Raw genomic sequence first — 121,896 nt, forward strand, 5'->3', positions numbered from 1 at the left:
ACAGATCTAACATTGACTTTCATCATTAAACAATATATTGTAATAATAATTGTTTGTTCTTGTACAGAGCTTCTAGTTTTACAGAGACACTATGCAGACACAGTCCCTGAGAGCATGCAATCTATGTTTTTGGTGCATGAGGCACAGGGAGGTAAAGTGACTTGCCCAAGGTCACAAGGAGCTTTTCAGGGAATCGAACCAGGTTCCCCTAAATCAGTGCCAGTCAGTGTCTTTACTCACTCCTTCATGTAGTTAATCCCTGTAAAATAATAACCCAATTAATATTAATTTGTTGCTGTGTTTCAGCCATTTATATGTAAGTATAACATGTCATGAAAGGGTTAATTCCTACACTCGGTCCATTCATATGGGTACCACTTAAGACCTTCCCTTTTCCCATGTCGGCTATCGGAGAAATAATGTAATGCTGTTCGGGGTTTATAAGCGAGTAAGGACGGCTTTCAGCAGCCGCAAACTATGGTTTCGTTATTAGCATAAACGTAACAGTAACTGAGGTCTGAGGGTCCCTGTTAGTAGGTAAAGTGCTTATTACGCGCTGAGTTTTCTGGTGAAACTTAGCACGTTTGATTAAATAAATATAAAAAAGCATAAGGTCCGTTAAAATGTGTTTCCCTTGTTTGTAAGGAAAATGTCAGAACAACACAGCGTTTAGCAGCTTTGGGGATATGCATTACAGTAAAATTAGCGACCGCCTTCCCCTTAGTCTTTACTCCCTGGAAATAAGGCAGTGCTTGTAAAGAAAAATGTGCAGTGTCTATAGGACCTTGGTAAAGGGCATTATAAAGAAGACGAAGGTGGAACCCTGAACAAGGCAAACCGATATACTGTATGTACCCACAGACCCTTAGATTTAAACAATTAAGTCCATTAATACAAAACGTCTCATTTTTTATAATCTTTGCATAATTATTTCTACATAACATTTGCATTATTCATCTGTGTCCAAAACAGCATAACAATATGTTTGTGAAGCTTTATTTTGTGCTCATTCATTAAAAAATAGTTGCTATGGTTTTATTCTTACAAATCATACTGTATTGATCTTTACAATATCCAGGATAATTTTCTTCTTTGGCAAACGCAAAAAAAGGAAAGATTTGTGATCTTTACTGGAACTAGACTCTGGCACACACTGTACGTAAGCTGAAAGCTGGATTTCCTTTACTCTGTGAACTTCAGAAAAGACAGACCAGCAAAGAAAAGCTTTGCCTGGCTATAACGTAATCTATTATTACACATGGGAAATAAAAATATATTGTATCAAATTGCAATTCTGTGGGATATGCAATCAAAATTCAGTTATTTCCCCTACATATTTTAATAGTAAGTTATTTCAGCAATTAGCCATTTGTATACATACAGTATTTGGTCAGAAATTCCAATCGTTATAGAGTTTATAGCAGTAAAATAAACATTTTGCAACAGACAGGTCAATTGTTGTGCTGTGTTTTCATTCACAGAATATAAATAATACAGAATATTAATAAAACATAGTCATAGTTTGAATATATTAGATTCCATTTTCCACCTGCAATAAACTGTATTTTTGAGTCTCAAGAAGCATTAAAATAAGATGAGGAACACCTTCAAATGAAATTAATATAAAGTGTGTGGTAGCTGATTTCACTGTCATCGAGATTTTCAGTTTATAGATGCAGTAAGTTTATATAAAAGTTTAACGTGTAGGCACCATATACATTAACTGATAGGGTTGTATTTTCTGTGCATTTTTCTCAATCTGTAAAATCGTAAACCTTACGGTGCAACCTTTGGATGAGCGAGTGAGCGAAGCAAAGACATCAATTGCATTTTATGGACACTTTGGGTGTGTGTGTGTTTTTGTCTGTTTTTGTTTGTGTTCCTTCCCGACTTGTACAACATTTTCAGACAATTTGCTTGAAATGTTTTAAAATGAAAATAAATTGGTATACATGTAGGTGGCAGTGATAATTATTCCCCGCGCAATAGGTTTTCAACAGTATCCACGTCGTCAGTATAACTGTTCATACATAGGAAAAAACACTTAAACCTTTGATAAAGGGCAGATTGCCCGAAACGCGTAGGAGGGTACTTACCTCCGTTTTTTTAAACCATGGATCAATAAAGGATAATATATATTTTTATCAGTCTTTTTGGTGTGGTACCCACTCTGTTCAGGGCTGTGCGTTGGAGTGTTTTTTCCTTTGGATCTCTCTGCATTCTCCTGATTGCACGCCCATCAAGTATCACAGGACTGGGGCAATACAAATTGTGAGTAGCTATTCTTTACCTACCTTTGGACTCTCCCAATGGGGCTTTAGGTCTGATTTTCCTTATATTTCAGCCTTTAACCTTCAGGGTCAGAGTTATCCTTATATGTGGTACATGAAATGTTATGATTATGAATACATAACTCACTAGCCCCAGTACCTATCCTCTGCATCTCATTTAAGGACTTATATAAAGATTGGATCTATATGTTGCGGCTTGTAACAGGGGAGTAATCCCTGTTCAAGTAATGTGCCTTTAATCTAGCAGTGTGGTGGTTAACTGCTGGTAGTCAATTAATAAACACCACCTGCCTGATTTAGATTGCTTACAAAAGCCTGTCTGTTGAGACAGGAAGTGACTCCTTAGCTCACATGTGAGCTGACCTTTGGAGACAGAGCAGATGTTCTTGAGTCTCCCAGGAGAGACTGACCAAGAGAACACAGATCTCTGGAGCTGACCATGTCTTGAGCTCTGCCAGAAGACACAGCAGAGCTGATTTCAAGACACAGGGAAAACTTCTAAACCTGAAGCTGACACACCCTCAGGGAAGGGAGCTTAAACAGGAACAGAGGAGATTTTCCCTCCAAGAAACAGATAAGACTTTCATTCTTAAGAGACTTCTTATATCTGCTTATTTCATGCTATATATTTTGGGACTGGGATACATGCTTAACTAAGGGAGCTGTGAATTGCATATTATTTCACTAGAAACACTCCCAAGTGAATAGAAGCTGTGTTTCCCCTTGTTTGGATGGTTTCCTGATGTGAGGAAAAAGGCACAATAAAGCCTCGTTATAATTTCACCTTATAAAGTCTCCAATTGTGTACCTCTGTGAACGTCCGTCTACAGAGCTCATATCACTAATTTACTTTAACTGTTCATACATCACAACCTTCTGGAGAATAATGAGTTTTGTGTTTTTCAGCTGCAGACAGTTTGTTGCGAAAGAGATTGTCATTGTTACATGGAAGGGACTTGCAGTTTGTGATATTATAGCAAGTGTTTTTCTTTTGAATGTTTAAAAGATGGTTTTACTTGGCGCAGATGTTCGGAACAAGAAGATCATATAATAGGAGAAAGGAGAAAAGACAAAAATGCTATATGGTCTAGTACATTCTATTCATGGATCCCTTATTGATACATATAATTATGCAATATGGTGAATAAAGGACAAGTCCCATGTACGTGCTACAAAGTCAAATTGCAATGGTGGTCAACGTGGATAGTGATGCACTATAAAAATATAATGAAGGAACGAGGTATAAATTAAATCATCAGAGGGAGTGATGTCGTGGCTGAAATGAAAATGAAGCAAAACAGGTCACCAAGCATCTGGGATGCAACAGTAGTTACAGAGGTCTGTCTGTAGATAGCCCCGTCCGTGGAAATATAAGAGCCTATATTGCCTCTCTGTGATGTAAGATGAAAATGTAGTTAGTATACGATGTATACAGAGGCGGGCTCACCTGATCCGATGTGCTCTGGGGTTGTAGTAACAGACACTCTGCCCCATCCGTGACGACGTGGCCCGTAGATCCAGGCAAACTCCTGGCGTACTCCCATCCGGTGGTCGAACAAGCCGTGATGTCACCAGACGTGACTCTCCCCGACGGGAGATCTCTGTAAGATATAGCCCAGCCACTGAAAGCACACTGCTGGTGCTCCAGTATCACTCGTGGTAAGGGACATCCAATGGAGTATAAACAATGAGAGAAGTCCTCGTTCCGTGGCGTGCTCCCAAGGTGCAGAAATACATAGAAAAAAGAAAAAACCTGGGGCACTGCTAAGTTAGAAAGAGAGGCTGGTAATAGGTAAAATCAGATCAATTTATTGGGCATATAAGCCAAAGGTTTTTTCTTTTTTCTATATAATTATGCAAGTACACACTTACACGGATCGCGTGGACGCGTCAGACAGCCAATCAATTAGAAAAGGATCTAATGAAAAAGTGCGGTGCTTGTGATTTCTATGCGATCCGCAGCATCATAGAAAAGAGGAAACAGAAACATGAATAGCGTAGTGTGTCTGTAACACAATCTGCAGTCTCCTAAATCAACACTCACAATTTGTATTTCTTTGTAATCAGCTTTAAGAGATTTATTTAAAGTGATTTCTCTGTGTCCACTCTTTAACGTTCTTCATCTTCTAGGTCTTAAATCTTTAAAAGAAAAATGTATGTAGTCCTCCTTACCCGGCTCCAGAGGAGAGCTCAGTCTCTCACACCTTTACCCGGCTCCAGAGGAGAGCTCAGTCTCTCACACCCTTACCCGGCTCCAGAGGAGAGCTCAGTTTCTCACACCTTTACCCGGCTCCAGAGGAGAGATCAGTCTCTCACACCCTTACCCGGCTCCAGAGGAGAGCTCAGTCTCTCACATTCTTACCCGGCTCCAGAGGAGAGCTCAGTCTCTCCCACCCTTACCCGGCTCCAGAGAAGAGCTCAGTCTCTCCCACCCTTACCCGGCTCCAGAGGAGAGCTCAGTCTCTCACACCCATACCCGGCTCCAGAGGAGAGCTCAGTCTCTCACACCCTTACCCGGCTCCAGAGGATAGCTCAGTCTCTCACACCCTTACCCGACTCCAGAGGAGAGCTCAGTCTCTCACACCCTTACTCGGCTCCAGAGGAGATATCAGTCTCTCACACCCATACCCGGCTCCAGAGGAGAGCTCAGTCTCTCACACCCTTACTCGGCTCCAGAGGAGAGCTCAGTATCTCACACCCTTACCCAGCTCCAGAGGAGTGCTCAGTCTCTCACACCTTTACCCGGCTCCAGAGGAGAGCTCAGTCTCTCACACCCTTACCCGGCTCCAGAGGATAACTCAGTCTCTCACACCCTTACCCAGCTCCAGAGGAGAGCTCAATCTCACACACCCTTACCCGGCTTCAGAGGAGAGCTCAGTCTCTCACACCCTTACCCGGCTCCAGAGGAGAGCTCAGTCTCTCACACCCTTACCCGGCTCCAGAGGAGAGCTCAGTCTCTCACACCCTTACCCGGCTCCAGAGGAGAGCTCAGTCTCTCACACCCTTACCCGGCTTCAGAGGAGAGCTCAGTCTCTCACACCCTTACCCGGCTCCAGAGGAGAGCTCAGTCTCTCACACCCTTACCCGGCTCCAGAGGAGAGCTCAGTCTCTCACACCCTTACCCGGCTCCAGAGAAGAGCTCAGTCTCTCACACCCTTACCCGGCTCCAGAGGAGAGCTCAGTCTCTCACACCTTTTCAGGGTAAGTTCAGGCTGGGCATGAATAAGCAAATGGCAAAAGGATGGGCATCAGGGTCTTTTATAAACCATAAAGGTGCTTTATTTGACACCCATCTTTAAGGCTCCATAGGTGTGGACATACATTTCACTTGACAGAAACTTGTGGAAAAAAATAATGCTCTGGACTTCATCCCGCTGGCAGCTCCCACTCCTACACTGGGGTGGGTACTTATACTTGTTAACCATAGAAAGGGATAAATTGTCACTCTCTTGCATAGTCAGTAATGCCCCATTACTAATGGGCCTCATCAGGAATACACTTCAGGTTGCTGAATTAGGAACCCGCTACTACAGTATGCATACTTCTTTCATGCCTACGTGATCAGGATTGCACTAGGAACCATCTGGTTGGGCTGATTCAAGCATACTCCGGAGTTACCATGCCGAGAACTCTTATCAAGAGCATGCTTTGTCTTTTTCAATAGCGAGAACAATCTTGTATCCTTACTACTGGTGCTTACTTAGGGCTCAATTATACCAAAAGCTGCAAGGCAGCAGCGCTATTCTGTGACGTCACCCAGCGCTGCCGCCGAGCAGCATAGTGATTATACCAGGGAGCAGGTGGAGAGGAGGCAAGGAGGTGTGACCATAAGCGGTTCTCCCTCATTGGTTGGAACCACTCACGTGACGCGTCCGTCTACAGCCAAGAACAAATCTGCAGCTCGTGCCTGGAGACTGCTGCCATGCAGTTCCACGGCGCGCACACCGAAACAGGTATGTGCGCTGCTGTTGGTTTTATTAATATTGTTTGTCGTTTTGGGTATAATCACGGCCTAAAAGAGCATGTTTCCTAACTGAAAACAACAAATAGTGACAGGACACTTCTTAACACACACACACACACACACACATCTATTTACAGGACTCACAGTAAGGCCCCAATCTGAATTCTGAAGAACCTGCTTAGAACATTGGGTGGATATATATATATACCCTTCTATCTCCCTATAGTGACATCACTGGTCATACAACATACAAGGGAGCGGCAATCTCTTCTGCATAGTCATCCTACATCCCATGAAGTAACCTGAATGATCTCACACAGTTAACACATTAAATGAATTAGTAGTCCCAGAGGGGTTACATGTAATACAGTAAAAAATTTAATATGCAAACATAAAAACAGACAACAGGAATCAGAATCACGAATTCCCCAGTCTTTACACACTTGTAAAAGGCTGCAAGTCCCACAGCTGTCATGGCTGAGTCAGCGGTGAGACTGATGGAGGTCTGCTGGTGTCTCTAACGTGGACGTCTCCACCTCCTCTCTAATGCATGCGTCTCCTGTTGCATCTTGGCCAAATCCCCAAAGTGAATCACAGTGACAGTACGGAATCTGCGCTGGTGATCAGGCTGGCGTCCCTGGATGCTGTGGCGCCCGTTCAGGCTCCCCTCTATTTCTTTGTAAGTCGCAATAATGTGAGCGTTGAAGTGGTATTCAGAATTTACATTTTTGTTTTACTTCAAGAGCGCGCTTGATCATTGTGACAGACAATAGCCGCGTTTCTGGAAACTTTGTTGCCGGCGCCTCAACTGTCAGAGGAAATGAGGCTTATTTATAGGCAGTATAATAGCACACAATAGTGTGGGAATTAAATTGGCCAGGCGTTATCGCTTTTAACTCAAGTTTGACAATACTAGGACAATCTTTTGAAAAAACTGATGGAGTTTCAGATGTAGTTTTGTCTTTGTTTCATCCCATGATATGAATCTTTGTCCTATTGTTTCCCCGCTCATCCCACAAAGAGGTATAAAATATAGCATTTTCCTAGTACTGTATTGTCAAGCAGAACACCACATTTTTCAGACAAACTACAATATGTTACTTTTGTAACATTTTCCCCAGGAAGAATATCCAAGGTCCCCCACCAATGTTGATACGCACACCGTTTTTCGACATCTGTGGCTGGCAGAGAATTAAATAAGATATGAAATAATGTCAACTTTAAATATCTTATCTAATCCCTTATGTAATGTGCTGTGAATCTGCTTCCTTGTGCTGGAGAAGATTTTGATCTCATGCAATTGAATGGAACCAAAGGCGGAACCAGGGCGGGGTGAGCCGGGTGCAGCAGTTAAGGTGGCGCAGGTTGGGTGGGTGGTCAGAGGAGGGAGCACGATGGCGCCGGCGCCAGAGGAGGGCGGGGACAGGGCCAGCCCAGCGGTCCGACCCGGAAGTCAGTAACAACTTCCTGCATCTTCGGGGGGAGGGGATAAAGAATGGTGGGGGGGGGGGGGGGCGAGGAGGAGAGAATGGGGGGGAAGGAGTGAGAATTGGATAGGAGTGTATTTTTTCAAAATCACCAAAGTTTCTTTGAAACTAACTCTCACGCTCATACGACACTTGCAGCTCGGACGAATTATCCCTACCTGGGTGCAAGGACCCCCCGCAGCGCAATCGCGGCAGATGCAGTCCCCTCTGCTGCAGCCGTTTGCAACATCTGTTTGCAGCATCGTTTGATGCATCTGTTTGCTACATCTGCATCTGTTTGCTACACTTGTTTGTAGCATCTGTTTGTGGCACCTGTTTTCTGCACCTGTTTTCTACATCTGTTTGCTGCACCTGTTTGCTCCATCTGTTTGCTGCATCTGTTTGCTGCATCTGTTTGCTGCACCTGTTTGCTGCACCTGTTTGCTGCATCTGTTTGCTGCACCTGTTTGCTGCACTTGTTTGCTGCACTTGTTTGCTGCATCTGTTTGCTGCATGTACTCCCTTGGGATGCAACACATTGTAGAGAAAAAAAACTTGCTGGATGCACCATGTGATGGACTGTAACAAGATCAGAAACACTTAAATACTTACCTGCACCTTGATAATTACCCTATCGGTATAATGTTCATTGGAAGCAGTAGGTTCAATTAATCAGTGATAGAGTGCAGGTGAACTTCATACAGTATATAGTTTCTGATCAGTATTTACAGGGAGCATTCTACAAGGGTTTGTTGTAATCGCCATTTCTCAAGGGCTGATATAAATGCAGAAACAATGTGATTTCTTTATAGCAATGCTGGCTCAAATTGCCTGACTAATGATGTGGTTGTGTAGTTTATGATGCAGCCTAGTCACATAATTCAGATATCTGCAAATAAAGTCATTTTTACTTTTGTGTCATAGCTTATTCTACATTTTTTTTAAACTAATAATTGTAATGAAAACTGTAAGGGAAAATAGATTAATCATATTCTATGAACACAGAAAAACAATCAACAAGTTGAATGTTGTTATACTATTTTATTGGCTTGAAAACACGCCAAAAAAGCTTCTCCTGTTTTCTTATGCACTGTAATGCAAACCCGGCAATTTACAGTTAGAGGTTCAGTCTCATGTAGGATAACTTTGGAATAAAGGCAGCAAGCTTGAATCATTGCAATTAGCATCTGTAAAAAAACCCTAACCCCAAAAAAAGAAAATCTCTCAAGTATCTTGTTTGCTCTACGCCACATAGAAGTGGGTCAGATTTATACAGATTTAGGTCAAATAAAGATCTATGAAAGGGCCATGATGAGGAAGATATTAGGGAATTAAACCCTACCAGGAATGGCCTATTCATTATAAAGTAAAAATGCCCCTTTGCACAGAAACACAATTTACTGTTATTCTTATGTACAATGAAAATACATAATCTATTAAATTCATGGTGAAAATCAAATAACTGAAATACTTGCATATTTTGACATATGTAATGGGTATTTATACATATATCATGCATATGTTTGCATATATAATTCTTCTTTCAAAATATCTCACGACGAGTCGAGCAGGGTAAATATTTTGGAGCTATATTTGGGTAGAGGGATATTCCTATACTGGATATTATTCTCTCGTGCTTCTGTGTTCAAACAGCAAACATTTCATGGGGAACGTGCATGCAAATTAGACGTTCTTTAGCAGCGGCATTCCTGCCTAAATTCAACATGGTAACAATTCCCAAATTGTAATAAAATGCATTTTGTTTCAGGGTGATTCCACACTCAAAAACTGCAATTTAATGAGTAAGCTTCTTAACATTTATAAACATTTAAAGGATAAAAAAAAAATGGTGGCAATGATGGTTATACAGTATATACAATGGGTAAGAAGTCCGACAGTTAGGTGTTTTAACCCCTTATCTTCCTTTGCGGACACACAGGCATGCATAATGCCTGTCGGCATGACCACTATGACTAATAAGGGGTTAATCCATTATTTATTTTGAGGAAAAAGAAGGATGTTCTCTGGCGCATAGGCTCAAGCAAGAAATTCAAACATAGAAAATATACAGGGAAAACAGTGTATTAATAGACAAATTCTTGCAATTGACTAATTTGTGGAACAGATGCATTCACAAATCAACCTATACAGTAGTTCCAATTCCGTCAATGCAGTATTATTCCCAAATTTTAATCAATATAAACTCAGTGCATTAAAGCTGCAGTTCAGTCAATATCCTGCATGTGTGTTTTTTAAAATAAATCAGTTCTATAGTAAGAAAAAATACTTTTAGCATTTTCTGTTTTAAAAAAAAACAACAACTTTGAAAGACCAATTTTCTTGTATTCTATTTTAACAAGCATGCTTGTTCCTATAGCAACAATTTATATTCCCCATATTTAAAGATGCGCCAAACTTTGCCGATCTACTGTATAGACGGAGAACGAATTGACCGGCAGCTATACAGTTCTTTAGGTAATTAGAGATTGCCCACATGAAACTATTGAAGTAAAAAAATAAATTAAAAAACAAAAAAAAAAAAAAAAGACTGAACTGCAGCTTTAATAGACAGATTTCTGCAGTTGGCTAATAGTGGAACAGGTACATTCCCAAATCAACCTGTGATTCCAATTCTGTCAATGCACCAATATTACCAAATGATGATTAATATTTAACATCAAAATAGACTCAGATTATTCAAGGTGAAGATATGTTTAGTTTAGGCGTCTTTCACCTGGTCTGGCAACTTCTAGGGATATCTTCCTATGTTTCCAAATGGCAGCAGATGAATTATTGCTGTGTAGACTTATCACCCAAATGGAACTCAGAGGTACTCTTCAATTCCCAATTGAATGTTAACCCTTACAAAGTGAAAAGAGAAATGACATGGCATACTAACATTTTAATTAAGGGAAACTGGTATAAAACAACTATGCACTCACAAACGCCCGGTTTAAATACGCCTTTTGAATGTAGCTTCCCAGCCTGTGGCAACCTCAGCACCCTCCTTTCTTCTCCTGGATTCCTCTACAGCGGTAGCAGGTGTGGTCTTCTATATTCACCCGTCCACTCCTGTCAGCTGGGATTCTGTCGCCGTCTCACTCCTTTCCGTACTTGTGCACAGCTGGAGGTGGTAGGAATGGTGTCGTTTCTCTCCAGGTGGATCCGCGTATGTGCGATGATGTTACAGACACCAAAATCAGCGTGACAGGTTAGGAATGATGCGCGTTTACAAAACTACGGTGGCCTGCGAGGTTAAATCCAACGCATTTCGCTAAAATGCTTCATCAGGGATTTGGCTCTTAATGTTCTGTATGACTTTAAATAGGCTCCCAATAAAGGATAAAGTATCGACCACACTATGAAAATGGAGCTCCATATAGGAAAGAATATATAGATAAAAGAGAACCAAGGTATAGGCAAAATATGGACAGAGATCGGAGACATTGGGAACATAGAGAGCCCAATAGAAGGGACAACATACATATGAATGGGGAATATAGAAATTATAGAACCCCTTATTTAGAGCAAGAATGAGGGGAGAGCACATACAGAGAGAAAAACCTCTATTACCCATGAAAATGGAGGGAAAACTCAGAGATAACATCCCAAACAAGAAGGGAGGGAGACAGAGAGGATGTAAAGGGGGTAAGAAGAAGGCAGAGAAGATAGATGAACCACTGAAGATAGACAAACCAAAGAAGATGACATGAATTTTACATTTAAGCAGTGTAGTATTAGAGGATCAAGACATTGCACTGCTGAGTCAGGGTTTAAACTTTGCCCCTGCAAACAATGCAAAAAAAATTCCAGACATTCATTGATACACAGAAATACATAAGAAGACTTACATTAAAAAGGTACTTCTTAAAGCGCAAACAGGAGGGGAGAACTAACCCGGTTGTGGCAACCGTGCAAATAACGACGAGTTTAAACATACTACACTTAAAAAGTCCTCTACGTTCTATCCCAGTTTCTGTAGGAGACTATATTTGGAGACTTTTCAGAGACTGGTAGAGGAAGTCCTAATAAATTTAGATAACAAAAGTGGGAAAAAGCTAGACCCAATCTAACTAAAAGTGAGCAAGAGGCCCATGAACTGCTTTCTAAGAATAATGATATAGTGGTTAAACCTGCAGATAAGGGGGGAGGAGCAGTCATCCTTGACATTAAAAACTATATTGTGGAATCTTTAAGATTATTAAGTGATACCAATATGTATAAAAAACTGACAAGAAATCCCATGGTAGACTTTAAACAACACTTGTACTACCTCTTGGAAGATGGTCGGGCCAAGGGCATATTATGTAAAAAGGAATACGATTTTTTATAGACAGAGCATCCAAAAATGCCTGTCTTTTATTACCTACCTAAGGTGCATACTTGTTTCACCTGACCGCCGGGGAGGCCAATAATCTCTGGAATAGGGTAATTGACCCAGAACTTGTCAGAGTATATAGATGTTAGGTAACAGCCGTCAGTTAAACAACTTACTTCACATTTCCGAGATACGACACAAGTTCTTTAACTTTTAGATGAAGTCATATGGGATCAGGACTTTATAATGGCCACTTGTGACGTCACATCCCGGTATATATGAATAGATCATCAGCAGGGATGTGACGCCACACTATATAGCTTGAAGAAGTATGATAGTATGAATGAAGATCAAATAGATTTTGTGGTAAAGAGAATTTCATTTTTACTCAGGTGTAACCTATTCTGGTTCTAGGAGGAGCATTACCTCCAAATTCGGGGTACAGCCATGGGACTAGGTTTTCACCTAGTTACGCCAACCTATTTATGGGTTGGTGGGAGGATCTTAACATCTGGTCCAACAATATCTATGGCGCGAACTTGGTGCTCTGAAAAGATATGTAGAAGATACTACTGATATGGAGGGGCAGCCAGGAATGCTTAGATACCTTCTTTGACGAAATTAACCATAATAATTTCAATTTAAAATGTACTCATACATCAAGTAAAACAAAAGTGTAGTTTCTCGATTTAGAGATTACTATAGAGGAAAGTAAGATAAATACCAGAACTTTTTTCAAGGAGGTTAATTGCAATAATTACATTGCTGCCAGCAGTTGCCATAAGAGGAACTAGTTGGACAATATACCTTTGGTAAATTCAGACATCTAAAAATAAATTGTTCAAAGAAAGACGATTTTGAAAATCAAATTCTAACTATGAGGAATAGATTTCTGGAAAAGAATTATAAAGAAGAAGTAATTGATAAAGCTATTGAACAAGTTGCAAAAATAGAAAGAACTAATATGTTGGTATATTCAGATCAAAAGAAGGAATCAATTTCTGATAAAGAATTTATACCCTTTGTAACCAAATATAGCAACCAGTCTAATAAGATAACCAAGATTTTAAATAAACATTGGCATGTCCTACAAAAGGATGACTGGTTAAAAAATATTATCAGTGACAAACCAGATGTAATAGTCTCTAAGGCCCCTAATTTAAAACAAAAATTAGTACCTAGTTATCACAAAACAAGCAAAGAAGTTTGTTGGTTGAGGAATAATACGAAAGGCTTTTTCAGATGTCTCAATTGCAGGGCCTGTAATAATAACAGGAAACAGGAGTCTAAATTTAGAGAGTTTATTGCTGTCAATACTGGGATCAAATATAAAATCCAATCTAATATATCTTGCCAGACTAAGGGAGTTGTCTACGGCCTGTAGGGCAGTTGCAAACTCCAGTACATGGGCAGAACTATCCGCAAACTCAAGACTCGATTGGGAGACATGTACGGAATATTATCCAGGGTCTTGAAACACATAGTGTGTCCAACCATTATAAACTAGTACATAATAGTAATCTCAATTGTCTGAAGTTTTACAGGATAGAACAAGTTACCCATTACTGGAGGGGGGGGGGGGGGGGTGATTATATCCAGAGGATTTCACAACGAGAGTCCTATTGGACTTTCACCCTCCAAACACTAACCATTGATATTGACATTGCCTCCTTACTATAATAGTATAGTCATATATTTAATTCACATACCTTTTGCAATACAAACTATGAGGATTATATCCTCTATCCAAACACATGGTTTTATTTGATTTATTTTATATTATCCTCCATTATTCTTATGATATTGATCCTATTTTAACATTGTAAGGATCGGGGAGTCACGCCGCCCTCGGTGCACTCCCCACTCAGATCCACTCCCTGCTCCCATCTTCCCTGCTCTTGCCGCTGGTAGGGACGCCGCTCCTTCATGGACCGCTCCATGGGCGGATCACATGCTCGCATACCGCTTTATGCTCACGTACTTGCATCGATGTCAGGGGCACGCAGCGTGCATTCAGCGCACACAGGTCCCTCCTCCTCAGAATTTATCTGTAATCCTAATCCCACCTGATTCCTGCTCCGCATTCACCAACCACGTTCCTCACTGCTGACGCACCTCCATGCTGCAGGTTTCTCATTGGTTGCTCGATCCTACTTATTCTCAGCTACCCCACTGGCAAATTGGCTCAGCATAAGTCAATGTTCCGTTGTGTTTATTGCTTCCTAGTCTTGCAGTCTTGTCTTGTCCTCTTGTTCACAGCTCTCTGTTATTGACCAAGCTTGTTTTGGACTCCGCTCTTCTGTACTCCTGACACCGTCTATCTACGACAATCCGTACCTCTCCAACCCTGACCTCGGCATCCGCACAACGACTATTCTCCTCTCTCCAACCCAGACCCTGGCAAGTATATCGACTATCCGTACCTCTCCAACCCAGACCCGGCTACCTTGATCAACCTACACTCCAGACGCACCCACGCACTGTGGGTGGTGTTTATATCCATCCCCACCTCGGCCTCGTGGTCACGTCTTGTTTGTGGTGAGCACATCGTGACAGTATGCTCAGCCCAACAAACAATGGACACAGCCAAGTTGGAGCGAGTCTTGAGCATGCACGACAACATGTTCTCTAAAATAGAGAGATATCTAGAACAGATGACCGATGTATGGACTTGCTGCAACAGAACCTTCTCTCTCTCTGTCCAGACGCAAGCCCCTCTGCCTACCCCTATTCCGTCAGGTTCTACCACCCCTTTGCCTACCCTTATGTCTGTTACCACGACTCCTGAACCCCGACTCCCGACTCCCAACTGCTATGCTGGAGATCCACATGGATGCCGAGGGTTCTTGAACCAATGCTTCATCCAGTTCGAGATCAGGCCTTCTCGCTTTCCTTCTCACAGATACAAGGTGGCGTATATTATCTCACTACTCACTGATAATGCTCTGGCGTTGGCTTCCCCCATCTGGGAACAAAGATCGGACCTAACTGAGGACATTGGACTATTTGCCAGGGAATTCCGTAGAGTCTTTGACACACCTGGCCGCAAGGTAACTGCTGCTTCCTCTCTTTTTCATATCTCTCAGGGAAACTGTCCGGTCGCCAGATACGCTCTTAAGTTTCGTACCATCGCTGCGGAGACCAGTTGGAATAACGAGGCGTTGTGGTCACTCTGGACATCAGGTACTTCTCTGTCCTCACAAGTAGGGAAAAGACAGCTCCCATTGAGGTCCAGGGGAATCTCTTTGGGAAAACTCTGCACTTCCCCTATCACCAAGGAGACCTTGCCAACCAGCATATTGATCCCAGTTTCTCTTACCGATAAGGGTTTTCAGACCACCGCCTTAGCATTTGTGGATTCAGGGTCTGGAGGCAACTTTATCGACCAAGGCTTCGCTGAGAGGAATAACATCTCACTTGTTCACAAGAGGATTCCGGTAGGATTAGAAGCCATCGATGGTCGGCCATTACAACCAGCATTCATTTCTTCGCAGACTATTCTCTTCCACTTACAGACTAGTGAGGAACATAGGGAGGAGATCCATCAGGATATGATTCACACTCCTTCCTTCAAAGTGATCCTGGGCCTTCCGTGGCTTCAACATCATAATCCACGTATCGATTGTACCAATTAAGAACCTATCCAGTGGAGCACCCTTTGTCCAGAACACTGCGCAGTCTCCGTCCAAAAGATATGGGGTCGGTTACCCCAGCAGAGGAGACGAGCTCTTTGCCCGAGGTATATATCGAATTCCATGATGTGTTTGACAATGCAAGATCAGAGGTTCTACCACCGCATCGCCCCTTCGATTGCCCTATTGACCTTTTACCCGGTTCTATTCTATAACTGGCATCTTTGGGTCTTTTAACAGAATTTTGGCTCATTTTTGGGGTGTTTTTTTGATACAATTCTCCCGATCATTTTTGCTATTTTTGTTTATACAATTAGCAAAATGCCGCAAAGAAATCCCGCTTAAGTGGAGTGTTTATAGAAAATGCGCCTAAATGTGGATGAGTCAGTTGGCCGGCCTGGATAGGAGAGGGTGGAGCAGTTATTTTAGAAAGAGCCTCAAGAAATATCGAGGCATACTACCGTACCTTCATAAGTATTAATTAGGAGCAAAGAGAATACTTGTTGGAAAGAAACAGGTGCTCAGGGGTTAATATTTATACTAATTCAAATGCAGTTATTGGAATAGAAAATGTTAGGTCACATTTTGGAGATAAAATTAATAATTTAAAAAGTTCAAATGACTTTAAATCATGTGAGTTTTCTAACAAATGTGATAATTATAATGATCCATTATTTCATGCTCCAAGACATAATTATAAAGATGATTTAAGAAATATATAATAGTGGAGCAGATGAAAGAGTTTTAAAAAATGTGCTATTATTAAATACGCATCCTGATCTTATCAGCACATAACGTGGAATAGAAGCAACGAGAAGATATGCAACTAGCTGGATTGTGTTGTGTCAGATAAAGGTTAATCTACAGTGGTTTAGTAGTCAGACTATTCCCTTCCTATTGTTTTCTCACCTCTATCCAGTTGCATTAGGAGAGGGAGTGGCTCAGTGAGTAAAGACACTGACTTGCTCTGAGTGTGAAGCAGGGGAACCTGGTTTAATTCCCGGTGTCAGCTCCTTGTGACCTTGGGCAAGTCACTTTATCTCCCTGTGCCTCAAGCACCATAGATTGTAAGCTGCATGGGGCAGGGACCTGTGCCTCTGTATAGCGCTGCGTATAACAAGCAGCGCTATACAAGAACATGTTATGTTTCGGTGCCAGCAGTTTTCCGTATGGATACAACGTTGTTATTTCCACACTGAGCAGCTTTACAGATTGCAGTTTTGATTTATTGTTGTGGTTTTTTTTTATATAAAGCAAAATTCACACCTCATAATATAATTACAGTTAATTGCCTGACAATGAGCATTTGTACATAATCCATATATTTTAAAATTGTGTTACGAGCAACAGTGTCGCGGCCATGATGGGGGTGGAGGGCGCGGCCATGATGGGGGGGGGAGGGCGCGGCCATGATGGGGGTGGAGGGCGTGGCCATGATTGTTTACAATGCCTGCACTCCTATTGGTCCACACGATCTGCAATGCCATTGGCTGCCCGCACACCACGTGATCGTGTGACGGCACGGAAGACAAAATTCTTGTCTTCCCTGCCAGCGGACGCATCATCGCGCTTTGCGCACCCACACACACCGCGACTGGGGCGTGTCCCATAGAGGCCTGTGCTGGGGTGTGTGGTGCGCACGCCGTAGCCCGCGCCGCAATGGCCACTGGGGACCTGGCCTAACACATTCACACTGTAAGATACAAAGACATTTTAGGTGTAAGCAATGTAACAAATTAATACACTTACAGTATCTATAGCAGTGTATGCAGGTGGAGAAAAAAAATTAGGCAACATTAACTAAGAATAAAATATTGGATCCAATACTCAAGTATTAAAGAGTAGTGAATGTGTGAGAGTAACATTGACGGGAAATATCTGCAGGCTATTTGTAGAATCCTAATAGAGGTATATTAGTATTTTATCTGGTAGTGTTAGGACTTGCGAACAGGTGTCTGCCTTGACGTGGCTCGCAAGCTTACAACGCTTTGGCCAAAGGGTTAAACTAAATGACCCTACTTCAAGAGAATATATAAGTATTTTACTGTGTATTTCTGTCATGTTGGATGTAGCATTGGGCTTCTCTGTCGTCTATTTGTAGAATATGTCAGAGAATTTATAGAAAATAGCTCATTAAAGGGTGTCAAAAAAGAGAGTGGCTTGTTTGCTTTGTGCACCAGTTGCCGGGATGGAACATGGAGTGTTCATCGTTGGCGTTTGTGATGTCACGGCCTCAACTGCTGCTGTATCTTCCAGTTACATCATATCAGCTAATGAGATGAAAGTTGCTTTGTGCAGAGGTGGGAGGGGAGGGGGCAGCTACACTTCTGGCAGGAGCAGCAACTGCTGTATGAATGGCTGCACAGACATCATTTGGGAGCTGAGCTAAGGACATTCGAAAGCAAGCATGGATGATAAATATCCTTTGTATTAGCAATGTTTATGTGGTATACAGTAGGTATTTTTTCTTTCATTTAGAATGGAGGGTAAAGAAATACAACAAATCCCCACCATGTGCAGACAAATACACACAAGAACATTCGCGCTCTAAGATCTTCACATGGGTTCCCTAACACGCCCCCCATAGTTTTATTTGTGTGACATGCACACCCCTCCTTAACAGGGATTTCCCCAAAACATCCTGCTGCAAAGGGCATCTTCTTCATCCAAACCAGTGCCAAGACATTACTGAGCCAGCAGCACATGGAAGGAGAGCAAGCAGCACATGGAAGGAGAGCCAGCAGCACATGGAAGGACATGGAAGGAGAGCCAGCAGCACATGGAAGGACATGGAAGGAGAGCCAGCAGCACATGGAAGGACATGGAAGGAGAGCCAGCAGCACATGCAAGGAGAGCCAGCAGCACATGGAAGGAGAGCCAGCAGCACATGGAAGGACATGGAAGGAGAGCCAGCAGCACATGGAAGGACATGGAAGGAGAGCCAGCAGCACATTGAAGGAGAGCCAGCAGCACATGGAAGGACATGGAAGGACAGCCAGCAGCACATGGATGGAGAGCCAGCAGCATATGGAAGGACATGGAAGGAGAGCCAGCAGCACATGGAAGGAGAGCCAGCAGCACATGGAAGGACATGGAAGGACAGCCAGCAGCACATGGATGGAGAGCCAGCAGCATATGGAAGGACATGGAAGGAGAGCCAGCAGCACATGGAAGGAGAGCCAGCAGCACATGGAAGGAGAGCCAGCAGCACATGGAAGGAGAGCCAGCAGCACATGGAAGGACATGGAAGGAGAGCCAGCAGCACATGGAAGGAGAGCCAGCAGCACATGGAAGGAAATGGAAGGACAGCCAGCAGCACATGGAAGGAGAGCCAGCAGCACATAGAAGGAGAGCCAGCAGCACATGGAAGGGCATGGAAGGAGAGCCAGCAGAACATGGAAGGAGAGCCAGCAGCACATGGAAGGACATGGAAGGAGAGCCAGCAGCACATGGAAGGACAGCCAACAGCACATGGAAGGACATGGAAGGAAAGCCAGCAGCACATGGAAGGACATGGAAGGAGAGCCAGCAGCACATGGAAGGAGAACCAGCAGCACATGGAAGGACACAGAGCTAGCAGCACATGGAAGGACATGGAAAGAGAGCCAGCAACACATGGAAGGACATGGAAGAAGAGCCAGCAGCACATGGAAGGAGAGCCAGCAGCACATGGAAGGAGAACCAGCAGCACATGGAAGGACATGGAAGGAGAACCAGCAGCACATGGAAGGACATGGAAGGAGAGCCAGCAGCAGATGGAAGGACATGGAAGGACATGGAAGGAGAGCCAGCAGCACATGGAAGGACATGGAAGGAGAACCAGCAGCACATGGAAGGACATGGAAGGAGAGCCAGCAGCAGATGGAAGGACATGGAAGAAGAGCCAGCAGCTCTTGGAAGGATATGGTAGGAGAGCCAGAAGCACATGGAAGGACATGGAAGGAGAGCCAGCAGCACATGGAAGGACATGGAAGAAGAGCCAGCAGCACATGGAAGGAGAACCAGCAGCACATGGAAGGACATGGAAGGAGAGCCAGCAGCACATGGAAAGACATGGAAGGAGAGCCAGCAGCACATGGAAGGAACCTCAGTTTGAACTTTATTACTAGATCTGTACCTTAAGTTAAGCATTTCAGGTAACCTCTTTCAAAAGAGAAGAAAAGCTAAAAACAGTAGAGTATTTGGTTGCATTTAGACTTGCCCTGTAACAGGGCAGCGGGTATTTCTAGGGCTAAAGGCACAATGCACAGGCTGAGGAATTACAAATGTCATTTAGAGATTGCAGAAAATCAACTTACTGTTTATAGTGGAGCCAACGTATGTATAAAGATGGTGTGGTTGTTTGCTAAAGCCAGATGCTTTGAGATCACATTTACCGTGCAAACATGAAATGTAAACATTTAAATGATATATGTGATGTAAAAAGTAAGGATGGGCACACTCGCAGGTTCGAAATCAAATCTTCGCTCATTCGATGTTTGATTCAAATTCCGAGCCTGGCCGTTAAAGAATTCAGCATTCAAGTCAAACTCTGTGTTAAACGTGGGAATTAATGTTTCAAATCTAAGTGAAATTGGAACCACAACTCAAAATAGGCTCATCATCATATTCATTTTTTTTTATTATTCATTATATTCATTTTTTTATTGTGGCTTTCCTTATTTTTGAGTGTGTTTATTAATTAAATGGTCAAACTTAAAAAAACCCCACACTTTCCCCCCCCAAAAAAAGTTTGAAAAAATTAGAACACTTTTTTATATTTGTTTCCATCGTTTAAAAAATAAAATCCAATACCCAAGCAGCGGTCCCGTTCCCGCACAGAGTAAAACGTGTCTGTCGAATGGCTACTTTGTACTGTATTAAATTACCCCCTTAGCATTGATTTAGTTTAACCAATCAATTCTGCTCGCACAAATAACTGAAATCACAGGGTGCCCAGCAGAGACCTTTTAATCTCCACTGTTTTATAAACAGAAACATTATAAACACCTATATACTGCTTAAACACCTATATACTGCTTAAACATCTATATTCTGCCTAAACACCCATATACTGCTTAAACACCTATATACTGCTTAAACATCTATATTCTGCCTAAACACATATATACTGTTTAAACATCTATATTCTGCCTAAACACATATATACTGCTTAAACATCTATATTCTGCCTAAACACATATATACTGCTTAAACACCTATATACTGCTTAAACATCTATATTTTGCCTAAACACCTATATACTGCTTAAACACCTATATACTGTTTAAACACCTATATACTGTACTGCTTAAACACCCATATACTACATAAACCCCTATCTACTGCTTAAACGCTTATATACTGCTTTGGCTTTACCTAGTGGCTACAAAACCTAAAAGAAAAACAATCTGCTTGCATCAGGTTAAGCACAAAAAGTATATTTATTCAGTAAGATGCTGTAAATTATTACAGATTCGTAGGGCTACAACATTGATAGAGAGGGAGAGAGAGAAAGAGAGAAAGAGAGAAAGAGAGAGAGAGAGAGAGAGAGAGAGAGAGAGAGAGAGAGAGAGAGAGAGAGAGAGAGAGAGAGAGAGAGAGAGAGAGAGAGAGAGAGAGAGAGAGAGAGAGAGAGAGAGACTTTACATAAATAAATGAGTTTTTCAGACAATGGAAAAGAGTGTCAAATCTTTCAATGTTCAAAAGTGTGGATGAAAGGTTTGCACATCTCTACAAATATGTATCATGGCAAAAGTGGAACATTTTTGGGGCAAATATCCGAACGATATGTATCATAGAAAACAAATTCAATTAAACTCAATAGTATTTGTTCCTTGTTACAGCCGGTGTAGTTGGGTTTGCGCCACAATCGCAGCACTTTGGTAGCACTAGAGCCGGAGTGCTAAGATAACGACATTTCAGTGCTCAGAAATAGAACAAATCTTTATCAAGTGTGACCTGTCTGTATGAAGGCTTCATACACACAACGCAGAATTAGCTGCTTGGAGAGAATTTTGTTGCATTGCACCATGTTAAATACCTTAAAGATACAATTTAAATTGAAACAGAATTATGCATATTTTTATTTATGTTTAATAACAGGTGTTATTAAATATAAATGATTAGTGTGACATAATTATTTATGGTAGTCGTACTGTGTAAAATAATACATTTTGTTAACATGTGAAACTTGTGGGCTGTACAAATACAGTGGGTGGTTGCTACATACTGTACAGTAGTAACTTAATTCTGGACTATATTATAAACAGAGTTTATAGGATTTACGCCAGTTTAAGTTGGTGGGTGTTTTTAACACACGTTCTCACTTTTTTTTGGCACACAGAAACATCATTTTTTAGTACATACCATTTTAATTTGTTCTCCTAAATCTCTGTTTCTGTGTGCCCCAATGAATGATATCCTCATTTCTGATACTAATAGCGCAGATGGAGAAATATGGTCTTAGCACATAATTGTACACAAGCTCAATTTAAAAGGAAATTTCCTTGTACAGCTGAACCCTGTTATAACGTGGTCCTCGGGGCCCACCCGATACGACCGCGTTATAACCGGGATACCAATTAAAAAGAAATCAGGGATTCCGCGTCCGCCGGAGGGGGAGAGCTGGGATAACTCTCCCAGCTCTCCCTGAGCCCGGCGTCGCAGAGGCAGCTCCACGCAGAATTACCCAGCATCTGCAGCAGCAGCTGATCTGTGTCCTGTGCAGAGAAGCTGTGAGTCTGCGAGAGGGGGAGGGAGCAGGGGGAAGATCTCTGGGCCAGGATGTCAGCTGTGTGTGTGAGTCCCCGGCCAGGATCCAGCTCCCTTCTCCCTCCCCTCCCAGGTGGAGGTACAGGCCAGGAACCAGCTCCCTTCTCTCCTTCCCCTGGTGGAGAGAAGGGAGGGAGGGGGAAAAGGTGTGTGTATGGGGAGATGGGATGTGTAGGTGGGTGATGTGCAGGCAGGGGAATGTGATGTGCAGAAAGGGGGGATGTGATGGGCAGGAAGGGGGATGTGATGGGTTGTGCAAGGGGGTGATGTGCAGGCAGGGGGATGTGATGTGGAGGAAGGGGGGATGTGATGTGCAGGGGGGGTGATGTGCAGGCAGGGGGAGGTGATGTGCAGGGGGGGAGATGTGCAGGCTGGGGGTGATGTGCAGGCAGTGGGATGTGATGTGCAGGAAGGGGGGATAGGATGAGCAGGGGAGAATTGTGTGTCCGTCCGCCCATTAGCAATAAAGCTTTTAAAAAAATTGCTTTTTAAAAATGGGCGCCATGCTCACACCGCGTTAAACGCGGATCTGTGTTGTAGCGGATCGCGCTATAACGGGGTTGAGCTGTACCAACATTGCAACAACAAAACTGTTTGTGACTTAGTACGTAGGTGGCAATATAGTGATGTTTTGCACCTGGAATATATAGTGAATAGCCTCTCATGCTATTTGTCAGACTGGAACAGACCTCTATGACATACAGTACGTGAATGTACTTTGAAGTGTTGTAAGTCTTAAATACTGTACAGTATGTATTTTTAACTCATTTTGACCATAGCACCAACGAATGTTGATAACATTTTTGTACAATTATTTAACATGCCCCACAAACATTTTGAAAAGCAAGCTCAATGCCAAGAGGTTTTTGTAACTACAGTATTGCTCTTGAAAAAAAGCCACGACTTTCCTTACCAGGCCTAATATTATTGCTTCTAATAGAAGAAAAAGGCTCGTCAAATGTAAACAAACTAATCACAGCAATAGAAAAATAACGCACATATATCAAAAACCTGTTAAAATGAAACCAAACACCTAAATAATCAAATAAACATACAGTGTAATGCAGTTAGACTTTCTACCATACCCAAATATGGTTTAGGAAATATGTATGTATACTCTATATCAGGGGTGTGCAAACCAGGGGGGCACAGGATTTTCTTGGGGGGGGGGGCGCGGGTGAAAACAGAGGCCCCGCATTCTTCTACAAGGCATTTAAATTAAATGCCAGGGACCGTGTGAGGCCTCTGCAACTGAACTTACTGTGGTTCAGCCAGCTTCAGATAACGCGTTGACATGGCAACAGGGCGTCAAATTACGCTGTGGGGTCATGTGACGGCACATGACCCGCGTTGCCGCCTGTTGCCATGACAATGCGTATCGTGACATCACATGACCCAGCTGAAGCCGAAAGGCAAGTAACGGCGGTGCGAACACCGGGAGTGGATGCAGGGGGGCGCAGCATCAGAAGTTTGCACACCCCTGCTCTATATCATCATCATCTTCAGCCCTTGTCAATCCATTGCTGGACAAAAGTCACCCCAATCATCTTCAATGGTCTTTTAATTTCCGTTGGAATCCAGTTGAGCACCATCTTTGTCCAACGATGGTAATTTCTTCTTGTGATATGTCCGGCCCCATAACATTTTAATTTATTGACCCATATGACGATGTCACAGACTTTTGTTTGGTGTTGAACCCATTCATTTTTCCCACTAATGCTTTGGTAATTACCCACATACTGTACATCGCTCCATACTTCTTTGAGTTGACTGAAGCTTCTCAATTATCCTTGTATTCAGGGTCCAGGATTCACATGCACACGTGAGCTCAGGAAAAATACACTGGTTGGACACTTTCCTCGTGGGCACAGTGGAGGGTCCCCTGAAAGATTGTCTTGTTTCTTCCAAATACCTACATCCCGTATTCATTCTCCTGTTGATTTCATTCAAAAGGTTCCCATCCACTGTTACTGGCTGACCAAGGTGGACATAGTCTTTGGCTTCCACTAGTTTTATTCCATTTAGAGTTGATACATTTGTTGAACATCACTATATATACGCACACAGATATAGCAGATGTTATTGCTCCCACTGGCGAGTTGCAGCAGGATATGGCACCAATGTAATATCATTAGCCGTGTGCAAAAAAGGGGCAGGGCCAGCGTTCTATGACACCGGCGGGCGCAATAACGTCTGATACATCTGTATGTACCACATCGGTGGTATAAGAAATCATTCGGGTAAGAGAATTATCTGTAACCATTAGCATTTATTCCAAATGTACACTTTAATAATAACGGTACCCAACTGCTGGTTATGCTAATGCAGGTGAATAAGTAAATATTTCTGAAGGGCATTTTCCCATATTTGTCATTGTCTTTTCTTAACATACTTCTTATGTGGTTAGATTCTATAATTAGGCATGAAATTAAAGGAGCAAAAATTACCTTGGACAAAATGATGGAAATGTTTCAGAAATTAAACGTACCAGTTGATTTCATACATGCAAAACACCATTTCAGGGTGAGTAAATCTACCTTTTATGTAGCTATGGATCATTCCTGTATGATATTATATAATATTATATAATATTACTATCTGTAAAACTGAATATATCACTTTATGCAGCTATCTCGCCATGCATTTCTTTTGACCCTCCCTTTTATTTTTGGGATGAGAAGCGTGGTGCCCCCCAGAAGTGAATCAAGCTATTTTCAGCTTCGGGAACCACTAGGTTACCAAGATACTCACCAGTTAAAGATTCATGCCCTCAATGGGAGTAAAGGTAACCCCAATGGAAATGAATGGGCACCCCCTCAACCCCCAACAACCATAGCATTACAGTACAATAATGGGCAAAAATTATTATTATCCTGATATGGATAATAGTGCATTTGCCCATTCAAAAGAAAACATTATCCAGCCAGCATAAAGTTAATAAAATTTCTACTTACCTCTGCCAGGATGAAGGTTGTCCTCATCACCATCCTCTGCATCCATGTCCTCCATTGGCAGGAACATAACAATAAAAAATACCATCTAAAAGCCTCTACCCCCTTAATCATGTTAGCGGGTAGTAACTGCTAAAGTAATTAAATCTTCTTTCTTCAATGTTCTTTGTTGAATCTTCATTTTTCAATCTTCTTCTTCTTCTTTTGTAATCCATAGGGAGATTTTGTCTCGTCGCTTTCTTAAGCTAAAATGAGATGGAACAGGCCTTATATAAGGCTTGTAACATCACATTTTAGGGTCAGATGTTATAGCTCCAATTCAATTGGATGCTGTACTATGTGACAAGCTTTTAAAACATTTTTTAAGGATGTGATGTCATCTCCAAGGGAGGTACATCACATCCTTAAAACCACATGGCTGCCATCAAATGGTACGACAGCCAATCGGATTTGAGACAATCCAATTGGTTGAAGTACCATGTGACATGTACAATTTTTTTTAAAAGGATGTGACATCACTTTAAGGGATGATGTCACATACTAACAAAAAAAAGGCAGCCATATATCTCACAATCCCATTGGTTACTGTATCATGTGATGACAGCCTTTTTTTAAAAAAATGGATGTGACATCACCCTTAAAGATGATGTCACAGCCTTTAAAAAAATGGAACATGTCACATGGTACCTCAACCAATCGAATTGGGGATAATCCGATTGGCTGTACTACCATGTGATGGCAGCCATGTGGTTTAAAGGATGTGATGTACCTCCATTGAAGATGACGTCACATCCTTAATTTTTTTTTTTAAAAGCTTGTCATATGGTACACCGTCCAATTGGATTGGAGCTGTACCATCTGACCCTAAAATGTGAGGTCACAGCCCTTATATAAGGCCTGTTTCGTCTCACTTTAGCTTAAGAAGTCGATGAGACAATATTTCCCTATGGATTACAAAGAAAGAAGATTTAACAACGAACAGTGAAGAAAGAGGATTGTACCTGAGACTGAGGATCGTGGAGGATAGCTGGGGATTGCCGAGGATCGCGGAGGATGGCGTCGCTGATCGAGAGCTTCCTGATACAACGGGATTTGGAGGGTGAAGACATCTAAAGGTAAGAAAAATATTGAATGTATGTAATTTTAGTTTTTCAGATTTTTTTATTGTATTTTTTATTTCAAATTTCTTGCTGCCCATTGACTGCTAATGTATTTATCTGTGCTCCTTTAGGGTATAGATAAATACAGTGATAGGCAATGCATGTTTTGGAAACTGTTGTTTTGAATTAATTATTATGTTTTGTATTTCTGTTTATTGTTTTGTATTTGCAGGGCTTGTTTTTATTACATTTTTGGATTGTTTAGGCATTTGATTTATTTTATTGAAGTGTTGTTTATGGGTTTTAGCTCTTTTATTCTTCTGGTGTTTAGGTGCTAGGTTATTTTTTTTATTGTTGTGTCTTTTTGGTGCTGTTATTTTTTTTAGGTTGCACATTGACTGCTATAGGGGCTTATCATGCCCATATTATATATGCATGATGTACCACTGTGCCATCAATTGGTACAGGATGGGGATAGTTGCCCCTGGTGGGGGGTTTGGCCACCAGGGTGGATTGCGGGGGAGGGTTGTTAAGCCCTTAATTACTTTAGCGGTTACTAACCGCTAAAGTGATTAAGGGATTAGGGGCCATTAGATTGTAGTTTTTATTGTTGTGTTCCTGCCAATGGAGGACATGGACACGGAAGATGGTTATTTACTTTATGCTGGATAATATTAATGTTGCCCATTACTGTACTGTATGTGTTGGGGGGGGGAGGTTGTTGGAGGTAGAGGAGGTGGGTATTAGGGTTGTGGTGTTTTTTAATGTTTATTGGGGGTAGAGGGAGTGGGTGTAGTTGCTACCTTGGGGTAGTTGCCCCAAGGGTCGGTAGTTAGGCCTACAAGGTGGGTAGCGGGAGTGGTTAACCCCTCCATTACCATAGCAGGTCCCACCGCTATGGTAGTGAAGGGGGTTAACCAATCCCACAACCATCCCGGCAGGCGTAACTACCCACCCTGGGGCAACTATTTCAGGAAGCAGGGGGACCCCATACCTAAATCAAGGTGGTTCTTCTAAGGAGACCCCCTGCTCCCGTACACTAATATTCAAATTTTAATAAAAACACTGCGATGGCCTGCGAGAGCTGTGCAGGGAGAGGCGGTCTCTCTCTGCAGGGAGATCGCCTGTGAGAGCTGTGCAGGGAGATGCAGCTCACTCTGTACAGGGAGATCGCCTGTGAGAGCTATGGAGGGAGAGGCAGCTCTCCCTGTGCAGCTCAGACTGCAATTAAATAGGTGGCGGGAGAACTTAGAAAAATGCTCAGATGACGTTGCTGCTGCGCCGAACGGTTTTTGGCATTTTCCTATGGCTTGAGAGGGGTTGAGATTCTTTCTGAATACCGTGATAACTCAAATGACAAACCGTTCGGCGGAAACATGGCAAACCTTGCGAGATAGCAGCAAACTCATTGAAGCTACTAAAATGAGGCCCTAAGAGTGAGAAAAATAAAGACATTTCTGATGTAAACATGCCATCCCGCAATATGCAGTAATAACTTTGTGGCACAGGAAGCTTCGAAAAGTATCTTGAAATTAATGTAACATTGTGCCAGTCATTGTCTCCCTTCACAGCATTTCAGAACCATATATAACCATAAAACGACAGCCCAAGCAATATCCTACATGTGTGTTTTTTAATAAAGAAGTTCTGTACTATGAGAAAATACACTGAATGACATTTTAAGTGTATTATAATGTAACAAGCATTTTTTGTTTCTATAGCAACCATTCACAATGTCACATCCCCTTCCTCTTTTGAAACAGGTACTGGCACACCCCTTTTTGAGCCCTGCCCTCTCTCTAGCAGTACACCAAATGTATCTAGACTGCCTGGTCACATGATCTTCCTCACAGAACTTTGCATCTTTGGTTCTCTTATGCTGCACTGACAGCCATTTAGTGAACCCCTGACCCGAATCTTCGCTGATCAATCACAGGAGATCAGATCGATCGGCAACTTAGTTAATTACTTATCATTGTGTGGATTGTATTGTTGCACATACAGTATTAAAGGGGGGGGAAATAAAATAAAAATGTAAAAAACGCAGGTTGGACTGCTGCTTTCATATATGCTTTTTTATTTAGAAAATATTTGATGCTGTATTAAAAAAATGCAATACTAGTTGATTTCTCAATATAAATGATTTGTAACTTTTATGCTAATCCACTTTGTTCTTTGATTTACCTTACTTTACATTTTAGTAGGCACGTGATGATAAGAATTCTGGAGTTATAACTTTAGCAAGCTTGAAGGCAATTTACAAGACCTTCATGTACAGAAGAGAACTCCGGATGATATTTAACAAACATGCTCTGAGAAAAAAAATCCTCTCCCCAAAAAAGTTACTTGAATTTCTACGCAAAGAAATGTATGAATTTAAATACAATGAACAGATTGCCTCTGATCTTATTGCAAAATATGAGTTCATTATTGATGGTAAGTCATAGCCTTGAGTTTACATATAGATGATAAATATTGTGATTTTTTTGTATTAAGTAATACATAATTTACACTGTGCCTATAATCGCTTGTATTTTAAAGGAGCAATGCAAGCAAGAGACTATATGTTTTAAAAAAAAAAAAATTAGTTCTGTAGTATTAGATAATGCTACCTATTTTATTTAAAAATTCACATTTTAATGCTATATTATAGTATATTATATACTGAGCATCCTTTGATTTCCTTCTAGCAGGCTTTACCCCCCCCCTCCCGCCCCCCGCAGTGCAACATCTTGGTAACAATTTACTGTTTGTGATAATTTGTTGCCAATGTTCCCAGCAGTTGGAGCTGTAAACTGTAACAATAAAGAATGTTACCTTAGTAATATAAGAATGCATTGTAGCTGCGGAGTTACACTGACCTGAAGAATTAATTTGAAACTGAAAGGCGGCCATTTGGGGAACCCTGGGAAACAGGATTCTGCTGATTAATCACGGAAGTATCAATCGATAGGCAGCTTAAGTAATTTGTTTTCAATAAAGGTAATCAAATGCTGCATATATTAAAACAAAAAATTATAAAAAAAATTAAGCTGCTTGGATTGCCTCTTTAATAATGTAATATTTATTAATACAATTATTTGTTTAAACAAAAAAGAAGTGTAGCAGTTTTAGTCCCTATTTCATGAGCGAAAAGAAAAAATAGGTAGCATAATACCTATCATAAGACTAAAATTGTTTAGAGTACTGTATGTATGTATTTAAAGTTATGGTGGGTGAAAAAGGCAACAAAAAACATACACCATTATATATATATATATATATATATATATATATATATATATATATAAAAAAATATATATATACATATATACATACATATATAAAAAAAGTATACATTACCGCATAGCAGCAAAAAGGAGACAGCACTCAGGTGAATGAAAATGAATGTATTAAATACAGCACATAACTCCAACGTTTCGATCTCACAGGGGGATCTTCCTCAGGGTTGTGCAGGTATCAGTACCGTGTTAGCCGAGCTTTAATAATAAAAAATGAATAGACAATACCGTTCTGTGGCTAATGAAATGCTTTTATTTGTGCGAGCTTTCGAGATACACTGATCTCTTCTTCCAGCGATGTTACAATGAATATTGAATTTTTTATTCAATGTAACACCACCGGAAGAAGAGATCAGCGTATCTCAAAAGCTCGCACAAATAAAAGCATTTCGTTAGCCACAGAACAGTATCATCTATTCATTTTTGATTATCTATACAGTATATATACACACACACACACACATATATACACATATATATATATATAAACGAAAAAAGAGAGCACCCGATCCTAGTGTAATATGTAAAATAATATCATTTAATATACAAAAAAAGAGTCCAACAATTTAAAACTCACAAACCACATGAATAAAAGAGCATTTTATGAGTAATACTCATGCACCAAACACAGGAACTCTGCTGCTCTGCTCACACGCCTCTCCACTGCACACGAACAGGACACGATCAAAACCCCTCTGAGCCACCGTCCAGCAGGAACTCAGGTACCGTGTCACTTCTCCTAGTATCCTCCGGAAACAATGTGCAATGGGTGCCAGACCAAGTAAACCAAAACAGGAACTGTGAGGAGTGAGCTGTCAGCATCAATGTCTTTGAGTCCCAAATGCAGAGGTATGGTGTTTGCTTGCTCTCACTAGCAATTCACCCTACGCGTTTCTTCACATCAAGTGATTTCATCAGGGGATGGATAGTGAATGTTCATCATTAGTATATAAACCCATGTAACACCTTCCCCCCCCCCCCCCCAATCGCAGATAGGGACCATGTGGGGAAATCTACACTTGTGTTACCAGGTATGCTAATAACTGTTTACTATTGTAACTACTACTAATAACTCCGGTACCTGTACCACACAGAATAATGCGTATACACGCACACATGGACGTGCACCGGGTGCACACATCAACATAGGTATTCCCCAAAGTACCTTATGTCCAAACCCCACCCACATGTGTTGGAGATAGCGCTATCCCTGGACGTGTTGGTGCACTCTTTATAGATACCTGCCCGGGCTCCAGCCACTGGTGCCGCTATACACTGAAGTGGATCTGCCTGATCCGACGTGATGTCCTCCAATGCGTGGGGTGACTTCCAGCGTGGATAATATCACCGCAGCTCCGCACCGTCTGTACTTTGACAGGGATTCGTCTGCAACCGGCTGGCCGCAGTCACTGCTTGGTGAGGCCTCCGAGAAGATAGTCTCTATATAACTCTGAGGGGTCTGAGCCCAGACCCAGTAATCAGGCTGCACACTACTGAGTGGCTTCTAACTTAACCAAATAGCTAAAGGGGCAGAACTCCTCAAGTAGGGCCTGTCCCTGAAGCATCCACAAACTGGGGCAATGGTAACTTATCTGGGGCCTCTGGGGGTAACTAGGCCTAGTGCCAGGGGCTACTGCTCCCTGCACACACACCCTAACTCACCCAGCTCCCAGCTCCAACTGACACTCTTCAAAAAGTACTGTCTTAACGGTCATCTCTCACAGCTTCACTGGTTGCCGAGCAACATGTAACTGCAGCCTCTCTTAACTGTCCCTATTCAAAACTGCCAGCGCAGGCTCCCTTGCACTGAAAAGGCCTTAATTGCAAATGCAGCCGTCCTATTGACTAAGCCTCAGCATGTGACAATCCCCTGAGGGATACAAGGGGATACACTCCCCCTGGTAAAATCCCAACGGCCTTGCTTGAGTAGCAGACATATAACAGAGAGTTATATAATGAAAAATGCATTGCATAGGATACACAACAAATCACGTTGATACCCGAGGCCAGCTGAGTCTCATAGTGGGGTACCCCTAACTGATTGAGTGATTGACTCCTGGAAGTCTTTTGAAGCTCATGATCGGGGGCTACAGTCTCTGATCCCAAACCATCTCCTCCCCCTGGTAGAAGGAATAGTAAGGGGTCATGGTGCCAAACTTTTACCCGGCCATCCACGACATGGACGAGGTGGGTCAGGAGGTCTTGCCCTTTGCCTCGGTCCACCACATGGTGAATGAAACGCTCCAGCGTGCGCATGAAGGAGGCAATAATTACCAGAGCGGTCGCAGCACAGTCTTTGTTCACTCCAGCAATCTCTTTAGTGGTGACGTCTTCTGGGGACATCACAATATCTACATGCAGGTCCATGTCTTGAGACGAGAAGGATTGAAGGTTCCTCTTGTAGGAGTAAGTTCCGCGCATAGCCGCTGTACTGGATACCTTGATGGGGTCAAATCGGTTCTCTGGTCTGCATAGATCTTCTAGGGGAGACACCTCCACCAGGACACGATGACGGGGTGAGCCCATCGCCCGGGTGACCCTACCTTTGGAGCCACCATACTCTACAATCACCAGGGAGCTCACACCCGACACCCCTGGGGCAGTCAACTAACCCCTGTCGTCGTTGGCAAGTACTGATCCCAAGCCTGGGACCGATAATACCATCGTTGAAGGCCGGACAGGCCGTGTCAGGGCCCACAGCCCACAGCAGAGTCCGCAGTAGGTGAATCAATAAGCCCGTTGTCCTCAGCGTCACTTGAGTGGTCCACCGGCAGGCGCATCACCACGGCTGATTGGATACTGTTGTCAGTAGAAGAGAATGGGGGTAGGGACGCCTTACCCTTCGTTGGTTCGAACATCTGTGGTTCCATCATTGGAACCGAATCTGGAACCGATTCTGGAGTTGAGTCTGGAACCGCTGTTAGGGCGCACGGGCCCTCCAAAACCTCCGCTCTTGAGGTAGATTGGCAGCATTGACTGGCCCAGTAGAGGGGTCTGTCGCATCTTTCTCTGCAGTTTCCGTGGGCCGCAGCGGCATGGGTTGCAGGAACTGTGCTCCGCAGCAAGCACTCTTGGGTCCCCAAGTCAGTTCTCCATCTGGAAAATCACATTTGCTGCAGAAACATAGTACGCACCCCTGCCTGTCCACTTTTGTCACCAGAAGTTCTACTGGTAGGTGATAAGGGTCAAAGTCCATACCGCCATACTTATTCAACTCCTTTTGTAAGCACGGGCACAAAAGATAGGGTGCTTTCACTCCTTTTACTCGCCAACCTCTGTATAACTGAGGGTGCAGTTCGCTGTATCCTGTTTCTCCCTGCCGGGGAACAGAAGTGGTGGACTGAGACTCACTTACATCACGGGGGGGGGAGCTCTGGTTCTCGCGCCAGACCCGGGCTGGTTACTGTAACGCATTGTGGTGCAGCCTGGCCGCCATTAGCACGTGTGCTCTCCTGACTTGGCGGGAGACGCCATTTTAGGTGGGACTCATGATTAGCCTTCCCAGATGAGGGAGCCAAAGAAACTGCTAGGTAAGGGTAGATAATTGTTCACCCATTGGTCGGACCCTCGGGCAGAGTTAGGAATTGGGGACCGTCTTCCTCACTTATGGCATGGCCTACCTTTAGTATCATAGCACTCCATTGACGGAGGGACTCATACTTTCGCCCTATCACCCATGCTTGCGCCAATCCAGGGAGTTTGCGAACATGCTCCTGGATGTCTGATGTGAATGCGTGAGCAGGAACTCCGCCCACAACAACCAGGCGGTTCGGGGTCGGGCTAAGCTTTGTGGCTCATGCGTGGACCTCATGCCTTGAGGGCACCCACATACTGGAAAATTAAATTGGACAAATTTGGATGAAAAATAGGACAGGGCACCCCAGGTCTGAGATCTCAGCAGCGCCTCCAAAATGCAACACCTTCCCCCCCCCCCCCCCAATCGCAGATAGGGACCATGTGGGGAAATCTACATTTGTGTTACCGGGTGTGGTGCGTCACCTGATAGGCTCACAGAAGGCCTGAACCTCTGCCACTGGGAGCCTGGGGTTACCTGTTCCGTCGTCGAACACAGCGCCTCCACCTGTAAGGGTTCCCACCTGTGTGGGATGGTCCTCTTACAGGAACCACAATAATAAAACACGCACACAGTGTATGCTAATAACAGTTTACTATTGTAACTACTACTTATAACTCCGGTACCTGTACCACACAGAATAATGCGTATACACACACACATGGACGTGCACCGGGTGCACACATCAACATAGGTATTCCCCAAAGTACCTTATGTCCAAACCCCACCCACATGTGTTGGAGATAGCGCTATCCCTGGACGTGTTGGTGCACTCTTTATAGATACCTGCCCGTGCTCCAGCCACGGGTGCCGCTATACACTGAAGTGGATTCGCCTGATCCGACGTGATGTCCTCCTATGTGTGGGGTGACTTCCAGCGTGGATAATATCACCGCAGCTCCGCACCGTCTGTACTTTGACGGGGATCCATCTGCAACTGGCCGGCCGCAGTCACTGCTTGGCGGGGCCTCCAAGAAGATAGTCTTTATATAATTCTGGGGGGGCTGAGCCCAGACCCAGTAATCAGGCTGCACACTACTGAGTGGCTTCTAACTTAACCAAATAGCTAAAGGGGCAGAACTCCTCAAGTAGGGCCTGTCCCTGAAGCATCCACAAACTGGGGCAATAGTAACTTATCTGGGGCCTCTGGGGGTAATTAGGCCTAGTGCCAGGGGCTACTGCTCCCTGCACACACACCCTAACTCACCCAGCTCCCAGCTCCAACTGACACTCTTCAAAAAGTACTGTCTTAACGGTCATCTCTCACAGCTTCACTGGTTGCCGAGCAACATGTAACTGCAGCCTCTCTTAACTGTCCCTATTCAAAACTGCCAGCGCAGGCTCCCTTGCACTGAAAAGGCCTGTGACAATCCCCTGAGGGATACCAGGGCTAAACCCATTATATATACAATTAAATATTGTGGTTCATTATGCAGTACATGTAATGTTTAAGTTAAAATTAAGTTTAAATCGTGCTTGAGTGGTCTGTAATAGGATTTCTTAAAATACCACGACACAAAATAATTTAACAGCAAAAAACACAAGATCAACACACATCGAAATTCACTGAAACCCAACATTTCATCATAAATACCCCTTCGTATTATATCACGCTGCATACAAACCTGCACATCTGTAACTCTTTCTAATATTTTATTTACATTGGGGTTTTTGTTACCTATTTTGACCAAAGTATGATAAGCGCGCCCATCACGCCACGGTTACCCCAGATCAGGTCAAGCCTTACTTGTGATTTCAATATGTTTACCATTTCCTCTGAGCTGAATTCCTTGGGTTTCTCTCTTAATGATACGTTAGGAATTGCCGGATCTGGGGTTAGCTTGACATGGTGGGAAAGGGTATCATGTTTTGGCCACGATATTTAACAAAAAAAACTATTTAAATGAAGTATGACAAAGAGTGAAAGTTGTGCAGACTTTACGCAGCATAATATAAGTAATAAGAAAGGGGTAACAATGTTGGCTTTCAGTGAGTTTAGGTGTACGATAATCTTGTTTTTTTGGTTTGAGCTTTTTTGGTCACTTCTCAGCAGCACTCCAGGATATGAGAGACACAATGTAAGTGCTGTTTGTGCTGGATGAGCTCATCTTAACACATGGCACACAAGAGTTCAACTCTTTTGATGCCTGAGGATACCATTGCAATACAAGGAATACCTTCATGTAACATGGGTAACCCAGGGGTCAGCCAACTCCAGTACTCAAGGGCAACCAACAGGTCAGGTCTTCAGAATGTCCCAGGTGTCTCAATCAGTGGCTCAGTTGAAGATTGAGTTGTAAACTGTAACCATAGATAATGCTACCTTAGCAATATAAGGGTACATTTTGTTTGCTGAGTTACACTGACTGAAGCAGCCATTCTGTTAGGCACACAATCAGGCGTTTGACAGACTTTTAACAGCATCACCACATGATTGCCAGCTTAGGTGAAAATGTAGAATTATACATTGTCACATGCTTTACATACAAAAACATATTTTAAACAGAAAAAAAAAGTTGGAAAGTAGTATTTAGAAAGCTGCTTTAACATAACATAAGCACCCTACAAATAAACCCCCCCAAACCATAACATCCATATATCCAAATTCTAGGCCTTTAGTAAGCAATAAATTAACTACTGTAGTCATGGGATGACTAGGACTAGATGGCCATTTGGGCTGCTAAGTGGTTTCTATATTAATATGTTCTGCAATGTTAATATGTATATGTATCACCTATTCTAGATGGACTTTTCTTACCTATTTATGTATATTGGGGCCATTATAAACACAAGCAAAATAAACCTAACTCCAGCATGGGGTAGTTCATACAGTATGACAATGGTATCAGTGTTAGTAAGTAACATGTTTCCCATTAAATCAGGCTCACAGAAATGCCATCACACATTGGATGAATTACACCATAAACTAATGCATAGGTTTTCGGTTTTGTGCATATTTTTAAAACTACAGGCATACCCCGCTTTAAGGACACTCACTTTAAGTACACTCGCGAGTAAGTACATGTCGCCCAATAGGCAAATGGCAGCTCACGCATGCGCCTGTCAGCACGTCCTGAACAGCAATATCGGCTCCCTACCTGTACTGAAGCTGTGTGCAAGCGGGGAGACTATAGAGCCTGTTACAGATGCGTTATTTACATCAGTTATGCACGTATATGACGATTGCAGTACAGTACATGCATTAATAAGTGAAAAAAAGGTAGTGCTTCACTTTAAGTACATTTTCGCTTTACATACATGCTCCGGTCCCATTGCGTATGTTAATGCGGGGTATGCCCATATTTTAGTTTTGTGAATCTAGGCCTAAAGGAGATGACATATACATTGGATTCAGAAATATTCAATGCAATGAAATATGGGGAATTTGGATGCAATCTTTTTTGTTCTGGAGCCAGCTTGACATCAATTTCTGTGTGTGACATTATCTATAATCTGCAGAGCAAAATCTGTATTGTTACCATGGTACCTGTATTAGACAGCGAGACATAGATCTACTGAGTCACAAAGCCGAAAAGTCATTAAACATCATGTACTTTGAGCTGATACTGATAGAGATCAGATACATATGAACACATTGATATTTATTTTATTTATTTATTTATAAAATATTTTACGAGGAAGTAATACATTGAGAGTTACCTCTCGTTTTCACGTATGTCCTGGGCACAGAGTTAAGACAAATACATGGCTACAAATACAGTTACATAATGAGCAGGGTATACATTATATACAAGACATTGCATGCACAGTTAAAGAAAATATATATTATGGGCGTATGAAACAGTTACAGACCAGATTAAAATGTGTGACAGCCTTAGATTTGAAAGAACTTAAACTGGTGCTGGCTGTGAGAGTCTCCGGTAGGTTGTTTAGTTTTGTGGTGTACAGTAAGAGAAGGAGCGGCCGGATACTTTGTTGAGCCTTGGGACCATGATCAGCCTTTTGGAGTCAGATCTCAGATGATAAATGCTGTATGTGGTAGGGGTGAGGAGCTTGTTCAGATAGCTGGGTAGCTTGCCCATAAAGAATTTAAAGGCAAGGATAGGAACAAAGGTAAATGTATAGTACATTATTTAACATTCAGTACTACATGTTTATAATCACAAGAAAGCCCAAGTGTCCTTCTGTTCCCTAGGAGGCATGAGTTACTTTTTCAAAGTATTTGGAAATTATTCACACAGTGTCCTCTGCTACGTGCTGTGAAATGATGTCATGTGACTCTTTGCCGCCATATTTGAAGCAGATGGAGTGAGTGGAAGATGGTTTGATGCTGGGGCATAATGATTGAAGTTCCTTGGATTATAATTCAGAGTTGCATGGATTGTAGATAGTGGTTTAGACATCAACCATCCAACCAAATGGTCCTAGTCTAGGAACACCCAAAGTATATTAAGTCTCTAGGAGTGTTCAGAAATATTCCCCCTCCAGATCAAAGTTACAGTATCTGTTGCATTTTGAGTCTGACTTCCCCAGACCATCACCCACACCATCGTGAAAGAGGAAGGGGGCATGAAACGATTATACAAATAGTTTATCTTATCGTTACTTTTGTGCGTAGCCGGATAGTTACAGTGGGTGGTATTAACCCTTTGGATACATTGGATAGGGCGGCAGACAACTTTAGGCGTGTGGGCATGAGCTGTGCCGGGAGCAAATTAAATAAAATGCAGAATGGGAAGACAAGAAGGATAACAGATTATATCATTCGGATTCATTAACATAAGTAAAAATGCTCTAATCTGTTAGACTTGAAACTGTAACTGCAAACATTTAGTTCCATAATTCCATCAACATGCAGCATTTAGAGATTAACAGCATGTTTGTGACGTTGTAACTTTGAGGAAAGTTCTTCAAGAATAGTTTACATTTTTAAAATCCAAAAAGTAAACAGAATGATGAAGTACTTTATTTTACAGCATCAAGCTCACATTTTTAACAAGTGACAGTTGGGCAATAGGAGATGCATTTCGTTCCCTGTAGATGTCAATACCATCATTTATGCGCACAAAGCACGCGTTGCTGTCCCAGCATTTCTCAAGGCAAAGCTAAGCATAGAAAAATAAAACATACATCTTAGAAGAAGCATCTCGCAGTATCCAGATCTCTCAACTATTCAGTGTTTCTTATAGACACATGTATAACACTTGTTTCTGTACTGGCCATTGCAGAATGTTTATGGCGGTTATATAGTATTGTAGGTCCTTTATACATTGCATTTTCTTAAAGTTGCCAATGACATGAACTAATGGATATAGATTTCCTGTCGTATACAGTAAGTTGGACGAGCCCATTTAAGCAGAAGTTCTACAGTACCTTCTCACTTTGCAGTCTATTTCCTAAAGGCTCCGATCTGCTAAACTGGGTTAAACCCAGTCCACAAATCACACCATGCTTATAATAATAATACAAAAATAGGAATCCCATTGAAAACAATAGGATTTCTTCCGCTGATAGATCTGGTGCAATTCTTTTGCGCTGGATCGGCCCCAGTTTTGCAGCTGTGATATTTTATTAAATAACACCCTTTAGATCAGTGGTAGCCAACTCCAGTCTTCAAGGGCTACCAACAGGTCAGGTTTTCAGGATATCCCTGCTTCAGCACATGTGGCTCAGTCAGTAGCTCAGTCTTTCACTGAGTCACCTGTGCTGAAGCAGGGATATCCTGTAAACCTGACCAGTTGGTGGCCCTTGAGGACTGCAGTTGGCCTGCTTTAGATACTATTGAGGCTCTTGCAAATTGCATTTCTTTAAGCCACAATATTTAGTGCGGAACATAACAAGCTGCAAATACTGAATGTCATGTCTGCCTTCCATCTGATTAGCAAGGAGAGGCGTTCTTACCATGCTACTTGTATTTTGCATTGAGTGCCAGTTGGCACTCTGTCGGTAATAACTGGCTGGAAAGGCGATATCGTTCAGCCCCTGACACTGCTGACCATTCTAACCCCACAGAAGAGGATATTTGGGTACTTTGTACAGTAAAGATTTAGGCCCCTATTTAATATGAGCAAAAGGGCATCTTTCCCATTCAAATGAAGAGAGCTGACATTTCCTTAGCAAAGGGAACATGGGAAGAGGTCTGGGAATAGGGGCACAGCAGAGGCAGAGCGGACACAAGAAGGGGAAGAGAGAGATTCATATAATAATATGGCTTATTGCTTTTGTGGCATGGCCGAAGAGAGGGTTCCCGGGATTCATTTATTTGCACAGTCCCGCAGTTTCTCAGCATACAGAATAGATATTTTAGGCAGTGCAGGTGTAACACTGGTAACATGGAACATACATTGTCTACATTTACCGAACAGGCAGACACGCCTCGCTGATTTTCCGTCAGTTTCACCAATTTGGAATCAGCCTCACTGATTTTTAGGCTCAGCAATCTGAAAGTCTTCTGTGTCTCACTGATATAAATTAGTATTAACCACGAATTAGCACAACGAAGTAAACAAGGCCTCCAAGCTCATGGCAGCTTTTATTGAAACGATGGCTAAAGCAAAAAAGTGTTAGAGCAATTTGCTATAATATAAAATATAAATACAACATGGCTGTCATGTTAGGAGACTCTCACGTAGAATACCTCATAGGGAGTTTAATTCAAAATATGGAATTGAAAAGATTTTGCATGGAGCGATTGCAACACTAGCAGCAAGAATCCAAAAAGTAATCCCAGCCTGGTCAGGGTTCACTCTTCCAAAAGCCTGCTTCTGTAGACAAGCACAGGCAGCAACAGAGGGATTCTGGGTACCCCGAGGCAAGTCCCTGCTGCCAAAGTAATGAGTGACATTAAAAGGATTCTGCCACTGAATGACTTGCAATGACACTGTTATCACTGACAGCTGAAAATGTGGAAACTTCTGCTGATATTTGTGTTCAAAGGAGGACTGTGAAGTCATCAGAAGAGCAGAAAGCTGCACACACTTTTATTCTCTATGATAAAACATTTCAACTCGCCTTTGTATCCGCTTACCTTGACTGTGCATAAGGTCATTTCTGTTTCACTTTATATTAAAAACGCTCTGGAATCGTGAACACTTTAAATACTCATTTTATATGAGTGCGATTGTATCATTACTAGAAAGTAGGTTGTCTGACATGTATGTGTTTACTCCGTCATAGTGAATGTGCAAGGTGGGGTCTGCTTTACAAATGCAAGTCATGAGAACTATTAAAATTCCCCAGGAGGGACCGTGTTTGCCCACCTGGCCGTGAGTTTGTCAGCTTGTGTCATATGATGACATTGCATCTACAGTAAAATGTGATGTAATAACTACGCCAATCTAAGAGCATCCTGGTAACCCTAAAGCAATACATATTCTATGCATGATGTAATCCAATGTGCAGCAGAAAAGAAAGAATCGAAGTAAAGACATACATGAACAATAACAATGACATACGCCTATTAATGCAGAACACATGCTGTAAGCATCATGCATGAAGCAAAATAACAGAACTCAATTAACTTAATAAGATTAGATCACAGTGCAGGACGAGCAGATGAAGCTATAGAAAAAAATCTTTCTACAGAAGACATCCAGGTGAAGGAATGACATACGTAGGAAGAATAGTCCAAAAGCCAGACTGTACCACGGGGACCGTGTACTGTACCACGGGGACTGTGTACTGTACCAGGGGGACTGTGTACTGTACCACAGGGACTGTGTACTGTACCAAGGGGACTCTGTACTGTACCACAGGGACTGTGTACTGTACCAAGGGGACTGTGTACTGTACCAAGGGAACTCTGTACTGTACCAAGGGGACTCTGTACTGTATCACAGGGACTGTGTACTGTACCAAGGGGACTGTGTACTGTACCAAGGGAACTGTGTACTGTACGAAGGGAACTGTGACTGTAACATGGGGACTGTGTACTGTACCAAGGGGACTGTGTACTGTACCAAGGGGACTGTGTACTGTACCACCGGGACTGTGTACTGTACCACCGGGACTGTGTACTGTGTACTGTACCACAAGGACTGTGTACTGTACCAAGGGGACTGTGTACTGTACCACCGGGACTGTGTACTGTGTACTGTACCACAGGGACTGTGTACTGTATCAAAGGGACTGTGTACTGTACCAAGGGAACTGTGTACTGTACCAAGGGAGCTGAGTACTGTACCACGGGGACTGTGTACCTTACCACAGGGACTGTGTACTGTACCCCAGGGAGTGTGTACTGTACCACGGGGACTGTGTACTGTACCACGGGGACTGAGTACTGTACCAAGGGGACTGTGTATTGTATCACGGGGACTGAGTACTGTACCATGAGTGAGATTTTACCAAATCATTGCCCATAAAACACACTACTAAAGGCCCTTATTCTGTGACCGCCGACGTGGCAGATCCGACTGTTTTGACGTTAATAGGGCATTTTGCCTGAAGATGACCTGGTGCAGAAGGGGAGGAATATATACAGCAATTTGTAGATGGGGAGTCAGAGAAGATGGTGGATCTGAGGGAGGGAAACGATTCTCCCAACTAATCATAAGGCGAATAGAGCGTACATTGTGCTTTCCTGCGAATTGTCTGCAAGTAATAGCTTACAGTATTGTGAGTTTATGTTACACCTAACAAAAAGATGCTCGGGATATGACATTCCTAAAATGAAATGAATTGGATTTTACCTTCATGTCAAGTTACTTGTGATATAGAAAAAATACATAATACATAACCCCCACCTGCACTCTGATAGAGCTTCTAATTGTATTTTTACATTTTTCAAAAGAAAGACTTTCACTCCTAGCATTTCTAATGCCTTTATTATTCTGTTACGGGTTGGGGGGGGGGAGGGGTGGAGGGGGGTAGAGAAGAGCTGGGGAGGTCTTTGGAGGAGTGGTTATGGAAGGCTCTGCAGCACCATCTGCTGTCCAGAAGCAGTGTTGACGCAGGCGGACAGCCCTGCTCTCCTCCTCCCTACTAACGGCTCTTATTGTATTAATCTGCACGTCCCCCCAGGTCAGCCCGCCCCTGACTTATTAATGTTACGTTAGCGTCCGTTAGTGTCACGTTAAGCCTTCCCGCATACCTTCAAAGGCCATGAACTAAATGTTCAGTCGTTTTCTTCCGGAAAGAGCATTGCGTTAGTGGCCATTACTGATAATGATATGCAAGGAGGTGTTCCCCCTAATATCGCAAACCTACTAAAGGTTCAGCAAGGTTATCGCAGGGCAATAACCTGACATGGGGTAAGGCCATTCCTAAACTTGGTGTTACTCACACCCAGACCCTAAAAAAGGGCAAAAACGGGGGTGGAAGTGGAAGAGGAGGACGATGAAGAGGACGATGAAGAGGACGATGAAGAGGACGATGAAGAGGACGAGGACGAGGAAGAGGACGATGAAGAGGATGATGAAGAGGATGATGAAGAGGATGATGAAGAGGATGATGATGATGAAGAGGACAATGAAGTTATTGTGACGTTGTGGTCTCTAATTTAACAGGGCTTTGTTAGTCAAGCCCAGGGGTAGGCAACTCCCACCTCACGCCCCCCCAACAGGTCAGGTTTCCAGGATATCCCTGCTTCAGCACAGGTGATGCAGTCATACACTTAGCCACTGATTGGGCCACCTGTGCTGAAGCAGGGCTATCCAGGAAACTTGACCTGTTAGTAGCTCTTGAGAAGTTGCCCCCCACTGATCTAGCCTTTATGATTTTCCCATTATCTCCTGAGACATGAGCCTCTGCACAAAGTTTCTTGGGGAGTTATTCACTCAGCACTGATGTCGCTCAAGAAAATGGTCGTTAATGTTATGCTAACAATGTTAGAGCTTGGTTACTAGCAGCTTTAACCTTTTGCGGCCTTGAAATATATATAACATCTCTGAAAGTAAGCAGTTTACTATATTGTTTTACAGAAACAAGCAGCAGTTTGAGGGCTGAGTGCTTTCGGCGTTTTATTGCAGTCCTGGTTTTGATGTGGGACCGTTCCTTTCCCTGTATGATATCCTCGTGTCTCTAGAATACTACAGCATTGCTTTATAAAAAGTGACACCGTTGTACAATTAACATGGTATATTTCCCCACTTTCAGCCAAGAACAGAAACTGCATGACATTTGAAGGATTTACAAGATTCATGAGCTCAAGTGATAACTATATATGTCAGAAGGAACACTGCATGATTTACCAAGATATGACTTTGCCATTGTCCGATTACTTCATTTCTACGTCTCACAATACCTACCTGATATCCGACCAGCTGGTTGGGCAGAGCCACTTATGGGGCTACGTAAGGTAGTTAGTTATATATATATTATTTTTACCTTCAACATCTTTAGAAAATTAATATGAATTGATTAACAATAACAATGAGTTAATTACTGGGTGACCTAGTGGATTTGTCACAAAATTTAGTACAAATATTATAAGCAGAGATGGGTAAATATTTGACTAAAGTTCAAATTAGCTGTGAAATTGCATTTTCTTCGCAAATTCTAATTTTCCGTCTTGATTTAGAAAAAGGTCACCTCTATGTATTAAAAAAAAACAAAAACAAAAATTGATTATGCAAAAATTTGACTAAGCGAAGGAAACATCATTTTTTTAAAAGTATACGGGCAAAAAAACTTGGGTGAAAAAACAGCAAAATAGAGACTTGTGCGGAATTGCATACTTTAGCACGATATTAAATAACAAAAGGTTCAAACAGACTTTTGTAAGTTCGCAGAATCGGTAGAAATGTTTGTGGGCCGTACTGGGACACATTTGCCCAACAATAATCAGAAGTATCTGGCTTTATTTTTCCCAAATTAAATAAATGTAAAAAAAAATATGATTTCAAGATGCCTAAATAAAACTATGAATGACAAGAAATCTAACAGCAGTTAGTGGTGTTATTATGCCACCGTTTACCTTACTAAAATGTAGGTTAGATGTAAAAATACTGTTAACTAGAGGCAGATTATTCGATTCAGCAGCTGAAATCATCACTTCAAGTCATTCCCCCTGATTTAAATTGTACGTAGGCTGAACTCGTAGAATGATGTTCTTGTTTTTACCTAATCTACCAGTAAATGATATTATAGTAATCAAACTCTATTACAACTGTGTTAATATGGCGCCAGGGGAAAAAATACCCAGTGCAATAATTGCAATTTTATGACCTTAGTCATCAAGGTCACCACATGCATCAAAGGGGTTAATATTCTTAAATCTGCCCCTCCTACCCCCCTGTGCTACCTAAGTGCTTAGTAAAGTACTTCCATGCAATACTTTACCAACAGCTAAGGCAAGCAAGGGGTTAACCCCTACCACTATCACCAGGGGGCCTAACCACCCTCCCCTACCTATCCCCCCTAACAAACATTCCCTCCCCCAGTGTTATAAAATGGCCAATAACCCTATTAGTCAAAGGTGGCTAATAAGGCTTTTGGCCACTATAACTGAAAAAAATATTACAGTAACGGCCTTTCCAATTTTCAACTATATAACACGGCCTCCGAGCTCCACTGCTTATTTGAGTGTCACGCCAACCGGACTCATAAATTAAGGGTATTGCTAGAAAAAGCAATCTGTAAACCAATCGACCCAGACACATTGTACTGGATCCATAAAGTTCTAAGACTGAATATACCTGAAGATCATCCCCTAATTCCAGAGTTTTTACAAACCTGGAATAAGCACTCGCTTAATCTCACTAAATTACAACCCAGAATTTAAGACAGGATTTCTCGACCTTGTTCATTGTTCCAATCTAAAATCTTGAGACTATCTGATGTTCTTTACATAGATCAACTAAAACTTTTTACTCAGCGGAAAGACAACTACTGTACCACTGGCCAGGGGGGAAAGCTTGGAGATACTCTCATATTAAACGTTTTATCGCTACACATAAAATACAAAAGCAAATCTTGCACTTCCCACTACATTTAAATCCATTTTTCTGACTCAAAGTACCTCTGGGAATGAGCTCTTCATAATATAGCAAATTTTAACAGCTGACACGCAAATCATCAAACCGAATTATGCAAGCTCATGGGAGACCGAATTAGGAGAACAATTGTGAATAACAGAATGGAACAAAATGTGGGAGATCACGAGTAAATCATCAATCTCCATTGAGACATTGGACAATTCCTACAAGGTCAAGCTTTGTTGCTATTTCACACCAGTTAAAATACACAGCCTCTTTCTCACGCACCTCCGACAAATGTTGGAGGGGCTGTGTACTTCACGGGGCCATGCTACACATCTGGTGAGATTGCCCTCTTGTGCGTCCATTCTGGGATGAGATCATTGAGATAGTCGAGAGAATCTCCCCTATTATATCGCCTAGAGACCCATAGGTCACACTATTAAACAGAGACTGTATCCCAGCGCATTGAGTTAGGAAATCACTAACTTTACATTTCCTAAATGCCGCCAGATGCACAATCCCATTGTTCTGGAAACAACATACCCCCGGTGGGCCCTTGGCTCCCCAGGTCTGGGGGATGCACTCTATGGAGATATTGACCAATATCCTGGAAGATAAAAATAACAAATTTGAGGAGTTGTGGTCCCGGCGGATCTCCTACACCACCGGGCTAGCGTAGTAGCAATGAACTGATCCCCCCCTCTGTTTCATGACTCACTCTTACCACCCTGTGAAGGGCTACCAACTACTAATCGTCCACTTAACCGTGTGTTTCTCCATGCACTGACTCACCTCAAGCCAACATAATACAGGGAATACATGACTGAGCTCCAGATCAGAACCAACGCTAAAAACACCCTAACTCCTGTTACTAGTTTTAAATATTTGGGCATATGGTTTGACTCCCATTTAGCATTCGGGATGCTCATTGATACCCTGACATCCAAAACCTATGCCAAACTAGGTGTACTTTACAGGAACAAATCCTCCCTAAGTTCCCTATGGGGATGTAGTATACGGCTCGGCACCCCAAACCCACATTAGAAAATTTGACACCCTCTACAATTCAATATGCCGTTTTGTTCTCCAATGCAACTACAACACACATCACTGCGAAATGCTCAAAGAACTAGATTGGTCATCACTTGAGTCTGGGTGCAAAGTACATCTTTCCTCTCTTGCCTTCAAATACTTTCTGGGCAAGCTACAAATCTGTCTGAGCTCTTCACTCCTACCACATGCAGCACTTATCATCTGAGATCTGACTCCAAAAGACTGTTCATGGTCCCAAGGCTCAACAAAGTATCCGTCCGCTCCTCCTTCTCTTACCGTGCACCCCAAAACTGGAACAATCTACCGGAGACTCTCACAGCCACTACCAGTCTAAAGTTCTTTCAAAACTAAAGTGGTCTCACATTTTAATCTGGTCTGTAACTGTTACATACGCCTATAATATATATTATCTCTAACTGTGCATGCAATGTCTTGTATATAATGTATAACCCTGCTCACTCAATATAACTATGTATTTGTAACCATGTGTTTGTCATCTTAACTCCATGCCCAGGACATACTTGAAAACGAGAGGTAATTCTCAATGTATTACTTCCTGGTAAAACATTTTATAAATAAATAAATAAATATTCTCTCCTAACCCCTCTACAATCTGGCTTCCGTACTGTTCACTGCACTGAAACAGCCCTCACTAAAATAACTAATGACCTCCATGCTGCCAAAGACAGAGGTCATTACACTCTGCTCATATTACCCGATCTCTCTGCAGCATTTGATAGAGTGGACCACCCTCTTTTCCTTCACATTCTCTATACTCTTGCATTCGTAACAAAGCTCTATCCTGGATCTCCTCTTACTTCTCCCATCGTACTTTCAGCTTCTCTTCTGCTAACACCTCCTCCTCTATCGATCTCTCTGTGAGGGTACCCCAGGGATCTGTCCTGGGACCACTTCTCTTTTCTCTGTACACACTCTCTCTAGGTGACCTAATCACATCTCTTGGGTTTAAATATACCCTCTATGCTGACGACACACACATTTACTTTTCAACCTTACACCTGCTGTACAGACCAAAGTTTCTGAATGTCTCTTTGCGATATCATCCTGGATGGCCCTCCACTGACTTAAACTTAACATGGCAAAAACAGAGCTCCTCATACCTCCTCCCAAACCTGGCTCTACTGCCTTCTTCCACATTACTGTTGTAAGTTCAGTCATACAACCAGTATCGCAAGCATGATGCCTTGGGGTCATACTCGACTCCTATCTCCTCTCACATTCAAAACGTATCTAAAATCTGTCGCTTTTTCCTCCACAATATCACAAAGATATGTCCTTTCCTCTGTTGCTCGACTGCTAAAATTCTGACACGCCCTCATTCTCTCCCGTCTTGATTACTGTAACCTCCTGCTGTCCGGCCTTCCTGCCTCTCACCTGTCTCCCCTATAATCTATCCTAAATGCTGCTGCCAGAATCACTCTACTCTTTCCTAGATCTGTCTTAGCATCTCCCCTCATGAAATCCCTCTCCTGGCTTCCAATCAAATCCCGCTGTGAATTAGCTGTGAAATTCCAGTTTCTTCGCAAATTCTAATTTTCGGTCTTGGTTTAGAAAAAGTCACCTACATATATTAAAAAAACAAAGTTGATTATGCAAAAATTTGACTAGGCGAAGGAAACATAATTTTTTTTAAGTGTACGGGCAAAAAAACTTGGGTGAAAAAACAGCAAAATAGAGACTTGGGCGGAATTGCATACTTCAGCACGATTTTAAATAACAAAAGGTTCAAACAGATTTTTGTAAGTTTGCAAAATTGGTAGAAATGTTTCTGGGCCGTCCTGGGACACATTTGCCAACAATGTGTGCTCCATTCTTCTCCTCACTTTTAAAGCTTAACACTCTTCTGCCCCTATTTACATCTCAGCCTAATTTCTCGTTATGCACCATCCTGACTCTAGCGTTCTGCTCAAGGATGTCTTCTCTCTACCCTCTTTGTATCCAAAGCCCTCTCCCACCTTAAACCTTTCTCACTGACTGCCCCACACCTCTGGAATGCCCTTCATCTCAATACCAGACTAGCACCCTCTCTTGCAGACGCACTTACCAGTATGCCCACCTACTGTCTCTGTATGTTCCTCCTACCAATTGTGCCTCCATGTACTCTGATATATCAACAATGTTGTAACGGAAATAAAAATAAAGAATTTAAAAAAAATAATCCAAGGCTCGATGGCCACCAAAACCCAAAAATGTCAAACCCATAAAAATCAAACCAAGGTCCAATAGTCCAAAAAAGATTTAAAAAATGAAATATCATACAAATTCAATCCAGGTGTGATGGCCTATTGGTAATCCAGGCATGATGTTTTATTTATAATCCAGGCCCATCAATGAGCCTGCGAAAGGGAAACTTCTTCTGTAAGTATTTCCTGCTTCTTTTCTTCTTAGAAGACATCTGTTTTGTTCTTCTTCTTTTTAATCTTCAGCCGCCGGATGTGGCCTACTCAAAGACTTCGAGTCTTGTGCAAGGATGCTGACCTTTCATAGTGGATAGGGCCATCGCAGAAGACGTGCCATTGGGACAAATGGTAGAGAAACCAATCATATTGCTTCATGTACCATGTGCTTCCCTCAATTTCTGATGGAATCACAGATTTTGCGAACCACAGGGAGCTTGGTTGACAAAATCCATGATGTCATTAGAAATGGAGAGAAGTACATGGTACAGCAAGCAATGTGATAGCCTCCAAAACCTTAGTACTACATGCTATCCTCTAAGACAGAGCTACTTCCATAGAGCGAGGCTAAAGGAGGTGGAAATATTCTCTCCCCAAGCTCAACTCAGACACACCTACTGTGTCTACTGGTAGCAGGAAAAGCCATGGGAATATCTACTGCTGCTCTCCCTGTTCTACCTGCACTGCTAACTGAGCCTGTTGAAAAGTCTCACCACCGGAGCAGTTCCAACAGAACCCCCTCCTGCCCCTGCCACCACTCATCATAACAAAATCTCTCTCTCCTGGTGTCCCTGTCTGTTACTATTCCCTACCTACCTAGCCACACACTAACCCAGCCAGCCATCAGCCACCCCCAGCTCCCTTTCCTCGCACAATCCTGACAACAGTGAGAAAGTGGGAGGAGCTTCGCACATGCGCTTAAATGGAATGTTGCAACATTTGTCGCATCGCGCGAATGTATAAACATTAGATCAGCAAATATATAAAACATTTGATGCGGATGCGCGCGCACCGCGCATGCGCACGGAATGAGTCGTGCCTCACAACATTCTCCCGTTCAATGTTATGGCATTTGGAAAAAAAAGAGGCAGGTGAAACGAATAGGGCCGCATGGTTTGGTACATTCACCCACAAATCGGATTGTGCCAAAAACACTGCGAAAAATGTACAGTTTGAATGTTGACACATTTGCCCATCTCTGTTAATCACTAGATTGATGAAGAGAAACAGGAAAAGCTAAATAGTGTCAGTAATTATCATCAGCAAATACAGGCTTTGAAATAATGTTCTTTTCAATTAGGCGACAGTGAATGAATCTCTACCACAGATTAACATGCTTTGCCAAACATAGTGTTTAATTAACATTGACAAAGAAAGGATCTTAAAACAACGGCAGATTTGTGTCTAACCGATACCGCGCATGAAGTTAGGGGGTTGATATTGGAACAGAACTTTTGCATGGATTGCCCCAAACCAGACTTCAGAGGATGGTTCCTGCGGATAATATTACTGAATGATATGTTTCTTGATGTGTTTAAGTGCTTTGATGAGAGGATGCCGGTGCTTGGAAATTGATTGTTGGGATGGCCCAGAAGAGGAACCCGTAGTGTACCATGGATACACTTTAACAAGCAAACTTTTGTTTAAATCGGTCATCTATGTTATAGACAAGTATGCATTTGTGGTAAGTGTATAGAAATAGGAGTAACCAAAATAAGCCATATACTGTACAATGTAATAAGAGCCATAGTTACCAAACAGTCTTAAGACATACAGTAAGACACCATTTAGCCATTTGAAGTGAAGGGGCTATATAGCCCATACTGCACCGACACACTTTATTCGAGCAAATACCCAGTATGTACCTGGCAGATACCTGGAATGCGCCGCTCCTCACCTCTGACAAGCCCCGTTGCGTTTGCCTTCCCAGCCTGGGTTCATGCCTGGCTGACGGGCGGCTGATCTGTTAAATGATAATGATTAGGATTTAATAGGCTGCAATGCTTCGTGTGTCTTCCAGATGGCATAAATTCATGAATTGTAATGCAGTATATATATATATATATATACTGTGCAGTATTGCAGCCAGCGGGAATAAAATGCTTCAATCCCTGCCGGGAAATACCTCAATGCACTCGGGCAGAAAACAGTCACAAACCTCAATACACCCGGGTATACCCGAATTCGTGGGACTAGCCGAGCTCGAATAAAGTGTGTCGCCAGTGTATATAGTAAGGTATAGATGTAGCACACTTCACCACTTCTGTTAATGCCGGCCTGTTATATTTTGGATAAGCATATGTGACTGCTCTCCTTCATTCTTCACATTTAAGACCTCACTAAACCTTTGCAAATGGATTTAATGGGAATTAAGGAATGTAATGCTTCCTGTGCAATCTATATAACGAGATTGCACAGATCTGCTCTAATACAATGAAAATGTATAAGATCCAGATAGTGCATATCTGTCATGTTGCACCAAAATTAGGGAATATACCTGTTGAACTCCCTCCCCCTGGATTTCTTTTGTATGTATGTATGGTTGTATGTATGTATATCTTTATTTATATAGCGCCAAAAGTGTTCTCAGCGCTTCATAAAGAATACAGGACAGGGAATTATAATAATACAATAACCGCAGCAAAATCAGACAAGAGGAAAGGAAATCCCTGCCCCGAAGAGCTTACAATCTAAGTGGTATGTTGGGAGAGTTACAGAGACAGCAGGTGAGGGAATAAGTGCTGTAGATGGCAGTGCTTGGCCACAATGGGTGGTAGGAATGACTGCGGGTGTGGGACAGTAGCCAGGAGTGCAGGCTGTTGGGATGTTTGATTTGTGAGGTGAGTTATAAGGTTAGTGAGTATTAAATCAGATAGGTTGACACCATTGCGCGCTACACCAGTAGCGTGCGCGCTACTCACCATCTCCTGGTATCCTCCCGAGCCGGTCCCAGTCCCTCCTCCCTGCAGGGCTCACTACACGCTGTGACGTGTCAGCCGCCAGGGGATGCAAGAGAATTGTAATTGTAATCCCTAGCGGCAACGCGTCACGTGGTGCGACAGTGAGCCAATGAAGAGGGGAGGAGGGGAGGCTTCGGGAAGGCTTCGGGGAGCGGGGAGGCTTTGGGCAGCGGGGAGGGGGGAGGAAAGCAGCAATTTGTCTTCCAAATGAACTCTGCAGCACCAAGGGAGCCCCCCTGCTCCCTCCCACAGACTCTCTCCTCATACTGTGTGAGCCGAGACACACTCCGGGACTGTGAGCCAGAGGGATGACCCCCCCCCAAATGAAGGGGAAGGAAGGCGCTGGATGAAGAAGAGGGGTACAGCAGATTAACCCCTATAGTGTCTGCAGTGTCAGCAGATGCACAGGGGGGAGACGGGGGAGGGAACCCCTGGCAGAGACAGTGTGATGGCCCTGCCCCCCTGACGTCATTGCCGCGCCCACCCGACCCGTTTTGGCCACGCCCCCCCGCTCCAGCTCCCTACAGACCGCAGATAGCTGTCTAGTGCCTCTCCACGTGCCGCCTGAGGCGTGGTCTGAGGCAGCGGGGCCTTAGCCTTAGAAGGGGAGAGGTGGCAGGGAGGTGTGGGTGAGAGCAGGTGTGTATATGTCTGGGTCCAGGATTAGGAGAGATATCCCAAGCATTTGAAAGCAGACCACTTCCACTTCCTGGCTGACAGTTAATGTTCCTTGTGGAGCAGACCTGAGATACTTGTGAGATATGCTAATAGCCAGATTAGCTACATGTGTGAGCACTAAGCAGCTCAAAATTAGGACGCGACAGTAATAAACTGTATCAGCTGGTTTAGCTCACACTGCTAGTGCTGTGGCCTAGAAAAGCAGTGGTTATGGGTTCTAGTCATGTTGGATCTGACATGATTCCAGCCATTAGGTTGGTGCCTTAGGCTTATTATCAAATGTATATAGTTGGTATGGAAATCCTTTTAGGAAGTGTGGGGCAGGACTCATTTAAATATACTTTGCATAACTATTAGCATATCACTCAGGTGTGCTCCTTATTCAGCACAGGCATGTCTCCCTCGCTTGTTTGGAGGGTTGCTTGAGGGGATATATATACATCAGGCGACTTGTAATAAAATCACTTTTGGAGAGTGATCCATGGAAATTCGCGGATCAAAGGAACTGCCAGATTTGAGGTGGATACAAATTCTCCAAAAATGTTTTGCCCATTTCCACTTATTAATGCTGTGCCCTTTATTTTGCTTCCCATACTCCCGTTGGGTTGCCGTTGTCATGTAACTATCGCTGCTACAAACCGTGAAACAAAATAGGAAATAATGTTTCATTTCTGGTTTTCATCGGTTGAGACCAGAAGACAGGATCAGTAACTGCGGTTATTCCAGGGTTTCTCAGCTAGAAACTCGAACCCGTAATCCCTCAAAATAATATTACTAAAACAAGGGGAAAATGCGGTGCTGAAAACAAAGTATGTCTCGATATATTCCCATTCTGACCATTAATGAAAAGTTTAACTTTTAAACAAATAAAAGTTGAACAATGACAAACTCTTTATCACCAGATTTTAACGAGTCACTTTTTAAGGATTATCAATCTAGTGTAAATTAAGGAATTCGCTCACTCTGCTCTCCTTTTACCAATACGTATTGCTTTACTGGTCAATGAATCTTTTTATAAAAGATCAATCATGCTTATGTTCATAAAACATTTATAACTGCTCAATCTCATTTATGGCTATGTCCCAGCTGACCTTGATTCCGCTGTTGTTCTTTCAGGCCTCACATTATCCTGTTGTTCTGTCGCTGGAGAATCACTGCTCCCCCAGACAGCAAGAAGCGATGGCTGAGTATTTAATAACTATTCTTGGTGACAAGTTGCTTAGCATGACAGTTGGTAATTCATTTTCAAGAGTGCTGCCGTCCCCTGAGGTAACTTTCATACACTTCTTGTAGAAGGTAAAAATGCTAGATGAAGTCGCAAGAGATTAATAGAAATTGTAATTTTAAAAAAAATGTTTACAAGTAGATACAGATGTTGTTTGTCTGTTACAACCTTAATGCAGGGGGGCTCAACTCCAGCTCTCCTGTCCCCCCAACAGGCCAGGTTTGAGGATATTCCTGCTTCAGCACAGGTGGCTCAATCAGTCCCTGCTTCAGCACAGGTGGCTCAATCAGTGGCTCAGTCTTCGACTTCACCACCTGTGCTGAAGCTGGGATTTCCTGAAAACCTGACCTGTTGGGGGACTTGAGGACTGGATTCGAGCCCCCTGCCTTAATGCATGTGGATCAGAGCATTAATATTTTTTAACACCCCGCACCTTAACATGATACCTTTTTAGTACCATGGTGAAATGAATGTAGCCACTAGAAGAGCATGCAGTGCATTGCTTCAGAATATATTATATAACCATTCAGCAGTCAAATTGTTAAGATTATTATTACACATACGTTATTATTTATAGATGCTTCAGTTGAGATATTCTAAAAAATCTTTGAGCGTAAAATGAAAAATGAGAAAAGCAAAATACACTGAAAATAAAGAAATAGGAATCTTGACTAGAATTCTGGTTATATTATGTTACACGGTTACATAGTTACATATTTACATAGTTACACAGTTACATATTTACATAGTTCCATAGTAGATGAGGTTGAAAAAAGACGTACGTCCATCAAGTTCAACCTATGCTAAATTTAGACAACAGATACTTTATCCTATATCTATACTTACTTATTGATGCAGAGGAAGACAAACAAAAAACCCCAGTGACATATCATCCAATGATATCTCATAAGGGCAAAAATAAATTCCTTCCTGACTCCAAGAATTGGCAATCAGATTAATCCCTGGATCAACATCCTTCCCATGTTTACTTATTTGGTATATCCCTGTTTACCTTCCTAAAAAGATGTCCAACCTTTTTTTGAAGATATCTCCTGTATCTGTCATCACAGTCTCCATGGGTGACTAATTCCACACTGTAACTGCCCTTACTGTAAAGAACCCCTGCCTTTGTTGCTGGTGAAATCTCCTTTCCTCCAATCTTATGACACCATGTAATAGTGGCCCTATAGCTGGAGACTTTCGGTGCTACTGTATGTATTAAAGTCTAAAGGCTGCCAACATATTGCACAGATTTATTAACGTTTCTATTCCAAAGGGATGTTTAATTTGATAAAAGTGGTGATATTTTGTACTCCACTTGTGCACAGATTTTGCAGCCCTATAAAATGTTATAGGGTGTATACTCTATGTTGGCCAAATAGAAGTTAATTTGTTTATTTGTATTTTTCTCATGACAACAAATTGAAACCTTATTTTAACTTTTTTTTCTTATTGCATTTTTTTTGTTTTAGAGAACTGTCATGTTAGCATTTTCCTACAGTATTCTCTTACAGTATACTCCTACAGTATACTCCTACAATATACTCCTACAATATACTCCTACAGTATTCTCTTACAGTATACTCCTACAGTATACTCCTACAATATACTCCTACAGTATACTCCTACAATATACTCCTACAGTATTCTCTTACAGTATACTCCTACAGTATACTCCTACAATATACTCCTACAATATACTCCTACAGTATACTCTTACAGTATACTCCTACAATATACTCCTACAATATACTCCTACAGTATATTCCTACAATATACTCCTACAATATACTCCTACAGTATACTCCTACAGTATACTCCTACAATATACTCCTACAATATACTCCTACAGTATACTCCTACAGTATACTCCTACAATATACTCCTACAGTATACTCCTACAATATACTCCTACAGTATACTCCTACAGTATACTCCTACAATATACTCCTATAATATACTCCTACAGTATACTCCTACAGTATACTCCTACAATATACTCCTACAGTATACTCCTACAGTATACTCCTACAATATACTCCTATAATATACTCCTACAGTATACTCCTACAGTATACTCCTACAATATACTCCTACAGTATACTCCTACAATATACTCCTACAGTATACTCCTACAGTATACTCCTACAATATACTCCTACAGTATACTCCTACAAATTGAAACCTTATTTTAACTTTTTTTTTTCTTATTGCATTTTTTTTGTTTTAGAGAACTGTCATGTTAGCATTTTCCTACAGTATTCTCTTACAGTATACTCCTACAGTATACTCCTACAATATACTCCTACAATATACTCCTACAGTATTCTCTTACAGTATACTCCTACAGTATACTCCTACAATATACTCCTACAGTATACTCCTACAATATACTCCTACAATATACTCCTACAGTATTCTCTTACAGTATACTCCTACAGTATACTCCTACAATATACTCCTACAGTATACTCCTACAATATACTCCTACAGTATTCTCTTACAGTATACTCCTACAGTATACTCCTACAATATACTCCTACAATATACTCCTACAGTATACTCTTACAGTATACTCTTACAGTATACTCCTACAATATACTCCTACAGTATACTCCTACAATATACTCCTACAGTATATTCCTACAATATACTCCTACAGTATACTCCTACAATATACTCCTACAGTATACTCCTACAATATACTCCTATAATATACTCCTACAGTATACTCCTACAGTATACTCCTACAATATACTCCTACAGTATACTCCTACAATATACTCCTACAGTATACTCCTACAGTATACTCCTACAATATACTCCTACAGTATACTCCTACAATATACTCCTACAGTATACTCCTACAGTATACTCCTACAATATACTCCTATAATATACTCCTACAGTATACTCCTACAGTATACTCCTACAATATACTCCTACAGTATACTCCTACAATATACTCTTACAGTATACTCCTACAATATACTCCTACAGTATACTCCTACAATATACTCTTACAGTATACTCCTACAATATACTCCTACAGTATACTCCTACAATATACTCCTACAGTATATTCCTACAATATACTCCTACAATATACTCCTACAGTATACTCCTACAGTATACTCCTACAATATACTCCTACAATATACTCCTACAGTATACTCCTACAATATACTCCTACAGTATACTCCTACAATATACTCCTACAGTATACTCCTACTATATACTCCTACAGTATACTCCTACAGTATACTCCTACAATATACTCCTACAGTATACTCCTACAATATACTCCTACAGTATACTCCTACAATATACTCCTACAGTATACTCCTACAATATACTCCTACAGTATACTCCTACAATATACTCCTATAATATACTCCTACAGTATACTCCTACAGTATACTCCTACAGTATACTCCTACAGTATACTCTTACAGTATACTCTTACAGTATACTCCTACAGTATACTCCTACAATATACTGTACTCCTACAGTACGATACTTTTCAATGCACCTGCATGATGTGTCCTCGTAGATAAACAATAATAGTGTGCAGAGCGTTAACAATCTCACAGGCCTCTTGTTCATGTGTTCTTCCTGTGATTTAAGTTGTGTAGAAGAATGGCTTTGTTTTCCCTATTCACATGCTGTACTAGAATGTATGAGAATAGGTAGACAGTTTCAGAAAGAGATAGTCTTGTCTCCAGTGAATCAATAACAATTACATTGAGCATTCTTCCTGACGAGCTTACTTACTGATTGTTTCAGTACATAAGAAAAAAGTAATTACAGTATTATACTTTGTCGCACCATCGTTTTCATTTAATCAGAAATCTGCAGGTACTGTATAAACATGTCGTCTAAACGCTCTAGTTTCTCAGTGGTTGGTCCCAGCATCTTATTTTATTTATACTGTAGCACTGGCTGCCCATCTTGTTTTCGTTCAATGAGCTACAGTGTATATAAGGCAAAGTGTTATTCACAGGAGAAGGTACAGGATACACATTACTAGGGTTACATCAGGATACTTAATTTCCCAAATGACCAATAGAAAAGTTAGAATATTTCATATTCAGGTTTTATGGGGAGTATACGAAAGTTTGGAACATAATTTTGTATCTTGTATGCAGCAAATGGTTTAATAGTAGACCATGGAGGAGAATAGAGATCATGTTCGTACTTGAAAAGGAAGCTTGATTGCTGTGGAGATGGGCACCGAGTGCCTTGCAGTCCTCTGATGGCAAAGAGTTTAAGGAAAGAAAGTTGTTAAATCAATATGGTGAAAATAAATTATATTTACATTATAAAGTGAATTACTTAACTACTCAAACACATTAAAAACAACAAAAACATATTTAAAATGCAACATTGATTTAACCATCTTAAAGGTACAAGCACCTGACTTGAGGTCCAATTTAAGACGACTAAGCCAAATGTGTGGCAAAGGTGTGCCATGTGCCAGCGATAGTTGGAATCTGGGAATAAAACATTAGAATAACCTGCCAGGTGACATTGACAAAAAGATACAAAATTATACAACTTCCATGTTTTCCTGCTAGAATTGAAACAGTAATTCATTTTCATCATGTATTATTTGTCATATTAACTATGCCCAGGACATACTTGAAAACGAGAGGTAACTCTCAATGTATTACTTCCTGGTAAAACATTTTATAAATAAAATAATCTAATTCATATAACATAAAAAATATCCCATATGACTGTAATATATTCTGATTCTATTTGACCTAATCACATCTCTTGGGTTCACATATCACCTCGATTACTGCAACCTCCTGCTGTCCGGCCTTCCTGCCTCTCACCTGTCTCCCCTACCATCTATCCTAAATGCTGCGGCCAGAATCACTCTACTCTTTCCTAGATCTGTCTCAGCGTCTCCCCTGCTGAAATCCCTCTCCTGCATTCCTATCAAATCCCGCATCTCACACTCCATTCTTCTCCTCACTTTTAAAGCTTTACACTCTTCTGCCCCTCCTTACATCTCTGCCCTAATTTCCCGTTATGCACCATCACGACTCCTGCGTTCTGCTCAACGATGTCTTCTCTCTACCCCTTTTGTATCTAAAGCCCTCTCCCGCCTTAAACCTTTCTCACTGACTGCCCCGCACCTCTGGAATGCCCTTCCCCTCAATACCCGACTAGCACCCTCTCTATCCACCTTTAAGACCCACCTTAAAACACAGCTGCTTAACGAATCATATGAGTAGCTCCGTGGCTGATATTTGACATCTCATACATAAACCTTGGCCCCCTGCAGACGCACTTACCAGAACACACTCCTACTGTCTCTGTATGTTATTCCTACCTACCAATTAGATTGTAAGCTCTTCGGAGCATGGACGCCTTTTCCTAAATGTTACTTTTATGTCTGAAATCGCTTCTTCCCATTACATGTTATCTGTATTATCTATAATTTATATGATTGTCACGTGTATTACTGCTGTGAAGCGTTATGTACATTAATAGTGCTATATAAATAAAGACATACATACATACATACATAAATGGTATAAATCTCTAATTCTGAGCTACACAGATTTTCAGGGTTTATTAATTTAGTGGACCAGCTATATGGGGGTAAATTATTATTATTATTATTATTATTAAGGAATCGAGTGCTGACACTGGGATTGACAGGAAAGAAATCTCATGCCGATGTTAACTACATGAGCTGAGTGTATCAGGTACACGTGTACATTTTATTTTTTATTTATTTATTTATAAAAATGTGTTAGCAGGAAGTAATACATTGAGAGTTATCTCTCGTTTTCAAGCATGTCCTGGGCACAGAGTTATAAAAATACATGGTTACATTAAAAGAACAGGGTTATAGAGTCAATTCAGACATTTTATGGACAAATGAATATAACTTCTCCGCTAGCCTGACAGTGCTTCAGCGTTAATAGGGTCAGAATTATCAAGTATTTTTCAAAACTTCCATTTACACCCAGAGGGAGGGGGGGGTGTGGGTGGAGGGGGGAGCTGGATAGCTGGACACCAAACTGTTCCAGACTGTCATACACCCTAATTTCTCCCAGTTACAGAGAATGATGTATGACATGGCTTCTTGCAATACTTATGTTGATGTTTAGGTGTTTCTCAGTGGGTGCATGTTATCCCATACACACCTTAATCTGTGAAATATAGTACAGAGCCTGAAATTCCTGCTTCATTCTTTTTGCCTCATGAGTACATTGTGGGTGTTTCCCAGAGACACCCTAAAGCCCTTGCTTTCTATCCATCCATACATTGTGTCTACTTTGCAACGTGCAAATATGCTTCAGTGATCTCTCTCCACCTACCTGATGTGTCACATGTTGTATAACTGCTATTAAAATATAGTGTCTTTGCTTGGGGTTGCCACATTTAAGTTTTTATAATCTGGGATGCGCGCTACCCCACTGCACGGGCACACATTTCCCCCCACAATAACACCAGCACTTTTAGCGTAGGGGGGCAGGCCTCCGACACCGTGCCTTTCCCATGGGCGGATGCAGAAGGTGGACTCAACTTCCGGGCAGGCCCCACTTCCGGCGCCAATTGGCATGCGGGGCTTGGCGTGAACGCTGGGTCGCAGCTGGGGAGAGCTGGAACCCGACAGCCAACAGAGGCCCGGCAGCCAGGCACAGAAGGTCAGGCCCAACTTCCAGCACTGGTCGGCCAGACGGTGTTTACAATACAATTCTTCATACCTGTGTTTACCGCACTAATTACCATACAGGTTCAAGTGCAATAAAAAATAAAATACTTCCTGTCACTGCAATGAGTCACTGATGTCAGTGTTAATTGCATGAATTATATCAACCAATTTCATATACAATCCCCATTAAAGGTATAAGAGACTGCTGTTATGTTAAAGAAATGGTTATAACCACACATAATTGGTTGAAATTTAGACTTAAACTGAGAGGAGAATGTAAATGGGTGTAATGCAAACTGTGTCTCCCCAATCTGCACGGCGAGACCACAACGTGTGTTATTGTGGACGCGCTATGCGTAGCCTGGTAGTAGAATGGTGAATTTGTGACCAATATTATGTTTTCTACTTAACATCCCCAAAACCTGATATGGAATCTGAACAGGATTTTAAGGGTTTGGGGAGATGTGGTCATAAAAATAAAAGAAAAAATTCCGATTGTAAATAGTCTGAATCCAGATTTTGATTTGTAAACTCATGCATATTAATTCTGCATGAGAATTCAATGGTAAATCTTTTTTATATATATATATATATATATATATATATATATATATATATATAATTTACAGTATAAACTTGCTTTTGCAGTATTTTATGCATGTACAAATAAATATTTGGAAAATAAATATACAAACCCTGCGAGCCTCGAAAACTGTCTTGCAATGTACAGTATTAGTGAAATTCTACATTTTTATCCACGTCTTATAACAAAAGTGTAATTTAGTTGCATCTTTTGATCAAAAAATGATTCAAACCGGCTAACCCCCCCAAGGTAACCTCCAATATATCCGGTGCCGGCACTACATGCAGAATATGTGTTACCGTCCTGTGGTCTAAACTGTAATATTGGAAAATATCTTATGGGTTAAATCAGAGGTGGCCAACTCTAGTCCTCAAGGGCCACGAACAGGCCAGTTATTAGGGATATCACTGCTTCAGCACAGGTCGCTCAATCGTTGTGAAGCAGCGATATCCATAATACCTGGCCTGTTGGTGGCCCTTGAGGACTGGAGTTGGCCACTCCTGGGTTAAACAAGATTCTCTTAGTACTACTGTCTGAAGGAAACGAGTGGGGGCACAGGTTCCTTACTGAAACATAATATACTGTATATACACACACACATTTATACAAATGACATACTTACATTTACATGTATAAATATGTCCTCTGTTTTCTCCTGTAGAGACACAGCTAGAGAGCACAGCTTTCTGTGTGCTTAGATAGTTGTATTTCTTTTCCTCTCACAAACTACAATGCAATTATAAAGATCTCATCTGTATGGCTATTCCCTTTCTTGTTCATATGGCATAGTGCCTATTTATTTGTTAAAACATATGGCCATCAAACAAGAAAGTAACAGCATAAAGACACAAGCAAATCATGCCATGTTTTACCTTATCTATATTGTATTCTATAAGGATAATATATTTTAAGAGAAGAACTGTAATTCTGGCTCTTGTCTAAAAGAGACATTTTAGTATCACTATAAAAGTGTAGAAAGGATTGTATAATTGAAATTTTAGCTGCTACATTCTAACCACGGACTCTCCTGTGTGCCTCAGGCACTTAAATGCAAAGAAAACTTTTAAAGATATGGTTCAGCTTGTCGTTTTCTGCATTTTATTGTTCTCTGAAAAGTGCTGCAATCTATTTAAGATTCTGCTTGGGTAATATCTGTAAAGGAATATCTAACTGTATCCTTACTAGTATTTTCAGAAAAATATGAACAGGAAAGAGAGAAAGTGACCAATACTGGGTGTGTTTATTAGACACTATTGTTCATTTTTGTTGTAATTACGATTTGACTAGAATAGCGTTATAGATCTTTAATATGGTTATGATGGGTGTCACAAAGTGACAAGGCTCTGCTTTATAAAAGGTATAGCACACATAAGAAATCAGTGTGTCTATTTGTATGTCTTCCACTGTCGGAAAACCTGCTTTGCCCCATTTTCCTACTGTATGTCATAGGGTGATTACACATTAATTGCATGACAGAGACAGACACAGAGCGAGAGACATACACAGAGAGACAGACAGACAGAGAGACAGACACACAGAGAGACAGACACACAGAGAGACAGACACAGAGAGAGAGACATACACAGAGAGACAGACACAGAGCGAGAGACATACACAGAGAGACAGACACAGAGCGAGAGATATACACAGAGAGACAGACTCAGAGAGACAGACACAGAGAGACAGACACACAGAGAGACAGACACACAGAGAGACAGACACAGAGAGATAGACACAGAGCGAGAGACATACACAGAGAGACAGACACACAGAGAGACAGACACACAGAGAGACAGACACAGAGAGAGAGACATACACAGAGAGATAGACACAGAGCGAGAGACATACACAGAGAGACAGACACAGAGCGAGAGATATACACAGAGATACAGACTCAGAGAGACAGACACAGAGAGACAGACACACAGAGAGACAGACACACAGAGAGACAGACACACAGAGAGACAGACACACAGATAGACAGGCACACAGAGAGACAGACACACAGAGAGACAGACACACAGAGAGAGACAGACACAGAGAGACAGACACAGAGAGACATACACAGAGAGAGACAGACACAGAGAGACAGACACACAGAGAGACAGACACACAGAGAGAGACAGACACAGAGAGAGAGAGACAGACACAGAGAGGCATACACAGAGAGAGACAGTCACAGAGCGAGAGACATACACAGAGAGACAGACACACAGAGAGACAGACACAGAGTGAGACACAGACACAGAGCGAGAGACAGACACAGAGCGAGACACAGACACAGAGCGAGACACAGACACAGAGCAAGACACAGACCCAGAGCGAGAGACACAAGGAGACAGACACAGAGAGACAGACCCAGAGCGAGAGACAGGGAGACAGACACAGAGAGAGAGACACAGAGAGACAGACACAGAGCGAGAGAGAGAATTTTCTCATCCAAATGGAGAAGAAGATATAGATATATTTATCCCAAATCCACAAAATATAAAAAATATATTAAAACATGGAATTTTAGGGGCAGGGACTCCTTTTCCTATTGTTTTATGTCTAAAGCGTTTATTCCCATGATGTGTTATAATATTATGTCACGTGTATTGTAAAGCGTTATGTACCTGGATGGTGCTATATAAATAAAGATATTGTGATTCCACTGTCACATTGCGGGGTCTTTTGTCCCATATTCAAGGCGGGAAACTCTAGACTTAGTTGAACAGGGTTTTTATTTATAGGGGATAAACAAAAACAACAATAGGCCCACCATCCCTTTAAGAAAAACAAAGCATAAAATAAAGATCTACTCACCTCAGGAGATTGACTATACAACAGCTCCCTCTCTACTTGGCTAGCCAACTAAACTTGTTACCAGCCCAAAACACAGTCCGGTTGACAGATATACCATATATGGCAACATCAAAGTCCTTATTTGTTTTGTTGGGGTCTCGGCCCCAAGAGAGTCCAGGAAATCCTTCTGGATCCAGCATCCTGGACAAGACAGATGAACAGGGGAAAAACTAGGAGCACAGCAATGATAAAGCGCCCCATGCGAGAAACGAGTTAGAGGTTTCTCTTTTAAATAGTTCATGTCCCAATAAATTTTTTGTTATTTTTTCATTTTGGCCTCCAGTTCTCTTTTTTCATTGCTGTGCTCCTAGTTTTTCCCCTGTTGTATTGTATTGTATGTCTTTATTTATATAGCGCCATAAATGTACATAGCGCTTCACAGTAGTAATACATGTCATATAAATAACAAATAATATAAATAACAGATCATGGGAATAAGTGCTTCAGACATACTGTAAAAGTAACATTAAGGAAGGAGTCCCTGCTCCGAGGAGCTTGCAATCTAATTGGTAGGTAGGGAGAACGTACAGAGACAGTAGGAGGGAATACTAGTAAGTGTGTCTGCAGGGGGCCAAGCTTTATGTGTCATGTGTCCATGATTATCCAGTGCTACTCATATGCTTCTTTAAGCAGATGTGTCTTAAGGTGGGTCTTAAAGGTGGATAGCGAGGGGGCTAGTCGGGTATTGAGGGGAAGGGCATTCCAGAGGTGTGGGGCAGAAAGTGAGAAAGGTTTAAGGCGGGAGAGAGCTTTAGATACAAAGGGGGTAGAAAGAAGACATCCTTGAGAAAAACGCAAGAGTCGTGATGGTGCATAGCGAGAAATTAGGGCTGAGATGTAAGGAGGGGCAGAAGAATGTAAAGCTTTAAAAGTGAGCAGGAGAATTGAGTGTGAGATACGTGATTTAATCGGAAGCCAGGAGAGGGATTTCAGGAGGGGAGATGCGGAGACAGATTTAGGAAAGAGTAGAGTGATTCTGGCAGCAGCGTTTACGATAGATTGTAGGGGAGACAGGTGAGAGGTAGGAAGGCCGGACAGCAGGAGGTTGCAGTAATCGAGACGTGAGAGAATGAGGGCCTGAGTCAGAGTTTTAACAGTTGAGTAACAGAGGAAAGGGCGTATCTTTGTGATATTGCGGAGGAAAAATATCTGTTCATCTGTTCCTGTTACCCGTGGATGCACGCGGCCTATACCAGAGACTTCAACTTACGTGGATTTTGGGTTGTGAGTACGCCATCCATTGACTGTCTGCTGTGGATTTATCACTAAGGGTATCTGTTTTTTTGCGAGGTTCTGTCAGTTCCCTTAGGGGTACTAAGGGTCCATCGCTTCCAGTTAGTTCCCTAACTATGTGATCTAAGGATTACCTTATTATAGCGACAGCGTTCATATGCTCATGGTTTGTCTCCGGTATATCGAGGGTTAAAATTAGCCTATGCGTGATACACGCTGTCTCCCTGGTTAGTAGCGTCGGGCTTTGAGGTTTATTCCTCTGCTTTACTAATTCCTGGGCAAGACAGACCTGCTCCCATAGCAGTCTCATGTACTTACTTCTTCCGCAGGATTGTTCTTCCTGGGTGTGCAACCCAGGCAGTCCCAGCAGGCCCTGCGACCAGCACCCAGCTTCATGGGGAACTGTGCCCACCAGATTCCTCCTGTTGGGGAAAAAGTCTCTCCCCCTCTCTGGGGAAAACAATCTCACTTTGTGCAGGCCACTTCATGCCTTTTAACTCCCTGTTGTTACAGGAGTCCAGCCTGCTTAATTAGTTGCAGGTGCAGCAAGCTCCTACTAAGGAATTTAACCTCCTGCATGCTGGAACCTACACTCTGCCAGCTCTCTTAGTGTACAAGGACAGTGACTCTGTCACAATATACATATATACATGTTTTCACTCGGAACTTTTAAATATTCACCAATCCTTGATATGAATCGCCATTAAATACCTATTTTTATTACATTTAGAACTATTGATAGAAAAACCTTTGACATGCAAAGCAGTGTATTTAATAAAAAATGTTTTTAAAACATTTGGTGACCTTGGTACAAAAGTTATCTTATGAGAAAGAGAAACTTAATTTTCACTACCATATAAACTGTCACTGAATGCACTTCTTACTCAAGAAGGTCGCAAATTAATCTTTACTGCAATTAAAGAAAGCATTGTGTTTTACTGGAAGTTAAAGCTATTAATTAATGAAATGACTCTTACTGTTACAAACAACCCTCGCAGCCAATAAAAACATTATTTACAGAGAAAAAACAACAAATGCTATTAGGTCACAAGGATCATTCATTAATATGCCATAGAAGACAGAAAAGCAATTTGAAATCTTTTTAACTGCGGTCGCCTAAACAAGCAATGTAAAAATGGTATTGCGGAGACTAGAAGATGTCTTAAAGCTGTAACTTTCACTTATTCCAAATGGAAGATAGCAAATAGATTACTTAAATTCATGTTAAGGATCTACATTAAATTAGATGCACAGTGAGTATGGTTGAAAATATTTATTCTTCATTTTTAGTTTTTTTTATTTAGTGATTACACAGTCATTTTCAACTAATCACACACTAACACAAACAGTGAGCTTGTGCCTTTCCTGGAGAGGAGAAAGAAAGAGAGAGAAAAGACCTTTCAGGATGGGTGCCTTCATGGGTTCTCAAATCAAGCTCCTCACCCCCTCCCCATACATATAATAACCCCCCATACATATGTAGCCAGGTCACCCTTTGCCCCCTGCGACCCCCTCGGGAGCCTCCGTGGGCACAAGCGATGCCGGGTACTGCCGGAGGCCAGCGGCAGACCCGACGGCCATCCCAAGGGTGGGGGCCGTTGCAGGGAGCGGTGCGCTGTCTCCGCGAGCAGGCCGGTTGCCGGGGACGCGATCGGGCCGTTGCTAAGGCCGCGGTCGCGTCTCTAAGGTCCCGGCGGCCGGCGAGGAGAGCGCCGCCATTATGCAACCACTCGCGCATGCGCAGTGATCGCGCGAGTGTAGGAGTAAGCCGAGATAGTTGCGTGAGGGCAGGGAAGGCGCAGGAGAGTCGCGCGAGAGTAGGGATAGATAGTGAGAGGTTGTGGCGGCCATTAGGGGTTAGTGTAGGTGCAGGAAAGGCGCGCACGCGGCCCCAATGTAAGTACAGCCTCCACGGGACTACAATTCCCATGAGTCTTAGGGCCAAGCACATCAGGTGCTTCATAGGAGCCAATAGGGCTGCAGGACTGCCCTGGAGGAAAGGATACATTTCGCGGGCTTGCACCACGCTAGTCAGTCAGCGGAGGGACCCTGTGAAGGAAGGAGGTAGGGTACAGGAGAGAGGGACTCCCCTGTATTAGGCCAGCACCCCTTTGGTCCAGGATAGCTCAGCTCCCCAGTAAGGTGAGTGTTGCCAGGGGCAGCCCTCAGGTTAGGGACCCTGCCACTTACATTAGTGGGAGCTGGGAGAAGGAAGTCTGCAGTTAGAGAGTTGGAGTCAGGGAGCTGTTAGGGAAGTAGGATGTAGGGAGCGAGTGCAGCTTCTGCCCCATATAGGTACCTACACTCCAGGTAGACCCCAACTCCCCACTAGTTGGGTGGGTAACTGTTGAGGAAGGTGATAGAGAGTTGGAGCTAGGGAGCTGTGAGGGAAGAAGGGTGCGGGGAGTGAGAGCAGCTCCTGCACCCCATAGGTACCCACACCCCAGGTAGGCCCCAACCCCCCGCTAGCGTAGTGGGTTAAGTACTGAGGGAGGCCCAAGATAGGGACGCTGCCCTTAGTGTTGTTAGAGTGCTGCATTGTCAGGGTCACAGCGAGCAGTGCTGTGAGGTCTGATAGGCAGGCACCTTGTTGCGCAGCACGTTGGCTGCAGCCTCCAGTGAGTTACAGCTTGCTGCGGTAGGCGCTGGGACTAGTCAGAGAGTAGTGGGTCTGGAGAAGGGCTATAGCTGTTCTAGTCACCTTGCGGTAGCGCTAGGGGTAGGATGCCTGAAGGAATAGCCTGTTAACGAGGTCAGGAATTCTGGAGAGGATCTGCACTAGGCTAGCCAACAGTAGGTAGACACCCAAGTACTGCATGGAAGAGTACTCTAGTCCATTCCAGATCACTTACCGAAGGGACTTGGGTAGTTGGGGGAGTGGGACAGGTCATTACCCCTGCAGGCCCTAGGAGTTCCCCAAGCCACTACAGGTTGCTGTACTACAGGGACAGGCCCTAGGTTAGGGTTCCTGTCACGTTAGTACCACTTATATAGATAGGGACACAGCGGCTGCTGCTGTTCCTGTGGAAGCGGTTGGACCCACGTTGGGGTCCACAGAGACGATTCCAGAGTGGGACCGCCCTAGCGGTCCGCACGTGCAAGGAGTTCGGTTGGAGGATCAGACGGACTCATCACACGTCTGACCCTTTGAGAAGTTTGTTGCTGACCCGAGCACCGGAGTGCTCGGCAGGTATTATACCATCACATGTGCACCAACAGGCCTATAGGTTCTTAGTGACTGCGCAGTCACCCATTGACTATCTCTGTAGGAGTACGGGACATTGGGTGGGGTTCTTGGGACACTGGGTGGGATCACCTAGTGTTTGGGAATCGTCCTGCGAGACGTCACTGTTAGTGTCTCACCGTGAGAGAGACACAGGTTATCATTATTATTCGTTAGTAAAGTCCTTAGTTATATAATCACTGTGTGTGTGGTTTCTGATTGGGTTCCTATGTAGGGTCATTCTACACTTCCATAGAATCCTACACAGGTGGAGGCGCTGAAAGAAGATTCGTTCCAGAGGATTCACCCCAGGCTCTCATTAGCGGAGGCTCAGACCTCCTGTGAGCCTGCAGGTATACGCACCACACCGGTAACACCGCATGTTCTACTCACCCACACTATATATGAGATTGGGTGGGGTGGAAAACCCGTTACACATATAATAACCCCCACAACCCCCTCATACATATAATAACCCCCCATACATATAATAACCCTCGACAACCCCCCATACATATAACCCCCCACAACCCCCTCATACATATAATAACCCCATAGATATAATAACCCCACACACCCAATACATATAAAAAAAAAACCTCTACAACCCCCCATACATATAATAACCCCTCAAATCCCCCCAATACATATAATAACCCCCCACGTCCTCAATACATATAATAACCCCCCCGCCCCCATACATATCATAACACCCAATGCACACACATTTACCTGTCGGGAGAGGCATCCGGTGCTGAGCCGATCCCACAGGCGGATATGGAAATTGGGCCTGACTTCTGGGCGGGCGTGCACGCAGGGCTGGAGGTCAGGGATGGCTGCAGCGGGGGAGAACGGGGACCCACAGCTGGATGCAACCTCTGTCTGGGCCCCACTTCCAGTGCCAGAAAGCTGGGTACCCACAGTCGTGGGGCCTGGGAGAGGGTCTCCCCCCTTGTTGGGTGGCCCTGGTCGTGATGACGGAGCCACTGATTGAGACACCTATGCTGAAGCAGGCACATCCTTATAACCTGACCTGTTGGTGGCCCTTGAAGACTGGGGTTGGCCACTCTTGGCTTAATCTATTTGGAGGTATTTAAACCAATAGGCGCCTAAATTGGTTGATAAGTCCTGGTCGTGGTCTCTCTCTGTAAGCATTGTGTTCGGTATTGCTTGCACAGCACCTACTCTCTATCACCTTATCTGTATTCGTTCTCTCATAAGAGTAAAGAAAACACGTAGACATACATATGTCAGAAGTATCATGTGAGGGTTGCTTAATGCTTAATATCTTCTGATCAATTGAATAGATGTTAACTATATGATTAACTATATGTTTATAAGGGATCGTCATATTGAATAGAGAGGAAAAACTTGATAGGAATGTGTGGACAAACTTGCAATCTGTGAATATACCATGCTAAAAGATCATTTTTTTCCTATTTTCCTATTGCAATTGTGCTCTTGAATCTCCTATGCTGTAGTCATTTGCTGAGTTTAAAAGCTCACCTGGGAACCTGAAATTTGGTTTATGAAGAGAAATCACATTTATCTCAATTCCCTGCTTCCCTTTCCTGTCTGGACTAATTGAATCCAAAGGCGGTCACTTACAGACACAGTGCACCATCCATTATGCTAAGTACCATCTACTGCTTCCACTCAATATTTTCAGATCATTGATGTATTTTCTCAGTTTTTTGAAGAAGCTACATTTTTCAAAATGTAAATTATTGGGGGGTTTTTTTTTGCGTGCATTAAGCTGCTCACAAATGGGGAATATTGTGTACCGGAGGATTAGTGGGAAGCATACATTGGAAAATTGGAGTTTTATTTTTATCACATTAACATGTAGAATTTCTGCTTTGGCTAGTGGCAACTGCAGGCCATACAGTATATATTTACGTAGGGTTATTCATTTAAGTATATAAAAATAGAGCATACTGTAGTGCCGACGGTTATTCTAAAACAAACCAGTGGCAATCCCCAACAAGACCCAGGTACATGCTGGGTACAAGCTGGGTACATGCTGGGTACATGCTGCAACATTTCAGTGACATTTCTGCAGAGACTTATGGCCCATCGGATTAACAGCGGGGGTCATTCAAACTGAACGGTACTGCCAGGGACCCCTGTTGTGTTAGGCCTCGGGCATGGTCAGCGCTGCTGATATTGGAATCTTGTGGGTTCTTGATGTTGCATATCACACAGTGCTGCTGATATTGGAATCTTGCGGGTTCTTGATGTTGCAGATCACACAGTGCTGAGGATATTGGAATCCTGCGGGTTCTCGATGTTCCCAGATCACACAGTGCTGCTGATATTGGAATCTTGCGGGTTCTTGATATTGCAGATCACACAGTGCTGCTGATATTGGAATCCTGCGGGTTCTCGATGTTCCCAGATCACACAGTGCTGCTGATATTGGAATCCTGTGGGTTCTTGATGTTGCAGATCACACAGTGCTGCTGATATTGGAATCTTGCGGGTTCTTGATGTTGCAGGTCGCACAGTGCTGAGGATATTGGAATCCTGCGGGTTCTCGATGTTCCCAGATCACACAGTGCTGCTGATATTGGAATCCTGCGGGTTCTTGATGTGGCAGGTCGCACAGTGCTGCTCATATTGGAATCTTGCGGGTTCTTGATATTCCCAGATAACACAGTGCTGCTGATATTGGAATCCTGCGGGTTCTCGATGTTCCCAGATAACACAGTGCTGCTGATATTGGAATCCTGCGGGTTCTCGATGTTCCCAGATCACACAGTGCTGCTGATATTGGAATCTTGCGGGTTCTTGATATTCCCAGATAACACAGTGCTGAGGATATTGGAATCCTGCAGGTTCTCGATGTTCCCAGATCACACAGTGCTGCTGATATTGGAATCCTGCAGGTTCTCGATGTTCCCAGATCACACAGTGCTGCTGATATTGGAATCTTGCGGGTTCTCGGTGTTGCAGGTCGCACAGTGCTGAGGATATTGGAATCCTGCTGAATCTTCCTGCTGTATTTGGAAATTAGGATTACAATTTTGTCATTCGTTTTTCCATTCATTGTTCTCATTGATGGAAGATGTCTTCGATGTAATAGTTTTCAGGGGTGTTTTTTAACCAGATTTAATGAAATGTGTGAAAAATTGTCCTTTGCAAAGTACCAAAATCCTTTTTATTTGCACTTGTCCAAGATATATTAGCACATGAGCACTTTGTTTAAAAAAAGAGAAAATATACAATGTTTAGAATAAAATATATCTATACCGTATGTTTGTTTGCACATGACCAAAAATATATAAATGTAGCTAAATATAGAAAAAAAAGAGATGTCTTATGCAAAATGGAACAACATGCTGTATAAATGTGGGGCTGAAAGGCGACTTTACTGCCAAACAGCATCAATTATATTTATAATTACATTGTTTGTCTGCATTTTGTAGATAAATGTGGATTTGAAAGTGAAGATTTACAGAGTACTTATTCCATTCTTTATAGTTCCTCTTGAAGATGTGACGTGGGCGTTCTAGATTACTGTTTAGGATGCTTTTAGACAGTAAGGATTCTAAATCTAATTGTGATGTTGAAAATGCTGTAGAAATGAAAGCTGATGTGACTTCTAGTTATATATATAATAAAGCACTTCCTTTATACGGCTTTTTCTTCCGATCTTGAGCAAGCTCACAAACTACAGGATTAGTACACATCAGTGCACATTAATGCTGTTATTCTTATTAGTATGCGCTGATGGTAGCAGGAGGTATCTGGACTTCAAAAATAATAGTGCAAAGTAAGTAAGAATATAGTCACTATTTCTGTTTGCTTTTACTTTGAACAAATATAAGACTTTATCGCTAATTTGTTATGGAAATAGAATATATTTGAATTTTTACTTATAACAGCAGCAGGGCACTACATCTCATGCCACGGTGGCGCCCCGCGTGACGTCACGCGCATGCGCGGTAGGGTTGCGACTGAGTTTTTTATTGTTGTGATGCAGCCGGGGCTTAGATGTGGTTGTGATACTAGTCTGCAGGTTATCCTCTCTTAGAGGCGCATGCGCGTGACGGTCAAGCACGGGGGGGGGGCGCACTTTGAGAGGCTGTTCCTTCAGTTGCGACGGCGGCGCCCGCCGTGACGTCACGCGCATGCGTAAGGGGGCTTTTTGAATAAAATATACCAGCTGTTGTAATTTAGCCTCATTTACTTGGGGTATATAAGATGTCCCTTTATTATGGGTTCCACACTCCTTGATAAAGGACCTACCCGTCCGAAACGCGTAGGAGGTTGTTTGTGGCCCCCCATGGGGCTATGTTTGTCATCAGATATGTTCTGAATTAAACGGATTTTAACTTTTACACCACCTGACTCCCTGGCAGTGCGCCTGTGCTTTTTTGTTCCACTACATCTAAATGTTATGTTTTAGAGTTTTAAAACAATATCACTGTGTTCCAACTTCCATATACAGTATAAATATATATCATCATCCTCAGTCCGTTCTGGATGAAGCCTCCCCAACGATCTCCCAGGTACAGTGCACTACTGCAGTTGCAAGCCCTTTTTCTCCACAGCGCTCCAACAGATTTTCTGATTTCATCTTCCCATCTGACTTTTGTTCGTCATCTTAGTCTTTTCATATCCCTTGGCATTCACTTGATTACTATCCAGAATGTCCAGCTATAGTAATTTATGATTTTCTACATTTACCGGTAAGTACACCATAACATTTTCAATGCACGCACATTAACCAATTCTGTAAAATCCATTTTTAAAGTTTGGTAGCCCCTAAATGAAGAGAGTAGCCAAGCCGGCAATGTGGATGCTGTATGATGGTCACGAAAGACAAAAATCCCCAGTGCTACACCCAACTTGACAAATTATATAGTTAAATACTTATCTGTTTATCTTGTCATAAGTAGGCTTGGCGCGCATGCGCAGGAGCCGTTATCCCCTTCCCCCACGCACATGCACAGTAGCCGCTGGCACCGCGCGCATGCAAAGAGACAGCACACGCACACACACAGACACACACACAGAGACACACACACATACACAGAGAGACACACACACACACATACACACAGAGACACACACAGAGACATAGTGACACACACACAGTTACACAAACACAGAGACACAGAGACACACATAGACATACACACAAAGACACACACACAGAACCACACATGCACACACAGAGATACAGACACACACAGACACACGCACACACACGCACACACAAACAGACACACACACATATACAGAGACACACACACAGACACACAAACACACACAGGGACACACACACACGAGGAATTCACAGTTAGAAGTGCAAATAGCTAAAACAGGGTGTGTGTGCAGCACGTGTGTTCTAAGTCAAACTTCTTTGTGTTTTGGCCGTGAAATATGTTTTGATTTTTAATTAAAAACGTCAGCATCACAAAACAATTTCTGTGACAAAACAGTGACAAAAGACAAAGAAGATTCACTTACAATTTGCATGCTCGGCGCACACACACACACACACACTTTGTTTTCATAAAATAATTTGCAACCATTTTGAAATGTCAAAAAATTGAAATTGTCAAGCATTAAAAGTCAACGTGAAGGTCACATGACTCTAAAGTCAGGCCACGTGACACACACACACACACACATATATATATATTCAAATAAATAACAAGTGCGCAGAAAGATAAGGGTTACAAATTCCTAAATAGTGCAGCCACAATGCTGGCTTTAACACAAGAACCCAGATATCAGGGATACAAATAACATCCGGCGCAGTTAGAAATGATGTCCTTATGAAAAATCCTATTAGTAGTGGGTTTAATAAGACTATATTAAGTGAGGATCAAATGGATCCTTGAACTAATAACAAATTTAAATAACAATGTTACCCCATAAAGGAATTGTGAATGACAGCCGTATGATTTAGCCACGCCCTACGCGTTTCGTCATCTACGATGACTTCATCAGGGTTGCCCCTTGCAGCGTGAAGGTCACATCACCCATTGTTGTTCTGGAGTATTACACAATCAAAGGTACTGATAAGATTTGGCTCCAATTACAGGACACAAAACACCTCTCAATCATACACCTATTGGACTCTTTAATAAGCAGTTACAGAGACACAGGGCCTTATTCAGAGAGGGTTGATAAAAAAAATCGCCAGGGAATTTAAAATGACTGTTTTTTGGCCGTTGTTATCACGGTATTCAGAAAGGCTCGATTACCAGTGATAGCAAAATGCCCAAAACGGGCGAGTTGCTGCCAGCGAGAGCCTCGAGCTTCTGAAAAGGCCTAAACCAGCGATTCATTTCTGCTGCAGAGAGAGCGGCTCTGAGAGAGCCGCCTCTCACAGCTGAAATGTCGCCCGAAAATTATTTATTTAAATATACATTTCTTTATTAGTGTAGAGGTGCAGAGGGTCTCCGGAGCTGAACCACGTTGGTTTTATGTTCGGGGACCCCCTGCTTCCCAAGATACAGGCACCTTTATGGGGACTGGGACTGACTGGGACATTTCCTTGCATAGGAGATACCGGCACCCCATAAAGGTGCCTGTATCTCAGGAAGCAGGGGGTCCCCGGACATAAAACCAACGTGGTTCAGCTCCAGAGACCCTCTACCCCTCTACACTATTAAAGAAATGTATATTAATAAATATTTAAAAAAAACATCAATACACACCCCCCCGTCCGCCCAAACCCATACAGTACAGTAATGGGGAAAATAACTATTATCCGGATATGGATAATAGATTATTTGCCCATTATTAAACACTGCATTAGCATACATAAATAAAGTAAATAAATACAGTTATACTTACCACAACAAGAAAAAAGAATGGCGCACAGCCAGGGAGCCAGGTGGTTACAAAAAAGTACCTTTATTCAGTGCACGGTTGGAGACATATTCACCCCTTGGGGGACAAAAACAAGCACCTCCTACGCGTTTCGGACCGGTAGGTCCTTTATCAAGCCATTCTGATTGGCTGGCATCATTCCCTTTAACATGACGTCACTAAATCCAAGATGGCCGCTGTGTCACAAGGTAGTTCAGCCAATCAGAGTGTGGAATTTGTTCCCATGATCTGATTGGCTGAAATACCATCTGACGCCAGCTTCGTGACGTCATCTTAAAGGCAAATGAAGCACAGCCATTCTGATTGGCTGGCATCATTCCCTTTAAGTGACGTCACGGCAAAAAAAATAATTAAAGTCTGCACATGGTTTTAACAGCCAATCAGGTGGCTGTTAACCATTTTGAGGGTAAATGTGACGTCACAAGCCATATTTAAGGCCGTGACGCCTCATTTGAGCCCAAGAAGCCGACGAGACAGCATCGGCTGGGATTTAACATGGGGTATTTTGGATTGACAGATGAAGAAAGAAGATAAAGAAGAACAAGAAATGGTTACAGATGAAGATAGAAGAAGGTGATTAAAGAAAGAAAAAAGAAGATTGGGGTACCTGAGCCAGATCTTCATGGCGGATGGCATCGGATGCTGTTGGAGGCCTTCAAGGTACGTGAGCTTCCTGTTTCCCCGGGAGTCGGAGGGCCACCGCTTCTAATGGTAAGTAATATATTCAATGTTTGTAAAGGTCTCTTTTTACAGGTTTAATCTTTGGATGTGTTTTTTGATTTTTTGGGGGGAGGCACATTGACTGACAATATATTAATCGGTACCTCTTTAGGGTATAGATTAATACATTATTATGACAATATTTGGGGGGCATTTCTCGCTTGGTATTGGTGTTGCTTTTTGGCATTTCATGTATTATGTGGATGTCATTGTTTGTTTTTTCATGCTTAATGTAATTAAAGATTTGCGATTGGTGTTCGTTTGAATTTAATGTTATATTATGTTAGCTAATATGTTTTATGGTTACTTCAGAGATTGTTAGAATTTCTTTCTTTCTATTTAACTGTTTAAATTCATTAATGTTGGAGTAATTCATTGTTTATATTGGTTAGTGTTACTATTCATTTTGAGTTGGTTTCGGAATTAATTGTTTAGATTGGTTAATGGTTTAATTAATTCATTGTTGATGTTGCTATTGATTGTATTGATTGGATTAGCTGGCTACTGTTTGTATTCAGTGACGTGTGATTTTTTGGAGTTTAGTTACATTTTTTTATTGTGTGTCTCGTGTATTACTGTATTGTAATTAAGGTACCCATTGAGTGATATAGAGGCTTATCATGCCCATATTATTATTACAGGCATACCCCGGTTTAAGGACACTCACTTTAAGTACACTCGCAAGTAAGTACATCTCGCTCAATAGGCAAACGGCAGCTCACACATGCGCCTGTCAGTACGTCCTGAACAGCAACACCGGCTCCCTACCTGTACCGAAGTTGTGCGCAAGCGGGGAGACTATTGAGCCTGTTACACATGCGTTATTTACATCAGTTATGCACGTGTATGATGATTGCAGTACAGTACATGCATCGATAAATGGGAAAAAGGTAATGCTTCACTTTAAGTACATTTTCGCTTTACATACATGCTCCGGTCCCATTGCGTACGTTAATGCGGGGTATGCCTGTATATGGGTAGGATGTACCACTATACTACTCAATGGGTATAGGGTGGGTATAGTCAGTCAAGGGTGGGTGTTTAGGTCTCACGGGTGGGTGAAGGGGGTTTTAGCCCTAAGGATGGGTGTTTAGACCTTGCGGGTGGGTAGCGGTTGGGTTAACCCCTTTATTACCTTAGCAGTATTAACCACTAAGGTAATGAAGGGGTTAACTCCCCCCGCAACCCACCCGCAATGCCTAAACAGCCACTAAGGGACAAATTCCCCCTTCACCCACCTCCGCTAGCCACTGTATTGTATTGTATGTTTCTTACAGTAAGCCTGGCACGGGTGTTTAGCCCCTTCATTGCCTTAGCGGTTAGCCGCTAAGGTAATGAAGTTGCTGTACATGCATGTTTCCTGCCTCGGATGCATGCCGGGGGGTCCGGAGCTGCTATTAAACGCTTTCAGCTCCGGAGACCCCCGCCATCAATCCGAGCCAGGAAAGGGGCCTGATTTTTTCTAAGTCCCGACAAACCGCAGCTCATCGAGGCATCTCCCCACCAATTGACCAAAAAAATTGTGGTGAATTGGATTTGGGGAGAAGACCGCCTTTTAGGGCTGCGATGGGCTGCGATAGGCCGCGACAGCCGACTCGCGGGTCTCTGAATCGCGCGAGTTTATCAACCATCCGGAAATGGTTGATAAGGGGCTGATCGCTGCTCAGTCGGCGAATTTCGGATAGCGATAAAATTTTGCATCGATACAGGCCGTTATCGAGCACTTATCGAGGCTATCTGAATACGAGTAGCCATTTTGGTCGATAAGTGCTCGATAAGGGCCTTATCGAGGCGTTCTGAATAAGGCCCACATTCACAATACTTTACTCCCATGTGGTTTCATTCCTGATTCTACAAGCAACATTGCATGTTACAAATCTGCTTTTGTTACACTAATAGTGCCCTTTATGGGGTAACATTGTTATTAAAATTTGTTATAAGTTCAAGGATCCATTTGATCTTCAATTAATATAGTCTTATTAAACTCACTCCTAAAAGGATTTTTTCATAATGACATAATTTCTAACTGCGCCGGATGCTATTTGTATCATTTATACTGTGTGTATATATATATGTGTATATATATATATATATATATATGTATATATATATATATATATATATATATGTATATATATATATATATATATATATATATATATATATATATATATATATATATATATATATACATACAGCAAGTTTTGTAAAACTCTGGAGCTACATTTAAAGGAAATTCAAGAAATACATTTGGAAAGCACATTCTCTCACATATCTATTAATAAAATAGAAGAGCAGTTAAAATATCTTTCTTCTCTTCCTGGACTGTTCAACCTTGTATGTGCCACAATGAAGAGTATTTTAGAATCTCTGCTGCCGAAGTAGAAGAAGCTTTAGGAAAAGAAATATTTGCATTAATAAAATCAGTAACTTATTATTTTGTTAATTTCTCAGGAACTGAAATATAAAATACTGATAAAAAATAAGAAAATTGGACTCCTCCAGGATACTGTTCTTAACCATGGTAAGAGCAAACGTGGACAGGTCGGAGAATGCATGGAAGAATTTGACGATGATATGATTGTTGAACAAGAAAGGTCACCACGATCCCAAAGGAAAAATGCTGCGCCCGTAATCGGGCCATTAAAAATCGAGGATCAATCAAAGAACAAACAGAAGGTAAAAGGGAAAAGAAAACAATAATGTTATAGAGCAGGGGTCTCCAAATTATGGCTGGGGGCCACATGAGGCCCCCCACAAGATTTTATCTGACTCGCAGCAACTTGAAATATTTGTATATTTTTGCTCATTATATATCATTTCCCAGTGTAAGCACGGCATCCTTTCTTTGTAATTGTCACATTTCTCTTTTGTTCTGAATCATATCATGCTGATGACCCAAAAAAGATCCAAATAAAACTTATTCATTCATTTATAAAATATATAAATATACAAAAATTCTAAAAATATTTTTTTTTTTGGCCCGCGATAATGTGTAGAATATACGATGTGCCCCTCGTACTGAAAAGTTTGGAGAGCACTGTTATAGAGTATACACTTACAGCATGAACAAAACTCACTCAAGTAGAGAACATCAGTGGTGCAGGCAAACTACGAAAGTCGACTATTGATTAGAGGTGATGTACAGAGTGGGCAAAAATAGGGATATTGAACAACCAATTGCCACATTTAGTCCAGAAGTCACAAAGACACATGACTCTGAATCCACTGGAAAGACAAACTTTTAACAATGGTCTAACAGTACTCACGGTTCATCCAGCTTGATAGCACTTAATGTTTCCACTCGTCACTCACGGGTATAATCTCACTGTGTTACAGTTGCATATAGTGGCATACACTCGGGCTGGTATGATGGAGGTGCACTCCGTGTTCTTGCCAACAACAATTAAATTTCCATGGGAGAGCGCGGGGCCTCTGTAACGGTCTCTTACCTGCCCAGTGGCATCTCCGCTTTCAGCGTCCCGTGATCATGGCGCCGCAATGTCAAATGGCGCTGCGTTGCCATGATAACATGTTGTCACATGGCGCCACTACATCCCATGGCGCTGCGTTGCCATGACAGTGTGATGCCGCATTGCTCCGCAACGTCATGTGTTGTCGTGACGTTATGACGCTGCGTCGCCTGAGGAGGCGATGCCACACATGTCTTTTACTCTCCCTGCCTTCAAAATGATGTATCCCACCTCCTTCCCCTTCCTTTTTCTAACTTCCCTGCTAGACTGTTGAAATTTGGATGTCCCAGAATTGAGATATGGGATATGCACAATGGCCACTATCATTCATCCAGGATAACTTTCACCTCCAAATCCAGCAATGTGGTGCATCTCATACACTATAGAATATGCACCTATATGAACTATGTTGGAGAAACAAAACATACTCTTCAACCAGGATGAATCACCACAGATTCTGCATCTCGGACATCAATACAGGAACTCCTGTGGGAAAACCCTTTTCCCAAACAGGACACTCACTTACAGATTTAAAAGTATTATTTCTCATGGAAAAAATGTAAATACATATGATACATGGAAATTTCAATATCTCCAACTTCTGGGCTCCCAAAACAATGGTTTAAATCAAGACTCTGGTCTTCTGGCACATTATGTCTGCAATCCTCTTCTGGACCCACATTTTAGAGAAGGTGTGAGCACTTGCCTGCCACCTCTTCACACCTCTACTAGTCATCCACCTCTGACACCGATCATACCCAGCTCCGAATAATTCATGTTAATCTTGTCACCATTCAATTTGATGACTTCCAACAGAGATTATCTCCCCCCTTATTCATTACTAGAGATGGGGGAGCCAGTCCAAATCCGTTTCCCTGAATTTCCCGAGTTTTCCATTCAAAATCCGTTCCGCCGCGTAAAATCCGCTGACAGATTATTACAGCTTCAATCAACGTGGATTAATCCAAAGCCGCCATTGGATACAATCCGCTGTTGGATTTTAACAATCCACGCGCGGATTTCTGAATCCGCGGATTGGATTACTAAAATCCGTCAGCGGATTGTGGAAACCGAAGATGGATTGTCGGTGTTAAAAAAAAGATTTTCGCAAAAGGAGAATCATCATTTTTTAGACTGATCCACGGACGAAGGAACCGACTGATCTGAGGCTGATACAAATCCACCCCAAATATTTCGCCCATCTCTACTCATTACTTTTGGCTATAAATGCGATAAACGCTATAAATGCGTCCTTCTTACTGTGTCGCAGAGCACTTGAAGAAGAAACCTACTATATGAGGTTTGGAAAGTTCTGAATGCTTATAACGTAATCTACGAAAAACTTTAACGTTTGTCCACTAAATGCGATCTCAACCTGCGTCATATGTATTTTTGGTTAAAAATATATGTAACGCGTGACCCAGGTTATAGCTCAGGAATGCCTGAAAATTACAGCAAAAGCTGTTCTGGTCAGAATTGCCTTTGTTTCTCCTTTTTTTGTTGTTGCAATTTTATCATGGTAACAAATCCCATAATTGAACATCATTTTAACACTGAATGGATGTTGACGCATTTTTGCAGTAAACAGCAGGCCAGCCGTCATTCGTCTACCTTTGCCAACACGATGCTTCATGGCAGGTTATAATCAAATCAGCATTTGCATTCTGCCTAAAGTATTTCCAATCAGGCTGGATTGAGATGTTAAAATACATTCCATTTCCCATATTAATCCCATTATAGGTGATTATGTGTTAGAATAAATGGGGAATCTTTACTTTGCTACAGACTGACAATATACTGAGACGAGACATTTAAAAAAAAAAAAGAAAACACTTACTATTTTTAGTTGCCAGCATGTTCACCTACTGCCCTTTGGAAAGTAGAAACTAAAAATTAATTTTGTGCAGTGAGACTGAATTGAATATTTCAAGGTTTATCTACTTCAATATTACATACCTGCCTTGCAGATTATATTTTCTGTCACTTTTTAAATTATAATTTTTCACAGCTTCCTCACCACTTCATATTATTTTGAATGTTTTTATATTTAATAAATGCCAGATGCCCTTAGGTTCATTTTAAAATGAAATTGTGTAGCGTATGGCCACGCCATTACTGTAAGTAAGTGGAATCATGTTGACTTATTCAGAGAATGCGTCCAGTATAAGATTGTGTAGGTTGCTTTAAAGCAGCAAAAGGTGAAAATCCTATATGTTTTTGTTAAATGAATCAGTTATGCCGTATTCGATAATACTGTCTGCATTCTTTTTACATTTCTAATGCAATATTTAATTATTTTTTTAAATGTACTGATCATACTTTGGCTGCTTAGCAAGCATTTAGAAAGTCATATCCATTTTCTGATTTGAAACAGGCTCTGATACACACCTTTTTTTGACCTCTGCCTTTTGGCAACAAAGTATCACAAACAGATCTGTTGCTGTGTTCCAAACTGCAGACTGTCTATTACTCTGAAAGCTGTAACAATAATCTGTTACACTTATTCATATACAAAGTTAGAAGGCGACCATTATGTTCAGGAAATGTAAAGATATATAAAAGGAACACCAAGCGAAATCGGGACGTCTGGTCACCCTATGTGTGATCCCTGAGGCTTTTGGACAACCGAGTCCAACAGATATCAAGTTAATGTAAGACAAGAACTTACTACTGTACTCAGATCTTATTTCCCATACTTACTGTAACAGAAACACCTGGTAGTGGATGACCTTACAAGTCATCTACAGCTCTAGAACCCACTAAAACAACTCTTCCCTTCCCCAAGAAGTACTGTACCAATAATGAACTGCTTATGGAAAGAAAACTATATCTACAGGAATCCTAACTGCACAGTAACACAACTAGTGCTGTGTATTGGTTATAATATATACCACTACTCTAATTCTGATTATAAGGCAGTAAAGTTGCTGGACTGCTTTTTTTATTGATGGTTTTATATAATTGGAAACAGGGTTTTCTCCAGAGCAGAAGCACTCGCTTTTTCAGCTCTCGGGACTCCTCTTCCCCTCCCCAGTAATTACCGGTTAACGTGCTGGGTTTAAAGTTTCCACTGTGGGAAACACTATAGCCTCCAACACTCACAGGATCCGCAGGCCAATAACAAGCTGCAACATCATTGGCACTATCCTCACCAGTCCCACAGTTTTCTGTTTTACAGTATGGACACTTTACTAAGGGTACATTCAAGTCATTGTACATCATGACTCGAAAGAAAAGGAATAACTATTAATTGGTCTTTTCTCTCATATATTTGTGTATTCTATACCCTATTGAGCCCCAGCTCTCCCCATCCCAGGGAACGCTATCTATGATATATATGGAATACTAATCATCCACTCAAAGACTGTCACTGAGCAGAGCACCTAAAGCTTGTTATTCTGTGTATGTAGTCAGTGAATGCAGAGCTTAATATCACAGGAATATTATGCTCAGTTATAGGCCGTGCACAATTTCTGCTCAATAGAACTGTCAATATATTTAAACTAAGACAGTATGGAAGACACGGAAATTCTAAAATCAGCACGAAAGAGAAAGGGCTCCTGCCCCAAACTCCGTCGCGTCTCTGCGGATGGAACAGCAGCTGTGTGATGCCGGTCTGGATGCCGTCTGTCATTCAGCCTCGTTCTCGAAAATCACATGAACTAGGATTTGCAATGAAGTGTGCGGCGGCGGTCTCCTCACTCCTCTCTGCTGAAAAAAGATGGCGTCTCTACATGTTTCGCTTCCGCTTCGTCAGGAGCCGTGTAAAGTATGTCTGATGCTGACAACTTAAATAGCCTATGCCCCCGGTGCTGACAATAATCCATAACTAATCAAAAACTGATGAACACCTGGTGTCCAATTAGAACCACACATAGAAAACAATCACATCAGTATGTAATATAATAGAATGAGCAAATTTGGTAGATGGAGTATTAACTCCTCCAAAACATAAACATATAGCATGTGATTTTCTGCAATGGTCAGCAATGGACATCAGGCTGTATAATAGAGAATGCAAATACATATACTGCCAGCTCATACTATAAAATAGTCACAATGAATATATGAAAGACTAGCCTATCTTCACATTGTGCATAATTCACATAGAAATATAATTGATGGAGAGAAAAATATGCGATTTCTCAAATTATAAGTGCATAATATAACCACCTATTGTCATAGTTAATGTACAGGCATAAATATGACTTAGAAACACCCGCAGTCAATAAAGGGAATGAAGAACTGGAGTGTGGACAGAAAATGTTGCATGACAAATACAGTAAAAAGTGAATGGTGGCCAAAATACTGAGACCATTAACTTTAGCAAAAGCAGAGTCTAGAAATATATCATCATAAATACAGTATACACAATCACAACAATATGGGAGTCAGACTTCATTTGGTTTGACCACCAGTTCAGTGCGAGCCTGGTCCTCTGGAAACGTTACATTGACGATGTGCTGTTCATTTGGTCGTGTGGATGATCTCAAGCTCTTCCTTGCGTATATCAACAATAACACATTAAATTTAAAATTTACTTCACCGTGGACAAGTCAAGAGATCAATTTTCTCAATTTGACTATTTACATTGAGAATGATAGAATTAACCCCCAAAAGATTTTTCAAGAAAGTAGACAGAATGACACCCATAAATCAAGCTGTCATCATCCCAAATGGATTTCTCTCCATCCCAAATTTTCTCTCCATCAAGTTAAAATTCTTATTTACCTGTATAATTACAGGAAGAATGATCTGCATTGGATCTGTCATAACCCACCAAAATGAAACAGACCTGCCAACTTGTTTTTTGTTGTAGTATACATGTAGCCATGCCCACTAGCACTCCTTTTGACACATATATAAATATATATATATTATGTGGTAATGTTTGGGGTTTCTCATAGCTTGTTTGGTATCTGTGTGTTTATTAACTTTGTGCAGTTGTTCTCAGCTGTGTGTTTAAGCTCACCCCTCCCCACTTTCCAAGTTGGCAGGTATGTTTCATTTTGCTGGGTTACGACAGATCCAATGCAGATCATTCTCTTGTAATTATACAGGTGAAGAAGAATTTTAACTCAGGTAGTGTTTGGACCTGTTAACGGTCATGCCTTGAAGTGGCAGCAGGCTTAAACCGCTTTGGCCAAACGGTAAAACTAAATGACCCTTTTTCAAGAGAATATATAGGTATTGAACTGAGTGTTTTTTCACATTGGAAGTAGATTTGGGAATCTTTGTTTGTTTTTTTGTTGTATACTTTACACATCTCCTGACAAAGCGGAAGCGAAACGCGTAGAGACACAATCTGTTTTCAGCTGAGAGGAGTGAGAGAGGAGACAGCTGCCGGATGCGTCATCGCAAAACCTGGCTGATATGATTTTGAGAACAAGGCTGAGTGAGATATGGCATCTAGACTGGCATCACACAGCTGCTGTTCCATCCGCAGAGACGCGTTGGCGTTCGGGGTAGGAGCCCTTTCTCTCTCGTGCTGATTTTAGCATTTCAATATGTGAGTGTTCATGTTTTACATTGTTTTACTATGAACTCAATCTTGCTATATACACCTGTGTGTCTTCTTCTATTCCGGGAGGGGCGAAGCTCACTGTTAGTCACTAGTGAAGTGGAGTGATTCCTGGATTTTCACCAATGCTTGTTTTGAATTGTGACATGTGAGTTATGACACCTCAAGATTCTCAGTCTCGATTATAGCTACATTTTCCTTGCAACATTGCACCATGTAGCCTCTTTCCCTTTTTTATATTTTTCGATTCCGCGCTCCTCACTACAAAGAAGACATACCATTGAAGAACTACAAGGACATTCTTATATTGGGTTTCTGAGCAGTGTATCTCCATTTAACTTATTTGTTATATTATTTAATCATATATTGTCACTTTATATTTCTGACACCTTGGGTTATAAAAGAGCGCCCTCATTTTTTCACTTTTTGCACATCTTATTAGTAAGCATGGATTTCAGATATTTCACTTTGGACATTAATCCTGCTATATTAGATAGCGTTAGATCTGTGTCTATTTTGTAAGCCTTTATAAAAGTTTGAGACATTTTTGTAATGCAAATGTTCACAGCTTAGTTTTGTTGTGTTCACATAGGAAAAGAAGATCGTTATAGCTATGGAACTCTCAGATCTTGTCATCTATACAAAATCTGTGAAATTTATAAGCTTTGAACATGCAAGAGCACATCAGAAGTTCTACGAAAATAACTCCATCGCAGAGGGTCTCGCACAGAAACTAGCAAAGCAGTCAGGTATTTTTTTTCTCTGTTTAATAAAGATGAAAGTTCCAGTACATTACTTTAACTTCTGCTTACTTGGCTATTGGCAAAGATTATTAACTTGCTAAACAGTTGCAAGGGAGGCTTTACTGCAACAAAGTTGAGAAGGCAACTTCCTTACGTATAATTATAGTAATTGTTTTATAAATTAAAGGAACTCAGTAGATTATATCCCCTTTACTTGAAATGTGCATTCTCTTAAAGCAGCAAAGCATGTATAATCCTATTTTTTAAAATAAATAAATAAATCAGATCTGTAGTATTAGATAATACTGTCTGCGTTCCTTTAAAACTCCTAATGCTATTTTTAATTATTATTTTAATGTACTGATCATACTTTGGTTGCTTCAAGGATGCCTTCTTTGTACCCCCTTTGTATCTAAAGCCCTCTCCCGCCTTAAACCTTTTTCACTGACTGCCCCACACCTCTGGAATGCCCTTCCCCTCAGTACCCGACTAGCACCCTCTCTATCCACCTTTAAGACCCACCTTAAGACACATTTGCTTAAAGAAGCATATGAATAGCACTGTGGATATTCTGAACACATGATACATAAAGCTTGGCCCCCTGCAGACGCACTTACCAGAACTCCCTCCTACTGTCTCTGTACGTTCTCCCTACCTATCAATTAGACTGTAAGCTCCTCGGAACAGGGACTCCTCTTCCTTAATGTTACTTTTATGTCTGAAGCACTTATTCCCATGATCTGTTATTTATATTATCTGTTATTTATTTGATTACCACATGTATTACTACTGTGAAGCGCCATGTACATTAATGGCGCTTGTAGGCGGACGCTCACAGAGGTATGCAAGGGAGACTGATTATAGTGAAATTAAATAAGCCTTTTATTGCGCCTTTTCCTTAACATCAGGAAACCATCCAAACAAGGGGTAAACAAAGCTTCTATTCACTTGGGAGTATTTCTAGTGAAATACTATGCAGTTCACAACTCCCTTAGATAAGCATGTCTCCCAGCCCCAAACATATAGCATGAAATAAGCAGATATAGAAAGTCTTGTAAATAAAAGTCTTATCTCTTCCTTGTGGTTTGGAGGGAAAATCTTCTCTGTCCCTGGTTGCTACCTTTTCTTCAGGGTTTGTCAGCATTCAGGTTTAGAAGTTTCCCCTGTGTCTTGAAAGCAGCTCTGCTGTTTCTTCTGGCAGGGCTCAAGACAAGTGTCTCCAAGTTCAGCTCAGGTGTGAGCTAAGGAGTCTCTCTTCCTGTCTCAAAAGACAAGCTTTTCTAAGCCATCTAATCAGGCAGGTGGTGTTTGTTAATTGACTACCAGTAGTTAACCACCACACTGCTGGATTAGAGGCACATTACCTGAACAGGGATAAATCCCCTGTTACAGCGCTATATAAATAAAGACATACAATACAATACAAAACAGCAACCATTCAGAAAGTCATATCCACTTCCTTTTTTGAAACAGGCTCTCACACACACCAATTTGAGCTCTGTCCTTTGGCAGCAAAGTATTAAAAACAGATCTGTTGCTGTGTTCCAAACAGCAGACTGCCTACCACTCTGAAAGCTGTAACAATAATGGGTTACGCTCAGTAATATATCAGCTTCAGCATTTCATTGAGCACAAATTTAAAAGGCAGCCAGTGTGTGTGTGTGTGTGTGTGTGTGTGTGTGTGTGTGTGTGTGTGTGTGTGTGTGTGTGTGTGTGTGTGTGTGTGTGTGTGTGTGTGTGTGTGTGATGTCCAAAACTTGATAATGTTTTCTGTTTTTAGTTGTGGACTTTCATAATCAACATAGTAAAATTATTGTTCATTAACCAAAGTATTCTTTTTTTTTTGCATCTACTTTTACTTGGCTTATCAGACAAATAAAACACATTATTTACAAACCTCAGTTAAAATAAGCATTTACTGAGAGATTAAAACAAATTGTTCTACTACACAAGGTGAGATTCGGACTTAGGAACCTCACGAGATGTCCACAAGAGCTAAATCCATGAAAGCATCATCTGTTTTAATGGATTATTTTCATAAGGATGATTTGGCGCGAGCAGGGAGCTCCAGTGCGCCAACACTGCAAGGAGGGTTGGAGTCTGAACAGGAGCGATCGGAGGCAAGATCAGAGAATCGGGATAAACATTTGGTGACCAGGAGTGACATGAAAGAATTTTGCAGGGAGATTAAATCTTTATTTCGGAAAGAAATGGCAGATTTAAGAAAAGACATTAACCATATAGGTGAAAGTACAGATTCGCTGGAGAAACGCCGGGATTCCACAGTCAGAGCCCTCCAAAAACAGATAAACATGCTGTCCCGTATGCAATCCCTGATATCAGATCTCACAGATAAACAAGAGGACTCAGAAAACCGTGATAGGCGGATCAGGGTACGGGGGATCCCAGAATCCATCACAGATCCCGAGGACCTGGTTCTGAAATGACTGGCACACACTCTGCCTGATAAATCAGAGCAGGAGCTTCAGCTAGACCGTTGTCACCGGGCCCCCCGCTCCAAGCCACAACCGGGTGACCCCCAAGAGACATTATTATGCGCTTCCATTACTTTCGTATAAAGGAAGCGCAATGCCAAATAACACGGTCTGCAAGTCAAATCGAATTTGAGAGTGTCAAGCGGCAAGTTTACCAGGATATATCACCCAGAACGTTAACCAAAAGGAAAAATCTGATGCCAATCACCAGAATCCTAAGAGACAAGGGGGTAAGATATTGGTAGATCTTCCCCTTTGGATTGATGGTGATCAAAAATGGCCTTGCAGCAACCCTGAGGCATGCAGACGAAGGTGAAGCTTTCCTTAAGAAGCTGGGCCTGCAAACAAAATCTACAATTTCTACTAGCCTTGAATCAGCCAAAGAGTCCGTGCCCAACCCGTCCTGGGAAGAAATGCGAGCTTCAACGAGGGAGAAGACACATAAAGGCCTTAATTGATACCAATTAAGTCCTTTCAGGGGCCCTACCCCTTTCAGACTGTTGTACCACAGGTCTCTTGCTGCCTTGGCCACCGTGTTGCATGACCAGATTTTTCTGATGACAGTAAAACTGTCTTCAGAACTGGCGATGGAGCGCTGGCCAAGGAGGACGAACCTGCCGGGTGATGTCATGGACAGGCCCCTGCCATGCTCCCATCTTTCCCCCTGCAGCTCTGCACGGACCGGGGATCACAGCTAGACGCGCCGAGGCCGTAGCCTAAGGCCCCTTGTATTGAAGTGGGCAGCAGACTGCTTCCACTTCCTGGTTGCCAGTTCAAAGTGCTTTGTGTACAAAAAGGAGCACACCTGGCATACCTGGGAGATATGTTAATAGGATATGCAAAGCATAGGAAGGAAGCTAGGGGAAGTGTCCATCATAAGTATGATTAGGATCCCAGGTATCCTCCTTTTTGAGCCCAGGGTTCTCTCCATATGTGGTTTGGTGAGAGGTTTGAGGTGATATATAGTGCTTGGAACTATACTAAGTTAGCACAGGCCGGATAGACTGGTCAAACATTTTCTGTTGAGGCATAGTGGAAGGTTGCCATGCAAGATTGTCTTGTGTCTTCCACATGTGCTCCATCCCATCTTCCATCTCCTTCATTTGGCATGGTTCCCGTTCCTTGATACTTGCGGACCAATGTAGATTAAGGGACTTATTCTAGTAGCTCTGAAGTTGTCATTGCCCAACCACATGTAGCATGTTCAGAAGTTGCGGAACGAAATGTAAGAAAAAAACAACATGTGCACCATGAAGAGCTAGAGCACTTTTTTGAACATAATTTTTGTGGGTGCCAGATTTTTGTACGGAGTACTGGGGGTATTGTTTATTAGTACTTTGTGAGGATCTTGGAGATCCTCCCGCCCACGTGCACTATTTCGATTTTGATCTTTATATAGACTTATTAGTGGTGCTGACTTTCCTTTTTTTATGAGAAAAACCCCTGTCCTCAATTTCAAACAGTGTCTTCTAACCAGCTTTTATAAAAAAGTGACAAACCGCATGGTCTAACAGCCCAAACGCCTGCATTGTGCGTGCTCTAGAAGTGGAATGACCTGAGTTGAGCTAACTCCATCCCCCGTGTGACGTGGGTTTTGTGCTCTCAGCCAGGATCATATGGAGGCCCACCTCCTTACGTGCATCTGCAAGGTCTCTGATTTGTTGTTAGAGGTCTTCTGGACGTGTGGTGAAAATAACAATGTAATCTCCAAATTATAGGTGACTCAAGTATTCCCCATTGATTTTGATACCTTTTTCTTCCCAATACAATGCCCTTACTTGTGGAATGTGCTTCTTGTAGGATTTAGATGTTGTCCATTGTGCTGTATCCAGTGCAAAATCCTGCTTGTTCTCTAGGCTGGACATTTAAAAATATTAACTTAATTTCACTGAAACATGCTGATTGACATGAATCTACTTGCCCCTTATCATATTGGAAGGCCTGCCATTTGTGAATGGATATATTCTTGAATCAGAGCTATTAGACTACCAAATGTAAACGCATTCTTCTCTAAATGTACTAATATTCTCGTTACTTTTTATTCTGTTTGCATTATTCCCTCAGATTATTAGAAACTACTAGAAAGAATGGATTTGATCAATATTGCATTATAATATATTAAAACATTAGAAACATTACTTTATTCCCAAAAGCTAGAACTAATATTGCTATTTTTTGCAGCACAGGAATTTATTTATCACAATATGAAGTTCATCACTAGAATTTACCCCAAAGGAACAAGAACATCATCTTCAAATTTTAATCCACAGGAATTCTGGAATGTGGGGTGTCAAATGGGTATGTGTGCTGTAAGTTCTATTATTTTAGTTTTTATGTCTATATATTTGTATTTTTAGGGTAAAACATTGCCATCATAGGTTTATTTTTCAAGAAACAGCTGATAATAAAGTAAAGTAATATAAAGTAATATGAGACTATAATATCTATTTTGTCTTATTTATTTGCCCCTTCAGGCTAATAATACAAAAGCCCTCTCCCTCCTTAAACCTTTCCCATTGACTGCCTCGCACCTCTGGAATGCCCTTCCCCTCAATACCCGACTAGCACCCTCTCTATCCACCTTTAAGACCCACCATAAGACACACTTGCTTAAAGAAGAATATTAGTAGCACCGTAGCTAATACTAGACACATGATACATAAAGCTTGGCCCCCTGCAGACGCACTTACCAGAACGTCCTCCCACTGTCTCTGTACGTTCTTCCTACCTTCCAGTTAGATTGTAAGCTTCTTGGAGCAGGGACTCCTCTTCCTAAATGTTACTTTTGTCTGAAGCACTTATTCCCATGACCTGTTATTTATATTATTTGTTATTTATATGATTGTCTCGTATTACTACTGTGAAGCGCTAAGTACATTAATGGCGCGATATAAATAAAGACATACAATACAATGTATGAGAAACACAACAACTTTCATTGATATCACACAAGAGTACAAAATGTAATTTTAACTTCATCTCAGAGACAAGTGGGATCTATTTACTAACATCTCCGAACAACTGCACAAGACTGCGGCAAAACCGGTGCAATAATCAGCACCATTATTATCAAAGAAAAGGAAGCACACAGAAAGCACCTGGAGTTTTCACATTGATGGACCTCGTGTCTTGTTTCTCACTGGTTTTGCCAAGATTGGCAGCCAGGAGACATTAGTAAATAGGCCCCAATATTGCTAAAATACTCGTTAAAACATGAGCAATTGATGCCAGGGAAACTTGTAGCAAATCAAGTGGTTAAAATGACCCCTATGGTTAGTGGTGACATCATACAATAACACCCCACCCGATACCAAGGAATGGGCCTGACACGGAGTGGTCACCACAAACAAGACGGGACCGCGGTGCCGAGGTGGGGATTAGATAAACACCAACCCACAGCTGCGTGGGCACGTCTGGAGTGTAGATTGGTGGAGGTAGCCGGGTCGGGGTTAGAGAGGTACGGATAGTCGAGATACTTGCCGGTGTCTGGATTGGAGAGGTACGTATCATTGCAGGTACTATTAGCCGAGGTCAGGGTTGGAGAGATGAGAATAGTTGTGGTACGTATGCCGAGGTCAGGGTTGGAGACATGAGAATAGTCGTGGTACGTATGCCGAGGTCAGGGTTGGAGAGATGAGAATAGTCGTGGTACGTATGCTGAGGTCAGGGTTGGAGAGATATGGATTGTCAATGGTAGCGGGGATCAGGAGTACAGAAGAGTGGAGTCCTAGGGATAGCCGGGTCAGGAACAGAGACCAAGGAGCAGGAGCGCAAGGCAGCAGGAACAAGGAGAGCGGTGAACACTTTGCAATACAAAGGTTTATGCTCAGCCAATGAGCCAGTAGGCCGGCTGAGCATTTAACAGGGAGGAGAGCCAATGAGTGTGGAGCAGATCGGAGGCGTGCCGTCAGTGCAGGCTGTGAGTGGTTACAGTCACGCAGGAGACAGGTGAGAGCCATATAGCAGCTGCAGGTTGATGACCTGGAGCAGGCACTTGTTGAGCGTGCGTTACGGGCGTGCGCGGCGCGCTGATGACACCCCCTCTCGGGCGCAACCTAGAGGCGGGACCAGCAGACTCTGTATTTATGTCTGCGCGTGACGCGCCCGCGCCCGCAGTCCGGCGGCTGGAGCGGGATGGATCCGGTAGTGTACTGCAGGGAGAGGGAGCTGCGGAGCACCTGGTCGCAGAGCAAGGCAGGCAGGAGGCGCGCCGAGGGTGGTGAGTATCGCAGATCCTCACAGGGCCATGCGTAGGACAGGATACTCCAGTACCTTGCCTCACAGGCTACTGACTTTATAAATATAGCTGTTTATTGTAAGTAAGGTCTGCCATCTGGTGTATACAGCTTCGTTCATTAACCCTTTCAATATGAAACGCAAGCAGGTTTTGTAGTCTGTCTTGCTTCATTCCAACATAAAATGGAGAAGAAGCCAAATAGGGGATGAAAATGTCCCCATTTGGGAAATGATCGTGTGGAACTCAGCCCGGAGGAAGGGAGCGACATATTACAGTATTGCACAGTGTTCTGAAAATGCAGCTTTGTAATTCCGGCTCCACATGTTATGTCAACTCCATTATTGTTCTTCTTTTCATTCTTGCTCTTAAAAGCCATAATCCATTTTCAAAGCTGATGTGACGATACTGAGAAGCTACATTGTTCACTTACACAAAGCGTTTTTTTATTTGGGTTAGAACAGATTGCTCCCTTCTACTAACCATGTACATGATTACGGAAAAGCTCCTACAATTGTCAATTTATTTAACATTCCTACCGAAATAATTGTAATGATTCAATTCACATACTTCCATGTGTTCATCCTGGCCAGAGGGTCTTGTAGCTCTTTGGCAAGCACTAATATAATTAAATAGCATTAATGGTTTGAAAAACCTGTTCCCTTTTTTGTGACCAGCATTCATTATGAAGCAACTTTGAGAAAAAGTAATTTAATGACAGGGCTTTGTAATTTAAACTTCCAGCTGTGGCTACATTTCTTCTCTTCTAAAAGGGCATATTCTCTGTTTGGATGTCTGCCAGATTTGGGCTTATGCAGAACAGTCTTGAATAGAATACTATAGTGAACAGTTAATAATCCCAATTCCTAACTATTTCAGCAGTTATTCCAAGAAAATGTGCCTTCCATCAATAAAATGGTAAAATGGGGCTTAATAGGGATGTCAGGGCCTTTTTATCCAGTGATGTGAAATCAGTGTGACAAACTTTATCTTTTTTCATCTTTTACTTTGAGCTCAATATCTGATCAAATAATATAGATATAAATAATATAGATAAAGAATTCCTTATAAAAAAAAAATGGAAGTACTTCCAAGTACTTAATTCCATATGAATAACAGTTTGACCCCAGAGGATTGAAAAGACCCTACTAGTTTGCACTCTATGGTTGTATGAGTATACGGGTATAAATGGTATAGCCACTTAAACTCTTTCCAGAGAGTAGGGTCTATTAAAAACCAAAACAATAAAATGTTATTACATCCAAAAAAGTATGTGTGACATTGGTGAAATAAGTCTTTAAAATAACTTAAAAATCCCCGCAGTGGAGTGTAGGAATGTCCTGTTGTACAGAAAATTTTGGGTAATTAAATTGTATTAAACCTTATTGGTTATTGACCCAAATACACTACTGCAACATCCAGATGGAACTACTAGTGTATACAAATTTGTTTTCAAATTTGACCTGAAAACACCTCTATTATACTGTATATTAGTAAACTGTTTGTAACCCAAGATAAGTACTTAGGACATTCAGTCAGAGTCCCTAGTGAGGTACTCACAGTACCCAGGTTGTTAGTGTATATATAAATACTTCTTAAATCAAGGGTTAAGTAATACTCCTAGACTCAGTGTTTTATTACAAAGTATTGGTACAATGCTATTTATTCTATTGTGACACACAGAATTACCAATTTGGGGCAGATATGGCAGGTTGTTATGGTGTATTTAACCCTTTAAAATAACATCACATCCATATCCATGTGTGTCTGAATAAATAGTATGTAATACCACATTTGGAGTAAAAGCATAGGACGTCGCTAATCTCTCGATAGGTACGGCTGCGGTGCAGCCACAGCAGTTTAAAGAAAAAGCTGATAAGTACAAGCTGCCTGTTAGTAAATGATGTGTCAAAATCACAGCTTTAAAGTAACCTATATGAGATATAAAGCGCGGTGCTCCTAATATCAGATTCCAAACATGCTTTAGAGTTAAAGGCAGAACCTTTTGACTGTTTTAAACAAATTCGCAACTAGCTTGGCTACTCCTTGAATAGATATTTGATATTCAGCTACTGCACCGACACACTTTATTCGAGCAAATACCCGGTATGTACCTGGCAGATACCTGGAATGCGCCGCTCCTCACCTCTGACAAGCCCCGTTGCGTTTGCCTTCCCAGCCTGGGTTCATGCCTGGCTGACGGGCGGCTGATCTGTTAAATGATAATGATTAGGATTTAATAGGCTGCAATGCTTCGCGTGTCTACCAGATGGCATAAATTCATGAATTGTAATGCAGTATATATATATATATATACTGTGCAGTATTGCAACCAGCGGGAATAAAATGCTTCAATCCCTGCTTGGAAAATACCTCAATGAACTCGGGCAGAAAACAGTCACAAACCTCAATACACCCGGGTATACCCGAATTCGTGGGACTAGCCGAGCTCGAATAAAGTGTGTCGCCAGTGTATGCTTATCTGGATTTCCAATGCGATATGGCTAATATGCTCTAACTGCACTATTGGTGAATGTATGTGCCTTTAACTCTAACGCATGTTTGGAATCTGATATTAGGAGCACCGCGCTATATATCTCATATAGGTTACTTTACAACTTTACAATATCAATACACATGATATTTACCTACACTGCACCATGGTTAATCACCGAAAAGTGTATTAGGTGAGTAGAATAGAATATATTTTTGTTACTTCATTCCATAGGCAGTTTACTTGTTTACAGTCTAGCAGAAAAATTGCAGAAAAATATCACAAAATACAAAAAATGTGACTTAATTAATAGAATATCATTTATTTTAATATTTGTCCTGGCATAGAATAAGCCACAAGGGCAGTAAATCTGCTTTTTAATTCCCTTTAATCATTGTTACAGAAGCACTGATAATCGAGCCCAGACCAAATAAGGGGAAGGGAGCGTGACCCTCGGCCTGATGGGGGGAGGAGGGAAGGGGACAGGGGGGAGGGGGGAAGGGGACAGAGGGGAGGGGGGAAGGGGACAGAGGGAGGATGAGGAAGGGCTAGGTGTTAAGGGGATGTCTCCCTGTGACCTACCTGTTATCCTCTGTAAGTCTCCCCAGAAGGTTCTGCCCGAAGTGGTTCCTGTCCGTGTGCAGAACTCTCCTGCGTGAGGGGACTGAAGAGAAGGAAGGGAAGAGCATCAGCTGCTCCATGGAGGATCGCCTGGAAAGCGGATATGTCACCCCCCACCCCCCGCAGGAGGAGCATGAGAGACTTCTTGGATGCTGAGAAGAGGAATGAAGTAGCACAGAGAAGGATGGCTCTGTGAGCTGAGGGGATCCCTCCCAGGGTCTCCAACCCTGTTGGGGGTGGCGAGTTTTGGAGGAGGGAAGGCCAGCCGGTGGTAAGTGCTGCTGCATGCACACCATTTGAAATTCTGGTGTAGATGGAGGGGAGGAGCTCAGGGCCTGTCGGCAGTCGGCATTTTTATTGCATGGGATTCATACCGGTGGTCTCTGGTGCTGATATTAATGGGTATCAGCTCCGGATACTCCCGGCATCAATCCCATGCAGGAAAGAAGCATTTTTTTCTAAGTTGCTCTCTCGCCGCCGTCTTTGAAGCTTCTCCCCATTTTCATGCCAACTTTTTTCTGGCGAGAGGATTTTGGGAGAAACTCGCCATTCAAGAGCCGCGATTAGCCTCGATAAGCTAATCAAGGCTACTAGAATTGCCCTAGTTTCAAAACCTGCCGATAAGTGGCTTATCGCCGCTCACTTGGTGATCTGTTTTGGACGGCAGCAAAAAATGGTGATTCTTGCCTTTATTGTCAACTTATCGAGGCTTTCTGAATAGCAGTAGGCATTTTGGCCAAAAAGGACTCGATAAGTGGGTAATCGAGGCTACTAAAATATTCCCCATCGAGGCTACTAGAATAGTGTTTTTGTTTTGGACATGGTGTTGGTTCTAAAAAATGTCAGGGTTTTGGTTTTGATTTTTGTTCTACTTTTTCCAAATCTCAACTTGTTTGGTATTGGTTTTGAGATGTTAATAAATTTACAACAGCATAATAAAGCCTGAAAAATGCATTCAATAAATATCAAATCCTAAAAAAAAAATAGGAAAATAAAATAATACAATTTAAACAGGTAAAATAATGAAAAAAGACATGCAGAGAAACACCTTGAGAAATTGAGAACGGGCCCTTGGCTGTGGGTTTGGAATTGGTTTGGTATTCAAATCCGTTTTGGTTCTAATAAACTTATGGGTTTTTGTTTTGCATTTCATTTTGTAATCTAAGGTTCTTGTGGGTTCTGATTTCACACACCCAGTATGCGCCTGAATGGGAGGTAAGGATTACGGGCCACAGCTGCTTAGCACCGTTTATTGAATCTGGGCCAAAATCTTTAACTTCTTTCCTTTTAACCTGTTCAGCACCAAAAGGACCAGCAAGTAGCAACACATTTCAGTGCTGTAGGGGTGTTTATCTGCCTCTGTGGTTAGAATGATATTCTTTTCACAAAAATAATCAAAGCAATATATTTTCAGATCATTTGTAGTTAGGAGCCCTAACTACAAATGATCTGAAAATATATTGCTTTGATAGCACATAGATCTCTTCTGTTCATCACTATCATAATGTACTTTGTGGTTGGGGATGGTCTTTCCACTAGTCACGGTAGACTGTTTCATGGTTGTAAGTGAATGTTTACTAAACAAATAATTGATACTATTGGAGCCTCAATAGGTAATGAGATTTGTAGTCAAGTTTGATTTAAGGCTGTACAGTAAGTAGGAAGAATTGGCGGACAGGGAGAAATTAAAGGTATTTATGTGGAGGCAATTTATATTGTGCTAGGGGCAGATCCACAGAACTCCATTATAAACATAATGGGATGTTAACATCTCATTAACTGCTAACGAGTATCTTCAAAGCTCACTAACCCTGCCTAAGGCCTTTCTTATCGCTAAGAGGACCTGGCATTAATTTCAACACCCGTTAGTGTTAATCATATGCAAAAGGTGTGGAATACCTCCATGCATACCCACAGCCGGCTGTTTAAATCAACAGGAGACTTAACGCACACTTTGTTAGGTAATAGCTATACCTGGTGTTACAGTAGGTGCTGCCAGCACCTAATGGCGGGTCGCAGAACATTTTTGGGCTTGGTCCAGGGTGCTGAAGCGGCCCACATTGGATTTTTTCATGGAAAGATAAAGTTAATACCCTGTGTCAGAGATGCATATTTGCTTATTACTAAGTATTAATAAGTTGCTTCCTTGAATGCTGACTCATTCACTAATCCACTAGGGGTATAGCAGATGTTGTCCAATGCAGTATAAGTAAAAGCTTGGCGATAAATTACCAAAGTAGATTTGCAGCATTGCAGAACTTTATTTCTGTACTTCAAACTCAGAGATGCAAGCAGGATGGAAACTGCTACATCTTCACGCTCAACAAGTCACTGACCAACATTACATGTGATACACTGTATACAGAATATGCACTCCTCTTACTGACTAACATTACCTGTGATACACTGTATACAGAATACGCACTCCTCTTACTGACCAACATTACCTGTGATACACTGTATACAGAATACGCACTCCTCTTAATGACTAACATTACCTGTGATACACTGTATACAGAATACGCACTCCTCTTACTGACCAACATTACATGTGATACACTGTATACAGAATACGCACTCCTCTTACTGAATAACATTACCTGTGATACACTGTATACAGAATACGCACTCCTCTTACTGACCAACATTACATGTGATACACTGTATACAGAATACGCACTCCTCTTACTGACCAACATTACATGTGATACACTGTATACAGAATACGCACTCCTCTTACTGACCAACATTACCTGTGATACACTGTATACAGAATACGCACTCCTCTTACTGAATAACATTACCTGTGATACACTGTATACAGAATACGCACTCCTCTTACTGACCAACATTACCTGTGATACACTGTATACAGAATACGCACTCCTCTTACTGACCAACATTACCTGTGATACACTGTATACAGAATACGCACTCCTCTTACTGACCAACATTACCTGTTATACACTGTATACAGAATACACACTCCTCTTACTGACCAACATTACCTGTGATACACTGTATACAGAATACGCACTCCTCTTACTGACCAACATTACCTGTGATACACTGTATACAGAATACGCACTCCTCTTACTGACCAACATTACCTGTGATACACTGTATACAGAATACGCACTCCTCTTACTGACCAACATTACCTGTGATACACTGTATACAGAATACGCACTCCTCTTACTGACCAACATTACCTGTGATACACTGTATACAGAATACGCACTCCTCTTACTGACCAACATTACATGTGATACACTGCATACAGAATACGCACTCCTCTTACTGACCAACATTACATGTGATACACTGTATACAGAATACGCACTCCTCTTACTGACCAACATTACCTGTGATACACTGCATACAGAATACGCACTCCTCTTACTGACCAACATTACCTGTGATACACTGTATACAGAATACGCACTCCTCTTACTGACTAACATTACCTGTGATACACTGTATACAGAATACGCACTCCTCTTACTGACCAACATTACATGTGATACACTGTATACAGAATACGCACTCCTCTTACTGACTAACATTACATGTGATACACTGTATACAGAATACGCACTCCTCTTACTGACCAACATTACCTGTGATACACTGTATACAGAATACGCACTCCTCTTACTGACTAACATTACCTGTGATACACTGTATACAGAATACGCACTCCTCTTACTGACCAACATTACATGTGATACACTGTATACAGAATACGCACTCCTCTTATTGACCAACATTACCTCTGATACACTGTATACAGAATACGCACTCCTTTTACTGACCAACATTACCTGTGATACACTGTATACATAATACGCACTCCTTTTACTGACTAACATTACCTGTGATACACTGTATACAGAATACGCACTCCTCTTACTGACCAACATTACCTTTGATACACTGTATACAGAATACGCACTCCTCTTACTGTCTAACATTACCTGTGATACAAAAGAAAACGTGGACCGGGCGCTTCTAAAAAAATATAATAGTGAATAGGGAACTGTGTCAAATCCAAACAAAAATGTGATACCTATACATATAATGTGATACCTATACATATAATATGAAATACAATACTTCAGTATGTGAAAAAAAAACGTCACCTTCAACCAAGTGACAATGTGATATAAAGTGAAGTAATAACTGCTCTACACCCTTGTATGGGACTGTTCGCTGTGATTACCTGTGATACACTGTATACAGACTGACCACTCAATACAGATTAACCACTCCCCTTAATGACTAACAAGACTAAAACTTGTCTTTGTGGCATTTTCTATTCTATACTGCTTTCCTTTATCAAGGCTTTCAGGTTATAATTTCTGTTCTATTGTATCTTTCCCTTCTATTTATCAACCAAGGCTTTTATGTGTTAATTTGTGTTCTTGGCACCCACCCAAAATGGCATTCCTTTGTTTTAACATTATCAGTCAGGGGGGTCATTACAATTAGAATGTAGTTACAGCCCTTTGGTCAGCTGTGGTGTCATACGTGCGTTAAAATGCACATACAGTATATAGGTGTGTATATATACATATATACCACAACCTAATACATATTACACTGCATGCTGAATCAATGCACTCGTATCCACCCCCTGGAGTAAGCCGACATTTTTTGCCAAGAACAATGTAATAGCCACTACGAAGCCATAATGGCCATGAAGACATTCATTATGCATGCCTTCATGGTCACTAAGGTTGCCAAGGAGTAGGTAGACAAGCACCCTAATTGCCATACTACCTATTGTATAGCATAGAGGTACAACCACTATGACATTCAAGGGGTTAACCTCCTCCCTTAATCACTCCCCCCCGGGTGACCTAACACCACTCCCAGGGGCTCTTTTAAGGAATCGGGGGAACACGTCCCTTGCAACGTGTTCCCTCCTTACCTGCCACTGCTGCTGCCTCCGTCCCAGCTCCTGGTCATGCGCGCACCCCCGCTCTGATTACAGAGCGCGCGCATCCGCAGCTCTTCAGGCCGCGCCACGGAGCTTGACTACGCCCCCCGGATGCGCCGCGCACACATGATGACGTGCTCCGATCCCCAGCTGCGAGTCAACACTGCTAAGTGCCCCTTGTCTCCTGCAGCCTATGGGAATCTCCGTGGAGGCCACGCCTCCGCTCCGCCTCCCTTCCTACTGGTTCCTGCTCCCTTTATAAACCTGGTTCTGTCATTCAGTCTTTGCTCAGCATAACCACTTGTAGCCTCGTTGCTTCCACGTCAGTTGTGCCTTGCCTTGTTCCAGTCTTGTTTTGCAGATTTATCCTTTGTGTACCGACCGGGCTTGTAAGTGAACCCTCTCTGGATATTGACCTTGGCTTACCCTCAACTAGGGCGACTTCTCCAACCCACGACCACGGCTTCACGAATTTTGACAATTCTGATATCTATAATCCCAGACCACGGCTTAACGAACTTCTACGAATCTGCTCTCTCCAACCCAAGGACCCGGCAAGTATACAGATTAACCCACTCTCTCCAACCCAGACTCGGCTACACTAAACAATCCGCCTTACAGGCACGCCTCCGCTGCTGTCGGTGCGTGGTTTCGTACCTTCCCCCCTCAGTACCGGGGTCTTGTCTTGTTTGTGGGTAACCTGATTGGTTGCTGTATCGTGTGGTTCCATTACAGATCTTCTGCAACAGCCTTGGCTTTCACAGAAGACTGGAGGTTGTACTGGAGATCACGTCCACTGCTAGAAGAAAGAAGGCGTCTAGAGGAACAGATGAAAAAAGAAGAAAAGAAGTTTAAAGAAGAAATACATACTGATGAAGACTCTTCAATCATTGGAGGACCGAGGGTGTTATTCAAGATGAGAACCCCCTCCTCGCCAAGCCATGAATGGCCTCTGATTACTAGTAGGTATTTTGACCTGGATGGGTTTTGTTTGTTTTTGGGGCCAGGGGTTATTTTTGTCTTCAGACCAGTGAAGTATTTACATTTTTATGCCCTTAGGATGTAACTTTTTTTGTTTTTTATGGTTTGTTTTACCATTGGGCCTGTGGAATTTATTTTTTATGGCTGGGCATTGGCCGTTTTGGGAGTATTGACGGCTGTCCACTAGGATGGGGTAATTTTTTTCAGGTACCCCCACTGAGTGTCATTGTGGCCACCTATGATTGTTTTTGATATTAAATACTTCTTAGCCAAGGTTTAAATCTAATGGTTGTGAATTCTCGCCAATTTCTCATTAGAATTATGAGCCATTAAATATAGCAGTTTGCAAGCTGCCCTGAGCATCTACAATGAGCATCTATCTCTGCAGGTTTCTGAAATCATTTTCAGAAAGCACAGATGTGATGAAACCTGGAGGAAGCAGCTTTTTTGGCTGAACAAGATTCAGCTAGTCACTTATATTCAGCACAGAGCTGCAGGGGGGATGGGAAAAAACAAGCAGGTCCCATTTATGTATTTTTTGTATTCGATGGATTGAAAATGAGATGTGAAAATAGACATGCTAGTAAAAAACAAAGCAAACATATTCCTTTTTTAAAGTGATTTTCTCACTCTAATGACGCCATCTCTTATAGTGGCCACGTTATTATTTTAGCTAGAAGTGTTCGAAAGTATTAGTTCAAAACTGTGTAAAAATGATCAGTGTAAAATAAGTTGAATGAATTTTAAACGTATGTACAGGTGCGCCGACGAGTATTCTAAAACGTGCCTTAAATTTGCCTTGGAAAATCTGGGGCTATCATCAACAAGACCCAGGTACATCCTGGGTACATCCTGGGTACAAGCTGGGTACATCCTGGGTACATCCTGGGTACATCCTGGGTACAAGCTGGGTACATCCTGGGTACATCCTAGGTACATGCTGGGTACATGCTGGGTACATGCTGGGTACAAGTTGGGTACATGCTGGAAACATTTCAGTGACATTTCTGCAGAGACTAATGGCCCATCGGATTAACACAGCAGGGGTCCCTGGCAGTCCCATTCAGTTTGAATGGGACTGCCAGGGACCCCCGCTGTTAATCCGATGGGCCATTAGTCTGTCTGCAGAAATGTTGCAGCATGTACCCAGCATGTTCCCGGGTCTTGTTGGTGATAGCCCCAGATTTGTTTTAGAATACTCGTCGGCGCTACAGTAGTTCAATGTACAGTAAATAAAAATATCACATGTGAGCACGTTCACACGTCTCAGACAGGTCTGCAGCCTGTCTATCTCTATCCCTATTATCTCTACGCATACAGTGCTTCCACTGCAGCTAGGGATTCTGGGAAATGACATGCAAATGAGCACATAGTGTCACCTTTTGCTTGAAATTCATTTTGACATGGACCCCTATAACATATGCCTGCTGTATCACACAGCTTTTCAGCACAGTCTGCCAGTAAAGCTACTCACAAATTGGGTGTAATCAGTGTGAGGCCGGTTATACTGACTTTGCAATGTGAAGCTGGGATAGGGTTCAACCGCACATTAGATAAGTTATGATGGGTAAAAAAGTGACAACCCTCCACCGTACAGTGTACCGCACATACAAATATCCGTTCTGAGCACATTCACATGTATCAGGCTATTCCCCATGATCTCCTAGCATGCAATGCTTACACTGCCACCAAGTTCAATGTAGATTTGAAAGTCCTGCAGAGTGACAAAGAACTTTGTATTTGCAGCTGCATTCAATCTTAACCCCTTCAGTGTACATCTGCATTGCCCCAAAGGCGTCCGCTGATGGGGCTCCCCAAGAGCTGCTCCCCTCTGCACAGGACCAGCGTGCTTAGGGTTAACATTTTCCTGTTCTTTGTGGAACGTCAAGCCCACCCACTGGAATGTTAATGAGCCAAGAAGACAAAGAACTTGGTATTCGCAGCTGCATTCATTCTGAACCCCTTCAGTGTAGATCTGTGTTGCCCCAAAGGACAGTTAAAGGGCAGCCAAAGGGTGTGAGCCATTTGCTGCCATTCGCTGATGCTTGAGGATGTTAAAGCTGCTCTATTTCAATATGAAACGCACCAGGCCTTTATCCCCTGTACCCAATTTTCAAACTCTATCTGTACATAAAATTTCTGTGAATTACTTGTATAACCTCTGTTCTTCTAATGTAACCATGTATTGTTATAACTCAGTGCCCAGGACATACTAGAAAATGAGAGATAACTCAATGTATTACTTCCTGGTGAAACATTTTAATAAATAAAATAAAGTGATACTGTGGGGCCTATGCACTAAGGGTTCATAAAAAAAAATCACTGGGCAATTTAAATCGCCGTTTTTGTGAGAGTTGTTATCACGGTATCAGAAAGCCTTGATTACCTGTGATAGCAAAATTTCACAAAATGGGCGAGTAGCCAGAGGTGTGAAGATCGCATCTCTGAATAGGACTTCCCCGGCGATTCCTTTCTGCCGCAGTGAGAGCTGCACAGAGAAAGCCACATCTCCCTGCGCAGATCTCGCCCGAAATGTATGTTTTTTACTTTAAATTGTGTTACTAGTGTAGATGAGCAGGGGGTCTCCGGAGCAGAACCGCATTGATTTCAGGTCCGTGGACCCCCTGCTTCCCAAGATACAGGCCCAGTTATGGGGTGCCAGTATCTCCTATGCATTTGATTCCCACGGTCACGTGACGTGAGACATTTCAATGCATAAGAGATACCGGCACCAAATAACGGGGCCTGTAACTCGGGAAGCAGGGGGTCCCCAAGGCTGAAATCAATGCATTTCTGCTCTGGAGACCCCCTGCTCCCGCACACTATGAATAAAAATTACATTAAAGCAGTTTCATTACCTTAGCGGATAGCCGCTAAGGCAATGAAGGGGTTAAGGCACAATAGCTGCCTTATTGAGGTCAGAGGGGGTGTGTGAAGCGGGTACTTTCAGATTAATACATTATCAGTCAATGGGCAATGAAAAACATAAAATAAATAATATGCAATCCAAAAACCTGAAAAAATAACATTTACATACATTCAATATTTAACTTAACTTTAGAAGCGTTGGCCCTCTGTATCCAGGGGTATCAGGAAGCTGTCGTACCGCAACGTTATCCAACTCAATCCAATGCCATCAACCTTGAAGATCCGGACCAGGTAACCAAATTCTTCTTTCTTTGATCTTCTAACACCTTCTTTATTCATCTGTAATTATTTCTTTATTTTCTGTTAATCCAAAAACCCAAAGGTAAATCCATGATGAGGTGGAAAGGATATAAGGTAACCTATCACATTGTACAGCAACCAATGGGATTGTCTTCAATCCCATTGGCTCTCATACCATGTGATATGGCCATGGGGGTTGAAGGATGTGACGTACCTCCCTTGGAGATTACATCACATCATTCACAAAAAAAAAAGACGGACACATGATACAGCGTCCAATCAGATTGGAGCTGTACCATATGACCAAAAAATGTGATGTCATAGGCCATATTTAAGGCCTTGACACCTCATTTGAGCTCAAGAAGCTGACGAGTCAACATCGTGTTGTGGATTTACCATTGGGTTTTTTGATTAACAGATGAAGAAAGAAGATGAAGAAAAGAAAGAAATAATTACAGAAGAAGATAGAAGAAGCTGATTGAAAAGAAAGAAGAATTGGGATACCTGATCCGGATCTTCATGGCAGATGGCATCGGATGGAGTTTCAGGCCTTTTCGGTATGTGAGCTTCCTGATTCCCCAGGAGTCAGAGGGCCAAAGCTCCTAAAGGTAAATTAAATATTGAATGTATGTAAATGTGTTTTTTTCAGGTTTTTGGATTGTATATTGTTTATTTTATGTTTTTCATTGCCCATTGACTGATAATGTATTAATCTGTGCCCCTTTAAGGCACAGATAAATACAGTATTTGCCAATGCATTTTTTGGCAAATGCTTGCTTTCTATTGAGTGGTTTTTTTTTCTATTTAGGTTTAATTTTTGGATTTAATTGTTTGTCATTTTGCTGGCTTGTTTACACTTTTTTATCTGACTGATTAGCGTTTTTAATTAATTCTTTCTTGTGTTGGCTCCTGCTTATAATTGAGGTGTTGGATAGTGGTTATATTAATTAATTGATTTGTTGGCTACTGGTTAAAATTAATTAATTGTTTTTTGGGTTAGTGCTTTTATTTATTTCATTGGTTGGCTAGTATTTTTATTGATTTAATTGTGGTGTTAATGTGCTTGTGTATGTTTGATTATTGTTTAATTTTGGACTTCATGCTTTTTTATTAGGGTGACCATTGAGGGCTATAGTGGCTTATGCCCATATTATATGGGTATGATGTACCACTATGCCAATTAATGGGTACAGGGTGGGTATAGTAGTTCCGGGGTGGGTGGTTAGGCCTCCCGGGTGGGTAGCAGGGGTGGGTTAACCCATTAAATACTATAGTGGTTATTAACCGCTGAGATGATTAAGGGGTTAGGGGCCATTAGATTGTTTTATTTAATGTATTATTTCTGTTAACGGAGGACATCGCCCTGCAATATGCTGACGAGGACACCCTTCAGAATGGCAGGGGTAAGTAGAAATGGTTTTATTTACTTTACTTATGCTGCCTTGCTAATGTTTGTTTTAATAATGGGCAATGAGCTATTATCCATATCTGTATACTGTATTTGTTTGGTGGGGGGAGGTGTATTTATTAAAATGTATGCCAATTTTTTTTTTAACACAGGATTGGTACCGCAGGATAACAAGGACCCATGGGGACCACCCGAGGACCCCCAGACACCCATGGGGACCACCCAAGGACCCCCGGATACCCAAGGGGACCACCCGGGTACCCCTGTGGGGCCCCGGACACCCATGGGAACCACCCAAAAGCCCCCAGACACCCATGGGAACCACCCTAGTACCCCCAAACACCCGTGGGGATGACTCAGGGACCCTCAGACACCCATAGGGACCAACCAGGGACCACCAGACACACGTGGGGAAAACCCAAGGACCCTGTTGCGGCCCCCGGACACCCACGGGGACCACATTGAGGCCCATGGATACCCGTAGGGACCACCTGGGAATTCCCCGCAGGCCTCTTGTATGAATCCTGTGTATAAAAAAATAAATGATGGTTTTATGTGGGGGCACAGGGGTTAGGTTGTGTATTGGCATTGCCGGGCCTGTAGAAAGATGGTTAGTTATACTTGCAAAGCCTTTGGGGTTCAGAGTAAGGGTAGTGATGTCCGTGTGCCAGAGTCCAGGGATATAGAGAGCAGGATCGTAATGTTCGTAAGCCAGAGTCCAGGGATCACAGAAGTCAGCAAAGTCGTGTCCGTAAGCAGGGTTCAAGGGCAGTAGAGAGCAGGGTAATTCAGTACAAGCAGAGGTCAAGCCAGGGAAATCCAGGGAGGAGCAGGAACAGAAGCTGAAAAACACAGGAGAGCCAAGCATAGGACTGCACACACAGAGGTTACAAAGAACTATGCAGAGCAATGAGAGAAAGGACAGACAGGGGTTATAAAGGAGGGAACACCAATGGGAGAGAGAGGAGGAGCAGAGGGTGGAGTGGGAGGCAGCAGGGATAGGTGAGAAGGAGAGAGGGAGGAGACAGGTGAGGCAGAGAGGGAGATAGCTTGTAAAGCATGAGAGGATGAGCCAGAGGTCTGGGAAGGCCTGCAAGAGGAGCGTGTGCGCACGCCCTCTGTAAGGTTAGAGTGCGCGCGCACAGGCTGTGTCAATCGGAGCGCCGCGGGAGCACCCGCCGAGGGCGGAGGGATAACCGGAAGAGGGTCTGCAGGAGGTAAGGGAACCAGAGCAGGAGCACAGGGAGGCCGTGAGCGGGGAGCACTGTAAAGGAGAACGGGAGCCTGGGAAGACGCGCGTGCCTTGCGGGGAACACGCGCAGACGCCGGGAGAGCATCAGGGGCTGCCGCAGAGGGACGGATGCGGGAGGAGGAAGGGAGAACAGAACGGGGAGGCAAGGAAGGGACATGAGAGGCAGGAGGAAGCGCAGTCCCAGGCACACATGGAGGGGAAGGAATCCCCTGAACCGTCACACTTATCTTGCATTAAACGGGCAGTGGATGGAAGGGAAGTAAACATAATTATGCCCTTTACAAAGCATTCGTAAGACCACACCTTGAGTATGGAGTACAATTTTGGGCACCACTCCAAAATAAAGACATTATGGAACTAGAAAAAGTGCAGAGAAGAGCCACCAAATTAATAAAGAGAATGGAAAATCTGACATGAAGAGACACTAGCTAAATTACATTTGTTTACATTAGAAAAAGTGGCATCTAAGAGGAGATGTGATAACTAAATACAAATATATTCAGGGACAATACGAGGAGCTTTTAAAATAATTATTCATCCCAAGGGCAGTACAAAGACACAGGGTCATCCCTTATGGTTGGAGGAAAGGAGATTTCACCAGCATCAAATTAAAGGGTTCTTTACAGTAAGGGCAGTTAAAATATGGAATTCATTACCCATGGAGACTGTGATGGCAGATACAATAGATTTGTTCAAAAAAGGTTGAGCATCTTTTTAGAAAGGGAAAGTATACAGGGATATAACAAATAAGTAAACATGAGAAGGATGTTGAACCAGAGAGACATCTGATTGCCATCATTTGGAGTTGGAAGGAATATAATTTTCCCCTTATGAGACAGCATTTTGAAATGTTTAACTTGGGTTATTTTGTTTGCTTTCCTCTGGATCAAAATATTGTAAATAGAAATATAGGATAAAGAATCTGCTGTGTAAATTTAGCATAGGTTGAACTTAATAGACATGTCTTTTTTCAACCTCATCTACTATGTACGTAACTATGTAACTATGGTTTGCTGGCTTTGTAGGTTCTCATTCTATAGTAATATTCTTGAAAAGCGAATAAGCCAAAACATATAAATGGATTGTATAAAGTGCAATGACCAGTATCGATCATTAATAGGCATTCAAATAAATGGAAGATAACAATGACTAATTGTTAACTATCGTATATTAGTCAATATACTGTACCCTCAGTGTGCTCACATCCATGTCTGTACTGTGGATATCTGCAGTTTAAACATTTTATATAACCTAGGACACTGAAGCAGGAACCGAGAATCTTCTTAGGACATTTACATGTTTTAATCTTCAACATGTTCCTTTAAAGGGTGCATTCTACAGAACTAACATTGTTGCACATCACTACTTACTGTATATACTGTATCATGTTTAAACATGGAAGGTGTCATTCCAATTACCTTACATCTTTACATATATCCTTTTTGATAGTTTACCAAAAATAAAAAATGTTCATCCCTATTTATATTTATGGTAATGTTCATAACTGTCTTCTTCTTCTTCTTCTTAGTGGCGTTAAACTTTCAGACACCTGGAATACCCATGGATTTGCAGAATGGGAAATTCCAAGACAATGGAGGCTGTGGATATATTCTAAAACCAAAGATTCTGCGAAATATTAAGGCTAACTTTAATCCACATGATATACCTCATGGTATTACTCCAATGATTCTTTCCATTAGGGTATGTACAAATGATTGTTTCTTTGATAAAGCACTTTTTCCCACATGTAATTGTCTCAGATAAGGATTTTATTTACGACCAAATGTCCTGGACCATCTGACAAGACTTTCTCTTTCCTGCGTAACACTTTGAAACATCTATTTGTAATGAGCTTGTTATATATCCACACCCCGAATCCCAAGCGCTGATCAGTACATTCTACTTATCCTAATTACTTACCATGATAGGATAATATAATTAACAAGAAGGTCAATCACAGCATACAAAGCCTTGTAAACATGCAGTCCATGTAACAGCGCTCAGTCTGATGTGAGAACCCGTTCTCTCACAGTGTCTGTTCCTGTCCCCTTTCTGCAGAAGATGGACATTCTGAGAAATGGTGCTGAAATGGGATGTTATGATCAGAATTCAAATGAAAGTTTCTCATACCTAACTGTAAAGAATTTCCATTTGTGTGCAAGATATTTTTTCAGATTATTGGAAGCACAATAAAGAAGCATTATATTGAAAATAATAAACATTGAAATAGCATTTCATGCTGCGTTAACATGAAAGGAGAAAAACACAAGTGTGATATTATGTGACTTTTTAAAATAATGCCATTTTAAGTAGTCATGTTTTCTTTGAGTAATGTAACCTAAATATTTCTTCCTTTGACAACATTTTGCTATTTTTGTTTATCATTCAGATTGATAGTAATTGGGCAACGACAATAAATAAATATACAGGACTATAACCCCTTCATCATAAGCAGTAAATATACATTCTGAATATCTGGATCATTAAACAAATGTTAGACATAGGGAGTTAAAGTATCACCCTTTCATGAATAACACATATAGAGAGGTTGTTACATGGAAGTGTAACAGATGCATCATGCTCCACCCTAGTTTCTAAATGTTCTCATCCTAATATAGTGTTGATAGATGATACTGTATTGCTGAGGTACTTCAGAAATAACACGAGCAATATAAAACTTTGTTTCATAATCTATAAACCACGTTCTCATATTAGCCCTAAAAACCTTTGTGTTTACGCTCCACTTCCTCAGAAGAAATGTAGATATCTAGACATGAAGAGACATTTGTACTTAATTGAGTTAGGTCGTAATTCATCTCATGGCTCATTCAGTTGAATGACTTCAGAAAGGAATTTTTTTTTTAAACAAAGCATAACAAACAGACCCCAATATCCTGGCAGCCATCTTTCCTCCTCCTGTTCCTGTTTTCCGCTCTTTGCTCGTCTTCCCTTTTCGGTAGGTCCCGGTTGTAGGTCTAGGATTGGCGTCCTCCCTATGTTCCTACACACGCTCTAGTGCTGCGTTTCCTGGTGAGTAGCGTGTTAGAAAAAGTTTGAATTAAATAAGATACATTATGTCTTGAAACTGCTTAGCAGATTTGGTCCAAAATGCATTAGGCACAGATTAACATGTGACTCGTGGGGTAATTTGAACTGCAGTGATCTTAGATTATGAAATCATGAGTTGGTTTGACTTTGATTCATCTTCTGAAGTAGCACACTTTTACAGCCAAGTTCCTCTCTGAGGAAGGGCCAAAGTAGCCCAGAAGAGCATCAGGATCACTGCCAATGGAGTTCTAGAGCTAGTCTGAGATTCAGTCATTCTAGAAGATGAGATAAATATGTAATTGTATTATTTTCATTCTTGTGAAGCAGCCCAGTTTTAATATGTTGTCTACATTGGCATAATTATGTTTTACTAAACTTATTCTTTGCCATAATAACAGGCAATTGGTAAATATATTCAGGTAGAAAAGGGTTTATATACATTTAAGTAACTAAAATACTTAAAATAAACTCAAAACATTTATTAGCAGTTTAATTTTAAACTCTACCAACAATTCCATAGTGTTCCTTAAGTAATATGAAAAAAGTTATTTAGAAAAGTGTTGAATATTTTGCATTTCTAAGTGTACATTATACCCGAATAATAGGGGTTGTGAAATTTCAGGGGTTCAGCCACCAGACCTCTGGCTTCAGCAACAAGTCCTAGATTTCTTCCTTCTCTAGTGATAATCAGGTGGTGGGACAGTGCGCGTCTGTGGTCATTTCTGGTCTGTACAGTATACAGAAGCCTAAGCCAGTTCACCGGAAATCCCGATTCTATCCAATCTCTATTCACAGGTTGAAATACACTAATACTGATTACACTCAACACGTTCATTTCTGATGTGAACATCTGGTAGCACAATTTTAAATGTGCTTTAAGAATGCAATTTGTTAGCCAATAAAAATGAATCTCCATAGACAAAACAATGCTAATTAGGAGATAAACTTGACATGTAGGTGGGTTTTGCATTATTAATACTAATATATAATTACGAATATGAGTAACTTGATTAGTATGGGCTTTGAAACTATATCGCCTGAGGCTATTTCTTTTCTCCCTGGCACCATAATGCAGACGGTAAACATGATGTACACTCATAATGTAACATTTCCCGTCAGCAATGACTTGTCATGTGCTAATCCAATTGAATATCTTACTGAATAACATTCAAGGTCAAACCCATTTTTTCGTGTATGAACAGGAGTGAAACAGGACATTGGGGTATGCTCTTATTATTAGAACCATGATGCGACACAGGCTAGAATAGCTGTGCCCGATGGCAGCTTCGTGCCTCCGGGAGAAAATATGGGATAAAATTGCCAAGAGCGCTATATGTGAAACACAACCCCGTAGTTACAGCTGCTGCATCATTGGTATCTTGACTTGCTAGGGTACATTCAATAGTTTGCTAACGTGTCATTGGGGAACTTGTGTCCAATTCGTTGTTCATGCATATGACGTGGTCCGTGCCGGGTGAGATATTAACACAGAAATCATTTTTTAATTAGTTGAATTTTTTTTGCCTATTTGCTGATAGCTGAAGAAGATGACAAACTGCGCATCCTATTTTAATATATATATATATATTTTCATGTACTGCATGACTGCTTTTATCTATTAATGATAAATGAATTGAGAAAAGCAGTTAGAAAAAATAGTCCTCTTTTAAATAAATTTGGAAATGAATTTTTAACATTGATGCTAATTGCTACTTTGGGGGTGGGGGGGTGGGGGATGGTTATAAACTGTTGCATTAGATTGTAGCCTTTCTGTATTATAACATTCTCCACTTAATTTGTCAAAACTAAATAATTGAATGTATTCACAGAACTTTCCCGGGGCATGCTTGGGATACATACACGTATACTGCATAGAATTCTGCATTTTAGAGTGTATATTATTTGTATTCTTTTGAGAATAACCTGTTTTGCAGATAATCAGTGGATTTCAATTGCCACCAAGCAGTCTCTCTAAAAGTAATACAGCCAACTCTAAAGTCGTGATAGAGATATACGGTGTTCCCGCCGACCAGTCCAAAAGACATACTCAGGTTCAAAAAAACAATGGTAAGTTACTATTTTTCTTCTTTGTATTGAAATAAAGAAATGTAACCAAGGTTTTATTTTCTAATCACATCTTTCTCTAACAAAATACTTTTCTATGGGCCAAATTAAGATCATAACCACAGTCCACAAACTCCGGAAGAATTCTACTTGCGTGTTCACTAGAAAATGTCACTATTACTTTCACTAATTTAGACAGGCTTCCCATTATACAGCTGTTACTGTAGCGCACTATTTTTGTAAGTAACAATCCTTTACGGGCTAACGCACCTAATCAGGCATTAACACCGGATTGGTGCATTAACCTTTAATAAACTTTAATGAATCACCCTCTAGGAATTAATATTTCACCAAAGGGGGCTTAGATTTAGCATGCTTTGTCTCCCTTTCATTTGAATCTGAAGTGATTGGGGGTTATGCAGTAAGCAGTGATAAGTGCTTTTAAGTGAGATAAAAAGCCATTATAGCGGTGATATTGCCTGCTGTGAGATTCACAAAGCAGTGATAAGTCTTTTAAGTGAGATAAATGCCTTTATAGCGTGATACTGTCTGCTATGAGATTCACAAAGCAGTGATAAGTGCTTTTAAGTGGGAAAAAAAGCCATTATAGCACGATACTGCAGTGTTATCACTGCTTTGTGAATCTCACAACAGGCAGTATCACGCTATAAAGGCAGTTATCTCACTTAAAAGCACTTATCACTGCTTTGTGCATAGCACCCAGAAAACCCACTTATCACTGCTTAGTGCATGACCCCCAAAGCACGCTAAATATTAGCATCCTATAGAGAAGCTGGACCAAAAAATTTAAGTTAAAAAGTAACTTACCAATCATTTGCAACTTTCCATGTTTAAAAGTGTGTACAGTAATTTATAATGTTAAATGTGCCAATATAATGCAATTACAATAGTGCCTTTAAAGGGTTTTCTTATGATATTTTGCCTTAGTTAGAGCAGAAAATGTTGAAGCAAGCACTTGGCTAAATATAATTGAGCTGCATAATGAGAAGGATTAGTTACGAATTGCAATACACAACATTTAAGGACACAAGTAATATTTCAAATGTTATACGCCTAATCCATGATAAAAAAAGAAAAACTGACTTTAAAAAAATGTATGAAATCAATTCTGGGAACTGTATTTGCATATACCAACTATGCAAGCACACAAACACACACTGGGGGGTACTGTAAATGTACAAATCTCAGAACCCTGATTGGACGGATAATGTCAATTGTTTACCCTTCTCTCGGAAAAATTGTTTCTTTTTTTGGAAGTCACGGTGACATTGATAGAGGCAGGCTTGTGTCCAAAGTTTGAATCCACGAGAAGCTTACAGTACTTAAGCCAAAGTGACTTACAATATATACCTCCACAAACGCACCTTTCTACAACACATGGAGAGACACTTGTGCAAAAAAAGGAGCGCACGTGAGATACCTGGGAATTATGCAAATTTAGATATACAAAGTATTTTTATATGATTAACTTCAGCATCATTTTTTTTTTTGTTACATTTATTGCTGCAAACTTCTGTGGATCTGTACCTCCGGTGAAAATTGCATGCTTTCACAGGTTTAAAAAATATATATATTGGAACGAACTTTTGTAGACTTGCGAAGAAATAGAAAAGTTTGTGCGAAGGTTTCCCGGGCCAAACGCTGACACAAGTTCCCATCTCTAGATTTCATCAATACATGTGAATGACTGAAATGCAAATTAATCTTATTTGGGGCATCGTGGAGTCCCCAAGAACAAACAATAACAACAAATGCAATGCAAGTGATGGATACTGAAAAGAGAGTGTGTGTGTGTGTATACATATATGTGTGTGTGTATATATACATTATATATACAGCAAAACAGGAGAGAAAAGAGCCCGTTAAGAGCACTCAGATATACCAATATATGAAAAATAACAATTTATTCATCTGACACATAAACATACACAAAAGAAACAGAGCAGAATGATTAAAATAAGGCATGGACCCCTGACACGAGCACTGCAGCAAACACTAATGCTAAGTTTAATTCTGTGGACGAAACGCGTAGGAGTGGGAGCGTTAGGCAGGACCCCTGGATGATCCTCCCTCAGGAGACACGTAATTATACTGCAGAGCACCCCTGCTTGATTGTTTTTGCAAGTACAGTACCTCTTGGCTTTTTATCTACTAACAGACTCATGGACTTTGAAACAATACAAACACCCAATATAATAGGCAGTGTTTACTCTTGCGCTGCTTCAACATGACAGCCGCTTACTCAGTTTACTTACTCAGTTTACTGTCTGCTACCCAAATACGCATGAGGAGGTTTTTTTGAGCAACAACCAACCACATATTTTTAGTGTGTATTTGTGCTTTTTCCTCCTTGGCTTTATTCATCTTCGCAGTATATCACTGGTCATATTTGGTGTAAAGCAGCTGTCTTTCTCCATGTGTGGAGGCTTATATCATGTTACCCGAGCAATTTTGGATAGTGCTCTCACTGTATTGTTTTCAATAGCATTGAACTTGTCCTTATGGTTAGTCTAGTTAGTTTGACTGATTCTAGACAAGACAAGACTGTGCCTGCCTTTCTATAGGACTGTTACCTATCTTGTTAGCCTCTCCTTAGCATTAGTGTTTGCTGCAGTGCTCGTGTCAGGGGTCCATGCCTTATTTTAATCATTCTGCACTGTTTCTTTTTTGTATGTTTAAGTGTCAGATCAATAAATTGTTATTTTTCATATATTGGTACATCTGAGTGCTCTTAACGGGTTCTTTTCTCTCCTGTTTTGCTCTATTATCACTGGCCCGTGAGCACCGCCGGACATGATAATAATATCTACACCTACCGGTTTATGGTGACCGTTGTTATTCATAGAGTGGATGCGAGGATTCTTCTTTCTCCTATATATATATACAGTGGTGTGAAAAAGAAAGTACACCCGCTTTGAATTCTATGGTTTTTCATATCAGGACATACTAACAGTCATCTGTTCCTTAGCAGGTCTAAAAATTAGGTAAATACAACCTCAGATGAACAACAACACATGACATATTACACCGTGTCATGATTTATTTATAGATATATATAAATATGTACTATTGTAGTCAATCATGACTGACTCGAATGAAAGGTCCATATGGGACCTGAAACGTTGTTCCTCCTCTGCTCTTGGCTTCCACATTAAGTGGAGAATGACATTATGAACTTGTGAGGAGACCTGCACTTTGTACCTCTGTCCCAGAGGAGACCTGCACTTTGTATCTCTGTCCCAGAGGAGACCTGCACTGTGTATCTCTGTCCTAGAGGAGACCTGCACTTTGTACCTCTGTCCTAGAGGAGACCTGCACTGTGTATCTCTGTCCTAGAGGAGACCTGCACTGTGTATCTCTGTCCCAGAGGAGACCTGCACTGTGTATCTCTGTCCTAGAGGAGACCTGCACTTTGTATCTCTGTCCCAGAGGAGACCTGCACTGTGTATCTCTGTCCCAGAGTAGACCTGCTCTGTGTATCTGTGTCCTAGAGGAGACCTGCCCTGTGAATCTCTGTCTTAGAGGAGACCTGCGCTTTGTATCTCTGTCCTAGAGGAGACCTGCACGTTGTATCTCTGTCTCAGAGGAGACCTGCACTGTGTATCTCTGTCCAGAGGATACCTGCATTTTGTATCTCTGTCCTAGAGGAGACCTGCACTTTGTATCTCTGTCCTAGAGGAGACCTGCACTGTGTATCTCTGTCCCAGAGGAGACCTGCGCTTTGTATCTCTGTCCTAGAGGAGACCTGCATTTTGTATCTCTGTCCCTGAAGAGACCTGCCCTGTGTATGTCTGTCCCAGAGGAGACCTGCACTGTGTATCTCTGTCCCAGAGGAGACCGGCACTTTGTATCTCTGTCCCAGAGGAGACCTGCACTTTGTATCTCTGTCCCAGAGGAGACCTGCACTTTGTATCTCTGTCCCAGAGGAGACCGGCACTTTGTATCTCTGTCCCAGAAGAGACCTGCCCTGTGTATCTCTGTCCCAGAGGAGACCTGCACTGTATATCTCTGGCCCAGAGGAGACCTGCGCTTTGTGCCTCTGTCCCAGAGGAGACCTGCGCTTTGTACCTCTGTCCCAGAGGAGACCTGCACTGTGTATCTCTGTCCCAGAGGAGACCGGCACTTTGTATCTCTGTCCCAGAGGAGACCTGCACTTTGTATCTCTGTCCCAGAGGAGACCTGCACTTTGTATCTCTGTCCCAGAGGAGACCTGCACTTTGTATCTCTGTCCCAGAGGAGACCTGCACTTTGTATCTCTGTCCCAGAGGAGACCTGCACTTTGTATCTCTGTCCCAGAGGAGACCGGCACTGTGTATCTCTGTCCCAGAGGAGACCTGCACTTTGTATCTCTGTCCCAGAGGAGACCGGCACTGTGTATCTCTGTCCTAGAGGAGACCTGCAATTTGAAGAATTTGTTTGACTCTAATAACGTCATATAGTTATGAAACATTTACAAATGTAGCAGATGTTATTACCCCCGTTAATATGTTAACAGACAAATAATGCATTTAATAACGGGTGATGTCTCCTTAACCATTGTTTTCAATTGCAGTACTGCTAAATAACGTGGCAGGATTACCACAACGCAAAGTGTTAATGGATGCGATAATATCCGCTACATCTGTACCTTTTTCCAATGTAATGAAATAAGGAACATCCTATCCTAAAAGTGTTAATCTGCTGATCAGAAATATATTATAGGGTTTGTCTGGCATTACCTCAATAAAACACCCTGCCCCAGAAAGAACAGACAGAGCTGAAAAATAATAAAGACATTATAATCAGAAAACATACATATATCGGTTTCGTTTTGATAGTTCTCAAAAATTCAAAATTAACATTTAAATGAACTAAGTTTTGCTAAATGGACAATTCATTGAAAATATAATATTTAGTTTAATAACCGAATTTAAAAAAAGTACACTTAGTGCATGACCCTCCAATAAAATTGCCCTGTAATCATCCCAATCTGGGAAAACAATAGGATAGCACTTGTATTGAGTGACAATGATATTTAATCATTTATCTTAATGTTTATATTCTATAGTGGACCAAAAATAGTGACATTTAATGAGACATTTTCTCAAAGCAATTTAACAATGTCATTTGATTTTCGATTCAAATGTAATGATCCTTTACTTGTTGCTTTTAGAGGTTCCAGCAACGCATTAATCAAACCCTTTGTGGCAGAAAAAAATGGTTCAATGAAACAGTTGTTTTATTTTCTGTAAATTGAGAAATATTTTATCTGTCAGCGGAAATATGGAAATGTTTCCTCCACACTTGTCCTGCCCTGCTCCCTGCCCCTTTCCCTGACCTGCTCCTGCCCCTTTCCCTGCCCCGCTCCGATCCTGCCCTGCTCCCTGACCCGCTCCTGCCACAAAACCAATCAGTAGAAGGCGAAGAGGGTCAGGGACTTTTCAACGTAAGGTCCTTCTCACACTGGATACCAAACAAATAGGAATTATTTCCCTGCCATGCCACATGCAGTGTGACCTCACCTCTCCACAGGTGTCAGGGGATACACAGTTAGGATGATGGTATAATGGGTGCAAAGCTAAACAAGTACCTAGAAATTCCACGTGGATTCTCTCTTAAAAGGACTGAATTAAGAGAAAAAAAAGAAACATGCTTGTTTCTCCATAATCAATTATCAATTACATGGATTTTTACATGTTTACAATATGTGTTATTTAGTGAGACTGTCCCTTCATATAAAAAATATCCATAAAAGAAACCATAACAATAAGATATAACGGGCAGGATTCTGCACAGCCAAAGCTCAAGCAGTTTAGCAACTGGGGTATGGACTCTGATATGCCAGTTATTGTAATCAATATGTTTCTATAAACAAAAAAGAATATAGTAATAACATCCTAATATGTATTTGTTCTTTTGTCATTTTGTGACAGCCACATTACCATGAAAATGACATTGTAATTGACACGGTACGGGGTTGATCAGACTATTTGTGATCGTAATCACCAGGCAGAACGTAGAGGTTAAATAAAGGTTTATTTTGGCCGGAGCCAACAGGGACCAGCACAAGTCACAAAAAACGGAGAACATGGGACTCCTAACTCATTAAGTGCAGGGTGCTGCCGAGGTTAGCTTACCCAGGATGGAGCCTCGATCAGCCCGTTCCTGGTTATCCCTGTAACTCGGGGTGACTGTCCCATGTCACACACTTCTCGCTACCATTGGTCTCTTGTAAAGAGAAGAACCAAGAGCAACTATGTAGCCCTGAGAACCATGTGCTGACCAATCAGCAGATACCATTACTCCTCTGAGACGATTAGGAGCAAGGGGGCCGTTCAAAACGAACCCACCAGAGGGCAGAGCAAGTGCCTATGGCCAGCCCCCAAGGGGCACTGCCTGAGAGCATGGGAAATTTGAATTGACCAATGGGAACCGAGACGACTGGGGCTAGGAATCAAACCCCGGACCCTGACTTATGCTCTATACCCCCCGCAGGGATAGATACCTCGCTGCTGGGAAGAGAACAATGCTTCATTTTTGGAGTGTGTACTTTCCCAGCAGTTGGGTGCATCGCCGGGGAACTCCCCAGTCTCCATAAGCCCTGCACCTGTCGCCACACATGGGCTGTCCCTGTGAATCATTGTGTGCCTGATACCAGCCATTGCTGCTAGCCCAGGTACCCAATGAGACACACAGATACACAATAAACAGGTTACCTATTAACAGGGCTGGAGACCATTTTCCAATCCTGGGATGGCACATTAACCCCTTGGTTGGGTCGACATCTTGATGAGTAGGCAGGTGGGCTTAATCTTTATTTGTGTATGCCATGCTGCCCCTGCTTCACAGTAGTTATAAATGGTTACATTGGTTGCAGTCTTGATTTCTGATCAACACATTAAAATAATGCAAAAAAAAAATTGAGCGGTCTTATTTAATTTAACATTTGTTTTCTAATTTACTGTAGCTGCATGTGTTCACATATAAAATATTGTCAGAATGTAGATATTTCTCACAAAATATATTCCAACTTAGCAAAGTTAGAGAATGGCTAGGGTAGGTAAAGGTGCATACTGTACCAATGCTCGCTCTACTATGTAACTAGACACAGAGATTATCTCCCTTTTCTTCAAATATCCAGAACTACTTATGAACCGTGGGATTACCGTGTATAATGTAATGTTGGAATGCAATGCTTTTCTGTAGTAGCATAGTGTAATTATTTAGCATACACCGATGTGCATGTAAGATCCTAACGCTGTTACTTTTTTATATTTAGCTTTTAGTCCTCAGTGGAATGAAGTTTTCACATTCACAATCCATGTTCCTGAGCTGGCATTAGTGCGGTTTTGTGTCCAAGATCAGTTATCACTTATCAAAAATGAGTTCCTTGGTCAAAATACAGTACCTTTAACAAGTATTAATAAAGGTAATGCTGTACTTATTCCAAATATAAATTACTTTAAAGTGAGAAAGAAAGACAAAAACCTAGGCGGCTACTGTTATCATTACTCTCATTATAGGAAGATTATGCTTTAGAGACTCACTGTTTTCAAATAAGTACTGCTGAACCAGCATGGATAATTCCTATCATATCTCGGTGCTTAGCAATAAAACTAATTGGACTCTATGGGAATGCAGACGGATTAAATTAAAGTCTAATGATGGGGGAAGGCAACCCAACTTTTGAATATTGTTGTGTATTGTGCAGCGTGTTTGGAAAAAAAAAGAGGATATTAGTTCATGGTGTCAAACTGATTTCAGAGATTAGTAATGTAAGATCAGAATTCTATTTGTCTGCATATAAAAGGCATCCTTAGCTAACGCAGACCATAGCAATAATAACAAGGGTAACGCAATGCAACACACACACAACTTCCTTTACTGGGGGAGACAAACATTGCAGGGGTTCTTGCCGAGAGGAATCCAATTTGGTTAAGACCCAAATAGAGTGGATAGGTATTCACATGGTGGAAGCAGCACTAGAATATCACCAGTTAGCGCTGTGTCGCCGTATTCTTATGCTTTGTTACTGAAGTGTGATACTTTCCATCACTTTGTGCAGGTTATCGGCACGTCCCACTGCTTAATAAGCATTACCAGAGTCTGGAGCCTGCCTCCTTGTTCGTGCATGTCTGGTACTACTGATGTCTCCCACAGGACCAGCAGCGGAAACCTCGCGTCTCTTAATAAAGCAAGCAAACACCCTCATTGTACCTATCATCATTTTGTGGGTTTTTAAGGCCCTCTGCAAAAGTAACATTCATGCAGCTTGTAGTTACATATTAATTCATTTTTATTTGCTGAGTACAAAGCCTCTTAATTGTTTTGGGTACTTTTATTTTGTCCCCACGGGAGGGAAAAACCCAGTATAGATTCTCCCCCCCATTCAATATACAGTGACGCTGTGTTTCCTTTACTTGGGAAGATTCCAACTCCATTGCTTTGAATTCCATAGAACAAAATAGCACGTGTGGTGCATTCACATGTCTTGGACAGGTGTGCAGCCCCGCCTTTCTCCATTATTGCACAGCAAACAGGGCTTCCACTGCAGCCAGGGATTCTGGGTAATGACATGCAAATGAGCACAGTGTGTCACTCTTTACTTTTTAACCATTTTAACATGGAGCCATATACGTTTCTGCCTGCTGCATAACACAGGGGTTTACTTTCAGCACAGCCTGGGCTAGAGAAGTGCAGAGCCAGTACACCTACTCACAGACAGCTTTTCAAGTTTTCGGGTCTCATCAGCGCGAGCTTGGCTGTTGGCTCTGCAATACGAGCTGCTAAGTGGGTATAACCAGACACTAAAAAAGTTATGGTGGGTAACGAAAAAGTGACAAAAACCCTCCACCATACAGGGTACAGCAAATACAAACACCCCTTGGGGTGCTTAGAACAAGACAGAATACTTACCAGCAGACTGAATACTGTAGGTGTATTTTCTCATTTGTTTTAATGTCCGTTTTTTTTATGCTGTGAAGTAGTGTCTCTGTGCCAGTGAATGGTATACTATCCATTAAATGTGTATTATGAATGGTCATTTTCATGCAATCACACGCAATACAATTACAAGATCTACCCCAATGTACAGGATAACATTGTGTTGCTCACCTCCCTTGGCCCAACAGATAAATGTGTATGTTTATAGCATTTTCATTTTTGCACTTACTAGCAAGGATCACATTTATGTTAATTTCATTGCTTCATCAAATCCCAAATCATTCAGCACATCTCTTTCATACCGTACTGCTGGATATCCGCAGCTGCATACATTTGCCTATACCCTTCAAGAAAGCTAGCACAAATGTTCATATAGAAGATGTCATTAGATTATAATTATGAGTGATGTACCGGGTACCTGGAAATTACCTGCTGCCCGGCGATTTTTCAGCTACCGGAAATTACCTGGACCCGGCAGGAGGTGGCTGGGATTGGCACTGGGTTGGAACCGTCGCCGAGTAATTTCAGGGCAGCTGGAAATAGTTAGACACTTACCTGCAGCCAGCGACAGAAGCTGAGGAAGGCCGCAGCAACATCTGGGAGAAGCAGCAGACGTCCCGGTGGCGGTGGGAGCAGCCAAAGTCCTCGTTCAGCCGGCGAGAGCAGCAGGAATACAGCACACAGCCGATGATGCCGATGGGAGCCAGGGAAATATGTGACCGGAGCAGGAGCGTTCCTATTGGACAGCTGGGGAGGAGCCGGCTGTCCAATAGGAATGCTCCTGCTCCGGTCACATGGTTCCCCGGCTCCCACAGGCGTCAGCTGTTTGCTCTTTTCCTGCTGCTCCCGCTGGCTGAACAAGGACTTCGGTTGCTGTCACCGCCCCCAGGACGTCTGCTGCTGCCAGTTGTCGCCGCCATGGCGGTCCTCCTCACCCTGCAGGTAAGTGCCATCCGGGTAACCGGGTACCTGTCCGGGTAAAATGATTAATTTTGCCCAGGTACCGTTACTCGGTTTTAGAAAAATATAGGACCCGGTACAACACTAATAAT

General features: G+C 41.9%; 1 protein-coding gene across 1 annotated transcript; it reads left to right on the forward strand.

The window, feature by feature from the left end:
- Positions 1-24,826: 24,826 nt before the first annotated feature.
- On the forward strand, positions 24,827-120,107 carry PLCZ1 (phospholipase C zeta 1). The gene is made up of 12 exons (XM_075602995.1): positions 24,827-24,947; positions 28,677-28,911; positions 43,387-43,588; positions 50,000-50,144; positions 53,215-53,367; positions 77,912-78,136; positions 85,044-85,200; positions 89,871-89,987; positions 108,318-108,490; positions 111,772-111,904; positions 119,181-119,330; positions 119,967-120,107. Exons 2-12 carry the CDS (start codon positions 28,746-28,748, stop codon positions 120,047-120,049), a joined length of 1,704 nt encoding a protein of 567 aa, XP_075459110.1. The 5' UTR covers positions 24,827-24,947; positions 28,677-28,745; the 3' UTR covers positions 120,050-120,107.
- Positions 120,108-121,896: the final 1,789 nt, after the last annotated feature.

This window comes from Ascaphus truei, chromosome 5 (genome assembly GCF_040206685.1).
Source record: "Ascaphus truei isolate aAscTru1 chromosome 5, aAscTru1.hap1, whole genome shotgun sequence".
NCBI classification, from domain to species: Eukaryota; Metazoa; Chordata; class Amphibia; order Anura; family Ascaphidae; genus Ascaphus; species Ascaphus truei.

Coding starts and splice junctions, on each gene's coding strand:
- PLCZ1 (XM_075602995.1), top strand. CDS start 28,746: ATGTACAGAAGAGAACTCCGGATGATATTTAACAAACATGCTCTGAGA. Junction 85,201..89,870: donor GAAACTAGCAAAGCAGTCAG/GTATTTTTTTTC, acceptor TATTTTTTGCAG/CACAGGAATTTATTTATCAC. Junction 108,491..111,771: donor CAATGATTCTTTCCATTAGG/GTATGTACAAAT, acceptor CCTGTTTTGCAG/ATAATCAGTGGATTTCAATT.